Below are 133,434 nucleotides of genomic sequence, written 5' to 3' on the forward strand. Positions count from 1 at the left end.
GCTCATTGGCAGAAAAGTTGAAGTTGTGTTAATAAACGATTAAAGTTTCGCGAGTGTTTTTGCAGTGGTGTGTGATTAAAGTGCATTTGAAAAAGTGAATGAATGAAAATGAGAAGAAGAAAAATAAGAGTGTTTCGAAAAGATACCCCAAGTGAAGAGGGGTGATATATTCGCACAAAATAAGAGCTACAGAAGGAATTCCGTCAAAAACTCGGGTTGGTTGCATAGGAAAATGTTTCTAGCTTCATCAAGTAGCAGTTTCGTGGTACACCAGCAAGGTTAGTTTATTGAAAAGCGTATTTTTTTATTTGCTCATGTCAGATACATGGTAAGACAGGAGAGAGGGGTGTGTGCGGCATAGGAGTTATGTTGGGGCTCATTAAGGTGAATGCATAGCAGGTGCAAGAATAAAGAAAAAAAATGAATAAATAAAGCTTCAATCCCTGGGGTCGGAGGGAAAGTGATTCGTTTGAATAGCACTTTTTGATCTCTAAAAGTACCTCTCCATAGAAATGGTCTTTCAGGGGATCCGTACCGTTGAAAACTATATGAACATCCAGTCCATGACGTCAGAAACTTTAAGTAATCCCATTTCGGGAAGTAATGGGAGCTCCTGGTTATATTTCCCAAAACATGGAGGGATTATCTTCGTAGCAGCACTTCCTATTGATGTGTGATTTTTATTTTGTAGCCCTGTTTGGAACAGCCTAGGTGCCTTACGAGGAAGCTGTGCTAATTCTAATTTCGATTTTTCTAGAGTTTTCAAGCAGAGCCGAAGAACGTCCCTCGCAGAGCGTGAGCGTATGAGTTTCCGAAGATAAGTTAAAGAGCTCTTTCAAGCTTTTCTGCATAAGATCCGCACGCAATTTGTGCGTTGGACATGTCAAACGTGCATGCGTACTCCCCCACAGCAAACACAGTTCTTCCTATTCTTCCTGCACGCACGACTTTGCTACAGTATGTAGCAGAACAGCCCTTCCCGCTTCAACGTAGCTCGGTAGAGCAGCTCCAGCGGAAGTTACGCTAGATTAATCTGGTGGTATTTCTTACCTTCGTTTGATATTGAGTGTAACTGATTGAAAAACAGAAAACCTTGAAGTGGTTAACCCAGTCCTTCGTCAGAACATTGACAGCCAAATACACTGTCGATCTCCACATTGCCAGAAGGAATGTAAACGCGATAATCTATTGTAAAAACATTATTTCTAGCGATGTTGTTGGCTTGTTTCAAGTCAGTCACGACTACGCGCAGTTTATTTGACTGGGCTTTTTTTAATCTCGGTCACTGTTGAATACCGTTTTATCAGCTCCCGCACAACAGAAATGCTGTTAAGAGGTTTGCTTTGATTTTCCACCCAAAGAGCAGTTGGTCCATTCCTGTGGGACCTGTTGGACATTAAGCGAAGCGGAGTCGGGTCGGGGAAAGTATTTTCTATATCTGACCTAACATATTCCACTCCCTCATATTTTATGAGGTTATCTTCGGAGGATTCCATTTCGTTGCGGGCGCAACACGTTCAACGCTGAAACGCTCTATACATATATAAACTTCGAAAGGCACTGAACAGGACCGGTCACCAGAACACGATGGCAAAACTAGAACAAGAAAGCTGTACATGATGGGAAAGAAGAAGATTCGCTACAAAATCCTTGTTTGGCAAGCAATCCGCGGATGTGGCAAATATTCAGTTCTATATCACATTTGGGAGCTTCAACCAACAGATCTACATGCAAATCTCCAAAAGTGACTACCGTACTTCTTGAAGTCTCCGGAAGACTCGATATTTTCTCTACCGAATATAGCATCTTTTATTATGCCGCACAACACTCCACCCTATAAAAAATGTAGACCGTTATGAAGGTTTAACTCTTTAACTTGTAATTTGAAATACAAATGATCGAGCGTTTTCGGGTTTTCGATTCTCTCGCTGATAAAAAGACAAAATATACGCTTTTGATTTCTTTGGTCTTAGGAGCGATGCTTCTTGAAGTCATAATTTTAGCTTGCCTTTTTGAGGGTTAAAAGTTTAAAATTTCCTTATAAAAAACTGACTGAAAGTGTCTAAACTGATCCACCCTACCTTTATCCTAAATCTAATTAAAAGAGTCAAGGCGTGCCTTTAAGGATATTCGAGCGACCGAAAATAAAAGTCGCAAGGACAGAACATGCTTTGTAAAACCCGTTTTAAATATATTAGAATATAAAAAGCGGATATAAGCTTCAAGCATAAAAATTGGACTGAGACTTTCCTTTGTAAGAGTCGGATAAAAAAAAACCTTCAGTATAAAAACCTGAAAGAGATATATCTGATTCTTACAAAGTAGTTTTTTTAGCCGACTTTTAACCTTGAACATCAAGATATACGGATGCTCCTGCGAGCAATTTATTTATTTTTAACCAGTTTTTATACTGGAGGTCCATTCATTCAAGTTTTACGGGTCAACATTTTTTAAGCGATTCTTATGCTGAAGGATCTCTGTCCGATTTTTATGCCTGAAGTTTATTTCAGATTTTTATATCATAATATATTTGAAGCGGATTATACGAAGGATGTTCTGTACTTGCGATTTTATTCCCGCTAGCTCATTTGAAGAACCTCGGACCTTTGGTGATCTATATTGTTTGAACATTATTTTTCGATTGGTCCCAATACTATTGCCACGAAGAACATATTTATGAACACTGCGGAGTATTTCTAATCAATGGTAACACAAGCAGTACATTCTTGTGCTGCTGAAATAAAATAATTTTAAAATTGTAAATCCAATTTTGCCTTGATGTATGTTTGGCATTGACATGAATTCTACCGCTCATATTAATAGGTTCGAGTATTTTTGATGTTTCGTTATGAAAGTATTTTTAAATAAACTTTACGAACATTTGTACTAGGCTTGTCACTTAATCATAGGCGTAGTCCTCGCAATATCATTTTTTTTTGAATAGGAAGACCATTAATTTTATTTAAATGTACGTGGTCGCTTTCTAGTCTCCGTCTGTCGGAATACAAACAAAAATCTACCTCACCAACAATTCGTACAAAAAGAGACAATATTTCAAAGAATCGTTGATTCCAATCCTGCAGCGAGGAATCCGAAAATCGAAAAAGAACAAATCTCAGGGCGACTTGCACGCTTGTATTCAAGATAATATTGATTGATTTCAAAGGCTTTAATATCCGGCCATCTGTAGAGGAAGGAGAATATTGATTGAAAGAAATGTGACTTTTCCAAAGTTGGAAATAGACTTTATCCAGTTTCATCACATCAGAAACATAAAAAAGTGGAGAATAACACTGAACGAACCAAACTATTAAAGTCTAAATACTGAAATATTTACGTTTCATCCAATTAACATGTTTTGATCGCAAATAAAGCATACAATAGCCAATTGAATTTTATTGGAATATTGATACTCATTTTTCGTTGATCACCATAATGTAATTTCATAACAGTTACTGTGATGTAGTCAAATGAATGCTCGACATTGTCATTGAAAATTCAAACAACAAACGGTAAAAAATATTGTTGCTATAATTTGACAGATATGTGTCGTTTAAAAAGTGTTATATTTCTGTGATAATCTTCTAAAGGCTCCGTAACGCTGCTGGAGATCATTCCCGGATGAGCTTAAGTCGGCCTTGCTTAAGAAATTTATATACAATTCGATTACAAGTAATTGTGAAAATCTTTAGAATATGTATATAACCCCTATTGAGAATATTCGCATCATAGGATGGCTTCCTGAACGAAGAGATTTTAGTATTTAGAACTAAAACACATTATGAAGTTGGAATTTTTTTTCGAGCTATAAAATATATGGAAACAGCTTTTTATGAACATTTTAAAAATATTTGCTAGCTTCTACATATACAATTGATACAGATACAGGATCCCCCAACTTTACTTAGTCTTATTTGACTTCTCAAAAGTCACACGCTAGCTGGTTTTTATAGTACCTTTTCTGACTGCGTCACACAAAACAGCAAACAGGAGCATGGAAACATAACTAACCCATAACAAATTGGCTGCCAGAGCGACCGAATATCGATGATCGAACATACGTTCAACATCTCATCCCCGAATTATTGTTTGATTGCTGGTAAACCACTGGCAGAAGGAATTATTTTTGCACATACTTGAGTGTTTTTCCTGCACTTTATTTTATGATCATGTCATAAACGAAAAAACACACAAACTACGGGAACACGTGTTGTTAAGGCTTTTATCACTTAATAGTGTGTTACCTCCTTCTCCCTTATTGCCTCTGTCAACAGCATTGTAACGAGGCATAGTCCTCTAATTGATAAATTAATTGCGATCTATGACGTTCAATGTTTTACCTCTTTCACTAAAGTGTTTGATTTTTTTTCAGCCCGCTCTCAAACCCACCAATCGCGACCGTAGTAGGCTTAATTGAGGAAACTATTCTGTCATTGAAGTCCCGACTTCATCAATGCTTTATATCTCTTAACAATATAATCCGCACTGATAAGAGCCATCCAATAGACCCCTGTTTTACTGCTCTTCGCAATGTTTATGGACCTCCCCCCCTCACGGACAGCATAATTTTTCATGACACCAAACAAATTGATAGCAGCTACCACGTGTTTAGTAGCAGTGAAGGAGCCCGCCAACGCTTTACTAATCGGTTGGTAAGCATGCTGCCTAACCAGCACCAGGTCAGGCGGGGTAGGGAAAAACCATCCTAGATGTTTTCACCATCGCAACCAGCCGACAATCAACAGGCGAACAGGTTGCGGAAGTTAATCAGAGAGTGCTACGATCTGCTTGCTGCCGCTGCTGCTAGGAGAGAGCAGTATAAAAAGGATCTCGTCACATTGTTCGGCCAACAATCACGCAACATCCGTTGACCGATAAGCACCCGTATCCTTCCTGTGGCGCAAAGTTGTGTTTTGTTATCGTTGTCCGCCAGCAAGCAAGCAAGCAAGCAACAGTTGATAACCGAGTGTGACAGAATGTTCAAGTTACAGGTGCTGTGTGCCGTTGTTCTCGTGGCTTGCTTGAACTGGAGCGAAGCGCTGCCAGTCAAGGAACAGGAAGTTGAGGATTTAATCTATAAATTGCAGCAGCTAAAACAGCTGAACGATGGTAAATTTTTACTGTTGGTGTTGTGTGTACCCTGTGCCAGTGGAGTTCGGGAAACCGAAACAAAAAAAAAGTGTCCCAAGTGTGTCCCTTGTCAAATTAAACCGAAATCGGTTCGTGTCCTTGTCAAATGTTAAAAGTTTGTTTCATGTTTGTTTTACTTTTTTTTCGGAAAAATGTAGGAAAAGAGTAGCAGATCGGTAGATTCAGTGCGTACCTATACCCGCGGCCTACTAGATGTGATTATGTTTTTTGTGGAATTCGGTCAAAAAAAAATGAAATGATAATCCCTATCTCCTATCCCACCTGAAACAATAGATTTTGTTTTTTCAATGTTCATCTCGTTGCAGTACTTTGTGACTTAGCGGATTCTTTTGATATTTGATTTTATTTACACTACATTTCTAATTTAATATATTTGGTGTTCAGCCACAAATGATGACTTTTCACCCTAATTGCTTTTATGATTCGGTTATTTACTAAATATTAAGTGCTAAGCACTAAGTGTTTTTGTTGCAGGAATTTTTTAAATCACCTTGCCAAGTGGAACAAACAGTTAAACGAATCTTAAAAACTAACTTATAAACTTCATAGAGAGGTAATCGTTGCAATTGATGATTGAATAGATATTTGTCGAACGTTGCTTATAATACTATTCGTCATAATTTCTAACGATTATATGAGTGCAAGTTTGTACAACTGTGTTACGCTAAACCAGTGAGAACGCTTCGTTATCATCCTGGTAGAACAATAAACTTGCCCAAATTGTAAGATGGTATGAGCATCTAATATATTTGTGAAATTTGGCCCAAGTATTTAGTTCCAATATACCAAAAGACGGTTTCGGTTCATTATTTCTCATCAGCAAACCAGAACTTCTGCGCTTACTACCGAGACATCATTCGGTACAGGACGGTTGTTTAGGCGTTCACGCAAATGCAAGACGTGCAACTTTTTGGGTTGTAGTGTCTAACAAGCGTCAATTTGGTGCTGGTTTTGAGTCATCTAACTAGCATTAAGTTGATGTTAGTTACTGACGAGAAGAATCAAAATATTTGCCTTGATGAGATAAATCCATGAAATTTTATAACATGATTATTATTTCTTAATGAAATGAAGTTCTTGGTTTAAGCGGGAAATATATTAATTTCTAGAAGAGCAACTCCTGTACAATGGCCCTTCGTCACTCTATAAAGTTTAAATGAGCATTATTAGTAAGTTTTCGTAATTCTCTTTTTATGAAACTTGTTTACTCACCAGTGCATTACAAAGGCATATACGCTACAGCAATAAAAGATTGATTTCGTATTCAATTCCCAAAAACTCGATCACCTTGGTATCAAAAGGCAATATGAGATCCGTCCGATCGAAAAATTCTAGTAAATTAATGGCTAACAAAATTAGAATTACTCTTCAATTTAATATTTGGTTTTAAAAAAGTTTCGGTCACAACAGCAAAATGTACATTATTCTCTCACAAAAATATTGAAAACATTGTCTCCACACATTTTTATTGATTTCCAATTTAATGAACTCAGAAGATTAATCAAAGTCATTATTGACCTTTAAACTTGTCGAAATACCTATTACCGAGGCAAAGGACACGCCATCGTAGATTGACGTGACTGACATAAAATGTTTTAGTACAGGCAGATAAGTTGTGCCTGAATTTTGCGCTTATGGTCTGCAATGTTCTCACTTGATTTGTATTTAAGTGGAGGTTCTTTTTCTGTTGGACAAACATAAGGCAAAGCTTGTTTATTTTTCTCGTGGACCAATTAAAAGGCGTAGAAACTACCGGTTTTAATGGTTAAATACATTTATTATTCAAGACTTCGTAAAAAATCAATGAATGAAACTCAAATTGGCGACTTCAAAATGGCAATTTTGGTTCGCCTCTTCGTACAAAACATAGTCCGAAAACTATGAGCCATTGTCATTGTAATTTCTTAGAGTTAATGAAATTCTGTACGACTGTACCACTACCACCAAAAAAGTCTTAAATAAATCATTGACGCTTACGTCAAAACCGAAAAACTGAATTAATTATTTAATTAGAACGGCGGTTCCCATCATACCTCTGTTAACTGGGCCAGGGACAAGGGATCGACAGTCTCCATTAGCTCTGTCACCCGCAGAAATTCGATGGGTAATGAACTAAAATCAGACACCAGAAGGTAATAAAAACCCCGGCCTTGGTACCTAGCGGGAAAATTAACCCTTAAAGGCGGAAACCAATTTTTTTCAAATTTGCTGAAAATTGTCTCACAGCTTTAATGCATTACTATAATAATTTTGAGATGGGTTTCGCAATGTTGTCTTTGAGCAACATTGCGCATTTAAGAGTGAAACAGATCAAATATGTTGCGTGGCAGCGGCGGATGTGTGTGATCTTGCTTTAGAGGCAGTGGTCACTGTCACCAATGCAATAATCATGTGTTCTCCGTGGGACGTCATCACAGCCCAGTGCATTGGGCTGGAGTCCCAAGGGTTGCAGGTTAGAATCCTGTGTATAGTAAGAAGTAAGCAGAAGTATGTTTTTCTTCTTCGTAAATATATATAGAAAATAACAAAGCTGCTCCGTGGAAGAAATCGAGTTCCAGGATAAATCTGGTTTTAGTCTAACAACAATCGTACAAAACAATCTATTCGAGTATTTTAAAATTCTGATGCATTACAGTACGACCGGTCAGAAATCAGGAATCAAAATAAATTAGCGCAAATAGCACGTTCTCAGAGCGTTTGCTCCTTCAAATGCTGCTTCAACAAGTAAATCAGAATTCGGCATACAGACAAAAAATGATAAGGAAAATCTTGACGACACTTCAGGGTTTCTGAACATATTTGCTACTCCTCTCATCTGTGTGAGTTGATTCAATGTTTTCTTCGCAGATGTTGTCTATTGATTTGCAGATAATATTTTTTTTTTAAAATAGCCCCTCCCCAGCTGCTTGTGGTTGAAGTATTAGTCTTTGGCCGTGTATGACAGAGTGGTCCATCCACTCAGACATCATTCAAATTAAGAAAATAGCGAAAGATTCCTCGACCTATTATATTTGGTTACAGTTCGATTGGCCGAAAGCCATTTGGCCGAATGCCGTTTTGCCAAATGTCGTTTGGCCGAATGCCGTTAGACCGAAAGTTATTTGGCCGAATTTTCCGATTGCCATTTAGCCGAATGCCAGTTTGCCAAAAGAAATTTAGTCAAATGAAACAATGTTATTGATTTTTTTTCGTTTTTGCCATTCTCATGGACTATGATGGCCACTGTTTTTTTCATAAAATATTTCATCGCGAAAACGAGTAAGGCTAATAACTGGGACTATTGGCTTTTATTTGAGCCCTAATAATTATAAGTACTTTCCGTGAAGCTGAAGTTCTTGCATTTAACTTTATTGGATTCCGCTGTGACAGTGCTGCCAGTTTCATTTAACAGCTAAAATGAAATTTTAATATAACTTGGTTGTCATAAAATATTAACGAAAACTTCTAAAACCTATCGACTTATACTGTCTTCAGCTACCTTTTCAACGTATTTAAACTTTTGTAACTACTCTAGGATAATTGTAACGGGCATCGGCAGGTAAAAATTGAGCATCTTCTAACACTGCGCAAGAAGCTGCTAACTAAATCAAAATAAGTGTTTCGTATTTCCGTACGCCAACAAGGTAGTCTTTAAGCTCAATATGCACTAGAAAAAAGTTGGACATGAATGGGTTAAGGCTGAAATCGTATTATGAAACGAACTCATGGAACTTAGGGCCCCATGGTTCAATAAATTAATGTCATTTATCAGGCATAAATTGGCTCTGCGCTCATATAGAAAGGTTGAAAATCATCAACCTAATCCCAGCCTGGAGGGCCTAGTTTCATATCCCATTCGACACAGTTCGTCAAAATCGAAACAAAGTCTGTGTGTGTGAGGATGTATGTGTGTAAGTGTCAAAAATGTCATTCATTTTTCTCAGAGATGACTGGATCAATTTGCATAATCGTAGTCTGAAACGAAAGGTACCTACAATCGACTGCTATTGATTTTTTGTGTCAATCGGAATTCCGGTTCCGGAGTTACGGGTTTAAGAGTGCAACCACGCAACAATTTTCCACATAAAATGGTACCACTATGATATTAAAATGACGCAATGATTATTACTTGGATTTGCCATTCTAGATCACTAATCACAAACCAAAGTCGCTTTGATTACATTGGCCACCTACGACAGATCCTGAGTCCATAGAAGCAGGAACTGCATAATGTTCAAAGGGAATCAAATTTGTATTTTTGATTCCAAATGTCTTTAAAGTGCATGAAACGTCGATATTTGATGGAATCTCGAGAAAAAAAAACGAAAATCGATTTTTTTGGATTTTAGCGCATTTTTGCCTTCCTCATATAGAAATGTTATGCAATCACTTTGAAAATCGTCATCCATAAGTTTTCTGAATTTTGATAGGGGCTTAGCTAAGGGTGGACGGAGAGGGATTTTAACCCTCCCCCTCTGATCAGCCTCTCCCCAAACCCCCTCTCAACCCCTTCATCTTTATACCACCATTGGCCCAATAACATTTAGCAAAATAGTCTTCTGCCACACGGCATTCCGCTAAACAACATTCGACCAAACAGCGTTCGGCCAAAGAGCGCTCGACCAAACGACCCTTTTGACCAAATGACCCATTCGGCCAAATGACTCATTCGGCCATTTCGGTCAAACACCATTCGGCTAAATGGCTTTCAGACAAATGATCGCACACCGTTATATTTATATTTATATTTATATTTATTATTATTATTATTATTATTATTATTATTATTATTATTATTATTATTATTATTATTATTATTATTATTATTATTATTTATCTTTCAATACACCAAGGTTTTTTTGCGCGGTTTTTCACGAGGTTTTTTTACGCGGATTTTCCAATTAACGCGGTTTTTGCAAAAATATTCTAAGTCCTTTTAAATGCAATGAACTTAGAACAATTTTGGCAGTTTTTATTTTGCGCGGATTTCGCAATTAATACGGTTTTTCACAAAAAATATTCTAAGTCCTTTTGAATGCAAAAGAAGATTTTCGGAAAGATGGAAGAGACGGGTCTTTTTTTTACAATGGAGAAGACCTTTACGTCCTAGCCCAGTACACGTGCTATTGGTAGGGTCCAAGCTACCGCACGGGGTGCACTGGGGGCGTGTCGGGTTCGAATGGTGACGCTGCCATTAATACCGACTAAACTCCATTGGACTCCGCCATCATTCCTCCCAGGAACTACCTCTCGGTATTACTTCTGGGGGGATGGCTGTACTAAGTGTACTCATTCACTCTCACTCACGCGTTCATACATCCTGTATGAGGCTTACTTGGATGCTCTCTCAATCGCACTTTGATTCACTCTCAAACACTCCCACATGAGGCTGACTTTTGTGCTCACCTTTTTCGATCCTTGCGAGGCTGACTTTTGTGCTAGCCTCTACCATACCATGTGAGGCTGACTTTTGTGCTCACCCTTAACATGCCGTGTGAGACTGACTTGGATGCTCACCCTTTCACTCCTCTGCCACGCCATGAGGTATCGATAGCTAAGTCCCAACATACTACGCTACGACCCTCCCGTCTTGGCATGAGGCAGTCCACTTATACGCCTATACACTCACTCTTCTGTCTTGCTTCGGGGTGGCTGGGTTTACCCCTTACCCCGTTGCCATTCGCTGCGCCAACCTACCTCGGCATGAACAGACCATTCACTCTCTTATTTTGCGCTTGGCCTTTTTCGCTCCAGCTAACCAATCACTAGTTAGCCGTGCCCGTCGTCTGTTGCTCGGTTCGCCAAATTACCTGTAGCCTACAGGCAATCTGGGTGCTGGGTGCTGGATTGACACATCCGCTGAATAAGGGTATCAGGGGTTGTGTCCCAGCCACAGACGTCAAGCATTGCTCTTCTTTCGACGTCGAACCGATGACATACGAACAGTATGTGTTCGGCAGTTTCGTCTACACCTGGGCAGTCCGGGTAGACTGGGACCTCCACGTGCCCGAACCTGTGGAGGTACTGTCGGAAACAGCCATGGCCTGACAGGAATTGTGTCAGGTGGAATTGAAACTTCCCCATGGGGCCTTCCCGCCCAGCTCGATATGCTAGGTATCAGCCGGTGGGTCCACCTACCTTTCGAGGAGTTGTCCCACTCACGCTGCCATCTGGCGACCGAGGTCACCCTGGTGCGCCCGCGGGCTCCCCTATTTCCACGTAGCTCAAAGCACTCCTCATCTTCCCGAATGACCAGCCCGACTGGCATCATGCTCGCTATCACGCAGGATGCATCGTGTGATACCGTGCGGTAGGCAGATATCACTCTGAGGCACATCACGCGGTAGGTGCTCTCCAGTTTCTGTAGGTACCAGTTACCCTCAGTGCTCTTGACCATGACGGGCCGCCGTACCTGAGGATAGATACGGCAACGCCTGCCAGTAGCCTACTTGTACTAGCGCACACCTTTGAGCTGTTGGACATAATTCTCGATAGTGCCGCAACAGCAGTCGACGCTCTCTTGCATGTATAGTCGACATGGCTGCCGAAGTTCAGCTTGTCGTCTATAATGACTCCGAGAGACTTCGGACTCCGCTGTGGGGTGATCACGACTTCTCCCACATGGATAACTGCATGTTGTGCCAACTTGCGGTTGTTGACGATAACTACCTCCGTCTTATGATGAGCGAGCTCCAGGCCTCTCGCGCTCATCCATTCCTCCACCGTGCTGATCGCGTGTTCTGCGGTTAGTTCTACCTCAGGAATTGACTCCCCGTAGACCTCCAAGGTTACGTCGTCAGCAAAGCCGACGATCTTGACTCCAGGAGGGAACTTCAGTCTCAGAACCCCGTCATACATGAGGTTCCATAGCACCGGGCCTAGGATCGAGCCCTGCGGGACTCCGGCGGTAATCGGAACCCTTTTCTGACCGGCATCGGTCTCGTATAGCAGTACGCGGTTTTGGAAGTAGCTTTCCAGGATCCGGTACAGACCCACCGGTAGGCTAAGCCGGTGTAACGAGAGCGCGATGGCATCCCAGCTTGCGCTGTTGAATGCGTTCTTCACGTCAAGTGTCACTAACGCACAGTATCGAATACCTCGCCTTTTTCGTTGGATCGCTATCTCGGCAGTATTTATCACTGAGTTGAGAGCGTCCACTGTGGACTTACCCTTCCCAAAGCCAAGCTGGTTGCTTGACAGGCCGTCCGTACCTTCTGCGTACGGGGTTAGCCTGTTGAGGATGATCCTCTCAAACAATTTGCCAGTCGTGTCGATCAGACAGATTGGTCTGTACGCCGATGGGTCGCCTGGCGGCTTCCCGGGCTTCGGCAACAGCACCAATTTCTGCCTTTTCCATCTATCGGGGAAACGGCACTCGTCAAGGCATCTCTGCATAGCTAGCCTGAACATGTTCGGGTTCGCTATGATCGCTGCCTTGAGAGCGTTGTTTGGAACTCCATCCGGCCCTGGAGCTTTGTTCATTGCTAGGGATTTAGCCACTGCGAGTAGCTCTTCATTCGTCACTGGAGCCACCATTTCGACCGTGCCCGCACTGTCTCGTAGTGCAGGTGGCCAGGGGCTTGTGGCTCGAGACGGGAAGAGTACTTCGATAATCGTTGCCAACCGGTCCGGAGACCGTTCTGGGGGTGAGGAGCCCCCTTTGGCCTTGGCCATCACAATCCGGTAGGCGTCACCCCACGGATTCGCGTTGGCACTCTCACACAGGTTGTCGAAACACGCTCTCTTACTGCTTTTAATAGCCTTGTTAAGGGCTAATTTCGCAGCTCGAAACACTTCACGGCGGTTCTCTCTTGCATCCTCAGTGCGAGCTCTTTGCATCCTACGTCTAGCTCTGAGACAGGCTGACCGTAGAGCTGCAATCTCGGCACTCCACCAGTATACCGGGCATCTGCCGTTTCTTGGCAGTGTTTTTCTCGGCATAGTGGCGTCGCACGCGCGTGATAGAACAGCTACCAGCGCATCCCCGCTTAGACTGTCGGTGTTGGCCTCCAGTCCCAGGGCCGCGGTGAAAGCTTCGCTGTCGAAGTGATTGGACTTCCACCCGCGTACCTGACAGGGATCTCCCGACATCGGATGCTGCACACCATAGTTGATCCTAAAGTGGATTGCTAAGTGATCGCTATGGGTGTAGCCTTCGTCTACCCTCCATTCCATGCCTGGAGCCAGACTCGGGCTGGCAAATGTTACGTCAATCCACGCCTCCACCCCGTTTCTACGGAATGTACTAGCGGAGCCATTATTAGCTAGCACAGTATCGAGTTTCTCAAGCGCCTCTATTAGCGCTTGACCCCTGCTATCCACTGCCCAAGCGTTAAAGTCTCCCGCTATGACTACCGGTTTCCGGCCCACTAGGTCCGACGAGAGCCTGTCGATCATCTGGTAGAACTGTTCTATTGGTCACCTTGGTGGGGCGTAGCAACTGCAATAGAACACACCATTGATCTTGGCAATCGCCACACCCTCGGCGGAGCGGGTGTATTACCTCTTGAACCGGGAACCGTCCCGTTGTACAGATTGCCACCATTCCAGACCCGTCCGACACCCAATTGCCGTTGCCGGCAGGGATGCGGTACGGGTCGGATAAGAGGGCGACATCTGTCCTCGACTCCGAGACCGACTGCCACAGCAGCTGTTGGGCTGCTGCACAATGGTTAAGATTTAGCTGTGTCAGTCGCCTCTTACGACATCGGATCTGGAGCCCAGTGGATCAATTTTTGGCTGAGATACTTCGACTCGCCGGATGCCACACGGCCTCTAGGCTGGTGTTGCCCGGAGAAAGATAATAGACTGTTATCAACCTCCTAGTGGACCATAGCCGGAACTTTTCTATATTACTCCATAAGGAAAATATTGGATTAAAATCAAGTCGGTCTGCCAGATACTGATGAAACGAAAACGAAAAGTAAAATCTATGTATCAATCAAGTTATAGATACGGTTCATATTTGCAGGATTAGATTTGACTAGCCTACTTAGAAAATGGTAATTGACAATATTTTTTGGCAACAATTAGTGAGACTCCCCATGGATCAGATTACCGACTACACCATTGAAATACAAAAGTGGTCATTGAATTGTGTCCAGAACCGTTGTCAACGAGAGCCTATCCGAAATTAGGATGAAACACGTCGAAGGTGTTGTCGTGTGTAAAAACGACTCTGCAAGTTTAGTCACCCTCGCTAAAACTTCGACACGAAAAAGAAAAAAAAATGTCAGGATAAATGGCCTCCCGAAAGTATAATAAAAATTATTTCATTTGGTTTCAAGTAATTTATTTGGATACAAATTGGTTGAAATCTACAGCTATCAGTCTCATTCTCAGTTTCCTGTTCTCTAATTCAGGTAGATAGTCAATAACTTATATTCAGTGCCTATGCCTCTGTCAATTGCCCAAATGCCAAATACCTTATCGCGAACGAAATTGTGTATGCATTGTAGTTCCGATTACGAGCAATCATATCGAAGTGTCCCTCGAACGTCAATCAAAGTAAGCCAACACGCCTATAAATAACCCGATGCATATCGCTGCTAATTTAGCGACATAAGTTCGACATAATTTCGCCACCCACGCATAATAAAGATAGCAATTTAGGGATCAAAGTTGCACATTCGGCGCCACAACTACTACTTGATGGAAGTGAACCGAACACGTCGTACCACTCGAATTTTGCAATTTGCTATTTTTTGCGGTCCCTTTTGATTCGAATGCCTGACTATTTGGAATTCCGGATGCTATCACTTTAACATTCCAAAAAAGTGTCTCTTAATCGTACGGATGCCTTATTGAGAGCCTGTTGAACAATTCGTTGCGTGTCGTTGGACAGTTTTGAAACATTATTTTCCTGTGGGGTACCTATTAAAGTGCACAAATGATTATGCTTATTGAATGACCCCTTACAACTTTTCAACAATAGCCGTTGAATACAAATGCTTGAAAACCGGAAAACCGAGTAGTAGGCTGGAAAAAAATTTCATCTAAGCGACTGTGTCCAAAATTAGAATCAAAATGATGAAAACAATATACAACTACAGCTAAACGACAACTGTTAATCAAGAAAAAATGTGTAATCAGTTGAAGATCGTACGCTTCTGTCACGAATTGATTGCTTAATTTGACCTTCTCTGAATAATACCATCTGACTGTCAGCGCATCTGAATTTAATAAAATACTTCTCTGGAAGTTCCCCTAATGACAACAGCCTGTGGGTTAGGCATGCAGCGTGACATAGCTCGCCTAATGAAAATAAAATTCTATTCGTTCAAGTGTTGTCATCCCGAACAAAAAAAACCTTCTACTCGTTCGAACGAAACGAAGTTATCTCCCGAGCATAATATTCTAGTTATTTCTGTGATCAAAGCACTCGAATCCATTACATTGTCCTGTTTGTCACTACATAGGAGGAGACAGGGCAACCAAAGTTGGAAAAAATCCACTAAACGGTCAATACGTGACAAATTATGTTTGATGGACTGAGTTTGACCACGTGGGAGTTTCATCAGCTGACGTTAGCTATTGCAATCTGCCTGAAGCTACGTGTCATCAAAGAACCAATTCCAAATCAGACTACTTGGATTAAATAGCTTTTGGTGCTTATGTGACGCAGCTAATTTTGATTGACAATACCTTACCTAATTACCTTAATTAATTACCTCAACATAAATAATACATCTTTCATTGCAAACTAAGAAAAACACCCGAGCGTAATTAGCGGTATATTAAATGTCTCTCATTAGAAAAACCTTCCTGAGTAAATATACTGGGAAATAAGACATTTAATCTTGCTTCTAGCGTGAACGTGTGGTTTGAGAAACAGGTAAACCGCTCACTGGAAGTGGATTCTTTAGACACATTAACACAAGGGCGGAACCAGGATAATTGAGAATGTGCCCCGAGGAAGAGTGGTAAAATAAATGGTCTTGAAACCGATGTAATTGGAACATATATGCATTGGTGGATGTACCGGTGAGCAAAGCAATTCGAGCATCTACTATTTAGTCCGTCTCTGTAAAGTATCATATGTTTCTTTTTACGTAAAAAACAGATGAAAATCCACACTTTTCGGCAAATTTTCTGATTTTGATTAAACAGAGTCCGATTCTTAACCTCTGTCAGTTTAAACATTTTCATAACAATTGAGGTTAGAATCTGACTCAGGTTTGCCCTAATCAAAAACCACTTCGAAGTTCATGTATTTATTCAATGATACATTTTCGAATTTACCTACATCATTCCCAACTGACCCAACTGGCCAAGGATATTTATACATTGCGGCGTCTACTAGCGTACGGTCACTACACTTGACATTGATCTGCTATCACATTACCACATCATGGGGGCAGTAGGGCGAAAATGAGAAAACCCGAAAATGCTTACTCACTGCACACTTGTAATTGCAGAAACCGCTTTGGTAATGATTTGCAAGCATTTTAATTATGACCTTCGACATCTTCCGAACGCACTTTCCGCATCCCATGGCAACCCATTGCATTGTTAGTTTGCGTACACAGAAGGCAAAACATGCACGTTGTCAGTTTGTGATGTTCATCCCAGCAGGCTGGCGATAGTTAGCACTGATCTGATCGGTTATCCGTTCAATTTTTTTTTCTTGTGGACAGTTATACGTGAAAGCAAATAATTCAACAAGTGATTTTTGTCTGTTCGCTTCTATAGCCCTATTTTTGAACAGGTTAGTGAGAGAAATGATGAGATAATTGAACTAGTCATATAAACATCGATACAGGTAAGAAAGGACCTCATTTTTCTGTAATTACAAAGAAGTGTATATTTTTGTGCAAATCTACTACGCATCTCCCTTATACATTTGAAAATGGTGGAGACGCATGGTGCATCATTTTTTGCGGCGTCAGCGACAGCGGCTGCGTTGGTATTTGAAATGAAGCGCGAATTGCAGATATTCAGTGGCACGTAAAGTGTGATACGCGAAATTCCATTCCGCATCAAGGGTACTCGGAAAAGCCCGTATAATGATTAATTTCACCGAGGATTCCATTTAAAACGCATTTCTGCATGGCTTGCTAGGCCGACCGTTAGGTTGTTGAAGGTTTTTGTTTATCTTTGAACCTCTATTTTAATGCTGTTAAACGTCTAGTTCCTTGTAACGTTTTCGTTATCGTAATGCTACTCTGGTGTAGTTGAATAAGATTACCTATTGCACCCAAGCGTAACACCCACTACAACGGTATAGAGCAACATCAAAAAAAACGAAAATGCCATTTAATAGCATATATACATAATGTTATGATTCTCGTTAAGAATTGGTATCGTAGGATGATATATGATCATACTTTTTTCAGCGGGTTGATTGAACTGCAGCTTATAGCTTAGGAGATCTCGGTCCGTCCCGCGCAACAAAATTTGCAAAATCGGACAAAATGGCGACTGTCTGCCAAGTGAACAGCGGTCTTCGAGAGAAGAACTTAACTACGACAGAACCATCTCCGATGGTAACATCATAATTACCTTAGGATGTGCCAAATAATTTTTACTCAACTTTTACGCTTGAGATATACGTCTGTTATCTGTGCATAATTTGAAGTTACTTCTCAGTTTTGCATGACCCAAAGGGAACTTGGCCTTAACCCACTGCACTTTCATCGATATTACGTGATTTTTTGTTTGTGAGCCATTCATAAACAATGTTACGCAGAAAAAAAACTTGTCTAAAATACACTTCCTCTACAAGCATAGTGCAAATTGTTGCTGGTCTTATTATCCCCTCTCCCCTGGCGCGTCTCAAATTTTTAGTTTTTATCTCAGCAGTTCATGTTACGTCACGCTCATCCCCAACTGTCAATACGCGACATCATTTATGCACGGCCCCTTGGTGATATCTTTAGAAAAATGGGATAGACAGGATTTTATGGCTTTTTTAGCACCTTGTGTTACATCTTTATGTTTGTTATACATACTAAAAATACCAAATCATGTGATGGCCGGAAGATTAGAGAAGCCACTCCCTCCCCTTCCTCCCAAGATGGACTAGGATCATATTTGGTTCGAAAATCCAATGATATAATGGTATAGCAGAACACTTTGAGAGACATTATTTGGTTGATCAGAATGCTCGTTGTTGATTTTTTTGCTAATGGTCATATACTCTTGCCGACTTCATGTTCTTGTGTATCTGTATTTCACTATTCGCTGGCCGTGCTGACTATTTACAGGTACTGTGCTCGGTTTTAATTGCCTGGAGCTTCCAAATCGAGTATTTATTTCTCGGAAATGCCAGTGTTTCCCGATGATCTCCCGTTCAAAGGGCCGAAACTGTAGGTAACTTAATGGACTGAAGTTTTCTTTACAAAATCTATACCCTTTCCCGTGCGCCAACTTACTATTGTATTGGCACTACCCTTCTCATCTCTTCTGCAAACACTTGGATCGATAGATTTCCGCACTCATCCTTCCGGCAATATAAAAAAATGGTAGATTTAAATAGGTCCTCCCGTATGGTGGCAAAATAAAATATTGCGGACCTGGAAAGGTTTTTGAGTCCTCTTTCACAACATGCAAGTTGTTCATCAACATGCATGTATCGCTGCAAAACTCGCGAATATAATATCCGGGCCCTTGTTGTATTTGTTCTGCACTTTTCTGCGGTTATGCTTTTTATATGCCTACAGTTGGTTCCAATTCTTGGTACTTTAGATAATTCCGACGCTCGTTTGCTCTATAATGGTTAAATCACGTAACGACATTGCCTGATGAACGTTACAGTGAATCTAGGGTCTAGCCACCAGACGAAACATGATTTCTCTCGTTAATCCGTCGACAAACCGGTGCCAATAACCGTGTTTTTCAGCTTTCATTCAGTTTTTCATTTGCGTTTCTAACGGCCTTTTCGACCTATTGGCCTACAATTTTGAGCACTCTCTGTCCACCACGGAGTAGGAGACCGTCCACTGTTGTTCGTGCCGGTACTCGTTTCGTCTGACCTTTAATCGCAGTAGCGAGAATCAAGCCAGTCCAAACCTTGTACGCTTCCACCGTGTTAGCTGCAGTCTTCTAGAACCAGATGAGGGGCAATGCTAAGGGAAACAATGCCGATAAATCTGCCTGCTATTCGGACTTGACAAGCGACAACTTTAATACCTGCTAATTAGATTGAAATAATAGGGTATGCTGATCTCCAAAAACGCTCTTCCATGCTGTTTTCTTGTCCCTGGCGAATGTAGAAGATCTACGTTTGAAGTAAACCAAATACATTATGTTAAACCTGAGAAAATGATGGAAATGAAATGTAGGGACACCCGTCGTTTTCAATGTCCCATGTAGAAATTTCTGCTAGTTTCTAAAATTTCCGAGACCAGGAGCCACTTACTTCGGTTTTGTAACAGCACCTATTAAGGGACACTCTCAGGCCTTTTCGAGGAAAGTTTGGAAAGGAAAGGATTTGCCATGTGTCGAAAATGTATAGGCACATTAGAAGATGTTAACTCAATGATATTGTCAGGCTCTCGCTCTTTAGTAAACATTGGAGTGTAGAAATTAGTCGTGGCCGGTGGCGTAGCCCTCCTTAACATTTCTTCTCGGAGCGTTCCGTAAAAGAATGCTTCATTTTTTCCCCGCATAATTTGTATGCGGGATATGTCGAGAGTTCATGCGGAGTCTCTTCACATTAGGAAAATGTTTCATGATTTTCTCCGCATTTTACACAGTGCCTTATTTCGACAGAAGGTAGCTGTATGTCTGTATGGCCAATTGTTTGCAGTGATGGCATGCCCCGGCGGCACAAAAATGTATACAGGTAGACGAGCCACGTTCAAAAGAACAAAGTTTGGAAGAGCTTATCCGGCGAAATGCTCGGAATGAGGCTGATTGAAAATAAATTGTTCTCTAATACTCCTCGACCGTTGCAAACTAGAATTTTCACTGATTAAAACAAAGGGTTCTGGAAGAAGCCAACCCCGTCTTCGCATTAAAGGCCCTTGTTGGAGACTACACCATCAATGTCTACTTCCCAGGCGGGTACGTAGACAAGATACTTCGTCGTACACATCCGAGTGTTGTTTAGTTTGATCACGCGTATATCGATAATGTTTAATGGTTTACCTTCGGTTCGAAAGTCCAGAGGTCGGTTGTATTAGATGAATATAATTTCTATCGCAAAGAGACTTATCGGCAACTTTTTTGGCGATATCCAACGAGAAAAACAGATCTAAATGGTGAGTTAAGCGAAAACAATTATGTGAAAAAATACCCCCCAGAGGCAGGATTCAAACCTGCAACCCTTGGGACTCCGGCCCAATGCACAAACCCTTATGTGGGCATTATATTTGCCATCGGAGAAATAGTCAAATCGACCTCCATTGAGCCAGAGAGGATGTCGGTCGTCGGAGATACCTTTCCATTAGTCAACACTATCATGCGGGCTTCAGTACCCGCGAAAAGGTTTTATCGGAGGGAACGTAAAATTAATACAACTAAAATTAGAAGGAAGGAGTATTCGGGACTTAGCTGTGGAATGTTTGTAGTGTCAGTAATCAACAAACATATTTTCGCTGAACCATCGGTCATACAGCCCATTAACAAAGGCTGTTTCGAATTGGCCACCAGCTATTATCTGGAGATTTTCATTTTCACTTACACATACCATGTCTGAACTATCATCACCAGGGATAGAAATCACTTCGAATCTTAGTACCCATTCGGGAAAAAAAGGGTTCCGCCGGCCCTGGTACAGCCAATAACTGGGACTTTTACCACCAACACTAATTTCGACAAAGTTTTAGGAGTGCTCATAGTGAAGAATTTTGTTGAAGAACTTGAGCTTGTAGGACTAAAGCTTCTCGATTTATAAGGCGTTTTCTATGGCAACCCCCATAAATCACACAGGCACTTTTTTCACTGTCTAAAGTATGCACAATAAATCTAAGAAAGTTTGGTGCGTGGCACTCTAGAACCCTATGAATAGGGTAGGCTTATTTTATCATGTTTTTTGACATTTTCCATACAAAAATCAGCAAAAAAATTTTAAGCTTTTTTACCCCAATTTTTGAAATTCTTGGTTTGATATTCAATTACAAGTATTATTTTCACTTATGCCTAAATATTTCAGATTTTATAAACGAGCGAGCAAAAATGTGAAGTATCATTGGAGATCCCAAACTAATACTATACTCAAAGAGACATGTCATAATGAATTTAATGCTTACTGGATGCCATACCATTAATTACAATATTTTACGGAAAAAATCGAAAAAAAAATTGCTGATTTTTGTATGGAAAGTCAAAAAACATAATAAAGCAAGCTTACCCTATTCATAGGGTTCTAGAGTGCCATGCACCAAACTTTCTTAGCTTTATTGTGCATACTTTGGACAGTGAAAAAGTTCCTGTTCGTGCATTTTGGTTTGCACTTTTCTTTCTTATACGTAGTTGAAGTTGGTGTAAAAAAATGTGAAAATCTTTAATAACTTTGAAACAAATGAGTATTTTTACATAGAGTCTTCGACAATATTCTGTACTTTTGATATCTACATATTTGTCTTGAACATAGTTTGCACGAAAAGTCACAATGAAAAAAGGTATATTAAAAAAAACTAGATTTAAGGGGGTTGCCATAGAAAACGCCTTATAAATCGAGAAGTTTTAGTCCTACAAGCTCAAGTTCTTCAACAAAATTCTTCACTATGAGCACTCCTAAAACTTTGTCGAAGACACCAACTTTCTATCTCGTCAGTATAAAAAGTTATTTTTTTTAGTTCGATCATAGTAAGCCATGCCTAATTTCAATTATTATCAGATTGTGGGGAATATTCATATGAACAATTCCTCCAAAGACACCCTGTGAATATATTCGATGGTTTGGCCTCTAGTGAATTAAGTTCACGTTTTTGGCATTTCCGACCACTGTGGCTCGGTTTCCTTGTGAATTATCCCGGAAGAGAGAAAAACTCCAACTTATTCATACAAAACCAACGACCAGTTCGCGATGGCTCATCTCAATCCGATCGAATCCGTACTGCTCGGGATTCTGGATCTACTGGAAGCGAAAGAGGTTCAGAAAATCTTCCTCACCCTCTGAGCCGCCAGACCATTGTACCCAGTTCAGATACAAAAATCACCAATCACTACTTTGCAAAAACGTAATATCGTATCTGTATGGAACTCGAATAAATATGAGCGGCAATCTGAAATAGACATGTGCACCGATTCAAGCGAACTGTGTTACTATCGACTTTTCAAAATACTTCTTAAGATTGTCTATTCGTCAAGTCAAGAGCTGAAAGTTTTTTTCAAGTTTTTAGTATTTTTACAATCGCGATCTGCACACCAAAAAAATCTGAATTTTATCGTTGACGTAATTGCAAACATGACACAATTCAACAAACCGTAATTTACGGAATGACAGAACATTACCGTGTTACATTTAATTTTACATGAAACATATACTTTACATGCGCAATGACTTAAAATTACACTTCCTACCATTCAGAACAAACGCTGTATGTGGAGTAAAATTACATGATTTACGAAATTAAACGTCATGTAAAATTAAAATCAAACGTAAAACTAAGTCATTTTTGATGCTCGTATATGTCATGGTCAGGAGACGTAAATTTACACTATTTTTTCTAGGTGTGTGTTTTATTTTTGTTTTATGTGTTTATCTTGTTTATCGGTTGTACGAGTGCATTAAAATTTGGTGGCTTCAAGCACGATATTATCTAGTTGTGCTGATTCGTGAAAGTGCAAGTTTTGTTTGTGATTTTTGTTGACGTTATCACTGCGCACTACGTCGCGCTCAATTTTTCCGCCAAAAGCGACATCTTCTGGTAGATAGCTGAGATCACACATTGCGTGCAAGTTCGCTTGGATTGACGCACGTTATCATACCCGTTAGTTATTTTGCGCATATTGCATACCCGCTAGGCGTTATTTCTACACCAAAAGCATGGCTTGTACCAACTGCTCGAAAGTGGTTAATGATTCTGATCGAATCACATGTCGTGGCTACTGCGGAAATTCGTTCCACATGATTTGCGTCAAGATGGATTATGATGTTCGTGACGTCCTGGGAACCCACCCACGGAACCTATTCTGGATGTGCAACGGCTGTGCTGACTTATTTTCGAATGATAATTTCCGTAGAATGGCTTCGCGTTGTTGCGACATAGTACCCGACGACAGTTCCTTGAAATCTATAAAGAATGACATAGCTGATTTGAAAGATGTCGTCAAAGCTCTCTCGGTTAAAGTTGACTCGAAACCGCTATCCCCAACCGTAAGCACGCCTTGGAAAGGGATTGCTGCATATAATCCAGTTTCAAACACGCCCAAGCGCAAACGTGAAGATGATCCGCTCAAAACAAAAATCCCTAATATTCGTGGATCCAAAGCTGCGTTTGAAACGATAAAAACAATTTCACCACCTGAGGAGTTGCTATGGGTTTACTTGTCAGCATTCGATCCCAGCACGACGGATGATGAAATTTCTAAGCTTGTATGTAAAAGACTGTCTGGGAGTGGATCTGCAACCGAGAATAGTGCGTCTAGTTCCTAAGGACAAGGATCTCTCGTCTCTGAGCTTCATAACCTTTAAAGTTGGCCTTAGCAAATCATACAGGGATAAGGCTCTGTCCAAAGACTCTTGGCCGGAGAACATCTACTTCCGTGAATTTGTGACCAATTCTTTTGACCTCAACGACCTATCATCAGGATTGCTGCGGAGAAGAATCCATCTGGTGGTGGACAGTAGCGCCAAGTTATTCTGGATAAACTCGTCTGTCCAACTTCTTGTACCCCGGCGAGCGATCTCGGTCTACCTGACGAATCGGCGACGTCTTCTGTGTCAGGTAAAGCCAAGAAGGGTATATGTCCTTCCGAAGCACTTCCAGATACTGCACACCCTCAATGTAAATTTCACTTACAGTCTGATGATGAACACAACTTAATGGACTCTACCGCTGCAGTGAATCTTCAATGTCAAAATGAAAATTTCGATCGCATTACATCTGTCCGTTCAGGTAAACATTTGAAGAATATATGTCCTTCCGAAGCTACACGTGATACTGGGCACCCTTAAGTACGCCTCCCATTGCAGTCTACCGCTGGACACAACAGTCATAACTCGGTCATTCCCTCCGCACCGCTGCTTGCTCCCCTTCTGGACAACAGTACATCCTGCTCTCCCCGCGTCACTCGCGGTTATGCTGATCATCGAACTCGCAGTCCTGAAAATTGGTATGCAGCAAGACACCTCTCACATGACGCTGATGGTTTGCGGATCTACTATCAGAACGCGAGAGGGCTTAAGACGAAAATTGATGACGTGTATTTAGCTGCTGTGGACGGTGACTACGATGTTTGCGTCTTCCCCGAAACATGGCTTGATGCGAGGATAACATCGGTGCAGCTTTTCGGCGATGCTTACACCGTGTACCGTGCGGACCGAAATAGTGGCAACAGTATTCGCGGTCGTGGAGGAGGAGTTTTGATTGCTGTTTCCACCGCATTTGCCTCATGTGAGATTGATGTAAATAGTTTAACCAGTGTTGAGGCTGTTTGGGTTAGAATTACAACTCCATCGAGGAACTTTTATATTGGTGCTGTCTATATTCCTCCTGAAAAGCGACTCGACTGCAATGTCTTGCAACTTCACATTGATGCTGTGAATAACGCTTCTTCACAAGCTGGCGCGGATGGCGTGATGATTATCCTTGGTGATTTCAATCAGCCAGGGCTCATTTGGGTGCCGTCACGACACGGATACGCTTACCCTGACCCGATTGCTTCGACAACCAACATCGCCAGTCGTATGCTACTGGACGGATTTGCTTTCAACGGATTAAGTCAAGTAAGCATGATTCCCAATCACCAGTCACGCTTTCTGGATCTCGTCTTTGTTAGTGAGACTATTATACCTGTATGTTCCGTCAATGAAGCATCCAGCATGATTGTTCCACTTGACATCTTTCATCCCGCGCTTGAAATCTCAATTGGCACTATTTGCTCAGTTCAGTACGTAGAAACTGTTTCTGTCGACTGTTTTAACTTTCGCAAAACTGATTTTGTAAAGCTACGCAGTTCTCTGTCGCAAATTAATTGGAGTGTACTGCATGCCCAAAGGAGTGTTAATGCTGCAGTTGCCCTCTACAAGCGACTACTACTGAACTGTGTTGAGACCTCAGTGCCTAAATGTCAGCCTCCTAGCAAGCCGCCCTGGTCAAACAGTACTCTTCGAAAGCTAAAACGTACTCGAGCAAAAACTCTACGTGCGTACACAAATCGACGGTGTGCTCTTTCTAAGCGCATGTTCACTTTTGCCAGTAATGAGTATCGTTGTTACAACAAGCTTCTGTATAAACGCTATGTAAACCGCATGCAGAATAATCTACGCCGAAACCCGAAGGGCTTTTGGTCATTTGTCAACACGAAGCGAAAAGAAACTGGACTTCCATCAAGGATGCTTTACGACGGCGAAGAAGCTACGACAACTGTGGCGAAATGTACGCTGTTTGCCAGATTCTTCTCAAGTGTTTTTTCAGCTGACTCGCCAACCGCAGTCGAACTCGAAAATGCTTCTCGTGACGTTCCTGCTTGTGCTGTTGATATGGATGTGTTTACTGTCTCCGAACAAATGGTTATATCTGCAATCCGGAAAACCAAGTCATCTTATGCACCCGGCCTCAGTGCTATACCTTCAATTGTATTGAAAAAATGTTCGGACTTACTTGTAACACCACTTGCATATATTTTTAACCTATCGCTTCAGCAGCAAACGTTTCCGGAGGATTGGAAACGCTCAGTAATGTTCCCGGTATTCAAGAAGGGTGAGAGTTGCAACATGGAGAGCTATCGCGGAGTTACTTCGCTTGGAGTCGAATCTAAAATATTTGAATCAATCATCAACGAAGCGTTATTTTCAGCTTGTCGACATTACATCAGTACATCCCAGCACGGATTTTTCCCCGGACGTTCGGTCGAGACGAATCTCGTCTGCTTCACGTCATTTTGCACGGAACAATTGTCTAAAAAATTGCAGGTGGATACTATCTACACTGATCTAGAGGCAGCTTTTGATAGAGTTAATCATGAGATACTGATAACAAAGCTTGATAAGCTAGGGTGTTCTACTAGATTCTGCCATTGGCTTCGATCCTACCTTGTGCATCGTGAAATCGTTGTTCAAATTGGCGATATTGTTTCAGAATTCTTTTTCAACACTTCCGGAGTTCCTCAAGGTAGTACGCTAGGTCCACTACTTTTTTCACTGTTCGTGAACGATGCGGTTTTCGTTCTAAGCCGTGGAGGAAAGCTGTTCTTTGCCGATGACTTAAAATTTTTTCTTGTTATACGGAATGAAGCCGATTGCCGTGAGCTACAGCATCTTATTGACACCTTTTATAGCTGGTGTGTAAGAAACATGATGGTCCTTAGCGTTGCAAAATGTTTTGTCATCAGCTATTATCGAACGAGAAATATGCTTACCTTCAACTATAACATCGCAGGAACTCATCTGCAACGCGTTGACCACGTAAAGGATCTAGGAGTCATTCTTGATGAAAAGCTAACGAATACTCATCACGTCTCTGCGTCCATCGACAAAGCCAATCGATTACTGGGATTTATTTTCAAAATTTCCAGCGAATTTCGGGATCCTCTGTGTTTCAAGGCTCTTTATTGCTCGTTGGTGCGCTCGCAGTTGGAATTTGCAAACGTCGTTTGGTGCCCCTATCAAGCAACGTGGAGCCTTAGGATCGAAGCAGTCCAGCGTAAATTCATACGATATGCGTTACGTGGATTGCCGTGGAACGATCCATTAAACCTGCCACCGTACGAGGACCGTTGTCATCTTTTAGGACTTAATACTTTAACGCATCGGAGACATGCAGCGCAGGCTACTTTCGTGTCAAAGATTCTGCCGGCTGAATATGATGATCCGGAGCTACTAGCGCAAATCAGCCTCTACGCGCCTACCCGTTCTCTTCGCCCACGAGCCCTGCTGCATTCTGAAATGCGCAGCACTAACTACGCTGCCAACAGTCCGATTTTAGCAATGAGTCGTCGCTTCAACGAATTTGCTGAAATTTTCGACTTCGTCGTGAATTCTTCACAGTTTCGTCGTCGTGTATTGTCCCTAGTTTAATTATGTTTAGTTTAACTTAGTTTAGTTTAGTTCATTTAGACAAATTGTCAGTTGGACTTTTTTATACAAATACAAATACAAGTGGAAAAATTATTGAAGATGCATATGGAGCTTAAGATGGTAGAAGTTTTCTCTGTGCGGGCACTTTATACAGCATCCCAGGACGTAGACGACGGCACAATAGAGGTATGACTACCAGAGCTGCAAATTTTCACCAGGTTGTTTTGAACTTAAAGGAAGAAGAAATCTCAAATCATGCCCTACTATGTTCAATTCGCAGTTTTTTGTTTGCATCATTCATTCAAATAGCCGAGTTGTTCAATCATTTTCCATTCATTTTCGATTTCATTGACCCTGCAGTTTTGATTAAAAGACCTAGTCAGTACCCCCAGTAGAAAGATATTCATAGGGTCAATGAAATTGAAAATGAATGGAAAATGATTGAGCAGCGCGACAGCTTGAATGAATGATGAAACGAATAGCAGCCCTGTCCTATCCTATGCTAAGCCGCCAACGATTGCTGAATCAGTGAATAAAGCACACTCATCAACTATCGCAGCTAATACCTCCAAACCAACAACCAGCTCCACCAGCAAAGAATCTAACGCCATGGAAAACTGATACGCAAATTAGACTCAACAGAACAAGAAACAAGCGAGAACACTCGACCACGACCATCAGCAAGGCAGTAGCGATTTAAACATGGGCGCCCACAATAGCTTCAGAGAAGGCGGACTGATTGAGCCCCAAGTTACAGCGTACATCGCAGTCAACGCAAAAAACACAAAAAAGACCTCGACACGCAGCAACAAAATTCTTCAATAGGACCCAGCGAACAAGAGATAAATGTGTTTGTTTTGTTTCTTTTTTTACATACAGTAAACACATAAAAGACTCACGACTGAGTTAAGCTTACACGTTGAGTCGTATCAAAAACGCAAAAAATACTAAATTGTACAAAATTTGTAGTCTGTACCAAATCTGATCATAAGTCGGTACCAAATTCTGGTGAGAGAAAGTTGAAATTGATTTTTACCCATTTATCTTCTTTGAGAGAGTGAAAGTTTTTTTCATCCGTAGAACTATTCAAAAACGGTTTTATTTTGGGGCAATAAATATATTCACTAGTTTCTTTTTTGAAACCATTATTATACATGACCTTCCACCAGCCGCATTAGTACACTAAGTGCATGCCGGCTCTAAAAGTCTAGCGAAGTCATAAGGTAACTGTGTTAACCCCAGTTAGCGCACTGTTTATAAGATAGACTGCAGAAAAGAACTTTTTATGAGCCCACATCTAAACACCATTTGATGGCAATTTCGAACGAATGTCGCACCTCCGTCAGCATCAGATGCAGCCCCACACAAAAGGCTGAAACTCGAATTATACGACTTTATCTATTGCTGTCGAAGAAAAACTTCGGGTATAAATGTTACCATGCCTCGTTGATTTGAAGCCACGAAGTTTACGATCCCGATAAATATTCACGATCATAGTAGGCACATTCCCCCATCACCATTCACCAGCCAAGGCGAAGTTTGTGTCAGTAACACTATGGTAACAAACAGTGCATCACAACAAAAAAAAGTCAAGCCGCATCTGCGACCAGCAACGATGAAGGCCATTCCAGGGAAGCCAACGGTTTCAAGTTGTTATCCTGTTGAGAACAACTTTGCCGTCCCATGTTGACACAATCGTCCTGTTCTTATGATTGATTGTGTTCAGGAGCTGGTATTGAACGCGGAGCTTTCAAGCTGTGTGATGTGATGCTGTTTTCATGTATTTGCCTATGCACTTTCGTAGCCGAGTGCATTTATTTTTAGTGTAAAGAAAATCCCGAAACCAATCGTTGGTCAGTTAATGTAGGACGATTGAAATGTGTTTGCACATTAAAACTAGCAGTATCAAGGTACCATGCGCTCCCAGCGTTCGATGAACGCTGGAGGCGGACGATATTTAAAAAACAACCTTTACCAAGTACACTTTCCACGATGGATCACCTTGTTTCCTTTTTTTCCCTTTCGACTATCCCACAATCAATCATCTGTGACTTTTTGGCAATGAAGCAGCAAAAGTGATCATACTTGAAAGAAAAAAACAACGCTACTAAATGTTCCGAAAAAAAATGTGTTCACCCATCGGGTCTCACGTGAATTTTTAATGTGTCCTATCGTTTATCCATGTGTGTGTGTGTGTGTTCGTCCAACCAAATATGTGTCACTCGCCGCAAACTCAGGTATCCACGCTTCAAAGGCATCGCCTACTAGGCTGCCTTCCAGCAGATGCTACTTTTGTTTTATCTTATCACTTCGCCTCTATTACAGAGTACCTGTACTTCAGCCGCATACTGCTCAACGGGGCGGAAGTAGCCGTTGCTCCTCACCCGGGAGCTTTTGGCCGAAATCAACGCTCGCTGGATTCGATCGGTGGTGGAAATTTGCTGAAGCGGTCACTCGACTCGATTGGCGGAGGAAATCTACTTAAGAAATAATTTCCTCGTCGTTGTGCCGCTTTTTTTTTAAATCTGTCAATTTGTAACCTCCAAACTACCTGTCCCGCCAGACAGACTACTACTTGATGATGGACGGGAGGACCTATTTTACCTATCATATTACGATTTGAACGATTTGATGGTTGTGAAACGGTTAGCCGCTTGCTGATGGAAGCTGATAAGTATGGAGATCGGGACAAGGATATAGAGTATTAGTAGCGGTAAAACTTTGGGAAAAAATGTACCTCTTTACCGACGTCTTCATCGCATTTTGTTCTGTACATTGTGGAGAAGAAAAAATGTCACGCAATTGTATCAGTAAAGTAACAGGAAATGGAATCGTGCAATAATCACACTAATTAATCTGTAATGGTTAGAATTGCCACGATTTCGTTATAAATACAATCACATGAATAAAGGCACAGCTTCAATAATTCTGGTGTTTTATTATATATTTTTTTTGAATTACTCAACTACCTTAACTAATCGTTTGATATCTTACAGAGCACCCTACCGGAGAATCATCTTTTGATAAAGGAGGTGGAGAAAAAGAAAGAAGGTAAGATAATTTTACGGCATTAAAGCTCATAGTTTCATGTCTGTTTATCTGTGATTTAACCGCCGTTACTAATTGGACAATGTAGGATTTAATTTCGTATATTGAAGTCTGCATGTCTGTTTTTTTTCTTGAGGCTTTCCGTGCACGGTTTACCATAGTGTGGAGGTTGTTTACAGAATTGACACGTGTCTGTTTGATTGTCGTAGGGGCACGTGTGGTCTATGCAAAGGGGGAGCCATCTTTCAGAGTCATGAAGCGAGAAAGAGACTGGTCTAACCGCATTCTTACCAACCGAACACGGTTCGGAATGCTGAAGGAAAAAATCCTCCAAGAGCCCAAGTCTTTGACGGAGATCACTTCACCATATTGTGACACGAATCGACGGATTGCGCTAAACCGGTGTACCCGGAGCCATTCCGACTACACCATTTATTATACATAGTCAGAAGAAACGAAACAGGTGTCACATATGTTGATTTCATTTTTCCATTGACTTTTATTCAATTAGGGCTACGAAATAATAAAAATGAAAAGTTCAATTTCAACCAAATTTAATCTTCCAATATGGCGGCAAATATCTTTTGCTAAATTTCTCAATATAATACGAAAAAAGTTTTTAGTTAACAGTTGATCAACCAAATTATTCGCGCTATTCCAGGCTGTGAAAAAAATCTCTTTAGGTTGGACGGTTGTGTGTCTAGCTAATCCACGTATATGGCACCCCTATCCCTCTTGTATTGAACTGACATAAGTCAACATCTCAGCGGGCACACAAATTATGGGCCCCACTGACAGTTCAAATCGTTCTGCTTGTTTTGCCCGAAGCTCGATTTGCACAAGTCTGGTACCGTGTACGGCATGACTTAACTTTTAGACATTTGTTGAAAATCGAAAATATTGGACAGCTTATTGAAGAAATGTGTTGTTTTGAACATGTCGGTGAATAATAAAAACTTTACACCATGGTGCACCAACAAATTAAACGTGCTCGACTATCACAAAATTTTGTCGAATGAAATTGATTCTGTTTATTGTGGATCAACCCTAACGCGACGTTTTAGATGTTGACATAGAAATCATGGTGGCGTAGCAGATACCTGAGCTAATCACTCACAGTGCAAACATCGTAGCAACCCGATTTTAATAGTTTGACAGCTGCAACCAAAAACGAGCAATCCTTCTAAACTTTGAACTTTTCAGAAGTGTGTCGTTCAAAGCAAATAAAAACCTGTCTTACGGTGGTCCCGGCAAGGTTTGGAGAAAAAATTGGATTCTTTTTGACAGGAACATCATGTGACATCCGGCTCGAAGGAACAGGTCGGCAATGACTGGGCAGTGCGTAAGCCTCTTGTACCTGAAGGCATAAAATAGACCCCACTTGCGGTCCTTAGCTTCCTGCCCAGTAACTCCTAGTCCTGGCCTCCTCGTGGCGTCGACTGGGATACGAGTAACCTTAGTGAAGATCGGGTAACCAACCCCGGTGGGAACTTTGGTCGTATGCTGGCAGGGAAGGGGGGGGGGGGTTACCCTTCTTCGGAAGGTGTAAACCTGTCCTGGTGTCCAGGTGGGACCCTAAGCAGTCCTGGCACGATGGCCCACCGGCGAGACAGGTGGTTGGCGTAGGCCCTATAAGCCGCCCCTTAAAAAACCCACATAACGAACAATACAGAAGAGAATACGACCCAGAACAATCGGCAACGACCCAGGCGACGAATAAAGGATCACGATTGGAAACTCGGAACATGGAACTGCAGATCGCTTGGCTTCGCAAATGACAACTGCCAACGATGTGTGAACTTCGCAGCCTCCCGTGGAATGGTAATCCGAAGCACCTTCTTCCCTCGCAAAGATATCCACAAAGTCACCTGGAGATCACCGGACCAAGTAACAAAAAATCAAATCGACCACGTTCTAATCGATCTCGGACATCACAAACATCCGCACTTATCGCAGTGCGAATATAGATTCGGACCACCACCTGGTTGCAGTATGCTTGCGCTCAAAACTTTCGACAGATAGCTCTCGTCGAAGCCGAACGCCGCGGCTAAACATCGAGCGGCTACAAGATGGCAGAGTGGCTCAAGAATACGCGCAGCAGTTTGAAGTGGCACTACCAACGGAAGAGCAGCTAGGCGCAGCTGCCCTTGAAGATGGCTGGAGAGATATCCGATCCGCCATAGGTAGCACCGCAGCCACTGCACTAGGTACGGTGGGCCCGGACCGAAGAAGCGACTGGTACGACGGCGAATGCGAGCAGTTAGTCGAAGAGAAGAATGCAGCATGGGCGAGAATGCTGAAACACCGCACGAGGGCGAACGAGGCGCGATATAAACAGGCACGGAACAGGCAGAACTCGGTTTTCCGGACCAAAAAGCGCCAGCAGGAAGACCGAGATCGCGAAGCGATGGAGCAGCTGTACCGCGCTAAAGACACACGGAAATTCTACGAGAAGTTGAACCGCTCGCGCAGGGGCCACGTACCACAGGCCGACATGTGCAGAGATACAAACGGGAATCTTCTCACGGACCAGTGTGAGGTGATCCAGAGGTGGCGGCAGCACTACGAAGAACACCTGAACGGCGATGCAGCAGACGACGAGGATGGCACGGTAACGCATCTGGGAGCACGCGCGGAAGACATTACACTACCGGCTCCGGATCTCCAAGAAATCCAGGAGGAGATTAGCCGGCTCAAAAATAATAAAGCCGCTGGGGTTGACCAAATACCAAGCGAGCTACTAAAACACGGTGTCGAGCCACTGGCTAAAGCGCTGCACTGGGTGATTACCAAGATTTGGGAGGAGGAGATTTTACCGGAGGAGTGGATGGAAGGTGTCGTATGTCCTATCTACAAAAAGGGCGACAAGCTGGATTGCTGTAATTACCGAGCAATCACCCCGCTGAACGCCGCCTACAAGGTACTCTCCCAAATACTATGCCGTCGACTATCACCAATTGCAAGAGAGTTCGTGGGGCAGTACCAGGCGGGTTTCATGAGCGAACGATCTACCACGGACCAGGTATTCGCTCTTCGTCAAGTACTGCAGAAATGCCGCGAGTACAATGTGCCCACACATCATTTGTTCATCGACTTCAAAGCCGCATACGACACTATCGATCGAGATCAGCTATGGCAGATTATGCACGAGTACGGATTCCCGGACAAACTGACGTGATTAGTGAAGGCGACGATGGATAGGGTGATGTGCGTAGTACGTGTCTCAGGGACGCTCTCGAGTCCTTTCGAATCACGCAGAGGGTTACGAAAAGGTGATGGTCTCTCGTGTCTGTTATTCAACATCGCGCTGGAAGGTGTAATAAGAAGAGCAGGGATCGACACGAGTGGTACGATTTTCACAAAGTCCGTTCAGCTACTTGGCTTCGCCGATGACGTTGATATTATTGCACGAAACTTTGAGAAGATGGAGAAAGCCTACATCAGACTGAAAAGAGAAGCCAAGCACGTCGGACTTGCCATCAACACGTCGAAGACAAAGTACATGATAGGAAGAGGTTCACGAGAAGAGAATGAGAACCGCCCGCTCCGAGTTTGCATCGGTGGCGACGAAATCGAGGTGGTTGAAGAGTTCGTGTACTTGGGCTCACTGGTGACCGCCGACAATGATACCAGCAGAGAGATTCGTAGACGCATCGTGGCAGGAAATCGTGCTTACTTTGGCCTCCGCAAGACACTTCGGTCGAACAGAGTTCGCCGTCGTACGAAGTTGACCATCTACAAGACGCTGATTAGACCGGTAGTTCTCTACGGGCACGAGACCTGGACCATGCTCGTGGAGGACCAACGCGCACTTGGTGTCTTCGAACGGAAAGTGCTGCGTACCATCTACGGTGGAGTGCAGATGGAGACGGCGAATGAACCATGAGTTGCATCAGCTGTTGGGGGAGCCGCCCATCTGTCATACCGCGAAAATCGGACGACTACGGTGGGCCGGGCACGTAGCCAGAATGTCGGACAATAGCCCGGTGAAAACGGTTCTCAACTGCAATCCGACCGGTACAAGAAGACGTGGCGCGCAGCGAGCACGATGGATCGACCAGGTGAAAGACGATTTGCGAACCCTTCGCAGACTGCGTGGCTGGCGACGCGCGGCCATGGACCGAGTGGAATGGAGGAATCTTTTGTATACGGCACAGGCCACTTCGGCCTTAATCTGTTAATAAATAAATAAAAATATGTGACATTGTATTGCTGAGAATTCAACCTTATTTGCCTAGTGGAAGCGCATCAATTGCGTTGAAGAAAAGACAGAAAGTTTGTTACTCGTGCAGAAGCTTGTACTAGCTCGTGGCGCATGACGTGTGCTGAAGAGAGCAATCAAAGAGAGATCGTGAACATGTAGCAGATGTTTACCGAAAATAGCTTCTATTCAATCAAATTCTAGTGTCAGAAAGCTTAAAGCTTTGTTTAGAACTAAAGCTCCAGCAGCTGCATGAGCAGCTAGCCGTAGAACAGAAGATTGTAGACGAAAAGTATAAACATCTAAATTCCCATCTGGAAGAACGCGACTAGTCTGCCAGTCAACGCGTACAGGTTAGTAGAGTTGAGAAGGTCGATTAAGTGCAGCAGTGGTTGAAAAATAATGCAGATCGGATACAGCAGATTCATCGATACTGCCAAGTGATCCACGAAAGCGAGAAGAGCGACTTTGTGATCATACCCGCAAACATCACATCAATGAGCAAAACCAGATGGCAAAACTCCGTCTACCAGAACAGCTGGAACTCTTGGTGGAACAACTATGTCAACAGCAAACATTTGCTTTGTCAGTTAACAATCGAGGAAATAGCAAAAATGTTCCTTGGGAATTTCTGAAAATTAAAGGCCAGCCTGCGATTTCGAGACATCTTACTCAAGACGGGGGACGGAGAATCGGCTAAGAACGCTTAATTACAGTAGTACAGTGGAAAACCTTTCCCGATGAACTGGTCACACTCACCCATAATTCAAAGGTTCGCTTAGAAGAGCGAGAGCCTATCGAGAAAAGCAGTGCTACCTAACAGGAATCACCAATGTTTACCGAGTTCGGAATTCTTCGTATCACCAGTCGAATAATGTCAACTGGAAGGACACCGTATTTCGCTAAATTTTCTGATCATCAACCATTCAGAACCCGTATTTAATAAATTGCGACGACAATACTATGTACTCCAACTTCGGGCTGCAATTAATAATGTAACTAGAGGTAATCAATGGTGCAAAATTTCAAAGGTTCTTCCAAAGGTTTCGATTATGGTTCCTCTTTCGGGTGCACGACTGACTTCATTTAGCTAAAGCGTGTTCGTGGCAGCAGGAGCATGTCTTTTTTGATAAGCAGTCGAGAGAAAGATGCCCAGGGCGAAGGCAATTGAAACAGATTTTCAACTGCTTCACCTTCTCGATTTGTTGTGCTGGTGAGTTTGTTAAACTCCGGACATTCGAAATGGCTATGGCTGCTGAAACATACCTGACAGAAACTGCTGGCGGCTACAGTAGTTGCAGCGTGGTGTAACAAAGTTGTATCTCGTTGTAACAAAATTGGCTTTCAACCCAAAACTAATATGAATTAATGATTATCCCTAATCATGTATTTAGTGATAAAGGTTGATAAGGGGAGGTGAGATTATGAAAGATGTGCACGCTCACCTAATCATCGCTGACGTCATCACAAGACCATGCAGGAAGCCAATGCGCACGTCGCCGGTGTGGCTCTCCGAAAATGGCGAGCTTCTCGAATTCGTCCGTGTCTCTGTGCCCCGTCGATCAAAAGCCTGCTAGCTAGCAAGCCGTTTTCTATCGTCCGATGCGTTCCGTCCGACACTAGAAATTAGGTTCTGCTTCCTCCGTGGCCGCGCGCCGCCCACAACCGGTAGTTTTACTTCCAGGCTGATTTTCTCCGTATGATGCAAGACCTTCCGTGTTTGGGGCCGCTGGGAAAAGGCACTGTTTGAGTTTTCAACTGTTTAACCTCATTTTAACCTCTGAAGCAGCCAGCAGCGCAATCACTCCAAAACGACCACGCGGAATACCATGGAAAGAAACACTACCCGGCTCGCCTTCTCTTGCGAGTGCGATTGCCACCTTTACTGACCAGAGGAGTATGAAAAACTGATCGGGTAAATTTTCACGCCCAGACACCAGACACTTCCGATCGAACACCACATTTCTTCAGGTGTCACTTGCGACAGGGAATGCTTTCGACGTCGATGGAGCAAATTGGTGGCCGCTTCTTTCGCGGTTCCTTGAGAACTTCCACGCGCTTATCGCCTGCAACCGGACACCTCTGCCTTACAATCGCCGGCTCTAGAGGAAACTCAAATTCCTCTTTTGTGATCACGGTAGCACACCGGGCGGACTTTTTTTTTATTCTTCTAATCCCTCTGCGGGAAAAGAAGTTGCCACCGACCGTACTCGGTCAACCCTTTTATCAGACTACCTATTTTTATTTTGTCACCCGTTCTTCCGGGGATTTGTTTTCAAGCAAATTGTGCAGCGATCTTTTGTTTTCAAGCGGGCTGTCAAATCTCTTGCAGTACACACTAATCTCTTATTCCTCCCTTTTAACATTTAAATTACACATTTTACTGTAACAGTGGGTATTCTGGTTGATTGGTTTCGGACCTGATTGCTGCTTCACATATGGCCTGCGTTAAACCATACCGGAATGAGCGTCATGATTATTTTCTGGCATTTTTCATGCAAAAAATCATTTTTTGATAACTTGCCATTAACTTAGAAAATTAAGGGATACTAATTTGCCTTCAATTACTATTTGAGTTCTCAAAAATAACTTGATGTGGGTGTTACTAGCATTACATTGGGTGTGATAGCATTTTTTAGGCAGGTATCTCAAAATGTCGCTTGGTCCCCTTTGGCTTAACACAGGCCATATGAATCCATTGATGGCATCAGGTGGCGATTCTGGAACCGTTCCAATACTTGGCATTCGCTTCGTAAAAATGTCACAGTATCTACATAAGACCGGCAACAATTTTTTTTCGGAACACTGCACTGAATGGTAATTAGATGCAAAAATCATATACAAAATATGAGCTTTTGTGATAGCTCTAGTTCACCCACAAGAGGTTTCAAGTTTCTATAGTAATATATATGGAATTTTGGAAATAAAAACTTAAATTCCAATAAAAAATTTCACAGTAACTCTGCATGCCTCAAAACTAACGGTCGCATAGTTTATTTTATAACGAATAGCTTTGTTGAAGATCGCATATTGAATGGAGGTTCCCCGGCAAAGATATTTAGCTTTGAAGACCAACCCATTTTTTTTTAAATTTCCTATTCTAAGCATGTGCGAGAAAGAGAGGCAACACATAACTTTATATGAGAATATCTTTATACTGCAAAATCGGATCAATTTGCAGTCTTCGGCAATGTTGACCATTACACCTTAAGCTATATTTCTGCAGATATTGGGATGCACAAGATGATACTGGCATTTTGTACTGAATATATTGTTTCAATTGCCTATTTTTCATATATTTTCACATACAAACTTGAAAACTCTTGTAAATCAGAGTTTTCAAAAAAGCTCATATTTGACAAGTGATATTTGAAGCCAATTACCGTTTGATTTAATAGTGTTCCGAAAAAAAGTCAAAATTGTCGCCGGTCTAATCTACATACTTGGGCAGCTTGACGTGCAGCTGTGCCCTCTCCCACAGTCGAAGAGTTTGGTCATCTAGTCACAGACTAACAGACATAACACTCAAAAACAAAGCTTCGCCCGCTTTAACGGTCATTTTAAATATATTTGTAGTTGGGACTGTGGCCACTGACATATGAACAAGCATATAGGGGATAGACCACTAGTGAAAAATTGTTCCCAAACCTGAGGGGAAACCCACCAGTATTTGAGTGTTTGGGACCGTGAATAAAAGGTGGAGTTAGTGTTCTGCGAAAATTGTAGGATCGATGTTTTTTTGAGGGAATTCCCTCATAGTGTTATGTCTGTTAGTCTGTGATCTAGTCGTGATGAAAGGATCTTCGTGAAAATAAGACCAGAAAGTTCATCAACCGCTAGTCCTTGGTACTCGAGACCACCAACGTGTCGGTTGAATGTCTTCCCTAGCTCGAGTAAGTCCTTATAGTTGCGATTGGTCATCGGTTCCATCTCGAGCAACCCTTCGAGATGAGTATCGACGATTTCTCGTAGATATTTGTATTGGTCACTGAGCTGATTCCAAGTTTGCTGAAAAATATTATCAACGGAAGCATCACCCATCAGCGCTTTATCCAGATGATGTAACTTCACTGCATCGGAATCACGGCTGCCTCCAATAATGTCTTGCAATATCGTTCGGAGTTTCGGCCAATTTTACACGTTCCCTTCGAATGTTGGAACTGGAGCTCTTTTGTGGTTGTTGTTGAACGATCACGGATGGATTTTCACACCCGGAACAGGGTGGGAGAAGGCTCTCGGTGAAGTTCTTAACCAAAGCAAGCATGTCGGTGTGGAGAGCATCGAAAATGTCCAGGACTTTGTCTTCATCTTCAAGCTCATCGGATGGAGTGCCAGCTACAACCGCTTGGTGAACCGTGAAGAACTCATTGTAGTACATTTCTAGTTTATTAGCGAAAACTTTTAGGAGCTACGCACTTATTTTGCTTGGGTCGTCCTCGGCTTCTTTCAGTGTCCGGCTTATCGCGCTAACTTTGTTCTGGATCCTGCTACGCTGGTGCACCAAAGGTGCTCTGGAATCCTTTTTATTTTTCGTTGCTTGCTCTACCTTCGGTGTGTATTGTACTTTCGGGGACATCTTGTTGTTCAATCTGCTTGTTGGGATTCGACGGCGAATAGCACTCTTTGTATGGGCATCCGGCTCGAAGGACCATATGTTGGCGCACTCGGCGACACCAAGGCAGTGGACTGTATCTGGAGGTTGACGATTGACACACTTTTCATTCAAAAACCATCTCGTTGTCAGGGTAACGGAAAAAAGCCCCGAACAGCAAGTAGTCGCGCGATGATCGAAGGAGGCTTGAAGATAGTACAAAACCAAGGGAATCTATTTGTTCGCTTGTGTATTCCTCTTCGATGTTAACATGATGAATTTAAAATTAAAACTAAAAAACTGGTAAGAGTTTTCGTTGCTACCGCCGTTGCTATCCATGTTGCTACGCGCTGTTGTTACCGCTGTTGTTACACGTGGTGTTTCATTCCGTTCCAGAGCGAATGGTTTGATAGCGAACAATAGTCGCTACTTCTTCACTGCTACTGCCCCGTTTCATTTCTTTTCGTTTTAACAAAAAACCAGAAGCCCTACGGATTTCGTCGTAAGTTTTGTTGGATGCGGTGTACATAGCCTTTGTACAGCAATTTATTGTAACTGCGATACTTATTACAGGCTATTACGAAGAAGCGCCAAAGAATAGGACCTCATCGATTAGTGTCCGTACATAGAGCTATGATACGGGTATGTTTCAGATTCCGAAGCATAGCGTTAGAACCGGGCGGATATTTCAACACAGTCAAGCAGTAATCGGGTGTAAAAGTCAACGTCAACATCTACATCCACTTGATTATGTAGCACACTCCAGTCGATCAGCAACAGGGAGCGGTGCAGTATTACTAGTTTTGCGAAAATTAAGACGATCCGAAGCTAGGGTTTTTTCATATTACAGTAAGCTTACGGTAGTAATAAAAATTCTAAGACGGGATGATAGTTATCCAGAGGAACGACCACACTGGAAGCTTCTGTAACAAAACACTCAGGCAGTGCAATGCCATTCACGATTACGAGGTCAAGAAAACGAAACCGATAACTTAGAAACCATACTTATTTGATTTAGTCCGCGAAAAGCAAAACCGTCCAGCAGCGCGTGACTGGCGGAGTTAGTTGTTGAGAATAACGGATTGGGGTGCAGCTACATTGCGTTTGAGTCTTGTAAAATGTAAATGGAAGCTTCAATGAATTAGCTTCTCGTAGAAATAGTAATCATTGTCCAAACAGTCTCAATACTTAAATGACTACTCACTGCAATCTTGCACGAGACAAGTGCGGTGGATACAGAAATCAAGACTCCTCCGCCACGACACCAGCCGTCGCTCCGTTAATTTGCATTATCAGTCCTCGACGTAATAATTCGTAATTCCCAGAATGTAACTGAAATAAGGTACAGACGGCACTTGTCTGAGAAAGTATCCTAGAAGAGCTCGGGTCCATAACCGAAATACGTATCGGGATGATTATGTACATGTTGAGCGGCAGATAGCAGGATTGTTTCAGGATGATTACGAGCTTCCATTAACCAAAGTGACAGGCGTGCCGAGTTTGGATTCGTTATTCCGACATTGATGGTTGAAGTGACGACAGGAACGCAGAATGGTGGCTGTTCGAACTCCTGCTTGGGGTCGGATTCTCAGTCCGATCTGGGTGTTTTGGATGACACACAGGGGCAGTCAACTTCGGTTCACGATAGATGAGTTTTTCCAAAAAATTACAGTTCAAGTGATGCGATTGTCCTTGAATTCGCGGAAAAGGACTCCTTCAAGCCAAGCTGAAACTGACGTAACGGTCCTTCGCCATGCTCAACGTTTCTGGGTGGGTTTCGTGTTTGGTACCGCTGATCACCTTCAACATGTTCAAACGTTCCGTCATCTCTTGATTCCCTAGAATGAGACCCAAACACAAGAACTTACAGATCAGCACTCCCAAGTGTCTTTGTGGTCTTACCGATTCAATATCTTCATTACAGATCGATATCTTCTATCTATCTTCATTTCCTCTGGAATATTCAGAAACACTACTGATTTAGTCTTCTGTACATTAGCTAAGTTACGTCCATTCGCACGATTTGCGAACCGTTCCATGAAAACATTGCTTTTTTCTTTCGCTTGTTCTGTTGAATTTCCTACTGCAATTATCAAGACGCGTCGGCCTATTGGAGTAATACGTTTACTTTAATGTTGTGGAGCTCGCTGTATATACAGTGAATGACGTGAACGAAAGTACATCGTCTTGCGGAAGACCCTGATGCATGCACGGCATCAGTTGCCGGTTGTCTACCCGCAGCTATTTCCCTGATCACAATTAGGTTGCGCTTCGCTGGAAAGATATCCATGACCTTCAGCCGCTGCTTTCGGGAGGCTCTTGCGATTCCAACAAGGTCGCTTTCTCATGACAATGTCCATGTTGGCCAAATTCTTTTTGATCGTCTAGCCGGTGACACCAACCTAGCGGCCCAAGCCGCAAACTTGCTCTAGAAGTGCCAGGATCTGGTATATGGACGTTTGGCTGTATCCGGCCTACACAAAGTACGCCACGATGACGGACTTCTCCGCTTCAAGATGGACTCGAAGGTACTTACAAACGTAGTTACTTCACTGCTTTGGCCACGGCTGCTTTAAATGAACTGATAAAATTTGTGTCTCAGCGTTCACGTCACCTGCTACGACATTTATGTTGAAATCCCCGACGACAAACAGGCGATCAATTGTGAAGTCTTGTAGGTCGAGCAGAAGGCGTTCGTAACATTGTGAGAATTGTTGACTGCCGGATATTGGGTTGTAACACACAACTATGCAGATGTTAATGCTATACTGCCAAATACTTCCACTTTGCGATAGAAAAGTTGGGATCGAATGAAGATTTCAGGATGATCGTAGGTTTAATTTCCGAATACACAGTCCAACACCTCCGCACTGCGACCAAGTTCAGACGGAAGCGAAGCGAATGCCGGACGTAGTCCAATCGGAATGCGAACGGGCAGATGAGTAGCATTGTTTTGTTGGTTTGACGTTTATTGTTTTTGTTTATTGTCTATCTCGAGATAATCTAGCATTTCGTCGCGTTGTTGCTATATGGGAAACACTCGAGTGTGATCGAAACAAAAACAAACGTCAAAATGTTTTCTCAGGCGCACTGATGCAAATTAAATGGGCGCGTAATTCAACGCACGGCCCGGTGGCGCATGGCTGAAAAGTCGCAATGTGGATTTAAGAAAAGATTCGCAATATATTGAATTTCTAGTTTCGCGTAGGAAGTTTACTACATTTTGTAGAAGCATTGTATCTTTTTTCTCGTAAAATTGATAAATATTGCAGTATTGGTCTAAATTGTATTTTTGCCTTGTTGTTATGTTTTTCACACAAAAGAATATGACGTGCTCCGAGTTGTCTAATACATCGCAGACATCGCAGATGCAGTCTTCTTTAATTTTCATTTTGCTTAGCCAGTAATTTGTATAATCGGGCCCAGAGAGCAATCGATTTAGTGTGCGGACTTCGGTGTTGTTTAGTGGTAACTTGTGATGCCAGGGTTTCATAGGGATCGTTTTGTTTATCTGGAAGAATTTCCTGCCTTTTCCAAACTCTGTGGAATAGTTGAGGTATCATTGCTGCGATTCCTCTTCGCTGATCGAACCGAAATAATGTGTAGCATCGTGTATTAACATTTTGTTGTTGCAGATGTTTTCACTTTTTATACCAGCCTTGGCCAGTTGGTCAGCTATCTCATTTCCGTTAACGCCAGTATGTCCGGGTATCCATTGGATTGTTGTTCCAGATGACGCCACCATGTCCACAATTTGATCTATTACGCAATCTCTCTGCCGTTTGCCAATGTTGCTTTTTATTAGTTCGCATCCGGATCTCGAGTCAGTCATAATAACTGTGCCCGATAAGGTGTTCCTCGTGATGTATTGCAACGCAACGTATATCGCCTCCATTTCTGCGGACATAATGCAGACAGTGTGTTCCAGACGTAGACATATCCTAATATTTCTTGATTCGTGGTATATTCCAATGCCGCATGTTTCACCGTCGCTGGATGCATCCGTGTAGATTATTTGTCGTTCATTATACCTCCCGTTAATCAAAGATAATGTAAGTTGTTTCAGTATTTTGACCTCAGTTGTCTTTTTTGGCCAGAGCTCTTCATTCAGAGTGGTGGAAACTCTCACCTCTTCGTATCGGTACTCATTTTTTATGAGATATGACATGTTTTTCATGATATGCAGGTGGCGAAGATATGTTTTTTCTGTCATGGAAAGCCTGCTTTCGTCATCCGTGTCCAGCTGCCTTAATTGTTCCCATACTGGAGTTCTGCCATAGCAGTGTTTGGCCACCTGTCGACCTACAACTTTTATCCTTCTGAAGCGCAGTGGCGGCTGTGCTGAGATAGCCTGCAAAGTGTTCAATGGAGTCGTTTTTGTACAGCCGGTTATTTTCCTTAAGCACGAGTTGTTGATCTTTTCTATTTTGCTCAGATTGGAAACGCTGGCCGTTCCGTACACGCTTGCACCGTACTCAATGAATCCTCTAAAGAGAGCGTTATACACCAAAGCGAGAGTTTCAGGGTAGCTTCCAAATTTCAGTCCGCTGATTACTTTTACCATGTTCAGTCTATCTGCAAGTTTGTGTATGAGTTCACGAATGTGAGGGCCATATTTTGAAGATTTGTCTAGTAGTAAACCTAGATGTAGATATGTATGCATTCTTACCGTCTCGATCTTGTCATTTCCGATCTAAATTTTAAGATCTTGGGAACTATTGTTAAAAATAATCGCCCTAGTCTTTTGGACGTTGATAGTGAAATTGAGCTGGCCAGCCTTCTCCGCAAATGTGTTGATGAATCGTTGCCCTCGCGCTTCTACTTCTTCGATACTTCGTCCTTCTATTATTATCGCGAAGTCATCGGCATATTGCACCAATACCACGCCTTTTACTTTTATGCTGTGTAGTGTCGTTGTGTATATGTTGAACATTGTAGGCGATAGGACGTCTCCTTGCGGTAATCCTTGGCTGACATGACGTGATAGATAGTCGTTTCCCACTCGTAACTGGATCGGTCTGTTCGCTAGGAATGCGATCATCCAACTAGAGAACTCCGGTGGAATTCTGCTGGATAGCAGCGTTTGCTCCAACGATTCTGTCACGTTCGCCCGAATGACATTCGCCCGAATGTTACATAAACCCGAATGTCATTCACCCGAATGCCACGAACACCCGAAAGACATTCGCCCGAATGCAACATAAACCCAAATGCCATTCGCCCGAATTCCATATACCCGAAAAACATCGAAATGTCAATCGAAAAAATTTAATTTATTAAGATGAAATACAAATTTTATTACATTTGATGCTATGAAGAAATTAACACTAAAGCTATACCAGTCCAATAGTTAATCCAATCACCTGGTTTGTATGATTTAACTAGGGTTTCCAGTTTTAAGTCCTGTCGTGAGTTCTTTTTAGACTTTTTTGCTGTTGGCACCGCTTGTAGTGTACGTAAAACATACGTACTAGGGTTTTTCTCTTCAAGATGCAACTGCTTCAACACACCATAGAATTTACACGGCTTAACAAACCGTTCCATTTATTGTGCTAGTCTTCCACATTATTGGTGGTTCTAGGAATCTTTGTCGATACATTTTCGAAAACTGACCACGAAGCGAGGGGCAAAGAAGGGTTATCGAGAAACTTTTTGATTAGTTTCCTTCCTACCAAAAATACAATTTTTACTAATGTAATCCAAAAAATCGTCAAGAGCCTTTGGATAACTTTTCCTCAATTCTTCGAGTGCCATTGGAATACCTTGATGGGGCAAGAAAGCCAACAACTTGTTTGTAAATTAGTTGTATTCGGTGATCTTCCGAATATTTTGTCTGACGACCAAGTTGTTTTATTTTTCAGAAAAAACTTTGGTTTAGATGGAAGAATCATCCGTGAATTAGGTGGAAGAATCATCCTGTCTCGAAATCCAATATTACGTAGAGAGCTATTTGGTATATAGATTCAAGGAATTGCTCTTGTTTTGAAAGAAGGAATCAACCCTTATGTTTGAGTATACCGGGCAGACGAGTGGATCAACAGTTTCTTTGCAAACTTATTTGGCATGCAGATCCAAAGATGTTTGAAAGAAGCAATCAACCCTTAATTGTGGGAAAAGAGCTGCTCATGTTTAAAAGAAGGAATCAATCCCTAAGTGTGAGTAAATCGGGCAAACGAGTGGATCACTGGTTTGATTGCGAGGACTATTTGGTATACAAACTCAAAGTACTGCTCATATTTAAAGAAGGAATCAACCCCTATATTTCAGTAAACCAAGCAAACCAATGGATCACAAGTTTGCCGAGTAGGGACTTCCGCTTCGGTTCCTCGACCTCGGTAATTGTGCAAAGCCGCATCACACTAGCTTCGTAATATAACATTTATGAGCTACTATTTACTAACGGTGTTGTGCCAAATGGACCTCCACCATGCAAGATATAATTACTAATTTAATTGATTCAATTCGTTAACGGAACATCTTAATATATATTTACCTCGATCGATGGTGTTTCCGAAAGATTTCTTATTATTTTGTCCGGTTTATCCCAAGATTTCACCGCTTGAGCTGACAACTGCGTCCTATATGCATCAGTTTGCACCGGAAGAGCATTTGTGGCGTTGGCAACAGAACCTCATTGACGTCGGATAGTACACCTAAAAGCGATGTCGCATAGCCACATTGGTCAGTGTACGGTTGACTAATGTGGCTACGACACATCGCTTTCTGGTGCACTGTCCGACTTCGCTGCCGCTCAGTTTAAACTAGCTATAGCCCCTATGTTTGAATAAACCGGGCAAACAAGAGGATGACAGGTTTGCTTATAACTCCGGCGACGGGTTAATCAACGCCTCGTCCAACAGAACCTCAGCGGCTTTGCGCCGCTTCGGATCCTTGGCCTCGGATATGCGGCCAAGCCGCATCACACTAGCTCCGCTGTATCAGCTCACTTGTTATTGTTCAGTTTATCAAACTTTGGTTAAAAATTTCACATTTCCCGCTCGGATTTGGTTTATTTAGGTTAAAATACATCCTTTTGGTAAAAAAACCGCATTAAAGTTTGGACTTCTATCACTAAAGTCACTAAACTAGACAATTACCGATTTTATATTATGCTTGAGTGAATGTGGTATTCGGGTTAATGACATTCGGGCGAGTGGTCCATTCGGGTTGATGGCATTCGGGTAAATGGTCCATTCGGGTTAATGACATTCGGGTAAATGGTCCATTCGGGTAAATGACTTTCGGGCGAATGTCATTCGGGCGAATGTGATAGAACCGCTCCAACACCTCCACTTTGACAGCGTTAAACGCATTAGAGAGATCGACGAATACTACTGCAGCGATGTGATTGGCACGTTTTATCTGTAAGATTTTATTTGTCAGATATTCTAAGCAACTTACTGTGGACATACCCTTTCGAAAACCGAATGATAATTGTGGCAGGACAGCTTCTGTCGATAAGTGGTGTTGCAGTTTCTCTAGTACGGCTGCGTTGAGGATTTTTAGTCCACAATTTACCAAGGATATTGACCTAGTTCCTTCTACGGTTTCCGGATTTTTTCCTGGTTTGGGAATGGCTACAATTTTTATGGTTCTCATTTCCTCGGTTATCGTACTAGTTCTCTAAATGTTGCTCATGTCTCGAACGATGCTGTTGCGGACATCTGGTTTTAGGATTTTAAACAATCTGTAGGTAATACCATCGGGTCCTGGCGATGATTTCGTTTTTGCTGCTAGAAATGTTTCCCAAAAACTAGGTGTGATAACGTCGTATGATGGTAGATAGTATGGCGTAACATCAAGATATTTTTCCGGTGGGAAGTGTGTATCAAGAAACTTTTGTGCCATCTTTGGGTCCTCGTGTAGCAGTACATTTTCAACTTTTTTCCTTCTTCCATTCAGATATCTTATTTTTGTCCATATCTCTCTCGACGGTGTGCGGGGGTTGAAACTACCCACAAATTCCTCATATCGTTGTTTCGATGCCTCGTTCTTCTTTTTGTTGAAAACAGCTTCTGTCCTTTTAAATTCAATAAGTTCCGTCATACCGCCATTTCTGTTGAATGCCGCTCTGGCATCCCGTTTATTCTGCCAGGCCTTTTCCACCTCTTCAGTCCACCAAAACTTCGGTTTATATTTGCTTTTCTGTCGAGAGTTTTTATGTATCTTCCTAGATGCAGTCTGTAGTTCTTGAAAATTCCCTGCTGTGAACACGTCGATGTTTTTGAACGCCTCCTGTACCTTGGATTGGTTAACGAATATTTGTGGTTTTCTAGGTACTTCCTATGCCATAATCCAGAGCCTTCATGGATACGCTATGAAATAACTGTGGAGTGACTAATACTAGATCTATAGTAGAGGGTTTCTTTCCTATTTCGGTCGGAGCAAAGGTTGGTTGCCCGACGTTCAATAGGATAAATTTTCTTTGTTTATTACGTCAAACAACGCTGTTCCTTTATTATCCGAATGTATTGGATCCCAGGAGATGTGGTGCGAGTTGAAATCTCCCCCCATTATCACTTTTGAGAACTGCTTCAGCTTTTGAAAGATGGATTTGAGGCTCGCTTTGAGATCTAGGTGAAATGCGTTCGGAGCAACATATACTGACACCATCACCAAGTCAATACTGACTGTTTTTCTCGCAATTACTTGGATCTTCGGAAAATTCGGTACTTCGATATCGCTCTTTGTAATCTTTTTGTTTATAATTAATCCGGCACCACCATATCCGTCGTCCCTAGAGTTCAGGTATGTGAAGGCTTTGTGTATTTAACTGGAAAATATTTATATTATTTGTCAGCTTTTCTCACTATTTGTAAATTCTGTCCGTATGACAATCCGTCTTACCATTTCTTTGGCTGGATCTGTCACGAGATCTGGATCTGTTCCTACGTGGATCTTTCTTCTACTGTTGGTTGGAGTTTGCTACCGCGCCTACGTCTGCTACTGTGTCATTCCCATCTTTGCCGATGTGCTTAACCATTTGTTGTTGTAAATTTTGCTTTCGTTGATCCTCAAATCTTTGCGCCCATCGTTCAAAATCGTCGACCCGAAACTTATTGAACAGTGCGACTCCGTTGCACTACTCTTCAGCTCCTTCCTTTTTCTTCTTTTTGTCCGCGAACACTTTCACTTGCTGTGAGATGTTGACCTCCTCAATAGGACGCTTGATGTTTTGTTGTTTATATTGGTGAGCGTTAACTGGTTTGTACGTTCCTTTCGTTATTTTTGCGTAGCTATCCGGAATTGTTGGGAATTCGACGTTTTCCAAAATCTCATAGCGGTTTTGCGTTAACATGGGATTTTGCTCTTTTGCTTCGAGATATGTGAGCGTTGTTTTTTTCTTGATATTTTTCTGACGGATTCGTTCGGGGCAGTTTTCATCGGATGTTTTATGTTCTTCGTTGTTTCTACAGTAGAGGCATTTTGCTTTATTCTGGCAATCTCCTGTGTCCATTCCATCGTGTTGGAGTGTACAGTTCGAGCATCTCATTTTGGAGCGACAATTGTCCGTTTTGTGATTGTATCGCAAACAGTTAAGGCCCAGGACGGGTTTGTTTACAAAAGGTCTTACCGAATTGATGCAGCAGAAAAATCGGACTTCGGTCGGCAGCTTACTGGCATGGAACACTATGCTGATTCTGTGCGTTGGGATCTTCTGTCCTGTTTCATAGCGGTGTAGTCTGTTGTTTGCAAGGATGGGATGCTCACTGGTGATATTTTGTCTGATCTCTTACATATCCATGTCGATAGGTAGTCCGGCCACAACCCCAGACACGGATACAAAACTGCGGAGAATAAATACTTTATAGTTGTTGTTCTTTAGTAGAGAGTCCCCTTGTAGCTTGTTTGCCGCTTCGTAATCTTTCAGGAAGACGAGGATTTTGTTCCGTCCTAGTGCTCCTAGTTGTAGATGCTATTTTTATAGTCCTTCTGCTTGCTGACCAATCTTCCTAGGGATAGCTTGCTGATCCTTTGTTCTCCCTGGTTATCTGCCAGCTGTACAATCACTCTGAATGGAGACACATCCTGTGGGGTGTATTCATACAACGTGTAGACCTTCGGCGGTGGTCCTTTATTTTGCCCTGTGTCGTCGGGTGAATCCGTCATAGCGTTAGGTTAAGTTTTCGTTGCTCCTCTTCTCAAGTTAACTATGCCTTTTTATAGCTCTTCCAATAGATATCCTAATCAAAAATCTCGCGTTCAAACCGAATAATTCGAAAAAGTACTCGTTCACTCTTATGGCATATTCGTTTTTGACACTGCACTACACCGGTGTAGTCGGTGCTACACTCATTCAAACTTGGGTGTAATCAGTCTATCTCTTTCTTTACACTACACCGGTGTAGCACCAAGAAAAAACGAAAACGCCATTAGTGTCTATTAATAACAAAATGGCGTCTACTACAGCTAGTTTGTCCGTTCGCAAAAATACGTACGTTTCGACTGAGAATGACTGAAAGAATGTTTTAATTTTGATTTTATTTGGAAGTTTCTGCTTGCACACGGAAACAGGTTTTGCTCAGGAATCAAAAAATACTGGAGCTTCGCAACAGCTCGGAAACTTGAGCAAATCGGACAATATGTCTACGTCGAGATATTCTCCACCTAAAATACATCATGAAATAAATAAAATCATGATATAATTACATACCTACATCAATAAACAAATCTTTTCCGCTTGCAGTCACCTAGCAACGGCACGCTCCTCCTTCGGAACACCGAAAACCAAACGTTCACTGAACAACTCCGACCGCCGGACGCTCCTGTACCAGTACTACGCCCGCGGGTTAGCCCCGATGTACGACAAGCGCAACTTCGATGAAATCGACCGTTACTCCAAGTTCAGCGGTAACCAGGCCTACAAACGCAATTTTGATGAAATCGACCGATGGGCTAGTGAGTATTGTTGCTCCTTTGCACCGTTGACAGCTTGTCAGCGCCTACTGTTCCATGGTAACCTTTGCTTCTTTGATTTGAACAGATTTCAACTCCCGCCTCAGCAACGACCCCCGGCGGATCGATTACGTGAAGCGCAACACGGGCAACTTTGACGAGATCGACCGGTACGCTGTATTGAAGAAGCACGACTCTAGCCAGCTAGCGGACGAAATGGGCATTATAAATGAGTACTCCCAGTGAGGTGGCATGGACTAGGAATGGTAACGGGAAACGATCGGTAACTTTCCAACAGTTTAATTAGTGAAAATTTAATCGAAAAAGTATTCGACGCGATTGGAGCTTGAATTGTCGCAGAATTACAATCAATTATTTGGATGTGGGGAAGAGTTAAGGTTTGCTGGTATAAGAAAGATAAACGAATGGCAGGTGAACTTGTGATTTTTCGCTCAGTATTTTAACAAAAATTGGAAGTATTTTGAATATTTAGTTGTTAAACAAATTATCAATCAATATAAAGAAGTTTATAATAGCACCTTGCATTGCTATGAATGGAGAACTGTATCGACATTGTAATTAGTAAATATATTTGCCAATAATAGCAACATCTTCAAGGAAATAAATTTGTTTTACTCTCAGAATGCAGGGATGGGATTTTATTCGAGACTTTACGTTCGGAATGTTTAATATCATATCACATTACTCATATGCTAGATATTCCTATCAGTTTTTTTTATTGATATCAATACGCACTAAATAATAACGTTTTTTTTAAATTACTGAATTTTTACCTATCGTTTCGAGTTTCCTGGAAATTTTGCTCTGTTTGTTTCTCACGTTGAACCATGTTTAATAGTAAATTTGTTTTGCCTAAAATACTCTCACCGTTTCTGTTGGTCTGCCCTTTCCTAACAATTTTTCTACTGCCACAGAACACGATTACATGCGTTCATTTGAAATTGGTAAGGATCTAATTAGGTGGCGTGAAATGAAAAAAAAAACTAATATTCGCTATACCTTCTTCTTAAAATCTACTCGAAACGATTCGCGCTCTTCGCTTAAACACTAGAATGAAGACGTGAAACACAATAATAATGGTACCACCACTCGGACAGTACGGCAGGCGTACGCTTTCTTTTCCTATTCATGGTTTGTCTTTGATTTAATAATCAACGCGATCTGCAGCCGGGCGCTTTCAGCATTTCAGAGTTCCTTTTCGTGACGACGAGCTCATTTGAAATTATTCTTCAACGCATCGTATCAGTTTATTATTCAACGAGTAGTCCTAAAACCTACGCAAGGCAAGAAAAATGGCGTGGGACTATTGTCGCAATATTGACAAGGTCGAGCAGATACTGACATGTAACGTAACTTTTTCCACAGACTACTAAACAGTAGTAGTCGAGTGGGACTGTTATGTCGAAAAGGAAGTGTAGGTCACACTTATCAATTTCCTCGAAATAAGTTTGAGCTTTACTATACAACTGACTCTTACAACAATAATTATGAATTGATTTATAAATCAACGACACGATGTCAAATTTTGTAAGACTTCTTTCTTCAAATTGTATGTACTTTTTAGATCTTATTAACAGAACCGATCAAACAACAAAAGTTAAAATCCTCAAAAACCGAATTGAACTGATCTATGCTGAAAGCAACACGCAGCAAACCCAAAAACACTATTTACAACGCGAACAGCAACGGTCATTTCCCACCGATCCCGACCAGGGCATCATCCAGCAGTTCATCGTCCACCACGGGGCCCCCGCTGTGCAGGGGAAGCGGACTCGGAACCGGTGATTTTACGATATGCACTGAAACCGACGCCGGCGATGTAACCGGTCCCGGACCGGCGGAACCAGAAGAAGCAGCGGCAGCAGCTGCAGCTACTGCCAGATGATGATTCTTCAGCACTGCCACCAGCTGTTGAGTATTATCGAATTTGTTCATTAGCTGTGCAGCGACGGCTGCCGCTGCCAGGGCATGTGCCTGTGAGGATGTCCCTGCCGACGTGGATGATAAACCGTCCATCGAATTGCTGCTGACTGTGGCATCGATTAGTTTATCTGATGAGCTATGGTTGGACATAGTACTGCTGGGACGGGAGGGTGGTCGCATCAGACTGTTGCTGCTTCCGGCATCGACGGAATCATTGCTGCTGGAAAAGTCCATTGCATGACTTTGAAGACCAACCGGAGAGGGAAACGGTGGCGGTACGGTTGTCGTTGGAGTGGTTCTACCTCCGGATGAACCTTTTCCGTACAGTGAGGGAAAACCATCACGACTGTTGCTCGAAACCTGATGGTCTAAATTCGGAGATCTCCGCAGCATGTCATGGGCGGAGAACATTTTTTGCATTACGTTCGGTAACATGGCCGAATGGAGTGGCGAAACGTCACCGGGCAGTTTGTTGAAAGGAAGCGAAAAATCCTGACTGCCAGTAGGCGATTGGGATACATTGGATAGTGGCGTATTTGGCGCAGAGGACGAAGCTGGACGGGATTCTTTTAGCTTATCCAAATCACTTCCAGTGCCACCGGATCGCGCCGATAGTTTAGGAATCTGGAACTTCTTATCCAACGTTTTCACGAAACCTTCCATGTTCTGAATCGACGATGTAAAGCCTAACATTTTCATTACGTTTAAATTAGCTGCAGCTTGGGCGGCAGCCACTGCCATTGCCGCATTCGTAGACATCATCGAGGAGGATGATTTTGAACTGGATCGCTGTTTGTCCTTGCTGCTACCATTGCCGGAACCGGATTTGTTGAACGATTGCTTCATTACGCTTCCTCCGGAACTCGAAAGAGCTCCCGATGAATTTGACTTTTGAAATTGTATCTTGGAAGATGATCCAGAACTGGGTAATTTTCCACTACTACTACTACTACTAGTACCAGTTCCAATGGAAGAAGAAGACGGAAAGTTCCCACTGAAAGACTGTGGGCCATGCATTTTTTTCGAGACTGGTCCACTAGAAACGCCCGGTTTTAGTCCTGACTTTGAGCTACTCTTGGAACCGGTATAAGTTGAAGTTCCACTGTGGCTTTTGGATCCTTTCTTGTTTTGGATGGTGAGCTTTATGCCGTCAGAGCTTGGTTTTACCATATATTCCGAAGTCTTGTGTAAGGCGGACAAATGAGCTGCCAGTGCGGCTGTGACGGCTGCCGATGCGGCAGCTGCTGCTGAAGATGATGACGTCGACGATGGTGCCGTTGCGAAAGATTGATCTGTGGGTGATACAAAGGGAATATTATACTTTGATGTTGGATTATGAGAGCCTTAAGGTTCAAGTTACCTTTTTTAAGCATGTGTTAGAATTGAACGCTTGGTAGTGTGCGTAGGAAAATTTGTGTTCAGCTTTGCCACCGGATTATCCATTTAAACCTTTTTAAAACTCTAAAAGAAGAATATCAGTCGATTTATTAGATCATCACGATTCAATTCATGCAAAATACCTGCTGGAAAAACCATCGGCTTAACTGGATGGTGCTTTTGAAAAAGTGGCTGTGGTTTTTTCTTTGCGCAGTTGTGTTGCGTACCCCAGCTCGGTGTGGTAGTGTGACAAAAAATCACAGCCACTTTTTCAAAAGCACCATCCAGCTAAGCCGATGGTTTTTCCAGCAGGTATTTTGCATGAATTGAATCGTGATGATCTAATAAATCGACTGATATTCTTCTTTTAGAGTTTTGAAAAGGTTTAAATGGATAATCTGGTGGCAAAGCTGAACACAATTTTTTTCACGCATACTACCAAGCCTTGAGGTAACTTGAGCCTTAATACTACAGATTTGGTTTGCATTATATGAGATGAGAAACAAGAGTAGAGAATTGTGGCTTTGGACAAAAGAAAAAAAGGAAGAAGCCACAATAGAATGTTACTTTTTGGACGCAAATTAAAAACCTGTTTTATTCACCTAGTGGTGCGATTGCACTTTTCTCATTTATCTAAACAATGATTCATTAGCTGGTTATGTTCAATATAATTGTGGAAATATCTATTTTTTGTCCCTTTATGGGCAACTAGGACCGAGGGTGGTGACTAGCGGGTTTCATACAGTCTCGACCTGACGGACGAAGCTATGGTGCCATGAAGACAGGCAACGCAGATCCAAGGCCATCATTGAAATGATAAGTTCTGCGTTTGAGCTGTACTTCCCCCGGTTGCCAGACGAAAACCTGTAATTATTGCGCGTGACATTGTATGAAAAGTCTAATTATGAGTCCAGTGGTGGTGTGTGCGTGAAAGGTGTGAGTTTTAGCGTTCGAGTCCAAGGGTGCATATCTGTTTGTTGGCGTTGATAGTGTGATCGCGAACGGCTCGAGCGTTTGTATGTTAATGTGTCTGTCGCTTGCGCTAGCGTGTGTGTAACTTCGCGTGCATAATTTCGATTTTACAATCGTGTGGCCATTCGCATATTCGCATGTAATCCTGAATGATTGCGCGCGGAACGCGAGTCTGATGCTCAATTTTTAGTGCTAGATGCTAGAAGAGTCAGTTTCCCCATATCACTAGAGTTCTCGGTCATGTCGCCGTGGAACGTTCTGTCTAGTGAGTATGGGTGTCATTGTTTGATTGGTCCAACTGAAGGTATGAGTCTAGGCTTCTATAACCGACGGTAGACTTACGGACATGACCGATTCATGATCGCGCGAGCTGTGGGTTTGCTTGAATATGCGTAGATGATTGCAATTGCATGCTCGCGTTTGTGGTCAGGTTTGTGTTATTGCGAAGAAAACGAGCGTTTGTACGTTTGGAATGGGAGAGATTGTGAGTGTATATGAGAGAATTAGCAATGACAAATAACGAAATAAGATGCAAAGAGACTAACTAGAAGTATATAAATTGGCCGACATTATTTTTGATATACATCAGTAGTGGAAAAGCAAACTAATAGAACTACAACAAAAACAGAATTTCATCATGCTATGCTGATCGGGAATGGATGATTCATGTGCGTCGGTAAACTAATTGTACTTTAATTTACCAATCCAATCTTCCCGAATGAATAGAATCGAATGTCTGTGTCAACTCATTTCTGAAAATGAAATTTCCTGATTTTCCAGACCTTTTTATAAATTTTCCAGAGTGCTCAAACAAATCAAATTAAATTAACATTTTTCAATGTCTATCGTTTGAGCTTACACCACTTTTTAATTTTTAGTTAGTTTTAAACTTTTTGTATCTTCCATTTCAATTAAACCACTTTTGGTCTTTTAACTGTCATGTAATTTAAATATTTTCAAATCTGAAAAATTGTTACCAAGCTCGAGGGATGACCGACAAGCAAATGAGTGTATGGGACCGTGTATAAAAGGAGGAGCTAGTGTTCTGGAAAAATAAGCGGATTGACATTTTGGGGATGAATTTCCTCATAGTGTTATGTATTTTAGTCTGTGTGGAAATGGTGATGAGTCTGGGATCTTCCGTTAATCTTCCGGCAGTCGCGCTGGTGCACTGAGTGAACGCTGCTCTGAAAAGCTAGCGAATTGTCTTTGGGCAACTGCGGCTGCTCATTCAGTGTCATGCGCGACTTCCGGAGGGTTAAGTAGGCACCATTTTAACATACTCTATTATACTCCAAACACCCTTGAAGGTGGTCGTAACCCATTCTTAGGTCAATTTGCAATGTAAAGTTTATTCGCGACAAAATATGGAAACCTAAAAACACATAGATCTCTTGATGTATTTAACCAAAAATGAAATATTTTTCACAAATATGGACGTATGTCTTTTTAATCTCAAAATACATAATTCGTTGACATGTTGCGCTTTCAAAAATGGGTCGAATGAAATGCGTATTAGAAATAATATGTGCGGTCCAAACGGAAATCAAAAGATATCTCATTGGAATAGTTCTAAAAAGCTTGGCTAATCAGCATGCTCTGTTTACACTGTTTCCAAAACTTCTAATACTCGATTGCGATCAGCTACATAAAAAAGAAATGCAAAAGACAATCTTAAGAAACGACCAAATGGATTCGGTAGTGAGACAAACATTCTGTTCGTACACTAATAAAATAATAATAAAATAAAAACGTCAAATGTGTTTGTGCATAATTCGAAGCATCATCAAGGAACAAAGTCATTGAAGGTATTGATTACTGCGAATTATAGTGATAGGCAGAATATGAGGGCTAAATACTTCTTCGAAAATTGTAACGTGGATATTCTACCATTTTTTCCTGTGTGGCAATGGATTACAAAACTTGGACGTAGAAGATTTCAACCAAGCTTCATGACATGTAACGAAATGAAGTATTAAAGTAATTCTGAACGATAGAGAAGTCTAAGTTTCTCAAGAAATAATTGGTTAAGCAGGTCTTCTGCAACAGTGGGTGAACCAGTAAAAACTTCATACCAACAGGAAGGTATCCCAGAATATGTACTAAGAAGATTGTTTACAGAAACGGTTTAACCACTTCTGTGCAGTGATAATCCGCTTTTTATGTCCTGGTTAGATTTGGATTCTTCTTTTTAACCTTCCGGAAGTCATGCTAGTGCACTGAGTGCACGCTGCTCTGAAAATGTAGCGAAATCGTCTGACCGCACCAGCGGCTGCTCGTTCAGTGGGACATTTCCGCGACTTCCGGAGGGTAAATAATGATTGCGTTGTTGATACAAAATCATCCAGCACTTTTTCACAACTTTAAAATAGGGGCATAATTCAAGAAAATGTCGAATAATCACAAGAAAAAATAGACAGGTCTGTGAGCAAATTATAGAAACCGGTTTTTGATAAGTTTACTTGTGATTTGAGACAAACAGTTTTTTAGTCTCTCATTTGCCTGCCATTTCCCACCAATTCGTCATTTCAGAAATTAAGTACCTTCAAAAATGCCGTTGAGATCGTATTCCTCCCATGTTCTATGAGATTCCCTCTATACATAAGACAATTATGCGTTGAACGGCAGTGAAAAGGTCAGTTGGAAATTCCATCTTGAAAGATAATAAATACAAACAAATAAATAAATAAAGCGAATTTTAATGCAATCTGGCAATAGCAGCACGTTGTGAGATGAGTGAAGCTTGGCAGCAAAAGGGAGGCGAACTTCGGTTAAATACACTATTTGTTGATTTTAAATATTGTCGTATCCACCCGTCTGTTAGAGGAAGGTGATATTGAAACTGGAGCTTGCGAAATTCATCTTCATACAGTTCTGTTACATACGGAAACCCATATCGAAAACGTTGAATTTTTAAGCGGAATTGAGTGTTTAACCGTTAGGTAACGACACAGTACGCGAGTACCTTTCCAGATTTCATTTAAAATTACAATTTGCTTTCCATAACTAGAACCTGAAACTTGGTGACATCATAGTACATCACTAGGCATAAATTTTAGTGAGATAAAATTGAAGATGTAGTAAATGGGCCTGAGGGGAACGTTTTGGTCGTTTCTACCGCATAGCAGACTGACAGGGTAATGGTCATTACTATTATAATTTTAAACTTATTCAAATATTTGTAGATGGTTTGGAATCAGGAAGTCATCTACTTTTTTAAACCTGCTATAAGGAATCGTATGAGATCTTGTTTCCGGACAACCGGTCCTGGAGGTGTGTCCCAGCTTTGAAATACTATTTGTAAATTTCAAAGAATCGTAGCAATATGGATGTCAAAATTCTTGGGTTTGCCACAGAGATTGTTAACAATCGTCTGATAATTTGACCCCGGAGCGGTCTTCACAACTTTATTTAGTTGCTTAATAATTCTGTCTGTCAGTGAGCGGAGCAGACAAATGACTTCAGCTGCAGACAAAAAACAGTATGCAAGCTGTGCGTTACCTAATGCCGCTATGGACTAGCACTTAACGCGAATGGAATTGAGTTCCCAAGTAACTAATAAGCATTATAACGTAGCCTAATATCTGCTTTAGATCCACATATAAAGCTGTCCTAAAAAACCGTGAAGCCCTAAATAATTATTTAATGCCGATATTATGCCAGAAAAGGCGAAATATAGTACTATTACTGTGCGGAGATTGACAGCTCGTTTCTGCAGTACTAATGCTATTATATAACAAACGCGTACAAATGTCAAATTTGAAAGCCTTATATTGACACTACTAATGCTATTAAAAAGCTTCAGTTGGTTGTCATTGTCCGCCATGGTTTTAAAACCATTTCTTATGTTTCCTTTCGGTATGATGAGCAAAAAGGAAAAAAATTAAAATAAAATATTCTGTTCAAAACCGTAATTGACTCTGTTCTAATGCATTGTAATGAATATCCTTAATGGGTTTTCGTTCTCACATGATATGAATTTTTACGAAAATTACCTTTAGTAAGTCTCGAACTGAGGTACCTTGCCTCGTCCTTCACGGTAAGTGCGCTGCGTTTGCTTCCTGGACTATATTGCATATGTTCGATTGAAATGAAATATGCCGAATATAATCTTCAAGAAGAGTTGCATAACAAACAAACCCACAGCATTACAATAGCATTATATCAGCTTTTTATATGCTCTATAATGGCATTAAATGCACATGTAAAGCTTACATGCTTTAAAGATCCTTGAAGCATGTACGCGTTATATCAGCTTTATATACGCATATAGAGCAAGCTATAATGCTATATGTCGGCTGTGCAGTTATGCATTATTGATGCTAATAAAGAGCTTTATTGCGTTGTTAATGCTGTAATGGAGTTTCAATGCAACATTAGTGCAAATGTGCAGCCAATATAGTGCAATGACTTATGGTTACTTGGGTTGCGCTTAGAATTAACTCGATGGTTAGTACTTGAAAGAACTTGAATAAAACAAGTTTACACCGTTGAGAATTAGTTGATTACAAACCCCAAAATTGGTCATATAAGCAAAAAATAAGCTGCCGCAAAACAAGAGATCAGCTACAGTGCGATATACTTTTAAACGGTCATGAAGACTTATTTCAAGAATCGACATTTTTTAAAGAATTTATAGCTTTATTATTTTGGAAATGCAACTAGATTATCAACAATATGTTCGATTTAATAGGCATAATTACTCTACCACTCTGTATCTCTAACATTGTTGACCCATCTTTTTCGTCTACAATTTGTAAACATAAAAAAATACCCACGGTTCGGCCAAGCTAATGCAGTGAGCCGTGTCAAAGTAAACGGCCTGTGCACACCAAGCGTACTTATATGTATTTACCTTACAGAGCCAGATGAATCACAACAAGGCCGTCGATAAATCAATTTGGCATCCGTATTAAATATTATATATGAGTCAGTCCACGTCAGATTTAAAACCAATTTTTTTTTTTGCGATCTTTAGCTGAAAATTGTTCGCACTAAGTTTTGTTTTTGATGAATACGATTCTTTTTTTCAATTTATGAGCTTGTAATATTTCGAATTTTATTGAATTGAACATTTTTCAATCACTGATAACTCAGAAACTATTCAATTTGTATGTATGTATGTTGGTAGCCACCATCCTAGCTCGAGTCTTGCTCTGCATGCGGCTCCACTTAACAGTACGCTTAAATTTCGTTACAATTCTGCATTCAGCATACTACTGTATGAAAGGCCAAAAGGGGGGTAGCGGACCCGTAGGCAATTACACCTACTCAGTATCCACTGGAATCAAAGAATCTTCTACTAAAAAAATATTCAATTTGTATAAAAAATATTAAATAATAAAAGTTGCCTTTTCGCATGAGCTCACCGAAATTGTTTTTGCAATGAATATTTGTTTTTGCTATGTAACTTATGTATTCTGCAAATACTAGAAGCAATTTCTTTTTAAGTTGAACCAAAAGCATTTTATTATTTTTTGAAATCATTTAGATTAGGTAAAAAATTCGGAATGGACCTCCAAGTACTTCACGAGATAATACAATTATAACACTGGCCGATTAGTGTAAAATTGGATTGTCTTCAGTTTATAACTGTAATATCTCGCATAGTATTTTGATATCCACTCCAGATTTTTTCACAAAAAAAAGATTAAACATGATTCTTGATATTCAATCAATTTAATAATTGCAGATTTCATAAGTTATATAACAAAAATATTTTTTTTTGTCTTTTTTTTGGTAAGCTCATGCAAAAACAACTTTTGTAAATAATATTTTTTTCCATGCATCAAATACTTTTCGAGTTATCAGTGATTCAAATGTGTTCGTTTTTATAAACTTCAAAAGTTAAAAATCTAATAACTTGAAAAAAGTATCATATTCAGCCAAAACAAAAAATACGTGTCAATTATTTTTAGCTAAAGAATGCAAGAAAAAAATTTGGAACGAAGTCAAATTTTGGTTGTAAATCTGACGGGGGATGACCCATATAACCATGGTTATGAGAAGTTGTAATTATAAGATGGATCGAATATATCTATTCTCCCTTGTATAAAATGTGTTGAAGGGAATAAGTGCGTTTAACCGAAGACTGCATATCAAGAAGACTGGCAACTCTGCCCAGAATCTGGAGACAGTAACAGCAACGCCACTTGCGGGTAAAGGTGGTACTTCCCATAGTGATGCACACACACATATACACTTTTACATAAAGCTTCCTACCTTCCTCCAATAGAGGCGCTGTAACCTCTGTCGCTTCTCGTTTGTATGGGGGAAGGAAAGAGATATCAGTCTTCTTAATATGTAGTCTTCGGTTTAACCGAATATTTGAGGCAATATTTTCCAGTCGCATTTATAAAAAATTATTAACACCAGGTCGAAATTTCTCCCTGATTTGAATACAAATTCCCTGAAATTTCCAGGTTTTTCCAGGTCAACTAAAATTCCCTGAAATTCCCCGATATTCCAGGAATCGCCACCCTGTTTAAAAATTGGCTATATAACCTTGTGGCCAGCCTGGAAAATAAAATAAAAAGTATCTGATGTCTCCGTGAATCTTAAAGAGCAACGATATGATACGACCAATGAACGACAAGGATTGATTTGTTCACACGAATGGAAAAACAATTTTGACGTTGCTTAATTTCCCGTAACAATAAATGGTTGTGTAGGGTTTCAACAATGCAATCATAACTCGGAATTCTTAAAATTTGCCTATTGCAATTACTATCCCATGGAAAATTGAAGTGCGTGACATAATCGATTTCTCTATTTCGCTCTTCAAATCTAACTGCAACAATGTTCCCACCTTTCATGTATCATCTTGCATTTGACAAGCTGTGTAGGCACTGTTGCCAGGACTTCGGTTGAAAAAAATTCATTTGCCATGGTTGCCACAATCACAATCTGTGCAATGTGCTCAACAGATGTCGCTAGTATACCGTGGGCGATGTTTTTTTAGAATTTTATTCAAGCTGTTACGTCTGTTTTTGCTTGCTCTTAGTGTTGGCACGATAGCAGCGTATGCAATTGTAGATCACATTCCGAATAGTATTTTTCACTCGAAGAGGCCGAAATTGTTGCATCGTGACAAATAACGCAATGACGCAAATAACGAATAATGGCTATGGGGAATGGCCCCGAAAACCATTCCCCAGAAACTAAAACACCGAGGTTTTTTCCCCAGAAATAACCATTCTCCAGAAAACCATTCCGTCGAAAGTACCAATTACCAGAAAACCTTTTCCCAGAAAGTATTTTTGCCCAGAAAACCGTTACCCAGAATGAACAAATACCCAGAAGTTCATACCCCAGAAAAAACCATTTCCCAGAAATTGAGGTATTTTAACTAAAGATGACTTATTTATTAGTATTAATATTCAGGTTTGGTTTTGTAATATAAGAGCTATTGATAAAATGGTATCTTTTAATGTTGTACCATCTTCCTGGTCGACAATTAAAACTTCTTTTAATTTTTTATCTCTTCTGCCTGTTTTTACAGCGACGCCGGTTTATCATATCTCCCTGCAGATATCGCATATATTCCGCCGACGTGGACTGCTCTTCCTCTTTGAATGCTTTCCTAACCGCATAAAGTTTAAGGTCACTGGTACCTTTTTATTGTGCATTTAATTGGTTGTGATACCCTTCTATTGCGTTTGAGGTTCTGGGTATGTCATTGAGGGTGTTGTATCGCATGGTCCATAATTCAGGGGAAAATCTGGCCTGTGCTTGTGCGCAGTGTTTTCCAACCCTTCGCTTTCCCAAAACGTATTTTTTATGTAATCGAAGTACGGGGACATTTGTTCCGGAGCTGAAGCACGGACAATACCCAAGCCTTCAGGCACATCTTGAGGCTTCAAAAAGTCCAAGGTCTGGGTTTGTCTGAAAGAGATCTGCATTTGCACGCTTTTCAAATAAATTCCATATAATCCCAATTTTTTAATCCGTTTCCACCAATTTTTCGTTAGGTGGAAAAAGCAACCATATCGCACAGAATTGGGAACAATTCTTACTATAGTGTTTATCTAAGCGGTTTCAAAATCTGTCAATACAATCGACGGATTAATTATAATATTGTTGTTGGCTGCTATGGTTTTTATGAGTTCTAGAGCTTTTTTGTAGTTGGATTCTGATTTATCTGGAAGGAGCGTGTGTACTAAGGGCAGGAACGTTCGTTCAACGCTCAATGTTCCGATTGACTCGTGGATGGCAATTTATGTAGCAGATGAATCAATAAGGGCATGACCTGTGATCAACTCGTATGCTCGGTTTATTCGAACATAGGAGTTGACTCCTTCTTTTAAACATGAGCAACTCTTTGAATATGTATGCCAAATAGCCCTCGGAGTGAAACTTGTTTTCCACTCGTCTGACCGGTTTTCTCAAACATAGGGGTTGATTCATTCTATGGAATAGCCGGAGCAAAAAGTTGGCTAAAATAGGAAAAACATATTCGAACTATATTAAATATTTTTTATAACATTCTTCGATGTTTGTTGCATCATGTACCATCGAAATTTCAAGAAGGTCCTCTACTCTCGAGGCCTAAAATTGAGGTGTTTTCTGGGAATAATTTGCGAAAGATCTACTGAGTGGATCTTGATTTTTTTTTATTTTGAAGATACATGTTTCGGCTTTTCAATTTAACTTTCAACGACGAAAACAAACATCTCTGCAGCCTTGAAACGTCATATGTGACATTGATGTTTAAATTACATGGGCCCCGCTTAAGTAAAGTTTCGGCTAATAGGGTTTTAGTCGTGAAATTCGAAAGCCATTACCATTACCTACCATTAATGTTTCATTTCTTCTAAAAACTGTCAGTATGCAACAGATTTTATTAAATTGAAACTATGCAATCAATGAAGTAGTATTAAGTTAGAAAACGTTGTTATTAACCTATGCTAAGTACTCTGTTGTTGAAAATATCGAGTTATTAAGAGGTTACATTACTAGAATTTTCAAAAAATCGAAAAAAATTTCAATTGCTGAAAAGCATAAGCATAAGAGATTGCCCGTACTTGCTACTCCGTTATTGACCAGAACCAAATTAGGTTGCAAAATGTTGATTGGAACAACATGCTTGGGAATAACATGATGAGCCACATTGTACAATCTATTCCGATCCCTGCATGCTGATCAATACCGACGCCGGCTACGTCCGAATGCAGATCTTCTGGGAAAGGAAGGAATGTTAGTCCGATACATGTTGCTACTAGAGACCGAGGAATCCTCTGCATCTCCACATGTATCACGGGAAGGGGAGAGTTGTTAGTAAGTGTGCCAATAGCGTTATCATGTAATAATTGCTCTGGGCAGCCGGCTGCCGAGAATTTGGAAAATTTATCATTTGTTGTATTAATACGATTAGCAAAATAAGCAACTTGAACTCCGGATAGCCGGCTATAAGGAGCACTGCTTATATTTTTAATAATATTCAATCACACGACGAATTTATTCGTGGTTTCTATCGTGTCGGTGCTGATTTTACCCGGCGATCGTTTGAATAAAATGAGGAATCTTACACCGAAGGTTCATCAGACTCCTCCACAGGCGTCGCGGAGTTGGCAGTTTGGAAGGAAACAGGGTCTAGGATTCGCTCCAAGCAAGCGATGCGACCTGTAAAGCATAGTTTATTAGGGATCATCCATAAATGACGTAGCATTTTTTGAGCAATTTTTACCAGCCCCCTCCCCCATCGTAGCATTTTGTCACAAACCTCTAAATACCCCCTGGTAATTACGTAGCTTGACGGTAACTCTCCCCCCCCCCTGTCCCCGTGATTTTTTTAAATAAAAACCGATGTTAGTTATTCCCCTTTGAAAAAGCTACATAGCCTGACATGACCCCCTACCCTCCCGTCGTCACACATCATCACAAAATGCAAAACTCTCCCCTCCCCCATATAATGCTACGTCATTTATGGATGATCCCTTAGTTTGTAGTTCAGTTAGTCCTCGAAAACACGATCGCTCGAAAAAGATCCTGTTTAGTTTTCTGCTCTTCCAAAATCTGGGCAGCCGGCCACCGAGAGCATCCCATGCTCTCTAAACAAAAGCAATCCCAACTCCACACAGCCGATCGTGGGAGTATCGCCCAGAAAAACCAATCTTATCTGCCCAATGGGCCGGATCACTATTTATTGCGACACCATTTAGACTAACTTCGCTATTCCCTCTCCACGATATATTCCTTGGGTTGCAAACTCGAAAAAAAAAAAATTCAATTGCTGAAAATGTGCTTAAATAGTTTTGAAAATATGTCGCCGAAGCGCCTCTTATGTATACCCCGAGCATACTGAAAACTTAAAACGCGATTTTTTTCGAAACCGCTTTTTAGCTGGTCGGAAATGTAAGTCAAACAACTCTTTTTGGATCGTTTTGAAATTTGCCCAGTGTATTCAGGGGGGAAGCCCATTTGGCATAAAGTCATTTGGTGTAACGTCGTTTGGCATGGTCATTTGGCATAAAGCCACTTGGTGAAACCATAGCGTGATTCAAGTGGTCATTTGGCATAGAGCGATTTGGCATAAACGTCATTTAGCACAATCGATTAAAACAAAGTTGAAGATAGATTGCCATTTGGCATAAAGCCATTTGGCATAATAGACGTTAAACCTAATTTCTCAGGTCTATTTGATTAACATGTAACCGAAATAATAGGATACAAAATCGGTTATTTTCTGGTATGCAGTTTCCCGAATTACCATTGCACGATATGGAGTACAGACGTGATTCACAGGTTGGTCAATTTTTAACTGGACCGCTTTTTATTTGGACCTCCGCTACTTGGATCGGAATGTCAAAATCTCATGTCAAATTCACTTTGCCAATCAAACAGACATTAATTAGAGATTTGACCAAATGCATTTTCGGTCCAACTAGCGAATCAAATTCGTTAGTTGGACGACTGTCCACAAATTGCCTGAATTTTCCGGAAATACAATAAAACTACAGTCAACACTGAACTTGTCCTAGAAAACCTGCTAGGCAGCCAAGGCAGCTTTCCACATTCTATTGGACATGAAAATTTGTTTGAATTTTATTCATTTTAAATGCAACTGTGAATTTCTAAGAGTTTACATTATCCTGAATATAGTCAATTCTTCGAAAGTTTTTGATTTAGATAATAACTTAAAGCGTCTGAGATTTTGCCTTCTTTTACATATATGTAGTAAATTGCTTTTAACTTTTAATTTTATTACTTTGAGCTTTTTTCTTCTTGTGGATATGAACTAGTCGAGATTTTTCCCTCTTTTGAATTTAGACTGCAAACAAAAGTAAACGTCAGAAGAACAAACATTCGGAAAGCAAGATACTATATATCTCGAATTAGATTTCATATTGTATAAAAAGTAGTTAGGTTAAAAAATTGTAGCAACCCAAATATTCGTAAATGGAATGGTTAATACAATGGTTCTTCTTCGCTTGTTCCCTCTACTTGATTTGACATGAGATCTGTAGTTTTAAACTAGCCTATCATTAGCAGATTACAATTAGCGATTTTTTGTTGCATGACATTTCACAAATATTTTAACTTTCATGCAAGATGGCCAACATAGTTCTAAATGCAAATATTCTCAATGCACAAATTCCATACTTACTTTAGTTTTCCACGTAATCATTCTGACACAGAAATATTCTTCGTCTCACTGAAGTTGATTCCTTCTTTCAAACATGAGCAGTTCTTGGAATCGTACTTATTTCAGTGAATCAAAACGCCATAAACATTTGAACGGGTATTTTCATACTTTATGCCACATGGCTCTTATGCCAAACGGTCGTTATGCCAAACGACTTTCATGCCAAAAGATCATTATGCCAAACGACCGCAATAGCATTCAATATCCTGTACATTTTATGCCAAACGACCATTATGCCAAATGGCTATTATGCCAAATGGCCTACTATAATTTTTTCTTATGCCAAACGGGCATTATGCCAAACGACGTTATGCCGAATGATTTATGCCAAACAAGTTAGCCCCGTATTCAAAATTGCTATCTGCAGCGACATACGTAGGATTTTATATTTTTATCGCATAGTTTTTTTTATATTTGCGTCGATTTTAATGACTTTTACAGCGCTTTTTCATTAACAAGTGCACAATTTCACAGAATCCTACGTCGCTTGCCATTGTACCAAGAAATCGAAAAAAATAGTTTTTAGCTCTAGGCAGCCAAAGTTTGTGCTCAATCATTAACCGTCAATGGTACGCAAAGCGATAGAGATTTGAGATGTCCTATTAGGTATTTAACCTAATGGAGCTCTTTTTATGTTTCTAGATCTTCAGGTGATATTACATGTCTTTGCAACTCAAATGTATTATAGTTTTGGGATATTTCCGCGGCGCGATGCCGCAAATATCGAAAATCGACGGTTGTTGAATATTTAACAAACAATAGGGTGGGTGCTCCAATAGCCGCAGCGTACTACTAGTTGCAGTAGTAGGTTAAACGCTTGATTAAAATGCCAACCGTCGCTAATTAGTTTTTTGCTTTGTAGTTCGCACTAAACTTACCACAAGACAACACAAGTTTTACCGTAGAAATTTGCTTAAAAAACAACTGAAATAGTGAGTTTTCCTTGAGCTCCTTTGCAACTATAGTGGGCCAAATGCACCTAGAGTTGCATGCTCCAAAAGTAGTCAATGGGTTTTGCATCTATAGGAACCGGAATTAGCAATTGCGCCACTATTGCTACATGCGGAGCAAGCGGTTATAAATGCAAAAAAAAAATGGTTCAAAGCCAATTATAATATTTTTTCTATCAAATAGGAATCGAAAGCTTTCATTTAACATATAATCATCACCCGTAGACCTTTCCATCTTTCTTAATGCGTTTAAATTTAAGCACAATACGTAAATATTAAAAAAATACTGTGAATAGCAAACTTATAACAAGTATTTCAGTACACATTATCTAAATGTAACGAACTGTTTATTGAAAAAATAGAAGAAAAAAAATTTCGGTAAAATAATTTTCTGGGTTTTCGTACTATCTGCGGAACAGTTTTCTGAGTTATGGTTCTTTCTGGGTGAAAGTTTTCTGGACTTTGGTACTTTCTGGGAATCAGTTTTCTGGAATATGTATTTCTGGGGAAAAAGCTTCGGTATTTTTTCTTCTGGGGAATGGTTTTCAGGAGAATGTTATACAATCAGTGGAAATATGAACGCGTGTAACTTGATCAAAGGTTTATTAAAAAGTAAAAGATGAAGAGGGGAAACCTATTTCCTACATCTGACAGCGATGTACGCACTTATTCTAATATAAGCAATATTCTTGATCGACGTGTAACTCTGAGGTCACAGATATACGACTAAGCGAGTCGCAGCTTATTTCCCAACACACCCCTTTAAGCTAACGTGCTAATCCCCATCGCTGTTCGATTTCGCTTCAGCTTAATACGATCGAGAGATTTGCCCGCTGTTTGTTCATCGGTGCTAACATAAATCAACTTGACGATGTTCTGTCCGAGAGCGTCCCGGATGTAATGATGGCGTATATCAATATGCTTCGAACGTGGTGTGTAACCGTCATTCTTGGCGATGCTAATAGCACTTCTGTCCAAATTGTACTAACAATCCGCCCCACCACGAAGCTTCCTGAACAGTGACCGCCAGCGCCATATACTCGGCTTCGCATGATGACAGCGCGACAGCTGGTTGTCGTTTACAGTACCAAGCAACCGCACCTCCTTGTGGCATGAAGATGAAGCCGCTCGTTGACCTAGGATCGTTCAAATCAGAAGCCCAGCTTGCGTCGGTGCATCCAACAAGCTCGATATTTCCTTATTTCTTGTATTGCAATTTCATTGTAAACGTTCCTCGTAGGTATTGAAGCAAATGTTTGACTGCTTCTCAGTGCTTGGTTCCAGCGTTCGAGTTGTAACGGCTTAATTGGTTGACTGCATACATAATATGTGGTCTGGTGCAATGAGCACAGCAAACTTCCAACAGCCTCCTGGTACGGAACTCGTTTCATTTTTTCAGCATCTTCTGGCGTCTGCGGAGTCATAGTTAGTTTTATACTTGGTTTCGATGGAGTTGAAACTGGTTTGGCGTCCTGCATATTATACCATTGATTGATGTATGATTGCTGATCCAGCGCAAAATAGATTTTTGTGCAAGTGATACGAATTCCCAGGCAGCTGCTGATTGGTCTCAAGTCCTTCATACGGAATGTGTCACTCAATTTCACCTTAATTTCCTTCATAAGCGCTTTACCATTATAGACAATGAATACGTCGTCAACATAGATAGCAATAAACATTTTTTTTTTCCTTTTGCGATCCGATAGTAGAGACACGGATCGAACTTCGAGGATATTCAACCGAAACGCTTCAAAGCGGCATTTAAATTTGCGTTCCAAAGGCGACTGGACTGTTTCAGGCCATAAAGAGTTTTATTCAAACGACATACCATTCATCGTTGATTTGGTTCCTCGAAGCAGGGTGGCTGTTTCATAAAAATTTCCTCCTCTAATTCGCCTTAAGAAACGCAGTAGTGGCATCCATTTGGTCCATCAGCAAATCATACCTGGCGGAAAGTGCAAACAGGCACATAACTACTGGGACGAACCACTGGAGAGTAGGTTTCGTCGTAGTCCACCCCCTTTCGCTGCCAATAGCCTTTCACAACTAGACGCATTTTTGTGCCGTGGGTCTTAAAGATCCGCTTACATTTAATAGTTTTCCTTTCGTTTGGCAATTCAGTCAATGTCCAAGTATTATTTGCTAGAAGCGCCTCGTAATCGTCATACCGTTAGCCTTTTTTCCAGTTTGCTGAATCCTCCCGAGTTAGCGCTTCCTGGTGAGAAAGAGGATCGTCATGAACCAACAGACTCGTGGCTGTCGATACTGCACAGCTCAACTTGTGGTTGAGCTGACCCTAGGAATCGGGCCCTTCAGATGAATCATACTGACTCTCGTCGTCATTGGCAACATCTGAGGAGGTTTCCTGTAACAAATTCGAATGTATGAAACTTCAAAGTCATACTTGCCTGGACGTTTGTGCTCCCGACCACTGCTCCTCAACACCGGTGATTTGAAGATGTTTGCGGTGGGAGCACAACGGAATCACTGATTACTGCATCAGTTGTATCGTCAAACCCGCGGAACTCAGTTTCGCTGTCGTCGATTTCCCCAACACAGTGCATGTCGAAAACATTCTCGTCGTTGGAGTCATCATCGATTTGTTCGATTCGATTCTCCGTACCCCTTACATTAGGTATCACATCTTCCCCGATGTCCAATTGCATGTTTCGACGTTCCTCCTGCGGTTTGCTATCACGTATGATTTCGTTGATAAATCGAACCTCGCCACTAATAAAAACTTTTTTAGACTGCGGATCGTAGAGCCTATACCCTTTCGTATGTTCATCGTAGCCGACCAGGGTACATTCATGCGATTTAGGTTCTAGGGTTTCCTTCGCTTCTGTGTTGGTATTTGAACCATCGCTTTTGTGCCAAAGATTCTCAAAAGGGACAAATATGGCTTAATGTTTGTTCAAACTTCCTCTGGCCTCTGGATCCATGCCTTCGCATGGGTAAGCGATTTAATAAGCAGACTGAGGTGTGTACGGCTTCTGCCCAGAAACTTTTGTGTAGACTTGCTCCGTACAATAGACACCGACCGCGTTCAACTATGGAACTACTGCGCGCTCTGTCATGCCGTTCTGTTCCGGCGTATACGGATTTGTCGTTTGATGCCGTTTCAGATAATTCAGAGTATTCTCTCCCGTTGTCACTTCGTATCACCTTCAGTTTACCACCAGATTGACGATCCATTAGTGCGTGAAACTCTTAGAAAACTCTCAAAACTTCTGGTTCCGCTTTCGTCTTTAAGAAATTCACCCACATTTTTCACAATCGGTCATCGACGAAGACAATGTAGAATCTGCTTCCGCTGTTGGGGTTCACTTCTATAGGTCCGCAAGTGTCGGTATGAACTACTTCGAGCACCTCGAACGCACGCGAACCTCTCTTGCTAAACGGTTGCCGACAGTGTTTACTCATCGAACACACCTTGCGATCACCAGGATCAGCTCCTACAATTTTCACACCTTTTGCCATACCACATTTGCGTACACTGTTTAGATTTAAGTGACCTAGTCGCTGATCCCCGGGCCCCGTGGTGGTGGAGGAACGCTATGTGGGAAGCTGAGCTGCAAGCAACTGGGCGGGTCATAGGTGGTGGATAATGCTTAGTCGCGATAGCAACTAGTTGTGATTCGCGACCCGAACCTGTAGCGGCGGCTGACTGCGGGTGTGGTAGGACGAGGTAGTGGACTCTACACGTTCTAGGCCTAAATACCACAAGCCCTAAAGCCACCCTGACAAGGCGAGCCAGCGCCGCCTTTAAATAAGCGCTTAGCCCAAATCTCTCTCCTCCCGTGATCCTTCAACGTTACTGCAAGGTTGGCGCAGGCCTAGCTAGCCGCCCATAAAAATAGCATGCTCAGGAAGTTCAACAAGAAATTTCGGATGGACAAACTTGGCACAGACGTACGCAACGGAAACGGACAAGAGACTGGAAACTCGGGACATGGAACTGCAGGTCGCTTAACTTTATCGGGAGCACACGCATACTTGCCGATATAGTGAAAGACCGCAAGTTCGACATTGTGGCGCTGCAGGTGTGTTGGAAGCTATCTACGGTGCGGGTCTTTCGCGGGAACCACACCATCTACCAGAGCTGCGGCAATACACACGAGCTGGGAACAGCTTTTATGGTGGTGGGGAAGATGCAAAAGCATGTGGTCGAATAGCGGCCGGTCAGTTCTTCAACATCAGCATAAATTAACGTGTCAGCATAAATGTAACGTGTCCCCACCTCGGAAGTAGCGATGACGACAAGGACGAATTCTACGCGCAGCTGGATCGTGAATACGATCGCGGCTCAAGACATGATGTCATGATCGTTATCGGCGACCTTAATGCTCAGGTTGGCCAGGAGGTGGAATACAGACCGGTAATTGGAAGGTTCAGCACCCACCAGCAGACGAACGAGAACGGCCTAAGACTAATCGATTTCGCCACCTCCAAGAACATGGCCATGATGAGCACCTTCTTCCAGCACCGCCTCCTGCACCGATACACCTGGAGATCACCGCAACAAACAGAGCCGCGAATTCATCATGTTCTGATTGATGGACGGCACTTCTCGGACATTATCGACGTAAGGACCTATCGGGGCGCTAACATCGACTCAGACCACTATCTGGTGATGGCTAAACTGCGTCCAAAACTATCCGTAGTGAACAGTGTAAGATACCGGCGCCCGCCGCGGCATGACCTGGACCGACTGAGGGAAACCAACGTCGCGACAACGTACGCGCAGCATCTTGAAGCAGCGCTGCCACCGGAGGAGGAGCTCATCGATGCTCACCTTGAGGACTGCTGGACCAGGACTAAGGCAGCCATAATCAGCACTGTGGAGAGCGTCCTGGGATACGTACAGAGGAGTCGACGGAACGATTGGTTCGATGGCGAGTGCCAAGAGATATTGGACGAGAAGAATGCGGCACGCGCAGCGATGTTGCTTCAAGCCACTCGTCAGAACATGGAGTCATATCGACGGAAGCGAAAACAGCAGACTCGTCTTTTTCAGGATAAAAATCGCCGGCTGGAAGAGTCTGAGAGAGAGGAGATGGAGCTGCTGTATCGCTCTCAGGAAACGCGGGCATTCTTCAAGAAGCTGAATGACTCTCGCAACGGTTTTGTGCCGCGGGCCGAAATGTGTAGACAAGGAAGGTGGCATCTTGACGGACGAACGTGAGGTGGTCGACAGGTGGAGGCAGTACTACAATGAAGATCTGAATGGTGCGCAGGCGGACAATCGGGCGTTCGAGAAGGACGATTATGTCGGTGTTGCAGAGATTTCAATGTATATTTCAATTTATGCCAAACAATCATTATGCCAAACGATCATTATGCCAAATGACCATTAGGCCAAAAGACCATTATGCCAAATGACCATTATTCCAAATGACCATTATGCCAAATGCACATTATGCCAAACGAAAGCATGTGTCACCTGCTGTTATGCCAAACGAACTTATGCCAAACGACGTGCTCCCACTAAGGGGACAATTGGGTAAAATCATTTTGCGCGTGAAGAGCACAAAATCTTTAAGGTATTTGGAGCTTGGATTAATCCGGCGCTAGCTTGTCCTGGCATTAAGTTAATAACAGATTGTGATGAGATAAAGTCGAAACGCAAATTCCATAACTAATTTAAAAAAATAAGAATTATTAAAACTTACTTGAAACCGATGCTGTGGATGTCGTCGTTGCCGCCGTCGTTGGAGAGGGAGCAGTCCTAAAGGAACCATCCTTCATAGTGAAACCGGCCTGCTGAACCAGCTCGGGAAGTAACATCAACGAACTTTCGTCACCACTTTGGGCTGATTTAAGTTTATCGATCACAGCACTGAGAGAGCCCTTTCGATTTTTCATTGCTTGCTGCAACAGTAACATTCCGGCAGATGAATTGGCGGCAGCCGAAGCATTCTTCGAAAGATCCGTGGCACCAAACGAGAAAAGACCACTATCAGTAAAGTCTACACTACCACTTCCTGTGCTGCTTCCCCCACTACTATTACTGTTCATCAGTTCCAGTTGTACACCGGCACTCAACGAAGCACCACAACCGGATAAATCCAACTGTTTCAACTTAACGGCAGGAGTTTTCAACTTCGGACTGGAAGAGCTGGAAGACGTCGAGTATCCTGTCTTTTTATCAATTCGTTCTCGATCGCGATCTCTGTGGACCAAAGATCCTCCACCATTTCCACTACTTTTAACAGATACACTCATACCGGATAGAAGGGAACCCGAGGAGGGACCGTCTTCTTTTCCACTGCTCAAACCAGATGATGATTTAGAACTAGGTGAATTGCCACTTGCAGCCGATTTCAATGCAGACATGCTCGGTTTTCCACCACCAGAACCCCCACCGGAAATGTGTTTGGGGGAAGATGTTCCAAAGCTTCCTTGGTGCTTAGGGCTACTGTGATGCCCTGGTGAGTGTTTTGGACTGGATTTTGTTGCTTGGCTAGGACTCCCACCAGACAGAAGCATTTGCCCGGAACCACTACTACCACCGGTGCTACTCTTCGACGGTATTGGAGAAACTGAAAACTTTCTGCTACTACTGCCGGATGGAGACGCTGGACCTTCGATATTTTTCGAAGGGATTTTATTAGGCGGACCCATTTGCAACTGAAGGGCTAACTGTTCGTCATGCTTTCGCTTCTTTTTCTTTTCGAGCTTCGCTCGATCAGAATCACTATTTTTTCGAATCAGACCACTACTACTCCCACTGTATTTTCTGTCACTGGATCCACCTTTGATTGATGCTAAAGATCCCACTGGAAGCGGTGTGATTGTAACTGAAGAAGACATATTAGCTGCTGAATTAACCAGCGGAATGATTTCGACGCCCAGCCGTTTGTCCAGACCAATGTTATTCAGGACGGAGTTGTTCATGGTGCTACCTGGCTGTTTTCCAATTGCAATCGGGGTAATGCTTACCGATGACGAAGTATAAGAATGCCTGTCCTCTGTCGATTGAGTGGAAGGTTCTCCTATATCATCATCCGTATCCGAGCTATTCGATGATCGCATTAAATCGGGATCCAGATTAGAATAGCCTACGTTTCTCAGATTAGGGTTCATTCCTTCATTGACGATTCCGATCATTTCCATAGCCGGAATTCCCGTTATCGGCGATGATGATGATTTTTGATGCATCGCTACGTTAGATTGATTCCCACCCAAAGAGTTATTCGAGTCGCAACTGCTTAAATTAGTCGACTCGTCGTAATCTTCATCATCATCATCGCCTTCTTCCTCGTCGAGATCTTTCTCTCCAGGTTTTATCTTACTACTCTTTGGGCTTCTACAAAAATCCTCCTCCCCGCGTGGTCTTTTCGGCTGATTTATCGGTTCCAGCTTTACCTTGTTGGTGTCACAGAATTCCTGATGCATCATCATTCCACTGCCACCTCCGTTCAAACTCAAGCCGCCATTGTGTTGAACATCCATCCCGGATAGTCCACTCCCGCCAGTTCCACCGGGCCCACTCCCTCCTCCCTCGTCTGGTCCCATAGACAAACTAAAATTTCCTTCATCCATTCCATTGGTTCCATTACCCGTACCGCTTCCTCCACCGCCAATCGCATTCACCGAACCGATTCCTAACTTTCCCTTAAACTTTGCCTCGTACTCCTCCTCCCAGATTCGAAACAATGCTCGCAGCGTCACCGGAATCGACATCGTACGTTGCACTACCATTGAAACTCGCTGCGCCGTGTGCTCGTCACTTTCATATCCATTGCAAAACACCCGCACCTGAATGGCCAGAATATTCCTCAAATCAAACTCAACCATCGCAAGTGATTCTTCGTATGGGTGTTCTAGCGACACGGTCACATACTGACAGGACAGGGCAGTCACTTCAAACACCAGCAAGTGCTCGTGATCGGTCATTCGGGTGTTGCTGGCACCGTTGTTTCTAATACAGCTGGTTAGCAGCTGATTGAAGAGAGCTTGCTGCCGCAGCAGCACCAACACCTTGGATACGTGCTGCGGCTCCGTGAACGGAATACTGCTTACTATGGTACCCTGAAAGAGATGAAATAATTAGCTATTTAACATGACTCTTCTTCTGCATCACAATTTCATTTCAAGCATCCATCGTAATGCATAACAAAAGTCACCATCGAATTTCCCAAAATCCTTACCTGAAGATTCCGGTTGGCCGTCATGTAGTAGCAATGGTACTGATCGGGCATTGTCACAAACAACCCCTTGGTAATATCACCCACCGCACCGTTCGTCTCATGCTGTACAATCAAACTAATCAAGCAACTGTAGCTACCTTGTTCCATCGTTCCACTGGTTCCAACGGCTGAACCATCGCCAGTTATCAGCTTGACCTGTTTCAGTAGCTTTGCATTCAATGCCATCGGTTTATTTAACCTAAGAACAAACGTGGCCGGCAGCGAGGTGGAATTGTGCTTCTCAATCGGACTGTAAACCGGTGAGTTTCCCTGCTGAACCAGTAATGGTTGGATCTGTAACTTATTGGCAGCAGAAGCTTCCAAACTGACTGCCACACTACAACCAAACTTTTCCGCGGAGATAAGATCGGCGCTCAAAGGTTTCATTTTTCTCGCTTCTAAGTCCAGTAAATCGTAAGGTGCCAAGAAATAAGTCAGTTTCATCGGATGACCTCCTCGTCGCTTCTGGACCACTCCGAGGGGTGATTTTAGCAGCAGGGTATGCATATCGGTAAAATGCTGCGTTGACAGTGAGTACAGATTGTACAGATCAGTTTCTAGTGCTTGCAGAGCCACAAAAGCGTTCACTTTTATCTTCTTCTCAGCGTTTAGCTGATAGATTGATGCGAGCCCTTCTAGTTGAGTTGTAAAATCAACGAAATCACCTCTCTGCAGGCAAGATACCAGTTCACTGCAGCTCTGCTGCCGCATCTTACACTCATGATGTACCTTTACATCCTGAACCGTTCCGTTGGGGTCGAGTATTATTTCTAAGTAGAACATATCGGAGGATATGAACAGTCCCGAAGTGTCCTCACTCAGTTTAAGGCTAGAGTAAAATCAGACATTATTTAACGCAACCAATTGTGTAGAAAACATTCACACTCACCCAAGCTGCCTAGTAAGGCAGTCCAAGCGCTCTACCAGCCCTTGCCGAGAGGTAACTTTTATACAGTACTGCATGCTATCTAATGTTTTCTGCAAATTTGATTTCTCCACTACATCTAAGGCATAGCGTTTTTCCTAAAAAATAATACAGACACTCCATTAGTAAATTTACTAGTAACGCTAACCATCAGAAATTAGTTGATCCTACCAATAATGACATTCGAACAGATTTGGACATTTCCTGAAATGATTTGTACTGTGACGACTTTGCTTTACTCCGCAACCGCTCCATCAGCAGTTCCATCTGCCATGACTCGTGTTTTTCGCCACCGGAACACGGCACAGATTTACTTTGAAGCACTCCTCCAGGGCCACCTGTAGCACTAGTTACTCCTTTACTAGTCGTAAGTTTTCCGCCGTTAGCCAGGATAGTCGCCGGCAGGGACGAACCCAAACTGCCAGCAGCTGTCGATGACATTGTACTAGCGCTAGCTTCGAGGGTTCACCAAATGTCCTTGCCTGTTCAGAGAAGACAGACTATTTTTATCACAAACAAAATTGTACACGATAGTAAGGAATGCACGATAAAAAAATGTCAACATATCTTCGCAAAGGTGTCAAAGATAACCATTCTCAGAGCAGAAAAATAAAGAGACCCAAATGCAACTGATGAGAGCGAGAATAACAAAACAAAAATGAAAAGAAGCAAACGTCTCTGGCCGCTACCACCACCAGCAGCAAAAGCAAGCAGTCTCTCTCCTGACCTCGGCCTCGTCTCTGAATAGGAAATTTTTCACATTTTTCGCTTCCAAAAGGACGGCCAATACTTACCAATCCACGGCAACACGGACTATTCCGTTACTAGAATCACGAACCGGAAACACTCTAGGCGGAATATTCGATATTTAGGGATACATTTTCGCAACTTTACACGGATATTTTGCACTTCTAAATCGGAGCATTAGCACACTCGAAGCACTTTTCAATCCACCATTCATGCGTCATGATGGTTTCGACTCTCTCTTCTGCTAGCTGTGTGCGGCCAAGGTCTGCCTGACGAAGAAAAGGTATTTGGTTTTTGTGCCGTGCGGTTGGTACTGTTTTACACGCTACCAAAAAGCATGAATCGTTTCTGTGACTGAAGCGCTGTCCAAGCGGCAAGCATTGTACCAACCATATAAGGAACGTCGTTGATGCCAAACATGTTCTCTTGCTCTGCGTTCTTCAAGTTTCACGGTTCCCGGGACTTCGAAAAGATATATTTAGTGATATATTTTTATACTCGATTAACGTAAATACTCGATAAATCTAAAGTAGTCGAAAAACCCATACACGCTGCTAAAAAAATCAAACATCGAATGAAATTTTCAAATGACCTAGTATGGAATTCTATGCAAATCATTTCTCTCACACTACTTGTCAGTCAATTTAAACGCTCGAAATAGCTTGCCCAAGGTATTTAGGTTGGGGTTTAAATGTTCTATTAAGATTTCTGACAGCTAATTTACAACCACAGATGTCAAAGTCAAAGTTTATTTGCCTCAGGAAATACCTAACCTCAACCGGTTTTTGCTGTGCATTTTTTTCCTCACGAATCTTTTTTAACGGGAATGGATTCTACGTTGAAAACGCTCACAGATAGCACCAGAAGTAAAGTGTTGCTGATTTAATTTTGTTCTGTCATAGTGGATATATTTTTTGTAAACTTTGGTAAGAAAATAACTTTTAAACAACATATCACCTTTAAATTTCTGGATAGTTGTTTACGAAAACGAAGGAAAACTATCATTTTATAAGACGATAAGTAAACAACTTGCGAAAAGGGTGTAAAACATAGTGGTTTCATATATTAATCGTAAAGCTACATGTGCGCGGTTCCGAAATTTAATTTTAATGAGCACCGTAGCCGCCGCAACATCATTTCCTATTCCTCCTAAGTCAAGCTTATCCTTTATAAGAAGGTGGAAATGACACTCTCCGGATCACGCGAGGAAAGAATATATCCGGCTAATTGGGAAGTGTCAGATTTGCATCATACACAGTCGATAGGCTTAATAAAATCTACGTAGTCCAAAATATGAAGAAGTTTAACATTGGTACTAATTGGGTCTCGGTTTCTAGTTGAAACTTTATTTGTAGAAAGTATTTTTATAACAATCATAATACCTCGATTACATTTCAAAGAAATGTATGAGCCAAATAGTTTCAAATTTCAAACAAAACTTCAGAATTAGAACCAATAAAGCTAAATTTCTAACTCATTTCATTCATATTTTGGCACTGGTAAGTTTTTCCGAGAATGAAATGAAGTTGTTGTTGTAAGCTAAGAACTCACTTGCGTGTGAAAAAAAAACTTCATCATTTTACTAGTTCATGAGCTTAATCGTAGGTGTCGCATGACTAATTTTAGTTATGCCGCAAATCACCAATACCGATGGTTGCTATCTGGGACGGGATGTGCAAAGTGAAAAAAGTAACTGGCAACGCGAACCGGCAATGGCCTGTCATTGCAAACCGAACTTTCTTGACGTTTTTCAATTTCTTGTGATGGGCAGTGTCTGGGTAGTATCGTAATATCCTGGCTATATAAAAGATGTTTTTAGAAAATATATTTTACATGTTGCTTAGGCATATATATGCACAGAAACAAATATGCAAAATGTAAAGACGACACGTGCAATTTTATTATTCTACTCAACAGTTATGGTTAATGTTGTTTTACACAGCACAGACAAACGATAACATAATTCATATCATGTTTGAGCTCTATTATTTTCTGCACAAATCTGTACCTCATCGGCAGAAATCTATGCCACATCGGCACAGCACTATCATCGACATCTGCTTGAAATTATTTTGCAAACGGATTTTTCCCTGCAAAATAACATCAATATCGGGAGGAAAAATCCATTTGTTTTGAAGTCATGCTGCTTCTTTAATTAATAACTTTTCTCAGCGAATTTTCACAAACTTACAATGTTCCACGAATGTGTTCGAATGTGTGTGAATACCTTTACACGCAGAAAAATTTAGCATATTTAAATCAAAAATATGTGTTATTGAATCCAATCATGTATTGTTTATCACTTTAACAAACAAACTTATTGGTTTGAAAATATTTTTTTATTAGAACAACAACAAATTTTTGCTTTCAATACACTGAAGTTTTTTTTATGCGGGGGATACGTACCGCATAAAAAAAAATCCGCATAAAAAAACCGCATAACTTTGAAAATCCGCATAAAAAAAACCGCATAACTTTGAAAATCCGCATAAAAAAACCGCGTAACTTTGAAAATCCGCATAAAATAAAACCGCATAACTTTGAAAATCCGCTTAAAAAACACATAAGGTGTGAAATATTTTTCAATATTAAGAGCCATAGTACTCAAGGAAAAGCAAGGATTTGAAGTAAGAAAGTTTAGAAAAAAGCGTGGAGTAGGGTCATATGACTTAGAGTTTTCCGGCTACTTAGCTCTTTTTCTTCTGCAACGCAGGAGTCAGGATCTTTTGGCATTAAATGCGAATCACCTGAGTCTGCGGCATGTCCAGACAAGCGTAAAGTCACTTAATGACTTATGCTGTCGGAACCGTGACTCCTTGGAATCGCAAGACTGACCTCGGCACCTAACCGACCAGCATCGAGATAACGATTTCGAGAGAAATTTCAACGTCGGGAAATTTCTCCGTCGGAGTAGACTAGGCCCCCGCCGGGGACTAATTCGAATAGATCGGGAAGTAGCACCGGCAGATGCTCGTCGGGGCGCCTGACAACTGGAAGTCACTCCACCCAGAATCGCAGGACCGACCTCTGCATCTGCCCGGGTAGTATCGGTTTCGGAAGATCTTCCACTGCCGGGGAACTTTTCGTCGGAGTAGGAAAGATCCACCGTCGGGGACTATTCCGGGTAGTCCGTAGCGAATCGCCGGCTTGAATCATCGGGGCGCCAGTGAACCGGATGCAACCCTCCACCGGGAATCGCTGGACTAACCTCGGCATTCTGCCGGACTGCATCTAAGGAAGAATAACGTGTCCGTCAGCGGTTGCAGGAGACATTCTTTCGTCGGGGAACTTTCCGCCGAGGTAGGCTAGCTCCACCGTCGGGAACTACGCCGAGTAGTACCGTACGCGACAGACTCTGGTCGTTGGGGCACCAGTGAGCCGGAAGCCAACCCTCCAACCGGAATCGCCAGATCGACCACGGCATCCAACTGGTCAACGTAGAGAGGAAGGCATGTAGAATATCATGCCGTGCAGGACTGATATGGCGGTTACGAGACAAGCGAAATCTAGCACGACCAGCTAGACCTGGAATCAAGTGAAGTGCATTAGCACGCCTCCCCCCAAAGTAGCCATTTCAAATGGAATCCGGGGGATCAGGCAAATGTCGGACTTCTTGGTGGAGTTTACAGTTTAGTTGGAGGAATAGAGAGTTATCTTCTCTGTTCAGAGTCCCTCACTCTGGCACATGATGGACGAAATCGGTAGTATGGTCTAACTACTGAACGTGTGCCGGGTCGGCGTAAAAGCTTTATCACCAAGTAAAAAAAAATACACGCTCAGAGACTTTTTTCCGATCTCGCCGAACTGAGTCGAATGGTATAAGAGATTCGGCTCTGCGGGCCTCGGTTAAAAAGTTGAAATTCCGACCGATTGCATAAGTTTTATTATGAGAAAGGTAAAAAGGTATTCAGTCATTTTCTGTTTTTATTTTCACTGCATCAAGAATACTTCTCATATCCTTAACCCAAAGACTAGTAATTTATAACCTAAAATAAAAATATTTCTTTTGTTTAATCATGTGCATTCACGAGGATCTATCTTTCGATAAAAGTCGCTTCAGGTGATGCCCTAGAAATTAAAAGGAAGCTGCATAAAAAGAATCGCATAACTTTGAAAATTCGCATAAAAAACCGCATAACTTTGAAAATCCGCATTAAAAAACCGCATAACTTTGAAAATCCGCATAAAAAAAGTCGCATAAAAAAATCCGCATAAAAAAAGACTTCAGTGTAAATACATTTTTAGTACACACAGAAAAAAATATTGGGAAAAGTAACAGTGTTCCGCTCTTAGCAAAAAACAACCAGCGCCAACTATTAGGTTGAAAGTAAAACTTTTAAATTAATCAAGAATAATAATCAAAGCAAAAGTTTTCCTTTTAAGCAAATAAAGAATAGTACTCAAAACAAAAGTTTTATTTTTAAACTAAGAGTATGCGTTGGTTGTTTTTTGCTAAGAGTGAAAAACTCTTATTTTTACCAACATTTTTTTTCTGTGTGTATCAATAATTTTCTTTTAATTTCAATAAAATAATTATTGAAAAACGAAACGATAATTTTTTTTATTGAAACAATAAATAAATTTTATTGGATTCAATAAATAATTTTATTGTCTCCCGACCAATAATTTAATTTATTGAATTTAATGCATAATTTTATTGAACCTACAAATCTTTTTTCTGCGTGAGGGCTATAAAAGCAATCAGTAGAGCCTGGTGGAGCTAATAGTCAAAAATTGAAGCAGTCTACTGTTCATTCTCATTTTACCCCATTATGAATCAATCTACGAAGATTAGTTGTGCGTCGTGACAAATCTGGGGAATTTGGCGAGATATTTGGGCAACCCAAGAAGACATGTAACCTCTGCAACACACATGGGTTTAGGCATTGAGGGTATTGCCAGAGTATCCTTGTCTGGAGGTTTTACCACAGACTAACAGACATAACACTTAAAAACAAAGCTTCGCCCGCTTTATCGGTCATTTTAAATATATTTGTAGTTGGGACTGTGGCCACATTTGAAATTATGGCGCCACCGACATATGAACAAGCATTGGGGGATCGACCACTAGTGAAAAATTGCTCCCAAACCTGAGGGGTAACCCACCAGTAAATGAGTGTTTGGGACAGTGAATAAAAGGTGGAGTTGGTGTTCTGGGAACATTGTCGGATCGATGTTTTTTGAGGGAATTCCCTCATAGTGTTATGTCTGTTAGTCTGTGGTTTTACCATACCATTTCCGATATATTTCCCATAAACCTCACTCGCTCTTGACGAAACTGCATGTTCACGGATTGAACTTGACGTTATTTGGACGAGTCAGCTCAATAACTTGAGATAATATAGTTATGTTCTTGATGAAGCTGACATGTCATCGAAATATATTTCAATTCCAGTAATGTCACTTAAAACCGGAACCATCCTACCTTAGAACATTTCAGAAACGTTATTCCTTCCGAAGGTGACATTTCCAGTAATACCTACACTGATAAAAATCCAAACGTTAATTATATTTGCTTTAAAGTACTTAAAATCCATATGAAGAAGAAATGCGAATGTTATCATGCGCACACATACCTTCTATGTGTCAACTGTCTAAACCGAGATTGACCACTAGCGAAAAATTGTTCCCAAGCCTGAGGGGTAACCCACCAGCAAATGCGTGTTTGGGACGGTGAATAAAAGGTGGAGCTAGCGTACTGGGAAAATTGCCGGATCGATATTTTTTAAGGAAATTCTCTCATAGTGTTATGTCTGCTAGTCTGTGGTTTAACCACAGACTAACAGACATAAGACTCGAAAACAAAACTTCGTCCGCTTTAAAGGCTAGTTTACAGTTCGGAAAACGTGTCACGGGATTTAAGTCCCTGTGTATTTTAAATGGAGCTCGGGATTTCAAATCCCGCGACGGGAAATGAGTCTACACAAAAATGACAGTTTTCCTGAAGTGTAAACCCAACCGCGGGAAACATCACGGGATTTTAAAACTCTCCACACAGAAATCCGGCCGGGAACAATTCAACACAAATTGTTTCCGACGGGAAAAATAGTATTCTTATAAGGTTTGCAATTCGCTGCATGTTTGATACTGTTTGTATTTTTAAGAAGCAGCAGAGTTTTTGGTTTGACAGTTTGGAGAGATCTCGGCGGGAAATTTTCCCTGATCAAATCCCGACGCCAATCCCGTGCGAAATCCCGTGACCCATTTCCCGAACTGTAAACTAGCCTTAACGGTCATTTCAAATATATTCGTAGTTGGGACTGTGGCCACATTTGAAATTATAGCGTCACTGACATATGAACAAGCATATGGGGGATAGACCACTAGTGAAAAATTGTTCCCAAACCTGAGGGGTAACCCACCAGTAACTGAGTGTTTGGGACCGTGAATAAAAGGTGGAGCTAGTGTTCTGGGAAAATTGTCGGATCGATGTTTTATGAGGGAATTTCCTCATAGTGTTATGTCTGTTAGTCTGTGGTTTAACCACAGATAACAGGCTAGAACAAAATTTCCTTAAAAATCTGTATAAATATTCAAATTGATAAACGTTGTAAATCATTGTTACACTAGTGCCATGCTACACATGTTTGACAGCTGCACTTCAACTGCATTGCATCGATCACTGCGCCACCTACGAACATTTACCAAACGTGTTTCAAACGTCATATTTATTCAAACTTTCATTAGTGGGTATTTACACACATTTCGAATCGAGCCTAAACATCTGTTATCTGTGGTTTGGCCTATAACAGAAATCGCACTAATTGTAAATATGTGTTTGTGATCACTAGGAATAAATTTCACACTCTATGTTCGCACCCCGATCGGTTTCGATTTTGGTTTTGCCTTTTTTGCATTCCTTCTATTGATCAAGGTGCGACATGGTGGCGTGACATTAAGTGGCATCAACGATGTCGTTTATGTCCGGGGCGAAGTTAGCAGAATATCTGAAACTCGTTTGGCAATTAACTGATTTCATAGAAAAAATTGTAGCCTGGAACGTCTTTGTGCGCATTGAATCGATCTAGTTTATGTTGTATTCTTTGGTATCTATCCCGCAAAGCATAAACTGCCAATTGTGTAAACGTGTTTTAAATTATCTGATTCGCGGATTCAGCACCTGATCGGTTGAGTTTTATCTCTGATCAGTTAGCACGAAAAAGAGGAACTTTGTAGACTAATTTGGTTATTTATTGAGCATTTTGTGTATAAAACGATAGCGTAAAGTGCCTATTTTCACCATATTAAGGAGGGCGTCTCGACAGATAACAGACGATTAGGCTAGAACAAAATTTCTTCAAAAACCTATGCAAACTTGCAAATTGGGTCATTAAGCTATATATAGTTTTCCGTTCCATTCGATAATTTTAGGTTCAATATACATAATATAACATTATTTTAAAAAAAAAATCGTTGCAATACGTAAAAACGATTTTCTTGTATTTTTAAAATAAATCTTATGTAAACATAGACAACCGTACATAGGAAAACTGTGGTTGTTTACATCTGGCCTATCAAGACAACACCCAAAATGAAAAAAATATATTGGATGGAGTTTACGTCAAATAAAAATATCCCTGCGGGAAATCCGGGAAATTTTTTTCTGACAGGGCGTCATTTGTCGTGAAATTCGATACGTCAAATGCTTCTGATAGTGTCAAATCAAGACTGTCAACATATTTCTTTATTTTAAATTTAAATTTTATTTTCACGTTTCCTGAGTTGGACAAAAGTTGTTGTAATCACGCAAATTAGCTTTATCGATGTATGTAATAAAAACGATTTTTTCTCATTTAATGACCCAATTAATAAACGTTGGAAATCCGTGTTACACTATTACCATCTGCGCAACTGTTTGCTACACGTGTTTGACAGCTGCACTCTAACTACATTGAATCGATCACTGCGCCATCTACAAACGTTTGCCGAACATGTTTCGAACGTCTGATTTATTCAAAATTCCAGGAGCGGATATTTACACACGATTCAAATCGAGCATAAACGTCTGTTATCTGTGGTGTCTCACTAGTTCATTAATTACCCGGTCTACAATCAATGGAATGCGCACAAATCACCAGCTTAGCTTCGTTGTTTAGAACCAAGATAATAACACAAATGTCCTAAAATGGTTAAATCACAGAGAACAGACGTCCATCTTCAGCATTCAACTTGTGTAAAATCTCTAACGGTTTCGAAGGTAGTTTGGATATCTAAACCAGGTGCGCTACTGTCGTCATGTTTTTTTGTAGCTGAGTTCGACAGAATTGACAGCGGTTATTCCTCTACCCAGTCAAACTAGTCCGGAACCGATTCGGACTTCCAGCATGAATTCCAGCTCAAATGTGTCAACCGATAGAGTCGGAATCGGTTGTTTTCTTTGAGCTAGATTCCACGCTGAATCCATCCAGGATTTCGAACCGGTTCCGGAATCGATTTGACGGATAGTTGGGATAGGTTGGTGTGGCGGCGCTAGTGTTTTTCGTATATTAATTCAAATGTTTACACACGTTTTTTAAATATTTTTGTTCGATCATGGATGTCTGTTCTCTGTGGTTAAATTCTCGTGTTGGAGCACAACGAAAGCTCGAATCGAGTGCCCCTATTGTTGAGCTACCATTTGGCCCAATGCGTTGAACAAAGATGGTAGACGCTACTCTAACCAACGGTTTCAAATGGTTAGGGTCAGTTTGTCTTCACATCTCGCCCTGAGCAGAAGCAAAAAATCGTCCCGTGCAAGTGAAACAGTCAATTCTACCTAAAAATCAATCGGTGCCTATCACACAAGCAGTCCATATAACAATAGCCTATACCTACTGTGCGATTTAGTGATGAGTGACGGTGCCCAGCAAAAAGTAACCCAGATACGGCCGAACTGTGTTGCTGTTGATTTTTCGAAATGCCCCGTAAGACCAGCCATTCGGGAAGTGGAACAGTTATTAAAAGTGCAGATGAAACTCAATCTGGCTGAGGTGAAAACCCTACAAATGCATCATATCAAACATTGCGTGCTGATTTCGTTCAACAACATTAACCAAGCTGAGTCATTCGCCTCGCGAAACAACATGCAGCACACCGCCGAATGCGGCAATGTTAAATATAGCATTCCCGTATACATCGAGAACGGCGCTGTAGAAGTTCGTGTCCATGATTTGGCTACGCGTACCCCTGACGGCGCGATTAAAAAATGCTTGCAAAAATACGGAGAAGTAGACTCCGTTACACATGAGACTTGGAGGAATTTTTTCCCGGGCAGCCCTAACGGTGTTCGTGTGGTGAGAATGCGTGTGACCAAGCCAATTCCCTCATACATAACCGTCACAGTGTTAGGAAGTGACGATGTTCTCATTCATCAAACATCACTAGTCACGTACCCAGGGCAAATTCCTACGTGCCAGTTCTGCACGAAGAAGCTGCACCTCGGAAAACCTTGCGTAGAAACTGTTAAGGAAAACTTAACCAATCCAACTGAAATCAGCCCAGAACCATCTTACGCTAAACCACTAACAGCTGCAAAACCAAGCATGTAGCATCGAATAGTAGTAAAGATTTTGTTCAGTGCATGAACGGACCGAATTGGTAAAACCTGTCTATATATCGTTTAGTTTCATTGATAATGTATAATGTCAAAAATTATGTTTGTAAATTTTGTTATAGTCAGATTTCTTGAGCGTTTTTTTCAAAACGTCATATCTGCAATGAGTTACTCTCTGTTTATACTTTCTCTTTCGATTGTTACGGTGTCACTATAACACTTTTCACTTATTTTACAGTACAGATCGAAAGACGGTGGTTTTAGCTAGCATATTATGCAAAGAGCTGAGGGATAAATGTTAAAGAGACCGAATTATTAACAGAAGAGAAAGTAAACAAAGAGAGTAACTCATTGCAGATATGACGTTTTGAAAAAACGCTCAAGATTTTAGCTCATTTTGTGCTTCCTTCGTTCCACAATTATTATGTATTTAATATCTTCCAAACAGTGTTAACGAACAGAATGAGCTTTCCGTTCTTTTGGCCATAGCAAGTGCTTCAGATCTAGTCACAATGTTCATAAGGTACAATACATTATCGTTGAATATCTGGAATTCGCGAAACGTTTTGTCCGATTGCTGCTGCTCCCGTCATGAGACTTTGCTTTCTTCCACGACTAGCCGGCACGATCCGGTTTCGTTGTTGCTGTCTAGTAACAGTTCTGGCACTGATAACCTTCCTGTATCTTTTGGTGAATATGATTATAGCGGTTAGTATTTAAGCTATTTTCTTTGGACGAAAAATCATCATTTCCTTTCCAGCATTCGAGAAAGAATCAGTGCACAACATGCTACGAAATTATTGACGTTGTGTACACATGGGTTAATGGAAGCGATCAACAGTTTTTGGACAAAATTGCTCACTATTCAGAAGCGCCGGACAAAGCTCGCTACGATGATAAGAATGAATTGAAATATTCCCTCAGATCTCTGGAAAAATACGCACCCTGGATCAGGCACGTGTATATTGTGACAAACGGTCAGATTCCTTTTTGGCTTGACCTTGATAATGCAAAAGTGCAGTTAATTCAACACGCGGATATTGCCGACGATGATACGGTGCTTCCAACATTCTCCAGCTCTGCAATCGAAACGCTAATACACCGAATACCGGGGCTTTCGAAAAACTTTCTTTATCTGAACGACGATATTTTCCTAGGCGCTCCGCTGTTTCCTGACGATCTCCTAACCCTATCGGAAGGAGTGAAAGTGTTTACGGCTTGGCTGGTGCCAGATTGTGCACCGGACTGTCCGTGGATGTTTGTAGGCGATGGTTCCTGCGATAGCCACTGTTACCTGGAAGAGTGCCAGTTCGATGGTGGTGACTGTGATCATTCCGATTATATCGAACACGATCATGAACCTAAAGATGAGGATTACCCACCTGTAACAGAGGGCGGGGAAGCTTTCGTCGATGTTCCTAAAAGGCTTCCTCGGGGAGCAAAAAAATCGGAAAACATTCGGGATATCTACGAGATTTTTGTTCAATCTAATTTATCTTCCACGAAGCAGCTGGTAGATAAATTCAACAGGGAGAAGATGAAAAGTAATAAGGTTAGCTCTAAGAAGAGTTCCGCGAGGAACGATGGGGATGAACATGAAGAGAAAAGTGAAGAGGCTATGACAAAGTCGCAGGATATTTTTGCACACTCGCTAATTCATACCAATAAAATTTTCAACAAAGTTTACGGGTTTAAGAATAGAAAAGTACTGGCTCACGTTGGCTTCCTGCTAAATGTGGATATTGTGGAAGCTATGCTCAGACGGTTCAGAACTGAATTTATTGTTACGAAAAACCATCGTTTTAGAGAGAAAGATGATCTACAATATGCTTTCACATACTATCATTTCTTGATGAGTGAAAGCAGGAACAAAAGCGTTTCAGAGATATTTGATGATTTCGACACTGATAACTCAGGGTAGGAAAAAAAATTACCTACAGGCGAACCCATGTTTTATTTGTTATTATTTCTTATTTCTAGAACTTGGTCAGATCGAGAAATTCGTACGTTGTTGGCAAAAATTTACAACTTACCACTGGATTGGTCTGCAGTACGGTACTTTGAGGAAGTAGTTACCAATTGCTCTCTACAGCAGAACAATTTTGTACCACTGGAGCATCAACTTGACCAGCGACATATTTATCCGACATTAGTTTATGAGCGCTACGAAGATTCCACAATTGTGAGTTCCAAGAAGACCTTCGTCGAATTTGAAAAATTCTCAAATTATCTTTCTAGCCTATGGTGACCAAAAACCTAGTTCTTCGGTGCCACGAGCTAACCGACATGATGCGAGCCAACTTTGGACAGGTACCCCTGTACCGATTCCACATCAACCAGAAAACGGGCATCTACAGTAATTTTAAAATGCTAACGTCCAACATTACCCAGGTGGTAGATGCACTGGACGAGTTACGTAAGAATCCTAAAAAGTTCAACTGCATTAACGACAACCTCACCGAGGACAACCCGGAAGAAAACCAACTGATCTCAGCTCTGTTGGAAGATTTCTACCTTTCGCTATTCCCAGCACGGAGCCAGTTTGAGCTGGAGAATAACTATCGTAACAGATTTCACTACTACGACGAATACCGGGCCTGGCTAGACCGGAAAAGGCTGATTCGGAATGCAGTGTACGGTGTGTGTCTGCTGATTTTTCTCGTTTGCGCTAAGATGCTCTGCTTTCGGCACAAGGGGAAATTTGCGCGAACGCTGGTGTTATTTGGAAGCCGGGCGGATTACAGTACGATCTGATCGATGAATCGGAAAGTTTTTGATGCAATAATACTAACATACTCAAGCTAGATAAAATGTTTTTATTTATTTTACTGCGCAAGTGTATATTTGGACAAAAAGGTAAATTTTAAGTAAATATAAACAAATGCCAAAACTCCATTTCATTTTTATATTAGGATTTTCGCGTTTTCATTTCGATATGTAATCTCCAGTCACCTGGTAAAGCGTTGTTAAACACAGCAAACTAGTACGAATTAGGGTAGTCAGTGACATTGGACATCTACAACCTTTATCCGTCGCTTAGTATATTAAAAGTTTGGTTGTCATCTCAATGAAAGTGTTGAATTTAAATTTGCTAATAAATTGCTAAATTTGTCCATCGGCAACACTGGTATACGCACGTAACATGGTTAAAAAGAAATTTTAAACAGGAAAGCGGCTGGTCAAGAAAGCTACTGTTTCACGCAAGGAGTCAAATTTGATTACTTTCGTGTCATGTACCCAAATGACGGGTGTAATTTAGTACAGTTAATAATAAGTAAGGATAAGTAAAAGCACAGGTAAAAGTGTTTCGGAAGTTTGAGTGAACCTGCTTACTGTTTGGAAGCTGCCTCTGCTGGCCCACCTCCCCGACGGACGGATCTTTCATTTTGCTTAATGGCAAATAGGGAGAAGATGGAAGGCAATTCAAATATTTAACTTTGATAGGAAGGTACATTCGTGATTAACTTACGGCACTACTTCCCTACGGGAAGAACATAGATGCACAACAAAGTGCGATTTTTAACCTCCTTTTGAATAGTTTGTGAGTTAAATACTTAAATGATTTGGAAACTATTTATTGTATCGTTTCAGTAAAGCTTAAGAACATTATACATGCGAGCCACAACATAGCTGCTACGCCGCACACACTTCTCTCCCCTGCCTAACCATGTATCTGACATGAGCAAATATAAAAATACGTTTTTCAACACACTAACCTTGCTGGTGTGCCACGAAACTGTGACTTAAGGAAGCTAGAACATTTTTCCTATACAATCAATCCGAGTTTTTGACGGAATGGCATCTGTAGCTCCTATTTTGTGCGAAAATATCACCCCTCTTCATTTGGGGTTTCTTTTCGTAATACTCTTATTCTTCTTCTTCTCGTTTTCATTGCACTTTTTCAAATGCACTTTATTCACACACCACTCCAAAAACACTCGCGAAACTTTAATCGTTTACTAACAAAACTTCAAATTTTCTGCCAATGTGCAGATGACCAAAGGAAAATGTTCGGAAACTCTCATTTGTGCGTTTGAATTTTCACTTCAGATTTCAGTTTTCCTCATTGTAAACAAGCGAGTCGGTGCCTAGCAACGTGGCTTCCACATATCTTCACCTTAATAATGCTGATTTATGTCATTTTTGCTTGGCCCAGAAACTGAGTCATGTTTTTGACAGCAGTAGCAGTTTGAACCATACTCAGTTTCGCCTCATGCGAAAATGGCATTAATTTTGGAATCCAAAGCAGAACAAACTCGCTCCAATGTTTATAAAAACCATATAAAATGTCATTTTCGTTGATTGACTATGATGTTGCTTTTCGAGGATAATATTAGAGACCAAACGAGACTAAAGCACTATTTAGACTCTCCGTGAAAATGAAAGTGAACAAGTGTTGAATACCCTCCATTGTTCACGGTGGATAACGTCGTAAACAGTTTCTTCAGTGAACAACGATTTCACGATCAACTGGCAGTTTACAGTTTGTCAGAATGCAATCTGTTATTCGAAAGCGAACGTTCACCGTGAACAGCGATGACATTTATATTCACCACTCCGCATCAATTCCGCCCATCGTCGCGTTTACACTCCCGGTGAACAAGTGAATTATCCACTGCGAACATATTTCACTGTGGAATATTTAAAATGATCGGGGAAGATGAATATTATTGCCTAGATTCAATTATATCGAATAATTGTGCATGGATTCGATAAGTATATTAATGTACTATCGTTTAATTCCAGTTTCATCAATTTCTATGCACTAATATGTGAGATATTGCAAAAAACAATTTAGTGCGCATCGAGTTCACGTTCATTTTCACCGAGGGTGTAAATAAGCCTTAAGGACGACTCAGACGATACATCAGCTTCCGTCAACGTCAACGGAACGTCACCGTTCCGTCAGGATAAGTTACATTCAGTTAAATGGAGACATTCACACACAACATCAACGACACGGAACGTTTTGACGTACGGTACGTGTGAACGGGCGCAAGAGAAAAGTATTTAACTTATCCTGACGGAACGGTGACGTTCCGTTGACGTTGACGGAAGCTGATGTATCGTCTGAGTCGCGCTTTAACAACTCACGAAGAAGTACTCAAAATTTATTTATTTATCGTACACATCAACTGGCCGCACTCAGCCCCAATCATGGAAACTTAAACTAATTACATCTAAAAAACTGTGCAGGAATCGATTTCCTAATGATATCCGAGACAAATGAAAGTCGAACAGGTGCGACACACGATTGAAGAGGCGTTGTAGTCCCGTGATAGCGGCATTAGCTGTGTGAATAGTTCGTCGAAACGGCACTCTCAGAAGAACGTTTCCACGTAACGTTCTGGACCTTGCTTGGATGTTGACCCGCTCTAGTAAATCTGGAGAATCGATGCGTCCTGACAGAAGATCAGAAATGAATAAGGCTCTTGCAGTTTCTCTACGACACTGAAGGATATCGAGCTGGATGAGTTTACACCGACTCTCGTAGCTTTATAGACGAACAGGATCGCGCCAAGTCATGCGCCGAAGAGCATACCGTATAAATTTTCGTTAAACGCCCTCAATTTGATCGCTGCTGTTCATGTAATTCGGGTTCCAGACTGCCGAACAATACTCCTGCGTGGAGCGCACTAAAGAGCAGTAGAGGCTTTTGAGACAATAAATGTCTGTGAAGGATTTAGCCGTACGGAAAATGAAGCCCAGACTTCGCGATGCTTTACCAACAACCTACGAAATGTGATTCTTAAATGTAAATTTCGAATCTAACAGCACTCCAAGATCCTTAACGCAGCTCACCCGGGAAACAAGCGCACCAGACAAGTTATATTGAAACTCAATGGGATCTTTTTTTCTGGAGAACGATATCACAGAACATTTTGCCGGATTCAGAATCATTCGGTTGTTTTCACACCATCTGCTGAAAGTGTCAAATTGCTGCTGCAAATAAAGTGCGTCCGTTCGGCTCTTAATTCTGTTGAAAATTTTTAGGTCATCTGCATACGACAACCGTAGCCCTTTCAGCTGATAGTTTACATCGTTGAAATAGAGAGTGAATATGAATGGTCCGAGATGACTTCCTTGCGGAATACCAGACGTTGCGGAGAACAGTTTGGAGTATGCATCACCTGTGTTCACACTGAGTTGACGGCCAACAAGATAGGATTGGAACCATCGCAGGTGTGATCCACTGAAGCCAAGTTTTTCTAATTTAGCGATTGCGATATCGTGATTGATTCTGTCGAAAGCTGCAGATAAGTCAGTATATATAACATCAGTTTGTTGATTCACATCGAACCCTTCTGACACAAAAGAGGTTAGAGATAGTAGATTCGTCGACGTCGGTCGATTCGGCATGAATCCGTGTTGGTCTTTAGAAATATATTCCTTACAGTGAAAAAACACTGACTCCACCACGACTAACTCAAAGAACTTTGAAATGGCAGAGAGCGCAGAAATTCCTCGATAATTGTCAATGTTCCTCTTATCACCTTTTTTGTGGACAGGAAAAATGAAAGCTATTTTCCACAATTGAGGAAATATCGCGGTTGTCACTGACATTTTGAATAGTTGACACAGTGGTTCTGGGACACAGTGGGACACCATCTGGTCCGGGAGATGACGATGCTTTAAGCTTGGATGCTGCTGATACAATATCCGAGTGCTCCACACGAATCACACTCACTGATCGTTCGAGTTGGGCCACGCCGCTAGCTGCAACGTCAATCTGCTGCGAGGACAGAGTCTCACTGACGAACACACTCGCAAATTTAGAGGCGAACAATTTGCATATGTCTTGTGAATCATGCCCAACTTCACCATTCAAAAACATTGTAGAAGGTGCTGTTGATCTGCAGAAGTGTAGCCGTGCTATAGCCATCCAGAAGAGTAATGCTGCAAGATTCGTCTGGGTCGGGTTGTAGAAAGGTTGAAATCGCCGAGAATCATGATTTCGTCACTGAGTTGCGCCATCGCAGCAACAGAAGTCGATGATTCAGAATGAGAATCAGCTAGTAGAGAGTCGCGAATTTTATCGGGAGGGAAATAAACCACACATATATATAATGTTCGATTTCCCAATTTTATCGCTGCCCATACTTGTTCGATACTGCTCCAAGCATCATTTGTTATAGGTTGAACTTTAAACCCACGCCGCACAGCGAGCAAAACACCGCCTCCGGAGGATTTGTGGCTGTTAAGAGGGCTACGATCACATCTGAGAACCTCGTAGTCAGAGCAAATCACCTGGCTGGAAAGAGTCTGCTCATTTAGCCATGTTTCTGTGAATGCGATAATGTCGTAACAGTAGTCCGAGGTAGCTAGGCGATAGGTATTTGCACAGGAATTCATGCCACCCACATTTTGATAGTATAAGTGGATGGGCGACGATTTTAGGCCCTCCGGCACTCTTCGATTCATTCGTCAGGAATGCACACCGGGGCGACAGGAATGACTGCTAACAACAGAAGGCGCGGGTGAACTGCATGAATTGATAGCACCCGTGATGGAAGTTGGAGTGCTCCTCAGGAGGTTTCCAGCTGACGACTGACAGCGATGACTTATTAATTGACAGTCGGAAGCATTCGAGCTAGAACAAACAGTTCCATCAGGAAATTATAAGAAATGTAAAACGGTTGATTCATCAACATTATTTTTAAAATACTTGCCAAAGAGGGCATTTCGGAAGTCCCCCTCTCCATTCTCAGACACAGGGCCGGGACGACTGAAGATACTACTGACTGCAAGAGGCAGGACTGTGCTGGGAGGATTCCATATTGCTTTCTACGGTGCGTCCCGGTTTCCGTTGATCAACAGGCGAATTGTCGGTGCGTGGTCTAAAATAACTGCTATTTGCGATGGATTTATCCCAGTCGAGGTGTTTTCCGAAACCCCTGCTTCCCGTTATTAGTACGTTCTTGCCGAAAGTCGATGAAATACATCCCATCCGGCCAGGTTTCGACATTGAGGGCCATTTCACGAAGTTGAGGGTCAACACCAATTTTGAATGAAATGAAATTAAGCCCGCTCAAATTTGCGTCTTTTTTCACTAACTTCTTCACTTCGACCAGATCGTCCGTTGAAAGGCACTCCTCAACCAAACGGTGGTAGCAATTCGTAACAGGTAAATCCAGCATTTACTGGTAGCGGGTTGAACAGTGATTTTGGGTACCTTTGCTACATCACCCTTCTTCTTGCCCACGTTAGACTGGGGACATCGGATTTAGAAAGAAATTTATCATCCTCTGTATCGCGAGCACGTTTGGCTCCAGATCTTTTTGGAACGGGGCATGATATGGGAGTTGCAGGCAATGTCGTTGCGGATTCCATTGATTTTCTAGTTTTCTCTGTTTCAGCCTTTAATGCTTCAAGCGCTGTTTTATGTGTGTCGGTCAGCAAACGGAACGCTTCGCTCAATGCTGTAGAAGCTGCATTCACTGCGGAGGATTTCATCAAATCCACACAGCTGTCGCAAAGCCAGAATATATTCGCTGAGCCGTTAATCATGTCCAATTCTGGACGAGTGAGCGTTGAACACGATGGCATTTCAGCTGATTCAAAGTGGTTACCGGCTCGGAGCACTGCAGGCAGATCGAATCCATTGCAAGAATCGCCAACAGGTAGGCAACAGTAGCTACTTCGCGAATAAGCTTTTCCGATATACATCCACGGTTTCACCACAAGGATTCTATCACAACCGACGACACTTTGGGAGAACAATATGTTTGTCAATTGTCACCGTAGGACCAAGAATCACAAATTATGAGTCAATTGATCAATAACTGCAGCTTAGGCCAGGGCACAAACTCTGTTCTAATTGAAAAATCACTGAATATACACAAAAAAATGTAAGGAACGTTGTGTACTAGATCAACTTGAATCCAGAAAGGAACTGAATAAAACCAGTGAAGCAAATCGAGAAACCCTTTGCACAAGGCAAATATCCACAACCTGAAAAAAGAATACACCATTGAGGAAAAACAACATCAAACTAAAAGGATCTACTAGAGGGGCCGGGTTCCTCCCGGGAAGACCTACAATCACGAACAGATCTACGGCCCTGAACCTTTCTCAGGAAACACACCGAATGATATCCCAAGGAATAACCCAGCTCCTGAATACACTACCGACACAACGCCATACCTACTGTGGTCAATGGAAGGGCACTACGCCTGTCCATCCAACAACAAAGCCAATACTAACACTCCCAGAAGTAGCAAATCTAGCCTTTGGCGACTGCTGGTGCAGGGAACCGGATATCTTCCCACCCTTCCACAACTACGAACAGTCATACTGCTCCTTATCTTTCCCAGACATCCCCCGACACAGTCGCCGGACAACCAGCAACCTTGCCCCAGGGCACTCCACCCTAGCAATCCAGTGGAACATAAATGGACACAGAAATAATCTTGGGGATATGCAAAACATTATTACCCGTACCGAACCCCTATGCCTAGCTATCCAGGAAACGCATATCCACACAAGCATAACAAGCATAGAATAACACACCCCATGTGACGCTCCATCGTTTGCCTTTATATACCCCAGGGAATCATCAACATCAGAAACAAGCTCTCCAGTCTGACAAGTCAGATCCGGCGAAGATCATGACGAAGAAGAAGAAGGAAGCGTTGAAAAAGCTGTTCGATAGCAAGGACAGAACGAGTTTGCGTGACGCCGGCTGAAAATATCACTGCTCCTATACTGATGATTCATCGAACCCTCAAGATAGAGGACATCATCTGTCGGAAGAAGACTCGATCTCCCGAGTACACGGACGAGCAGATAGCGATAGTGAAATCGCAGTGCCGGTGGATGGCGAAGAACTACCGCAGGACGTTGTTAGTGCTGGACGACGAAAGTTGCTTTCCGCTCTCGAAGACCCACATTCCAGGAAACCACAGCTACTATTCTAGTGACAAGTCGGCCACACCCCCCGAAGTAAAATATAAGTATAAATTGGAAAAAAGTTATGCCGTACATCGCCATATCGGACAGAGGGATTTCAAAACCCTGGTTCAAGCCGAGCGTCCTGGCCATCAACCAATAAGTGAACCAGGAGTAGTGTTTTGAGAAACAGCGGAGCAAAACATCCACCGAACCAGCGGAGCATCGACACACCGAGCTGTGCACTTGTGGAATCCGGAAGTTGCTGCCCGTCGGTATGCCGTCTGCCTACTACTAAAAAACACCACCATATGACCCCCTTCGGGACCAAAGAACAAACAATTTCAGGACGCTCCGAAACGCCGCAAGAAAAACGATCCTTACGTCCAAAGAAAACAGCTGATCCAACTTCATCGACGGTATCCGACCGAATTCCACAACCACCGAACTGTGGAGAAGAGTAAACGCGCTTAATGGAAAACGACGACAAAACGGATATTCTCTATCGATTAATAACAATACCATCACCAACCCGGAAGAAATGTCAGACATAATTGGTAACCATTCCCAATCCTTATCCGCTAACGAAGCCCTCCCCACTGCCTTTGTCCAGCGTAACAGAAATATACAATACCCACCGACCACCTTCACGCTCGATTCCTCAACCACATACAGCAAACTCTTCACCGGAACTTGTCGCCGCACTCAACACCGCTCGCGGAAAATCCGACGGACCCGATAGGGTGCCCAGTTAACCAGGTGTCGTATAAGGATGCCCAACAAAAATCGTATAAGGATGCGATTTTTATCGGAATCATATAATGGTGCACCGTATGTATACGCATTATACAAAATTTATCTTTACTAGTGCGTTGTGAAGACTCCTTTACGATTCTCGTATATGAGTGCAAACTAAGTTATATAATGTATAAAGAGGATCGTTTTAGTGCAGTAATATGACACAATTACTACTACACAAATATCGGTAATGGCCAAATTAATCAAAGTATTGTGCGCCAAGAATCGTAAAGTAAAAGGTGATGGGGCCAACTTCGAACGAATTGCTGGTTTGGTACCGACTTCAATTCAATCCCCAAGATAAAATATCAGATTTGTAAAGTTTTCAAAAAAATATAAATCGATACTTCGTAAAAGATGGGGTATTAGTTATATGTTGACATTGACTTGAATTCGTTCCCATACCTGCATGGTTGCATCATGCCATAAATAGGAACTTAGAACTATGGAAATATGGATAAGAATTTTAGGTAATAGTTAAAATTATGAGTTTTAGTAATTCTCGTTTAAAAAAACAGGCGTTCGAAAGGATGTGTCTCATTCTTAACTATTATTTTATATTGATATTTTCCGAAACTTCCGAATATAATCGTGTGTCTCATTCTTAGCTTTTATTTTATATTTATATTTACCCAAAGTTCCGAATATAATAGTATATCGTACTGTTTTGAGTCGTAAGTGTGTATGATAGGTGTTTGTTTCTTGCCACATGGAATCAGACTAAGTACCGACCACAGTCGCATTTATGTACAGTTTATATCGTATATTGAAACCCAATTCTATCTCAATGTAGATATATTGCCTCCACTTTTGTCTGTATATAGCATATTTGCGCATTGTATACGACTTAGTTGCACTGAATATTTACATGTATAACTCTGTTAAAATTTCGGTATAACTACAAAATTGTTTGCTGGGTGGGGTACGTGCATCGGGTCACCTCCCTCTAACAGGAAAAAAAGGGTCCTTCTAGACACCCTCAACACAATCTGGGAAGGTGGGACCTTCCCAGATGAATGCAAACTGGCATACACAGTCCCTATCCCTAAAAAATATCAGGGCACTCGCACCACGAACGACTTCTGGCAAAATTCTGGAAAGGATGGTAAACTGGAGAGCAACCACGTGGCTGCTTGGGGAAGTGATCAATAATGCCATCTCCGAAACTGTACATGCTGATATCGCCATTCTGGATGTAGCCAAAGCATACAATACTGTATGGCGCGAGGGAGTACTTCAAAACCTTGAACGATGGGGCCTGTAGGGAAATCTCAGCTCATTTATACAGAAATACCTCATCAACCACCGGTTCCGGGTTTGCATGGATGGTACCAATGGAGTACCGCAAGGATCAGTTCTAGCAGTAACACTATTCTTAATCAGGATGAATTCGAAAAATGCGTCATCACCCAATTGCTGCGGCACACATCATTTAGCCAACTCTAGACCAATCCGCCTCAACGACACCACCGTACCTTTTCGAATGGAGCCAATCATCCTCGGAGTCACCCTTGATAGAAAACTCACACTGAGGCCCCACTTCCAAAAAATCAAGAAGAGCTGCAAAAGCAGAAAGCGGCTGATCCGCACTCTTTGCTCGCGGCATCCTAAAAATAACAGCAGAATGGCCCTCAACATTGGCCAATCATTAATATGCAGTAAAAAATTTTACGGGATCGAACTCACATACCGAAATCTTGAAGCACTATCCTCGGGACACTGTATCATGTAGTATAGTGCGACTGGCATCCGGTTTACTCCCAAGTACCCCTGCTGAAGCTCCCCTGCCGTTGGGAATCAGCTAGCATAGCTGAATGTCACCTTCTCCACCCCGCAGTCGATATCCACCAGGAGTTCTCCAGCAAACCCCTCCCAACCATCGCCTGGGCACATCGTGTGAGACCACGAGCCTGGTACGATCCCGGCCCAAATATAGATGACAGCCTCACCAACACAACAAAAGCCGACCAAAAAAGCATCATACCAAAATATAAAGAACCGGATCAGCCGCTTAGCACAAATCGAATTGTGCTCACAAACAAACAGCGTAGTAGTTTGTGCCACGATGTGCCATGGTGTTCAGTAAAACAAAAGCAATGGTTGCTATGATTATTTAACCGCACTTTGTTGACAGTTTTTGGGTTGTCAGAAGTGTGCCTCATCGTGCCACACATTGTGGTAACGATAGTGTATTACTGTGAAACGTAATCTTATATCGTGTTACCGTAGGTGATACAGTGTGTATGGCACATTGTTCTAAGCGACTCAACTCGACCTTGTAAAGAACGCATTAACCGGAAATATCAACAATACCTGAAAATCTTCGCAGATGGTTCCATGGCAGACGACGGCGTCGGAGCGGGTATAAGCGGACTGGGGAACGGGCTCTCCTTCCGCCTTCCACCTTCCTGCTCAGTCTTCGCAGCGGAAGCAGCAGTCATCGCTGTAGCAATTACTAACAGAGACGCAGACGAACAAACTGTAATCTTAGCCGACCTCTTATCAGTTCTACGGGATATCGCTTCGGGAACATAAACCCATCCATTCGTACAGGTTATCGAGTCCCGCCGAGATCCACTGATCACACTGTACTGGATCCAAGGACACAGCGGCATCAAGGGAAACGTAGATGCAGACCAGATAGCCCTACACGGCAGACACGCTCGAATCTGCTTACCCGAAGAAATTCCCCCAATCGATATATGTATACAGAAAATTCTACACAAACCTGCGAAACTAATTCAATAACCACTTGCGGAGATCCCGAGGGCACACACAGAAGGTCAAGGGATCTGCCGACTGCTGTATGACCGAGCCAATATGGAAGAACAACGAATACTCTACCGACACCGGTTGGGACATACAAGAATTACTCACGCCCGCACCATCACTAGAGAACCAACACCTGAATGTACTTCTTGCAACACCCAATCATCTGTTGAACACTTACTATGCAGCTGCCAGGAACTGAAGGACCTCCGACGGCGATATGATGTGGCAGATTCAATCAGCGACGTGATATCTAACGACCCAGTCCGGAAGAAGTAAAGGACGCCCGTTTAGATGACCGCATCTGAATCAGCCCTTATAACAGTCGAAGACATCGCCACAAAGACACTCCACAACCACATTATCAATGTGCCCTCTCCACCACACCATTGCGGTGCCGGAGAGGTCGTCCATGGCCCTTTGGACCAGCGGACCGCCTGCAGCCGACCTTTCTACTTACAGAAGTGACGAGCAATTTTGGCACAACCCCAACCACCTCTTCAAAAACCCCGAAACCAGAAGAAAACTCAATTTCGACTGCACACTGAAATATAATTAGTACCACTGTAACCTTGTTCATACGGGTGAATGACCAACCGGTTATAACCCTAATAAACAATAATAATAATCATATGTATTCTGTTAGTATTTCAGACCACTCTGTAAATAGAAAAGATGGCTAGTTACAAAGACACAACAAAAGAGATATGGAATCCATTTTAGCCTGTTAATTTGAATGTAACAATTGCTGCTATCTTCGGCATGACTGTATTAGATCGGTTGTTCCGGAGTTTATTGAAATCTACAAATATCGGAATTTTATATAGTTTTCGGCAATGGGAAATAATCAAATTTTTTGTATATATTCTTGTATGATAGCTCTGAAAAGGGCTTTTAATGTTTATAGTGGTTAATTAAAAACTTTCTTCGTCATCTAAATTACCTGACTTAAATATAATATTTCCGAAGATAGTAACAATTACTGTATTCGAATTAACAGGCTAAAGCGTATTCTACTTCATTCGGGTTATATCTGTGACATTATCCACCCATCTTTTTTCTCGGCATTGTTTCACCTGCCAACATAAGAAGACTTAATTCGGCGCCTTCTTTTCGGTCTTCTTTGGCAGCAGAATGGCCTGGATATTAGGCAACGCACCACCCTGGAAAATAGTCACGCCGGAGAGCAATTTGTTCAGCTCTTCGTTATTTCGAATGGCTAGCTGCGGATGACGGAGGATGGCACTTGTTATCATGGCCAGCGTTTACTGTCAGTTGCAAATGCTTTGGAGGCAAGATATTCCATCACTGCTGCCAGGTAGACGGATGCTGCGACACCGACACACTCGGCTTATTGGCCCTTTCTCAGCAAACGATGGATTCGGCCCACAAGACGTGCTGGTAAAACTAGCACGAGTGTACCACACAAATGATGCCGTAGTCGCATACGACCGCCAGTTTTGTACTTGCCTTAATTTACGTTAGAAGTCAAAGGGACCATCGGCCATCGAACAAAAATAGTTTACTTCCATGGTCAAAGAGGTGAACCTCGAACGAAAACTAGTCGGGCTCGCTTCTAATCCAATTGTACGGACATGGACAATCATGGCGCAGATAATAACTGCTTTAACCCTGTCTTGACCACCGTTAAAGATAAAATGAAGGCTAAACCGAACTTCGACATCTCATATGAGATCCACATAGTGAATTGTCAGATCTGGAATGTAGGTGTTCCCGAACTACCTGGCCACCATGGAATCATTGGTAACGAATTAGCAAGACGTGGTTCATCAAACATGTTTGTTGGAGCAGAACCATTTCTTGGAATCTATACCTACGCCACGTCAAGCTAGAACTTTCAGTTTGGACAAGAGACCACTTACTACTACCTAGCGTAACGTAGTAGCTCCTCTACAAGCCGAGAAACTTGTACATCTAGATACAACGAGAGCAAAAAAAAAACTAATGGATGCCAAGTATAACCTAAACAAATGACTAAAGCCAAGATGACATTTGTGGATTCTGGAACTACGAGCTCGAAAACTTAGAACATTCTCTGCAATTATGCAGTATTATTTCTTCGAACGAAGCGATACTTCGGAAGGCATCTTATGATGCTTTACGAGGTATAGCATACCTGTCCCAAAAAGATCCTCAACTACATTAATAATGTAGCATTAATTTGGGACGACACATGTGAATAAACAAATAACACGCTTCCAACTGCAATGGATGCGGGTAATTTGTAACATGTAAAGCAAACAGGGGCAGCCTAAATAGTGGTCACAGTGGCATTTTTTTCTAACAGGAAAAAAACACCGAATGTGCAGGTTGAAGATCAAGGGCCGGTTCTTCATCATCAGCGTCATCAACGTACCGAAAACGTCGACGTCAGAACCCAAAGCTCTCCCTAATGAATAACCATGTTTACCACCATACCGTCGCTCGAAACTGCTAAAAAGATCAATGGACGAGAACGGAATATCGGGAAAGCCGATCCGACAAATCAAGGCTACAATGGATGGAACTCAGTGCTATGTGAGGATATCGGGTTCATTCGAGTCCCGAAGGGGGCTTCGTCAATTGCCCGCTATTCAACATTTTCCCTAAAAAATGATTATAGACGATACTGAATTTAGTTAAAGTTAACAATAGTTTTAAGAAACATTCGTCAACTTACAGCGAGGAAAAAGTTTTAACGGTGTCGCTCGTTTTGGCGAGCTTGTTATCTTCGTAGTGATGATCCAATCTTGTTTAAACATTTTCAACCTGTCGATATAAAAGATGTTGGATTTCTTGAGCCAAGTTTCTTGTAACTTGTTCCAGTTTTCCCATTGGTGGTCAAATTTTTTCGTTTTTTCGAGATCAGCTCAAGCTAAAATCAAGCCACCTCGTTTAACTGTTATAACACGGTGCAAAGGCTAACTTGTCAAAGTACCGCTGCAGGTACCACATTAAGAACACTTTCGTGAGATAACAAACCAAGTAATAGTATGAAAGTTAGCAAAAAATCAACTGAACATAGCGGACGGATAAAGGTAAATACACAAACTGCACACGTCTTATAACCCACTTACAGCCGACCCCATACCGACGCGATACGGAATCCGACGTCTGTAAAACTTCTTGTAGGCGAAAAACCCACCGACGAGGCTAGCAACAATTGCCACACTGACTGAAATGGCCACGATCGCAGTCTTGCTTATAACTGAAAAGAAAACATTTGTTTGTGACTACCACAAAATCACAAATCATAGCGCTCACCTCACCTTCTTCAACCACATCCATGTAGATCGCATAATCTTTATTTTGAACCCTGATAGAACACATCCACCGGCCAAAGTCTTCCCGTTCCAATTCGATGATTTCCAGTCCACATTCGCCAGCTCGCAGTCCTTCACCATAATACCGAAACCTGGATGCATCACCGGGTACAATATTTTCCGACAAACCGTGAACATCCCCCGTGGGACTAACGAAGCGACAGATTTCGATCGGCATATTAAGGATGGTTCTGCAAAGTAGCTTTTTACCTTCGTCCCCGGTGCTGCCCGTAATGAGTGGGGTGATCGCCTTGCCAGGTTGATTATACACCCTTACATCAAAGTAGCTCATTCGATCCAATCCTCCACTCAGATCGTTCATCCCACAGGCCCACTTGCCCGTAGTAATATTCTCAACCTTGAACTGGCACATTCCCAGTGTTTTGAGATTATCGAAACCATACGGTTCGTAATTTCCGCCCTGTGGTCCCGATAAATAGCAGTAATCGAGAGGATACGGTACATCGCAGTTTAGTTCAGTCATGAAAGATTTGTTCAAATCCGCGAATATTTCAATCAGTTGGGCGTCTGCTTCGACATCCAGTGATTTTTCCGAGATTTTGTTCAATTGTTTGCCAATATTGAACACACATCCGCTGTAGGTGGTAGAAAGTTCGAGAAATATGCGCCACACTCCATAGTCTTCTGGGTGTAGAGGTTTACGAATTTCAAGACTACACACTCCCGATGATACCCTGAAATAACGAATCGTGTTGAATATTATGATTTGTAGTAAAAAATTAACATGAATTTATGCTCGATACTCGATCACTTAGTAAGAGGGCTGGGATATTCAATTTAATAGTACGACTTACTGCGTATCATATGCTGAGTAACGATCGGCCAGATGCCCATCCAGCAGCATCATCTGGCGTCTGCTATCAACCGAGACCGCTCGACACGGACTCACTCTGCTTTTGTACTGGCAAGTAAGAATTATTCGTGAATCATCCTCCACCAGCGACATCGTTACATCGCGCTTACTTTCTACAACAAAGGGTTCTTTCGTTATCAACACACTTGCTACTCTCATTGATATCAACTTACTCTCGACGCTCACATTAATTATAGTTTCGATTTCATCCATAGAACCCCAATAAAGAATGCGGCATCGAAACCGGGCCGATTCCCAGATTACATCGAACGATCTCGAGCACCCGTTGTAGATATTGCCGGCCTGATCCAAAATGCGACAGTATCGGATTGAGCTGTCCTGCGGGCACTGAAGAGTATACCAGCTTGTCGTGTCGCTGATAGTGACGTTCAATGTACCAATCTGTTTAGGGACTGAAATGCGATAAATGCGGTTATATATGGCTTTGCTAACAAATTTATTGGGGTGCACTCAAGCTCACCGTTGACTGATAGCATCAGCTTCTGTTCGATATTTTTCGAGTTGGTGTCCATGGCTGACAGTATCCACTCGTGTTCAACAGCTTTCTGCACATTTTCAACCCGAATACCACAAACGTCCGCACTGAATCGTTGCACCTTGGTCACTCCAGCGACCACGTGTACCTGCTCAGTGTCCAAGCTATAGGTATTCCCGACAACCGTTACCGAACAATGGGACCACTTGATCGGATCACCAACCTGGCTTGGTATTAGGTAGGCTAAAAATCCCGCCCCTTGCAGGATCGTGAGACTGTCGGAAGGAAAAATCGTGACGCCGCAAACCGGCAGCATCATCCACGGCAGACATAATAGGAAACCAATTAGAAACCATAACGACGGTGATCTGCCCACGCTTGGCACCATTCCAACGGTAATGGAATTATTGTTATTGTAAATAAATATTGTTTAGAGGCACGCGCACACAGAACGTAGAAACTAGTAAAGCAGCTCAGCGCACTTTTCAACCGAAACGATACGAACGACTCAACAACTCACAATCGATTAAAGTGACTTGAGATTCGGAACTCGGTAAACTAAAAATAAACGATTCTCCTAGGAGTACTGTTTGTTGCAGTATGAAGTAAGAGAAAAATGAGAGCAAAACGATATGCTTCACTCATAAAGGATAAGATCCGTAGTAGAACAACGGAGTATTATTGTAATTACTTTATGGTTTATACTACAATCGACGTGGTGGGTTACGGATTATTTTTTGTTATATATAGATTATTTCCAACGGACCAATACAGCAGCGTAGCTAGGAAATTGGTTTAGGGGTGTGGGATTCTGCAAATCGTTGGTAATTTAGAAAGTGTTCCAAGTGAATATATTTTTGAAAAAAATGTTCGAACTTAATTCCGTTTGTGCTAGAAGCCAAACTGAATCAAGTTCTGTGGTTGAAACTGCTACTAAAATATATGAACTGACAGTGGCTGTGCAACCTGGCTCAGTTTCGTGGTGTATGTGTTAACCTTCTAAATCCCACTGACCGGCAGTGGTATTATGAGCAAACAGTTTTTTTCCATATGATCTGGTCTCCCCATGTAAACAACTTGATTGCGGAATGTAAAAGGTGTTAGCTCTGCCGATGTTCCAATGATCCATTTCAGAATGACAGATACATAGCGGTACGACTAGCAAATTTATACCAGTATTATACGCCTTATCAAATAAACAAATTGAATTAAAAAACCAGTATTATTATCAAACTTTCGATTTCTTGCCACGAATAGGTGCGATTTTCACTTTTTTACTTTATACATACTGTCATTTACATTGGAGCGGATTATACCTAGGTGTCGGTTGCGAGCAGAGCGATTTTTCCGAAATTCCACGAATGGACGTGAGATGATGGTCCACGAAACACTCAAAAACCAGACATGAGAGTCGTGATTCGCTTCGATATTACTCTCCCCGATGATCGAGAGAAATGCGGCAAAAAATTCAGTAAGCTTTGGAGCGGGGGGGGACCTTAGGGGGGATCATCTTGTAGCGGAATCAATTCCAATTTCGTGCCGGAAAATTTTTCGCCTGCCCTGTATGATGCACCATTGCAAAAGTGTTCAAATCGATGAAACTGCAGCAGCATCAATCAATCGATAAGGCTCTTGAAGACGATGGCGATGATGCTGGGTGAATTCTCTTCAACGTTGCACCGATAATCGTGGTGCTCGTAACTTCTGCATCAGGCGTGTCGTTCTAGATGAAGAGCTGTATCCGAAGTAGCGGAACTTTAACCGCTGTTGCCGCCATTCAAAAAAACACCGCCAAAAACAATTTTCACCAAAAGTTTGAGAAAGGAGTAAAAATGTCAAACGAAAAAAAACATCCCTTCGCCGACACCGCTTACTTCGATCTCCAACCTGGTCCAATTTCATCAGACTATTTGAGACGACGCACTCATTTCACTAGTTTTCTGTGGCTCAAGAAGTACCTTACCGTTCAGGCTAGAGCCTTGATGTCGCTTGCTGTATGCAGAAGCCGTCTCCACTCCACTCGGTCCATTGCTGCTTGTTGCCAGCATCGCAGTCTTCGAAGGGTCCGCAGGTCGTCCTCTATCTGGTCGATCCACCGTGCTCGCTGTGCGCCCCGTCTTCTTGTTCCTGTAGGGTCGCCCTCAAGAATCATCTACACCGGGTCGTTAACCGACATTCTCACGACGTGTCCAGCCCACCGCAAACGTCCTATTTTTGCAGTATGCGCGATGGATGGTTCTTCCAGCAGCTGATGCAACTCATGGTTCATTCGCCTGCGCCACGTTCCGTCTTCCATCTGTACGCCACCATAGATGGTACGGAACACCGTTCGTTCGAAAACTCCAAGGGCGCGTTGGTTCTCAACGAGCATAGTCCAGGTCTCGTGGTTGTATAGAGGACCACCGGTCCAATCAGCGTCTTGTGGATAATCAACTTCGTGCGGCGGCGAATTTCCGGATTCCAAAGTAGGCACGATTTCCCGCCAAGCTCCGTCTCTGAATTTTTCTGCAGGTATCATTGTTGGCAATTACCAGTGAGCCCAAATACACGAATTCGCTCAAGAAGTACTAACTCATGTAATACTAGAGGATCCCTCGAAATGCCATACAGAAACGACTTGGTAATCAAGGATGCTTTGCTTTTCCATGGTAGTTCGTTTTCTGACAAGTTAACGGTTGTTCATTTTGCATCGCAGAAAAATATTTATCGTTTGTAAAACAGCTAGTATACTAGTTCTGATTGTTCCAACCTGAGTTTCAAGAAACACTTTATTATCATGAACTAATTCAGCATTGGGAAATGTCTCATTGGTGATTGTAAGCAGCCCTGGGAAAATCATAATAAAAAATTCTCTGCCGACAAAATCATGCCGTGATCACTCTCTCAACTATCAAAAGATCATCTCACAAAAATCACTACCGATTTTTTCTTGCCCTCTATCAGTGGTAATTTTGATCTGTGGCTGAATTCGATAATTGAGAGGGTGATCTGCAGCGAGCAATTCGGAAAAAAATCACAAGTGAGAATTATCAGCCATGATTGCGATTTGATTTAATTCTTGGATCAATGATCGTTATCCATTTTCGAACATTATGGATATGTTGGGGGTGTCAACGAGCCAAACTAAATTATTTTTAAACATTTTGGGAAATTGTTTTACATTAAAGGGCAAGTTGAGGGTTGTTGGCAATCAATAGTTTTGGACAATTTCAATGCACGGGGGGGGGGTCCTCCGATGTGTCAAAATGTTTTTTCAACTATTTGGGAAAAGGGCCGTTCATAAACAACGTAGACTCAGGGGGAACAGGTGGATCCAGCAAAAGTCCACTTTATCTACGTGGGGTAGGGGGGGGGGGGGGTTGCATTTGCAAAAGTCTACGCCGACTTTTATTATTTGTTATTCTCGTATTACTAATTATAAATGGGATTTAAAGAGAGTTGTGTTCAACATACTAATCGATTCAGCTAGATGCATTTATGCAAACGAAGATAGTACGCTATTGAGGAAACTACTCTTTAGGCGACCACTCAACCCAGAACCCATGTAATTTTTTGGACAAAACAACAACCTGACGTTGTTGTTTCTTGCGTATATTTAGATACAGTTTTGGTCCCATGAAACAATTCTAGGAATAACATAAATCGACAGTTCTAAAGACGATCTCCCAAAATTCCTTTTCGCGAGAGATTTTGACTCTGAAAATCCTGCAGTAGTGAACTATCATCTGAGACACCACTAGTTAGCAGACATGTATGGACCATGCATAAACCATTAAAAGTTCAAAAATGGTCAAAGTTAAGCGCAAAACCACCAAGATAACAAAAAACGCCCGATTTTCAACAATAAGTGGATTGATTTTTTTGCCGTTCTCATTTAAAAAGAAAGGTCATCCAATCACTATAAAAATCGACTTTTGAACCGAGGCCCGGAGGATCGATTGTCATCCCGAGCAAATTCTCATGGGTTGAACATGGTCCGCGCCAAAATTTACAACCATCAAAACGCCATGAAATGGCCTCAAAAACCCATAAATGCACCAAAATAAGATTTTTAAATGGGATCTTCTGGACCATGGCGATGGTATTTTCATGGGTTGAACCCATTCCAAACACTATCAAAACACCATGCAGTGGGAGTGAATTTGGACTATGATCATGGGGGCATTATGGACTTTTCGTTTGCTCGGGATATCAAGAATCAGTAGTGTCTGGCTCAAATTACACGTTCCCCATGTGGATCGGAGATTTGTGCCTTGCCAAGAATCGTCTTTTCATCATTTCTTGACGGGAACGATTGGGGAAGTAGTAAGGTTAGAGGTAAGAAAAATAGCGACACAGAACAATTAAAAAAGAGCATTCTGCACCCCCGGAGTGATTCTGAACGATCTGCAGGTGCTACAATAGCTGGAAATAAACTTTCAACCCCCAGAGGGATTTAGAATTTTGATTTAAACAGTGAGCGGATATATCAACATCCCCGAGGGGATATTGTGATAACAGAACGACAACACCCCCGAAGAGATATTGTCATTCAAATGCGGCTAAAACTATAGCTCGTCACCACACTGCCTTAGGAACAATAGCATATCCTTCAGTTTCAGCTTTCTGTACATAGGTTCATCTATGTATGGAGAATAAAAAATTCGGAAACGTATAATTGTATTACTACAGGGCAGTTGCATATCAAATGATATGATGTTCCGTAATCGGATTCACAAAGATCACATGAATAATACTCAGCGCGCTGAATAGTAGCCATGTGATAATTGAATTTGCAATGTTCAATCAGTGCCCTGACTAGAATACTGCAGTTGTGTTTGGAAAAATCCAACAAATTCTTTGACAATTTCGGACTCACATCCGGAAGAAAAGTCTTTGTTTGAACGCAAGTTTGCAAGCTACGCCAATGGTTGGCATGTTCGGATGCAGCCCAAGAGCGAATCTTGTGCTTTATCCAACTTATCGACAATGGTAAAACTGGTTCTGGACCAACGAAGTCAGTCGCAGCGCCAGCTCTAGCCAATTCGTTTGTCCATTCATTTCCAGTTATACCGAAATGACCGGGTACCCATAGATAGGTAGATAGCATTTGAAATGCTAAGTTCTTTGATTTGAATCCGACATGCGATTACTAATTTCGATCTGAACCCCCTAATCTTACGAAAATTATATTACCCCCTTGTGTATATGTATAAGATAGCTATAAATTCTCCTTAGTTTCATTAAAAAAATCAATATGTAATCCCCTCGTTTTAAGTAATTTAAAATGTAAAACAAAACAAAATTGATACCTTTAAGCTAACGCAAACCTGCCTTATCAAATAAACGAATTAAATCAAAAAATACTACTTTCAATCTCGAAACTGCCAAACTAAGTACTTTCAGGGCAGCCTGGCTGTCAGAGCAAAAATAGATTACCATTCGATTCAGTTCTTCGAGATAGGAAAATGTCTGTGTGTGTATGTATTTGTGTGTCATTTAAACTCACACAATTTTCTCAGAAATGGCAGAACCGTTTTACACATTTACATTTCATCTGAAAGGTATAACACTCCCATAAGGTAATATTGAATTTTTAGTTCATCCGACTTCCGGTTCCGGAGTGACGGGTTGAAGAGTGCGCTCACACATCAAATTCCCATATAAACTGGTACCACAATGATGTTCAAATGATGTAAAACATGTTAAAATAAGTGCAATATTACTTTAATTTGCGGGTCTAGACCACTAATGATTAAAAAATCTTTGTACACATTGGCCCCTATAACGGTTCATGGTGCCCCCTGGGAACTCGCTAAATTCCTAAACTAATATCAAACCTATTCCCCAGCGAATTCTTGACCTATTTTTACAAACTTGATTTTAAATTAAAGATACAGTAATATAATTGACTGCTGATGGATTTCATTCGGTTCTGACTGTTCCGAAGTTGGGTTAGTATGGTTACACTGGAGTTTCCCATATAAACCGTTACAATCGTAATATCCCTGAAAACTATTGAAATGGTTACCACATTACTTCTAATCGCAGATCTAGAGCAATAATTGTCAATTAAACATTCTTTGAATATATTGTCCACTGTAGACGATTCCAGTAGTCCCGGATTGTGGGCATATTCCACAATTAATGTCACATCGATTCTTCGGTTATGACTGAACCGATTTTCTCAAATGAAAGGCAAACTATGCAGTTGAGTGTTGCATCGCCACCCCCTCCCCTTGCCCTTACACCTCCCTCCCTCCTCACCAGGGATGCCAGGTGCACAGATTTATCTGTGTTTCACAGATTTTCAATATGCTGCACCGATTGCAAAAGCTGCACAGATTTCCAAAGTTTTCTGTTTTAACGCACAGATTTCCACAGCTTTCTTCTAGAATGCACAGATTAGCACAGATTTCTCAATTTTTTACCTTGCGCTTAATTTTTGACTCGCACAAAAACCAAAAAAAGGTCACCACATCTTGTTTTCAGCCAAATTTGTACATTTTCTGTGACACAGATAGACACAGATTTTTAAATGAGCCGCGCACAGATTTTTCAAAATATCATCTGGCATCCTTGATCCTCACCCCCCCCCCCCCCCTTGAATCATCCGCATTCCCTTCATCCACCCCGTATACCGAAATAAGATGAAAGATTTCTGACGCATCCTCCACTCTCATTCTGCTCCATTTCCAAATCCATTCCCACAACATTTCAAAATATGTCGTCTTTCGTAGGATACGTGGTAAGTATAATAAGAATGTAGTAGACATTTCCACAATTATTATGTTCAAAAACCAGCTAATGAATCATAGTTTGGATAATTGAGAAAGGCACAATCGCACCACTAGGTGGATTAAAACAGATTTTTAATTTTGAATTTATTGATCTCGGTGGTTCAAGGAGTGTAGTTAAACTTCTACAACAAAGCGATTACTCGAATTTATCAGTTTGGATTTTCTCTTACAATCGTTTACACTGATTTCAAAATCTTTCAACTCCCGTTCCATTTTAGGTTTTGACCCGGCGCAACTCCTTGCAAGCTGGTTCTACTATATAAATATTCGGTGAGGTGACCGTCTGGTGTAAAGTGCTCAAACCGAATGTAATTTTGTTTTACGATTTTGTAGCCCCTGACTGCTCAGGGTATAGAATCTAAATTTGGAAAAGATCAATAAGGGCTTGTAAACCTCTTCACCAGTAGGTACGCACCAGGAGAGTAATTACTCATCAAGCGGGAGCTCACACACGCTTACCCCGTTAATAGAAATCAATCCTAAAGAGAACTGCCAACCAAATCTCACAACTAGGGATGCTCAAAAGCTACGCTTTTCGATGTTTTCTGAAAGACAACCAGGGCGAGGCCTTAAGACTCCTTTCGAGTCCGGAATTAGCGAACAAGAGACACGTGTAACAAGTACGATAAAAATGGCTACTATTTGTAAGAGACCTACTACACTTTCATGCTTATACAATTTATTACTACAGGGCCATTTAACACTGACGTCACAGGCTATACTTGCGGTATCATGTTTAACCGGGTTCCGTTGAAGGCTCCGTCTACCGATTACTCAGCCTACTGTGTCGAAGACTGGTGTAAACGGGCATCCTGGAAGTCCGCCGATTGGTCGTTACTGCTACCACTGCTTACTGTTCGCCTTCTCTGCGCCGGCTCGGCACGTCGCCTGCGGAATGAGGCCACCACGATATGGTGCTAGTAAATGCGTCCACTGGTAGTTTCGCTGCTCGCCTTCGCTGCGCCTTCTCGGCTAGTCACCTGCGGACTGAAGACACCACGACATGGTGCGTTAATCGGCTTCTCCACTGATATGCTCAATATTCGCCTTCGCTGCGCCTTCTCGGCTAATTCGGACGCAGTAGCTTTCCTGTAATTTTCTGTTCGGGACCTTTCGGATGAAGCAAGCTGGAGTGAAGTGATCGGGAAGTGCTTTTATTCTCCTCTTGACCGTCGAGTCACGTGTAGCTGACCTGAGAAAGAGGTGGTGTCTGGAAATGGTTCTAGACCCGACAAAAAAAGGTCCGCTGGACCTATCCAGCGTGATTAGCACATGTGACGTCAATCATATATTTCCCTATGACCCCGTACTATCTATATTAGCTTAATTACCTTTATCTGTTTGGTTTTCTGGCACTAATCTATAATTTTTACCACATATTTTAATCGTTTAACGCTAAGAGAAAATTGTTTTAATTATTTACGCCGAACATTTTAGATTAAATTTTATAATTTATTTTTATAACTACTTTTCTATACCTTACTAATCTTTACCACTAGCGCACTATCTTTTCTTCTTCCGCGCTCCTTTCTAACTACCTCCTACAGTGTCGTAACCACTTCACATCGCACAACTTTACTTCAATTTCACCGAAATATTTAACTACCGACGCGCACTGCTACTCCCTTGCGTTGTCCAGAACAGAAAAGAAAGAAAAAAGCGATACGTCGAGCTAATATGCGAACGTTGTGAGAAGGAGGCCGAAACGAAGCCGAATCGTCCCGAACTGTGACATTTCTCCCGTTTGGCTGGCACCCCTCTTTCCTGTTGACCTATTTATTAACTGGTTACCAACCTCGAAATCGGGAGTGTTATTTTTTTCCCAGCTCAAACCGCTGTAAATAAAGACCAACCGTAGTGAGTACCTGACTGGCTACGGGTAGTCCCTCTAGGTGTGGGTGAGTTCCTTACACTCGTTTGGCATACATGGGATAAAAGGGGTAAAACGCATCTTGTGGCAAAGTCACTGACTGACTGTGTAATGTAAAGATTTATTTATACATCCATTATGTACGAAAAAAGCATTTTTCAGTCACGCAGAGCCACACGAGCGTTCCAAGAATAGACGTCCAACCATTTTCACGTCGTGGAGCGCCACGACGGTCATGATAACTCTTGATACAATTGTCTGAAACAGGAAATTCAGTAAGATTTATTAAACTTAGACTTGTAGTTCCTCGATGAACTAAAAATGATGATGATGATGATGATGTAGTGAACCCACCATCAGTGCAAGGGCTACGCCAGTGGCTGCAGTTGCTTTTAACAGTAAAGCCATATGTTGCTAGCAAACGACTTTCACTTTATCGCTGTATGAAGGACCAAAAAGAATTGGATCCATAAGCAGAAGTTCTTGTGCGCACTCCACAGGGACTAAAAATCTCCTTCCAACAATAAAATCCAGACGTTTGAATAGCGGCATTTGCAGTACTTGTTAACAGAGTTAAAAATATTCAAATTCATTGAATGAAAATTGATTATTTTCAGCCGCATTCTCTTTCAATATTCAGTGACGCAGCTGAAAACGTCAAACGAACAAACCACCCATTCATCCATGCATATTTTCATTCGTCTCCGATTATTACACGAAGCGACCGTGCAGCAACGAATCAAACGCTTCAAAGTAGGCCCTGGCACAATGTAAGCGACGATGATTGTTGTTTCATATGCTTACCGGCATTTGAAAACGTTTTCTTAGATAATTAGTGAAATGAATATATTGTACGATATTCAACTGAATGAATAACATGAATATTTGAAGGAATATTTTTTCTATTCACCGCGAGTCGCATCAGGTTCATTTTCAGCCGTAAAAAAAGAGCTTCGATTATTTTTAACTCTGCTTGTTAAAGCACTGCCTGATGATTTGTGTAAGAAGATCGCGTCAAACTTACTGTGCCATGATAGATAAGAATATTAACAACTACGTAATTCCGAAGAATTATGGATTAGGAAGTATTATCTTCTGACTAGACACAGGCGATCCACGTACCCTAATCCATGACACAGTTCGTATGATGCCCTGATGCACCCGTTCTGCCCAAATAATGAAATAAATAAACATCACAAAAATACGTATAAATATAGTTCAAATAGTGAACATTAAAGTAATTAAATGCGTATTTTCTTTTCGTATTGTAGTGGGCAGAAAAATCGACTTCTTTTTTATTCGCTTAATTGTTAGAATTGAACCTCTAGAATAGTCTCCCGCAATATCGGTGGCAATGCTTTGACGTCTGCTCTTGGAACGCTCGTTTGTGTGGCTCTGCGTGACTGAAAATATTATTTTTCTGGTACACATTGAATGTATAAATAAATCTTGACATTACACAGAAGCTCCAAAGAAATGGGGTTTCGGGTGCGCCTGCCGAAATCAAGCATTACCCAAGCAAACCAGCAGACTGCTGAGGCAAAAATCGAAATGCTCTCCTAAATCGTAAAAAGCAAGGGCAACGTGCACAAATGGATCAAGGATCTAGTGATTAGCATCAAATCCGCCGTAGCAGCGAACAGATAGAGCTGAAACGCCCAAAAGACTACAGAGATAGCAAAAGCGGAATATGAGACGCCGAAGGGTGACCAGTATTCTCGCACTGTGAAAAGAGTAAGGGAAACACCAGGAGAGGAGGAGGAACCGAAGAAGCCCAAGAAGAAAGACGGCGAAACAGCCAACAAAAGGAGAGTGAATAACGAACCGAAAAACCGTAGAAGTGCGACGGAAAAAAACCAATAAAGGGATGGAAAGAAGAAATAAAACCCCCGTTCGTGTCAGTAAAGGTATAGGGGAGACGCTCTAGCTGTCAAACTAGACGACGGTGTGGCATACGCTTCGATACTCAAGCGGGTGAGGAAGGATCCCAAGCTGAATGAGCTGAGGAAGAACCAGGCGCACTCTAAAAGGTGAGAACTGAAAACAGATTCATTCATCAAGAGCTCGACCTATTGGAAACTCAGGGTTGAAGCGGTGGGAGGAGAAGCGAACCTGAGAGCTGTAGTTCAGGAAGCAGTAGTTGAGTGCAGGAATTGCGATTGATCCCTAGAGCCAGTAAACAAAAGGAGAGGTGTTTCAAGAAACTGTGCAGAAAATGTGGAGAGAATGGACACATTGCTAGAGACTGTACAAAGTAACCGTAGTGCACAAAGGACGGTTGAAAGGACCACATGACGGAAGGCTTCTTATATCTGGAGTACAAAACGGCGAAGACAGGCCAATGATGATGAAGATGACCCAGCTTAATCCCAATCATTGGGACATTGCGCAGTGGCAGTCAATAACAGAAACGAAGTGCGACGTTGCAATTATTGCAGAGCCGTACCGTGTTCCTCCCGTTAACGGTAACTGGGTGGTGGAAACCGTAGGGATGGCGGCAATTCAAGTGATGGGCGGTTTACCTGTCCAAGAGGTGGAGGATAGCACACAAAAAGGTCGAGGAATTCACAGCAGCGTAGATCCATCGCCGTGGATAATCCGACCAAATCGTGACACAATTCACTCACAAAATAGACATAGCTACCGAGAGAAATTCCGCTGCCTGGGAACTCTCAGTAGGAGTAGGGTAGTTCACCGACAAAGCAAAAATATACTGGCTTATCACTACCCCGGGGAATTCGGCCTTATACTCACTACTCTATAGCCGATGCGATGTGATATCCGGAAATATTATTGAATGACATCTTAAGAGCACACAATCCTATGAAAAGGGTGACTGTCAGGTAATCATTCACAGGTATACATATTAAGTATACCTATTACATGAGGTAATGGTCAAAGAGTAGGTAAGCGACTCCCCACAAAAGGGACCGTGTCTGTCAAAGGCCACGGGCTCGGCATCAACCCACCCCATCTCAGCAATAAAAAAAAACATGTGCCTGTCCCAAACGTTTTGATAGCCCCAATAAATCAGCGATCACCTACCAGTTGATAATAAGAAACAACAGCCATCATTCTAGCACCTTATACTATACTAATAAATTGATAGTAACGATTGCTTTTGAACATTGAAAAATCGGTCGATAAAATTACTGGGTACAGTAAAGGGTTAAGCATCGTCCATACATATGTAGTGACACCCCATCAACAACTGTCACCATGATGCGCGTGATGATACACAATAAACAAGAGAGCCATATTTTAAAGACTTTAAAAATAAGTGCTAGGTTTGTGTGTAATAATCATTCACAAATGGCACCGATAAAGGCGGCATTGATAGACCTGAGTGGAACTTTGCATGTTGATGATCAACCGACGGAAGGAGCAGTGGATGCGTTGAAAAAGTATTGTCTTATCGCAACTAGAACTATCCCCGAACAAATCCATACCTAGAATAATATTTCAGGCTGCGAAACCTAGGAATCACGGTGAAGTTCGTAACCAACACGACCACAGAAAGCGTATCTTCGCTTTACGCTCGACTAGTAAATATTGGATTTCAACTAGAACTAAGCGAAATTTGCAGTTCCCTTACCGCAGCTTCCAACTATGTGCAAAGCAACGGATTAAACCCGTACTACATTGTAACTGAGGATGCAAGGCAAGATTTTCCACCATCGGATACCTCCCGCGGATATGATGCTGTCGTAGTTGGACTGGCCCCAGAACGATTCACCTACGAGTACATCGATGAAGCGTTCCGGATCTTACATCAAAGCAAAGGCACAGCTCGGTTGGTAGCGATACACGAGGGAAAATATTACATGACAAAGAAGGGAATTTCTATCGGTCCGGGCTGTTTTGTGAAAGGTCTGGAGTACAGTGCCGGAGTTAAAAGTGTTTGCGTTGGAAAACCTAATGAGTACTTTTTCCGATCCGCTCTACCAAAAGGACTGACGCCGGAGGAATGCATCATGATTGGCGACGTGAGAATCGCTGTTTTTTTAGGAAGATAACTTATTTTTATAAATTCTTCCGCTTTACAGGACCCAAATGATGACTGCCTAGGTGCTATGGCAATCGGTATGCAAGGATATCTTGTAGAAACCGGTAAATATCAACCTGAGCTATACGAAGAAGATTCTTGTCCTAAAGCTGACGGCATTTTCAAGAACTTTTGCTCGGTGGTCGATCACATCGCTAAAACCCTCAATCCCTAGGAATTCTTTCAAATGGTCGAATCTTTGTCATAGTAGTTTGATAGTCAATAAAATGTATTCCGTAAAACGATACTCGATCTTATCCCAAAAATAAACGCAAACTTCTCAAATACTTATTTGTGAAATATCAAAAAATATAGAGGTAAGCGATACATACATACTTGAAATTTGCGTCAATACTTAGGCTTTCTTGATTTGCTTCACCGGAATGGATCGTTTTGGTGGGGCCCACTTGAGATACGCCGAATCGATCATTAGCTTGGGTTTCTTAAACTGCGGCAACTGAAGATGTTCCTGGACCGCCTTCGATGTAACACAGATGACATGCTGTCCCTTCCAGTATTTTACCATCTTCATTGACTGTAGTGTGTAAATTATGTCATCCTGAGTGATTCCGGACAGTTCGCTTAGTTCTTTAATCGTAGTAGTGCGATATTCTTTCATTAGTTCGAGTAAAGTGTAAGCCCAGTAGCTTCGATAACTGAGCCGTCCCAAATCAGACAGTGGTTTCTCTGGGCTTCCGACAATTCCTTCACGGCGAGACAGCTCGTAACTGAAGGCGATTAGCAATTTTCCATAACCTTTACGCTGATAGGGTGGAAGAATTAAAATGCAAGCCACGTTGTTTCCCTCGGGCGATTCCTTCTCTTTGGAAAAGTAACCAACTATATGTTGCCCGTCCTTGTCAATCTCACACAGCACGTAAAAGAAGAACGGATCAACGTCGTAATAGAGCGTTTTATGGTCTAGAAACAGTTTTGCCATCAGACAAAGTGTCTGGCAATAAAAACGATGATCTTTACCGTCAATTTCAAAAATAGACACGGTACCCTTCCGATAGATCTCATTACCCGGAGGCTGACGTCTACTGCACGTCGTTTTGTGGTGCAGCAGAGTTTTTGCCAATCGCATATATCTTAAACAATATTCACACACGTACAATGTTCCAACTTTGCCGTACTCTTCCGGATACGGCGAGAAATACCAAGTATCAATCTCATACTTGCCAAATCTAAGTTTGTCGATATATTTAACCTTTGTAATAGCTTCGTGCTCCTTTTCCAGGGCAGCAGTCGTTGGGTCCATCTCTGCATAAGTTTTTTGCACATGGTTTATCTCGTCGTGTCGCCTTTTCTGATTGCGAGTTATTTTTCTATCCGGATCGCCATCCGCTATGTCTATTTCGCCGGCCGGTTTGCCAACTTTTGGCAGATCTTTTGCATTTGCTGCCGAGCTGACCAAGGGACTCTTTCCATTGTAATCTTGCGCAAGAGGAATACCGAGAACAGACGTTTTCTTGTCTGCGCCAGCAACCGCAGCAGAGATGCGATCTCTAGTAACCCATTGATCCAGCCGTCTGTTCAGTCCCTCGTAGTGAATGTAATACTCATACTGTTTAGGATCGCAAGGATTCTGTCTACTTTGGATCAGCTGAGCCGAATGCCATGAGCCATCCTGCCGCTGTACGGTATACTCCGCACCGATGACCAGTTTATCATCACCGTCGTCGCTTTTTCCTGCCTAAAAACAACTTTTATAATCGTTTTTGCGTTCAAAGTTAACATTGTTTACCTCAATCGGAATCGGCGAAGTATCCTTCGTGTTGCTGCTCGTTGTCACGGCTTTCGCCGGCTGCTTGCTGACAATGTTTTCTCCATCCTTATCATTCTGTTCACCTACTTTTACTGTTTTTGTAGCAACCATTTCGGTTTCTTTCATCAAGATTACATAAAATATTGCGGTGCGATTCTGGAAATTTTCACTGGCAAAGCGTCTGTTGTTTTGCGACTGTCGAAAATCGTATGAATGACGTTAAAATAAAGTGAGGTTAGTTTCCAATATGGACAACTCAAATTTTAGAAGGTGGGAACAGCTGAGAGGTTATAAAAAGACACGCCAATTATACTGAAAGCTTTACACGGATAAAAAACTATCTTGAATTTGAAAAATAAATTGAGCATGAGAACTGCAGAGTGAAGAAAACATTTTTAGAAACGTATCCTCAATTCTGAACTGACCGACGAGTATGAACTATATCGATGCGATCGAAATCGCTCTACCAGCCGTGCCCTTCGTGGTGGTGGTGTATTGCTAGGCATCTCGTTGTATGTGCGATTTACCTACCACCGAATTCTGATCTCGCTTTGTATGAACAGCATGCTGCCTGTGTGTCAATTGACTGTACGATATCGATGTATGGTACCAACGATATGGTGGTGGTTTTAGGCGACTATAATTTACCTCAGCTACGTTGGAGTTTCGATGACGAAGTTGGATGTTTTATTCCAATAAATGCCTCCTCGGAACATGAAATGTTGTTGGTCGAAACCATGATCGCTCCTGGCCTACAACTAGTGAGCTATTTGACGAACGAGAATGGCGAGAATTAGCGTTTGCTAGTAACACTGGCGGATGCGAAGTATTGGAGCCACCCTTACCGTTAATGAAATTAGATCGTCACCACAATCCCGTTGTGTTGAAAGTTGACGCTGTGTTTCCCGTGTCTATGAATGACGATGTTGATTTATTCTACGATTTCAGTCAATGCGATTATCATGAATTAAACACTGTAATTTCACGAATAAATTGGGTTGAGATATTAACGCTGGGTGTTCTGGATGAATCTGTGAATAGATTTTATCACGAACTGGAATCAATATTTCAACAACTTGTGCCTAGGAGGAAACGCACGCGCCGCCCGGATAACAAACGACCTTGGTGGAATGCTGAGTTACGAAATCTGCGAAATCGTCTCAGAAAGGCTTGAAAACGATTTTTTAGAACAAGAGGCGAAACCGACAAAACGTCCGTGCGGGAATTAGAACGAATGCAACATACTTTCGCTCATATGTTTCCCGCATTGAATGCAGCATGAAGTACAACCCAAAGTAGTTTTGGTCTTACCAGCGGAACAAAACGTGCTCCGGTGGAATCCCGGAATGCGTCAACTATCGAGACAGGACATCAACGTCACCAGCGAAATCAGCAAATCTATTCTCGTCATTCTTTCAAAACGTGCTAAATCATACGTCTCCCAACCTTTGAACGGAACGGATCGTTATATTTCACAGTGGTGTTCGGTGTGTAAATTTCAGTGATTCAAGGTCATCCTTTGTTCGTTCGTTAGCTGCCATTCTGCTGGTGCCGGCAGTAAATCCAATACATTGTTTTCGCTGGTGCGGAACAATCGACGTTGTTTGCAGATAAGTTTTGCTTTATTTTTTTTCCTCGTTTGCTTTCTTTCCTTTTCCCTACTTTTACTCTACCTTGTAATCAAATAATAAGACACATTCCCGTTTATATAACGCTCTGCCCTCGTGCTTAAATGGCCGAGGGCGAAATACCATCTGATGTAATCATGGAAGTCCCTGATCCCCCTAATACGCGCATTGCTCCCCGTATAAAGCAGTACCCAGAAGGTTCCTCTGGGCCATGGGTGGTATATTTTCGGACCGGAGAGAAACCGGTTAATATATTAAAACTTTCTCGAGATCTGACTGCTAATTACCCGGCCGTAACTCAGATAACACGTGTTCGGGCAAACAAGATACGTGTTCTAGTGAGTGATCTCGGCCAGGCAAACGCGATTGCTTGCTGTGAGCGCTTTACGCGGGAATTTAAAGCGTACGTGCCTTGTGTGGCCTGTGAAATCGATGGGGTAGTGTCCGAACCGGGCCTGAAATGCGAAGAACTGTTGGAGCACGGGGTTGGCTGCTTTAAGGACCCCTCACTTGAACAGATTAAGATCTTGGAATGCAAACAATTGTATACCGCAAACACCGAGGGAGGTAAGACTACCTACTCTCTATCAGGCTCGATTCGGGTGACATTCGCCGGGTCCTCTCTTCCCAACTACATCCTCCTTGACAAGGTTCGCCTACCAGTTCGCCTGTTCGTACCGCGGGTCATGAACTGCAGCAATTGCAAGCAGTTGGGCCACACAGCCACATATTGTGGAAATAAGAAACGATGCGGCAAATGCGAAGGAGAGCATGAGGATGACTCTTGCGACAAAGAAACTGAAAAGTGTATTTGCTGCGGGGGCCCTTCACATGCTCTTAAATCATGTCCTGCGTACAAGCAGCGCGGGGATAAAATTAAGCGCTCCCTTAAGGAACGCTCAAGGCGTTCTTATGCAGAAATGCTAAAGAATGCTTCGCCATCTGTCCTGTCCGAAAATCCCTATGCTGGTTTGGCTAACGTTGAGCAAGAATCTGACGACCCACGAGAGGGAACATCTTTGGTTAACCCAGGGGAATCCAGGAAGAGGAGAAATCCAGCCTCCCCTACATTGCCTCGTAAGGGTGCCAAGGTGTCGTCCACTCAGAGTGCGCCATCTACAACCAATAAATCCAACGGAAGTGATGCACAAAAGCCGAAGCAATTTGCTCCAGGACTTGGAAATATTAATTCTAACAAGGAGTACCCACCACTTCCAGGGACACCAAAAACCCCAAGTGTCCCCTTTTTTCAAACAGATACTCAGTCCAGTAGCGGACTAATGAAATTTTCTGACATAGTGGACTTAATTTTCACAGCTTTCAATGTTACTGATCCTCTTAAAAGCCTTCTGATACGTTTTCTCCCTATAGTGCAAACATTTTTGAAGCAGTTGACTACTAAATGGCCCCTCCTTGCAGCGATCGTATCCTTCGATGGCTAAGTCATCGAACGAGGTCACCGATTCGATCACTGTTCTACAGTGGAACAGCAGAAGTATCCTCCCGAAAATCGATTCCTTTAAATTTTTACTAAATAGTTTAAAATGTGATGCTTTCGCATTATGTGACACTTGGTCAACTTCCGATATAAATCTCAACTTCCACGACTTTAATATAATTCGTCTGGATCGAGAAAACCCCTATGGAGGAGTACTTTTGGGGATCAAAAAGTGCTATTCTTTCAACCGAATTAACCTCCCTTCGACACCAGGCATTGAAATTGTCGCTTGTCAAGTTTTAATCAAAGGTATTTGCATTGCTTCCATCTACATTCCTCCAAGAGCCTCGGTAGGGCACCGAACGCTTTGTAATATCACGGAATCCTTACCGGCACCGCGGCTAGTTGTGGGAGACTTTAACTCGCACGGTACGGTATGGGGTTGTCTTCACGATGATAATAGATCAACATTAATCCAAGATCTTTGCGATAATTTCAACATGACCATCTTAAACACGGGAGAAATGACGCGGATTCCTACACCACCAGCACGCGCAAGCGCGTTGGATTTGTCGCTTTGCTCGACATCGCTACAGTTAGATTGCATGTGGAAGGTGATCCCTGATCCCCACGGTAGCGATCATTTGCCTATCGTTATTTCAATTGCTAACGGTTCAAGACCATCGGAAACAATCAATGTCTCGTATGACCTCACACGGAACATTGATTGGAAGAGTTACGCGACCGCGATATCCGTTAAAATCGAATCCACTCAAGAACTTCCTCCGGAGGAAGAGTACAGGTTTTTGGCTGGCTTGATTCTCGACAGTGCGAATCAAGCTCAGACTAAACCAGTACCCAGCGCGAATACCCATGGACGGTCTCCCACCCTGTGGTGGGATAAAGAGTGCTCAGAGCTGTACGCGGAAAAGTCCACTGCATATAAGGCCTTCCGGGAAGACGGGTTACCCGCTAGCTATCAACAGTACGCGTCGTTAGAAAGGCGAATGAAGAGTCTAATGAAAGCCAAAAAACGCAGTTATTGGCACCGGTTCGTCGGCGGGTTAACGAGAGAAACAGCGATGAGCACTCTTTGGGGTACGGCTCGACGTATGCGTAACCGTAATAGTACCAACGAGAACGTGGAATATTCAAACCGTTGGATATTCGCTTTCGCCAAGAAGATCTGTCCGGACTCTGTCCCGGTACAGAAAACGTGCCGCGCCGCGTCTCCCCACGATACCGTGAACGAAACACCGTTTTCGATGGTGGAGTTCTCACTTGCTCTCTTATCGTGCAACAATAACGCCCCAGGGTTAGACAGAATCAAATTCAACTTGCTGAAGAATCTGCCTGACACTGCAAAAAGGCGCTTGTTGAATTTATTTAACAAGTTTCTTGAGGGTAACATTGTCCCTTATGAATGGAGGCAAGTGAAGGTCATCGCCATCCAAAACCCAGGAAAACCAGCCTCCGACCACAACTCGTATCGGCCGATTGCAATGCTGTCCTGTATTCGAAAGTTGTTCGAGAAAATGATCTTGTTTCGCCTCGACAATTGGGTTGAAGCAAATGGCTTACTGTCAGATACACAATTTGGCTTCCGCAAAGGCAAAGGGACGAACGATTGCCTTGCGTTGCTTTCTACAGAAATCCAAATGGCCTATGCTAACAAAGAGCAGATGGCATCAGTCTTCTTGGATATTAAGGGGGCTTTTGACTCAGTTTCTATCAACATTCTGTCAGAGAAGCTGCACCAGCATGGTCTTTCGCCAATTTTAAGTAACTTTTTGCTAAACCTGTTGTCTGAAAAGCACATGCACTTTTCGCATGGCGATTTAACAACATCGCGATTTAGCTACATGGGTCTTCCCCAGGGCTCATGTCTAAGTCCCCTGCTATACAATTTCTACGTGAATGACATTGACGATTGTCTTGCCAATTCATGCACGCTAAGGCAACTTGCAGACGACGGGGTGGTCTCTGTTACAGGGCCCAGAGCTGCCGACTTGCAAGGACCATTACAAAATACCTTGGACAATTTGTCTGCTTGGGCTCTTCAGCTGGGTATTGAGTTCTCCACGGAGAAAACTGAGTTGGTTGTTTTTTCTAGGAAGCGTGAGCCGGCACAACTGCAGCTTTTATTAATGGGTGCAACAATCAACCAGGTTTTCACATTTAAATATCTCGGGGTCTGGTTCGACTCTAAAGGTACCTGGGGATGTCACATTAGGTATCTGAAACAGAAATGCCAACAAAGGATCAATTTTCTCCGAACAATAACTGGAACATGGTGGGGTGCTCACCCAGGAGACCTGATCAGGTTGTACCAAACAACGATATTGTCGGTGATGGAGTACGGGTGTTTCTGTTTCCGCTCCGCTGCGAACATACACTTCATCAAACTGGAGAGAATCCAGTATCGTTGCTTGCGCATTGCCTTGGGTTGCATGCACTCGACCCATACGATGAGTCTCGAAGTGCTGGCGGGCGTTCTTCCGCTAAAAAATCGATTCTGGGAACTCTCATATCGATTGCTCATCCGATGCGACATTCTGAACCCGTTGGTAATTCAAAATTTCGAGAGGCTCGTCGAGCTTAATTCTCAAACCCGTTTTATGTCCTTGTACTTCGACTACATGGCACAGAGCATCAATCCTTCTTCGTACAATCCCAACCGTGCCCGTTTCCTAGATACTTCTGATTCTACTGTATTCTTCGACACATCCATGAAGGAAGAGATTCGTGGAATCCCGGACCATATACGCCCGCTGGTGATCCCCAATATATTTTATAATAAATTCCGAGAAGTCGACTGTGACAAAATGTTCTACACTGACGGATCAAATCTCGATGGGTCCACTGGCTTCGGTATCTTCAACAATACTATCACCGCTTCATTCAAGCTCAATGATCCCGCTTCAGTTTACGTCGCAGAGTTAGCTGCAATTCAGTACACCCTTGGGATCATCGACACTCTGCCCACAGATCACTACTTCATCGTTTCGGACAGCCTCAGCTCTATCGAGGCTCTTCGTGCGGTGAAGCCTAAAAAGCAACTCCCGTATTTTCTGGGGATGATACAGGAGTCCTTGTGTACGTTATCTGAAAAATCTTATCAGATTACCTTTGTTTGGGTCCCCTCTCATTGTTCTATCCCGGGCAATGAAAAGGCCGACTCATTAGCAAAGGCGGGCGCATTAAATGGTGACATATACGAAAGACCAATCTGCTTCAACGAATTTTTTTAATATTTGTCGTCAGAGGACGCTCAACAGTTGGCAAAGCTCGTGGAGCAACGGGGAACTTGGACGATGGCTACATTCGATTATCCCAAAGGTATCAACGAAACCTTGGTTCGGGGGGATGGATGTGGGTCGGGATTTTATTCGCGTAATGTCCCGACTTATGTCCAATCACTACACCATGGATGCGCATTTGCGGCGTATTGGGCTTGCGGAGAGTAGTCTGTGCGCTTGTGACGAGGGCTATCACGACATCGAACACGTTGTCTGGGTATGCACCGGGTATTGTGACGCCAGGTCTCAGTTAAAGGAATCCCTTCGGGCCCGAGGTAGACCACCCAATGTACCAGTCCGAGATATGCTGGCAACTCGTGATTTCCCCTATATGTCCCTTATTTATACCTTCATAAAAACGATAAATATCCCAATTTAGCCCCTCTCTTTTATTTCTCGTTTTTAGAGTTTCCTCCTGCCTTGTGGAACCGATCAGCTCCAGAGTGCCACTATGTAACCGCCGTCGCCCTTACCACTGCGCCTGCATAGAAGGAAACTGAAGCGAGAGCGACTCGAGGTCCGATGACTTTTGAAGGATTCCCCGCGGGTCCGAAGAATACCATCCGCCAATCCGGTACTCGACGACTTACTAGACTGAGGCGCAAATTTATTTCGCTGATCCCCCTCCCCCCCCCCCCCTAGCGAGCGAAAGTTGCAAGTTTTGCTCTTCTTTCCCTGTCTCTCCCCTGTCCTTGATACAACTGCTGCTACACTGATGCGGAAATAAGCCACCCTCTGAATATCTTGACCAAGCATAAGTTTTAGTTAAAATTAGTATTCTGTATTCCTAGTTTTAAGATAGCTATAATTTTTACTCTTTATTGAAACTCTTGTCCTCCATTTTGTAAATAGAATTGAATCCCTAGTTTTAAAATTTCCGTGAAACTTCTCATAAATATTTGTTCCCCCTTTTGTGTACTAAACTATATTGTTAGTTTTAAGATAACCGTAAAATATTTCGTAAAATACTATTACTCCCTCTCTTGTATATCAAAGTGAATCCCTTGTTTTAAATTTTTTCATAAAAAAATCTTTTGGCCCTCTCTTGTATATTGAATCTTATTTCTAGTCTTAAGATAGCTGTAAACTTTTTTTTTCCTTTGTAAAAAAAATATTTCAACATTGTAACCTCCTAGTTTTAAGATATCCAAAATGTAAAAACATAAGCATTTGGCACCGCCAAGCTAACGCATTTGTGCCTATCAAATAAACGAAATGAATAAAAAAACGTGCTAAAGTAATAACTCACCGAACATCAGGTACATATTAATCTTCAGGGGCTTGACATTTGCAAGGGCCCTGGGTCCGACGGGCTACAACCATCGTTTATCAAGAATTGCTCTTCATCTTTGGCGCAACCAGCATCCCTATTATTCAATCGCTCTCTTGCAGAAAATATTTTCCCCACGAAGTGGAAGGAAGCTTTGATAACTCCAACCGACAAAACAGGCAACATACATGATGTCACCAATTATAGAGAAATTTCAATCTTAAGCTGCCTCCCTAAAATCTTCGAGAGTATGTTGTTAGATGTTATCTACCCCGCGTTTAAACACATCATCACTTTGGACCAGCATGGTTTTGTAAAAAAGCGCTCGACAACTACAAATCTGATGAGCTACGTGTCGTCGCTGATTGATAAATTGGAAAAACGGCAACAGATCGATGCGGTGTACACCGACTTCTCGAAAGCTTTCGACCGTGTTCCTCATCAGCTTGCTGTGGAAAAGCTAAGGCGGACTGGCTGACTAATTGGATCTCCTCGTACCTTGCGAACCGTAGCGCCTCGGTACGACTTAGAACTACACATTTCATCGGGCGTTCCTTGAGGGAGTCATCTCGGACCTCTTCTATTTGTGCTCTTCGTGAACGACCTCTGCAGTGAATTATCGTCTTCTAAAGTCATGTATACTGATGATCTGAAAATTTACCGTGTGATAACAAGTATGGTAGACTGTTGTGCATTGCAAATGGACCTCGATAGGATCATTGACTGGAGCGACAGAAACGGAATGAGTGTGATTGTTCAAAAATGCAGTACAATCACTTTTACACGAGTACATGCTCCAATTAAGTTCGAATACTCATTGTGTTCTGCTCCTGTAGAACGAGTCGTATCCGTGCTACGCTTTACCGCACATTACTCTTCCGTTATAGCTAAAGCCTACGCTGTACTTGGACTCATCAAACGCAACACTCGTGATTTCAATGTTGTATATTGTCTAAAGACACTATACATTACACTGGTACGCAGTATTCTAGAATATGGCGTTACTATTTGGGCTCCGTATCACACCATAAACATTAATCGTATGGTATGAGTAAGGTAGAAGGTTTTTGTATAAGTATAGTTTTACCCGAGCTTTGAATGGAAATAAGATTTGTTGAAGGGAAAGATTTGCATTTTGCTGTTTTTGTTGGAAACAGTGGCGGATCCAGGGGGAGGGTATTGGTGGTCTGGACCCCCCACCTCGAAAATTTTTAACTTCTTGAGAAATTTTGAAATAGTTTCTATTTTAAATACATTCTAAGTTCAAAATCATTCCAAACCAGATTCGATAACCAAAACCGATTTTAATTGAATGAGGATATTACATATTCGTATTGTACAATGAACATTTCAAAGCCGATATTTTGGACCCCCTCCAAAAAATTTTTCTGGATACGCTCCGAGAAAGTACGAGAATTTATGATTTAGTTGGCAAAGGTGTATTATTGTGCAACATGTGACTAAACTATGTCGCCATTCACCTCTGATACAGAACTCCTACTCCGTACCTCCCCGCGGTGTCAACCGAGGTACGAGTCTCATTATGGCGCTTTTGTTTGGACCCAGGGCTGGATCGGGTTCTGTTGCCAACTGCTCAGTTCAAACATTTTAACAACGGTTGGGGTTGGAGCCTGACTACGATTCGCTTAGGGTAGGGGCTGCATTAGTGAAAATCTATGTGTCGTATGTTGACAGAGAAGGGTAACAAACCACACGCGCGTGGAACTGTTATTGTATCCATTATACAAAGTAAAGCTTTCGGTACAGTTATACTACGTTCACACTACGAGTTAAAACGTGTTTTAGCGTTATCTTGATGACATTTTCTTGTTGCTTATTACTATAACATGTTAATTGTGAATAAAATAAACGTTTGAAACACGTTTGGCAAACGTTTGTAGGTGCGGCCGATGCAATGCAGTTGAAGTACAGCCACCGACAAACTGACATGGAACTGTATTTTCAAATTTGGCAAGAGATTATTAGAGAGTCGACGCAAAATTTTGTAACTCGTACTGTCAAACGGACGTTCGTTTGACAGTACGAGTTACGAAATTTTCAGTCAACTCTCTAATGGCGATTTCGCTTGAACCTGAAACTGAGTCAGGTTCCAACCCCAACCGCTGTCAGTTCATACATTTTGACAGCAGTTGGGGTTAGGAACTGACTCAGTTTCGCCGCAAATAAAAACCACATAAGTGAGATAGTCAAAAACATTATTTTTAGAGCTTATGCCAAGGGGCGTGACACTTCCAATAAATTATAAAATATTATACAGTTATAATGTTTTTGTAAAATTATAGAGCAGTACTATAATTTTATTGACACCTTATAAACTTATATGTTCGAATTTGCTTTCGAACTAATTCTCAGTGTGCGGTGAATTTCTGTTTTACTGTCATTTCATTGTTGACATCGTGGAAGAGCATTCCAGCGAAAAACAAAAATTTAAACGTTTGCTGAGCAATAGCATCGAACGTTTTTGTATCTGTGCCACAAGTCAAGAAATCCGGAACCGACCTGATTACTTATAACGCAAAAGTTTAACTACTTATGGAGCAGCAGGTAGGAACACACCAACAATGTTACTGTTCGATACTAATCGTCAAAACACTTATTATATTTGCATACTCTTACAGAATGTTGAATCACATTTCGAAGACTGCGGAGAAGAATTTTATTCATGGAATCCCAACCAGAAGATTGCCACCTGATTTCAGTCAGCTACGATCAGTAAATGTCCCTGTTGGATTTTCAAGGCGAGTGCTTAAACGTCGGTATGGTGGCAGGGCAATCGGGTACCAGGGCTAGGAGAATAGGGATAAATTGATTACATCCCAAGTGCTCCGGCGGATACGTAAAGACTTCATCATATGTTTAAAAAAATCACTATGCTGCGGCTGATCTCTCTGATTCCAGCGGATAGGTTTTTGTTCGGTTTACCGAATAGATTTGTATACATAGTGTACGTATGATTGTGATCTCTAGGACTAAATAGAGTTTGAAAGAGTCATAAAGCGCAGTTTTATTTTTATTATTTACAACGTATGGAAAAGATCGGAGTAGCACAGTAAAAATATATTTACACAGATTTTGTAATTGTAAATGAAGGGTGACGGCTATTGATATTTTATACATGAAACTTTGCTCGCCATCTCGGTTATTTTACAAACGAAACTTTGCAAGAACAGGACCAAATTTGATTGGCCTCGAAAGACGACGATTTGATACAACATAACCGCGTTTGGTCAGCACAATAGCTGGTGAATTCGACGCAAGGGACTCTGAGTTTGGGAGCAGTACACGTTGCTTGGGATAGTATCTCATACTCCGTTTGAAGGCTATATTCTTCCTTTATTACGTAAGCAATTAACGGAATGACACCTTTACATTAGCGTCAATTATAATGAATAGCATGCGAAAAGAAGGAGGTTGTCAGAGGAATTAGAATGGGAGCAGTCATTTAAGGATCTTTACCTGAAAACACACAGCAGTGTGGTTGCTGCGTGTTGATGTTTTCTCTAAAGTTCCATTGAAAATCTGTCGAAAATTAATATCCTCTATCGATCTCGGTGCCTTTGCATTCGATTCCCCGATACTGTCGCATCAGCATGGTGCGCATGTGCAATGGATTTTCGCGACAGACCATCAGAAGATACAGAGCGTCAGCATTAATTGTAGGAATTTCCTTTTCTTAGAAGTCACCATCAACACCAACGGCATTGAATGTTTTGACCTTCAGAACGCGATGTATTTAAAATTTTTTTTCAAAGTTTGAGTGAATCCTATACATTTCTTTTGTAACAAATGTAAAACTTAATAAAACGGCGACGCCATACTTGTCGGAATTCATTGCACACTGCTGAGAGGGATTTTAGTCGCGCGCGTTATACTTTCGGAACGAACTCCGTTAGCGTGATCTGCGATTTCACCAACACTAACCCTTGCGTGTCGCCTGCCTGGAGAACTTGTTCCTGTACGAAAATAACAATTGCAAAATCACTTTGGACTGATGGTTAGGTTGATTGATATAGAACTAGTACCCAGTAAAGTTCAGCCGGAAATGAACTGGAATTCTGGCTGGTTCCAGTTCGGATTCCGGCTCCAGTGACACAGGAATGACACAACCGATTCCAACTAGAAACGGTTGTGTCACTGGAGCCGGAGTATGAGCTGGAACCAGCCGGAAATCCGGTTCATTTCGGGCTGAGCTTAACTGGGTATGCGACATTACCTGGGTCTCGTTCAGCTTCATAGTGACAACAATTTACAGATTAGGCCACGGATTTTTTCGGTAGCGTGCCATAGAACCATGGATAAGTACTTTTAATCTCAAACAAGTCACTGTTTGCGCTTGTATCACCTGTTTATACTGTAAATCGGTGAAGTCATTTAGATGTTAACATGAAGGATGATTGGAGAAGCTATTTGTGGGTAAAACTTACTGAAAGAAATAGTCCGTTACTATTGCATTTGCGTTTGACAGGTTGTGTCCTGTTACTGTCAAAGACGAATCATCTTAGAACTCTAAGCACCTTGGATATTGCTACCGACCGGGCGGATGATGGAAAATCTCAATTAGCTGCTGCTGCTGCTGTGAAATGTTAATGATTAGCGCAGAAATAGTGGTTATTTGCTGTAATTCTTGCTGACACCAGTTAGTAGCTGGCTTCAGTGACACAACCGATTCTAATTAGGATTGGTTGTGTCACTGGTGCCGGACTAACTAGGAGCAGCTGAAATTATGCACAAATATTGGAGTACTTACCGTTTCTTGTTGATGCAACACCATTTTTTCGTTATTTTTAATCACACACACGTAACTAAGACTACTATGGCAACGGCTGTTCGAATTTTTTTTCGAACTTTTACCAATTCGAGTACAGTTATAACTTTTATAGACAATTATAAATAAATATAGAGGGGTATAAAAAAGATGGGTGGGTAATGTCTGCGACATAACCGGAGAGATGTAGAATACATAAGGAACACGTTCTTCAAATATGTTGATACTCATTGGAATTTTCGGACAAAAGGTGATTTGGGCGAGGAATATTTCAAATTATTCTTTACAAAAATGATGGTGGTCCTGAAAAGGACCGGTTTTGTTGGCGTTGTTGGCCTTGGTGAGGGAGATGGCTAACGATGAAATTAATTGTTAGCATGAGGAAGTCGCGTAGTACTGGCCAATGGAAGAACAGATAATAATTGATTCCTGAAAATCAATTTTTCTTTATTCATGTAAATTATACATACTTACAAATCTAACAGAAGATTCCTGATCATATTTCTGAATCATTAGTGCGAACATTGTGTAATTTGATTAAGTACAATGAAAGTTACAAACTTTCCAAACTCGACCTTCTGTTCATTCAGAAATATTGAAATGGGGTGTCGTGGTCACAATAAAAAAAGATGGGTGGGTAATGTCTGTCACATAACCGGAGCGTCGTGATTTCAATTCGAGACGTTAATTTAAATCTAATAATATTCAACAGAATCACGTTTGAATGGGAAATTTTCAAATAATTCTCTATGGTAATAATGGTGGTTCTGAAAAGAACGTTTGGTATCGGCGTTGGTGTTGATGGTGATGCGCTGGATCGTTGGATATTTTTGGCATGATAGTTACGTGCCTGGCGAACTGTTTTGTGGCCTCGAACAAAACGACAAGACTGGCTTCTTCGGGTACCATTACGGCTGAACTTTATAAGCTTAGCTCGACTTTGAAATCCTGCACAATCTCACGAATCAGACACTGGTAGGGCCATTTTGTTTGCTACTAGCACGGAGCTGCACAAAAAATCATTTAATGCAGTTAGTTCACGGGGGCTGCCAAAAAGCTTGAATAGAAGCATGCGACTTCAACGTTTCTCTTAAACACATGCAACAACACATTCGTTTTGGTAATACTGATAATAACAGTAGAAAGGAATGGAAAAGCAGTGCACGAAACGAGCGAGAGGATAATTTAAATTTTTGTTCCGTGTGCAAGCTACTTCTTTCCACCCAACGTATTATGTTGCTTGTTGAAAATTTGCTACACACCTTAAAATAAAAGTTTCAGTTTAACTCTCACTAGAACACAATTGATTGGTCCTGAAAAGAACCGTTGCTTTTATTGTAATTTACGCCCACTCCCACAAACCGACCAAGTAGGCATCAGTGGCTTCATTACGGCTGAGTTTTGTAAGCGTAGCTCGACTTTGAAGTAATACACAACCTTACGAACCAGACGCTGGAATGTTAGCCAGCGGATTAGTTGCTCTGTTGCCCTTTAGTTGGGGCGAAATACTAGCATGGCGACAGTTCCTGATCGGTAGTTAGTTGCGATGGGCCACCAGTAGCTGGGGCACTTTTGCGGACCGTCATCATCGCCAACTGCTTTCCTCCGGTGGACTGGCTGCTTGCTAGTGCTTGAACGAATACGAATGATGAGAAAAACCGACCGACCAATATTCATATATGAAAACACAAGAAAGCACTACTATCGCTCTCCCGCTCGTTTTCGTGCCATTCCTGTGCCTTTCCTTTCCGTTCGGCTACCAATACTAGCATAACCAAAACGAATATTCTGTCTTTCCATCGCCTTCAATCTAGTGGCCAGTGCTAGCAAACTTGCATGTTCAGTTTTTCAATAACAACATTCCAACAATATTTTCAAAGAATGTTGCAGATTTGAAAAGAAGGAAGAAGAAGATTTTCACAAATTTAAATTCTTTTGTTTTATTTGTTAGCGCTGATAAAGGCTATTTAGTTTGCTACTAGCAAGGAGCTGCACAAACAAATCGATTTATGCAGTTAATCAACGGAGGCTGCCAAAAAGTTCGAATAAAAGCATGCGACTAGTGTACTTTGCATGTTCTATATTTTATCAATACTAGAGAGGATCAATAAAATAATTCAAATTG

General features: G+C 41.9%; 6 protein-coding genes across 9 annotated transcripts; 3 read left to right on the top strand and 3 right to left on the bottom strand.

Annotated features, from left to right (window-relative positions):
• The first annotated feature begins 4,861 nt into the window (after positions 1-4,861).
• On the top strand, positions 4,862-50,600 carry LOC131690243 (uncharacterized). The gene is made up of 4 exons (XM_058975841.1): positions 4,862-5,109; positions 30,256-30,310; positions 49,787-49,998; positions 50,084-50,600. Exons 1-4 carry the CDS (start codon positions 4,977-4,979, stop codon positions 50,239-50,241), a joined length of 558 nt encoding a protein of 185 aa, XP_058831824.1. The 5' UTR covers positions 4,862-4,976; the 3' UTR covers positions 50,242-50,600.
• Positions 50,601-50,721: 121 nt separating this feature from the next.
• Positions 50,722-77,017, bottom strand: LOC131688615 (mediator of RNA polymerase II transcription subunit 1). The gene is made up of 6 exons (XM_058972987.1): positions 76,794-77,017; positions 76,171-76,481; positions 75,964-76,097; positions 75,036-75,903; positions 72,555-74,916; positions 50,722-53,231 (listed from the first exon to the last, which is right to left on the bottom strand). Exons 2-6 carry the CDS (start codon positions 76,438-76,440, stop codon positions 51,706-51,708), a joined length of 5,160 nt encoding a protein of 1,719 aa, XP_058828970.1. The 5' UTR covers positions 76,441-76,481; positions 76,794-77,017; the 3' UTR covers positions 50,722-51,705.
• A 9,649-nt stretch (positions 77,018-86,666) lies between these two features.
• On the top strand, positions 86,667-89,568 carry LOC131688657 (N-acetylglucosamine-1-phosphotransferase subunits alpha/beta). Of its 2 annotated transcripts, XR_009305275.1 has the most exons (5): positions 86,667-86,986; positions 87,039-88,195; positions 88,259-88,460; positions 88,517-89,134; positions 89,191-89,568. XR_009305275.1 is itself a non-coding variant. In XM_058973071.1 (4 exons), exons 1-4 carry the CDS (start codon positions 86,870-86,872, stop codon positions 89,030-89,032), a joined length of 1,992 nt encoding a protein of 663 aa, XP_058829054.1. In that variant the 5' UTR covers positions 86,667-86,869; the 3' UTR covers positions 89,033-89,189. The 2 variants fall into 2 exon arrangements, 1 of the variants encoding a protein (XP_058829054.1); XM_058973071.1 differs by lacking the exon at positions 89,191-89,568 and having other exon boundaries at positions 88,517-89,189.
• Positions 89,075-104,960, bottom strand: LOC131688658 (uncharacterized). Of its 3 annotated transcripts, none has more exons than XM_058973073.1 (5): positions 104,412-104,960; positions 104,104-104,343; positions 103,872-104,043; positions 102,998-103,751; positions 89,075-91,680 (listed from the first exon to the last, which is right to left on the bottom strand). In XM_058973073.1, exons 1-5 carry the CDS (start codon positions 104,812-104,814, stop codon positions 91,654-91,656), a joined length of 1,596 nt encoding a protein of 531 aa, XP_058829056.1. In that variant the 5' UTR covers positions 104,815-104,960; the 3' UTR covers positions 89,075-91,653. The 3 variants fall into 3 exon arrangements, with proteins under 3 accessions (XP_058829056.1, XP_058829055.1, XP_058829057.1); XM_058973072.1 differs by lacking the exon at positions 89,075-91,680 and adding an exon at positions 101,878-102,941 and having other exon boundaries at positions 103,003-103,751; XM_058973074.1 differs by lacking the exon at positions 89,075-91,680 and adding an exon at positions 102,803-102,941.
• An 11,338-nt stretch (positions 104,961-116,298) lies between these two features.
• On the top strand, positions 116,299-117,405 carry LOC131690736 (haloacid dehalogenase-like hydrolase domain-containing protein 2). Its single transcript, XM_058976696.1, has 3 exons — positions 116,299-116,479; positions 116,542-117,061; positions 117,122-117,405. The coding sequence occupies exons 1-3, from the start codon at positions 116,307-116,309 to the stop codon at positions 117,293-117,295; spliced, it is 867 nt and encodes a 288-aa protein (XP_058832679.1). The 5' UTR covers positions 116,299-116,306; the 3' UTR covers positions 117,296-117,405.
• Positions 117,341-119,095, bottom strand: LOC131690735 (histone acetyltransferase KAT8-like). Its single transcript, XM_058976695.1, has 2 exons — positions 118,868-119,095; positions 117,341-118,816 (listed from the first exon to the last, which is right to left on the bottom strand). The coding sequence occupies exons 1-2, from the start codon at positions 119,012-119,014 to the stop codon at positions 117,476-117,478; spliced, it is 1,488 nt and encodes a 495-aa protein (XP_058832678.1). The 5' UTR covers positions 119,015-119,095; the 3' UTR covers positions 117,341-117,475.
• Between the last annotated feature and the right edge of the window lie 14,339 nt (positions 119,096-133,434).

This window comes from Topomyia yanbarensis, chromosome 3, assembly GCF_030247195.1.
Source record: "Topomyia yanbarensis strain Yona2022 chromosome 3, ASM3024719v1, whole genome shotgun sequence".
Taxonomy (NCBI): domain Eukaryota; kingdom Metazoa; phylum Arthropoda; class Insecta; order Diptera; family Culicidae; genus Topomyia; species Topomyia yanbarensis.

Coding starts and splice junctions, on each gene's coding strand:
- LOC131690243 (XM_058975841.1), top strand. CDS start 4,977: ATGTTCAAGTTACAGGTGCTGTGTGCCGTTGTTCTCGTGGCTTGCTTG. Junction 5,110..30,255: donor GCTAAAACAGCTGAACGATG/GTAAATTTTTAC, acceptor GATATCTTACAG/AGCACCCTACCGGAGAATCA. Junction 49,999..50,083: donor TGAAATCGACCGATGGGCTA/GTGAGTATTGTT, acceptor TGATTTGAACAG/ATTTCAACTCCCGCCTCAGC.
- LOC131688615 (XM_058972987.1), bottom strand. CDS start 76,440: ATGTCATCGACAGCTGCTGGCAGTTTGGGTTCGTCCCTGCCGGCGACT. Junction 74,917..75,035: donor CGGCCAACCGGAATCTTCAG/GTAAGGATTTTG, acceptor CATCTCTTTCAG/GGTACCATAGTAAGCAGTAT. Junction 53,232..72,554: donor ATCCACAGCATCGGTTTCAA/GTAAGTTTTAAT, acceptor TATCACCCACAG/ATCAATCTTTCGCAACGGCA.
- LOC131688657 (XM_058973071.1), top strand. CDS start 86,870: ATGAGACTTTGCTTTCTTCCACGACTAGCCGGCACGATCCGGTTTCGT. Junction 86,987..87,038: donor TGGTGAATATGATTATAGCG/GTTAGTATTTAA, acceptor TTTCCTTTCCAG/CATTCGAGAAAGAATCAGTG. Junction 88,196..88,258: donor TTCGACACTGATAACTCAGG/GTAGGAAAAAAA, acceptor TCTTATTTCTAG/AACTTGGTCAGATCGAGAAA.
- LOC131688658 (XM_058973072.1), bottom strand. CDS start 104,814: ATGGTGCCAAGCGTGGGCAGATCACCGTCGTTATGGTTTCTAATTGGT. Junction 104,344..104,411: donor GCTGATGCTATCAGTCAACG/GTGAGCTTGAGT, acceptor ATCGCATTTCAG/TCCCTAAACAGATTGGTACA. Junction 102,942..103,002: donor CATGGATGTGGTTGAAGAAG/GTGAGGTGAGCG, acceptor TTTTCTTTTCAG/TTATAAGCAAGACTGCGATC.
- LOC131690736 (XM_058976696.1), top strand. CDS start 116,307: ATGATACACAATAAACAAGAGAGCCATATTTTAAAGACTTTAAAAATA. Junction 116,480..116,541: donor GCAGTGGATGCGTTGAAAAA/GTATTGTCTTAT, acceptor ATAATATTTCAG/GCTGCGAAACCTAGGAATCA. Junction 117,062..117,121: donor AATGCATCATGATTGGCGAC/GTGAGAATCGCT, acceptor TCCGCTTTACAG/GACCCAAATGATGACTGCCT.
- LOC131690735 (XM_058976695.1), bottom strand. CDS start 119,014: ATGAAAGAAACCGAAATGGTTGCTACAAAAACAGTAAAAGTAGGTGAA. Junction 118,817..118,867: donor CTTCGCCGATTCCGATTGAG/GTAAACAATGTT, acceptor AGTTGTTTTTAG/GCAGGAAAAAGCGACGACGG.